We start from the raw sequence: 121,896 nt of genomic DNA, 5'->3' as shown, positions 1-121,896 counted from the left end.
ACCCTGAGGACTGAGCAGCAATCCTGTGGTCTCGTTCCCTCCCCCAGTTTCTGGCCTGGCTCAGCAGCCCTACCTCTTGCTGGCCCTACTGGCCCTGCTCCCATGGCTCTCCCAGCCTGCCAGTCCCCTAACATAGAGCTAGAGGTGGGGGGCACTGAAAGAGGTCCCTGGACCTGCCGTATTTATTTGGGGGACTCAAAGAGATGTGTGAGGGATCCGATGGCTCTGGGCCTGCTATCCAGCCAGCCCTCTTGAACTGTCCTGGGGGGCTTGTGAAGGTGGTGGAGAGAGAAGATCCTGGGCAGGTACAGAGTGAGGCTACTGGGTGATAAAGCACTGGGGTCAGTACCTGGGTACTGGCCTTTGTCAGCTAGTCACTCACTTAGAAAGTCTTTGAGGGGCCGGGCGCGGTGGCTCACGCCTGTAATCCCAGCACTTTGGGAGGCCGAGGCGGGCGGATCACAAGGTCAGGAGATCGAGACCACGGTGAAACCCCGTCTCTACTAAAAATACAAAAAATTAGCCGGGCGCGGTTGTGGGCGCCTGTAGTCCCAGCTACTCGGGAGGCTGAGGCAGGAGAATGGCGTGAACCCGGGAGGCGGAGCTTGCAGTGAGCCGAGATCGCGCCACTGCACTCCAGCCTGGGCGACAGAGCGAGACTCCGTCTCAAAAAAAAAAAAAAGAAAAGAAAAAGAAAGTCTTTGAGGGGTTGCAGCAAGTGGAATTGAGCTTAGACATGGAATAAGGTTCCCAGGCAGGTGGGACCTAAGAGAGGTTGAGCTGTTTTGCATAGAAGACTCCTAAGGTCAGAGTTGGCCTTTACTCTGTAAGTCACAGCTGGAGTATCCTCTTCTATGCACCCACTGCCCTAAGTGCTCCCATCACAACCCTGCTGGCATCACACTGGATGAACTCACCTGTTCACTTGCTGATCTTCTGAACTAGAAGGAGCACTCCGGGAGGGAGGGGCTTGTCTGCCTGGCAAATGCCAAATGCTCAATAATGTTGAATCAATGGATGAATTGGAGGAGGACATGGGTCAGCCTGTTGTATATGAGGGGCTGGGGAAAGAACTGTTAGGTCTGAGCTTGGGGAGCCCAGCTGCAGGGCCACAGGCTGGCAAATGCTAAGAGGGGGCCCCAAGAAGTTCCAAGAGAAAAGGGGGTCTGGATCCAGGCACCAAGTGGACGTTCACAGGCTATGTGACCTATAAAGTCTCCTTTCTGGGCCTCAGTTTACTCATCAGCAAGTAACATTGCTTTTCAGATATCCTATGAAGGTGGAATGAGAAATCCTGTGTGAGGTCCCTGTGAACTCTCTAGCCTTGTACCCCTTGGTAAGCAAGAGATTTGAATGCATGAGAAGAGCCAAGAAGGCTTCTTGGAGGAGGTGAGTGAAGCTGAGGCTCAAAGGACCATGCTGTCTACCTAGGAGGCTTGGAGACTGGTACTTCTGGGGCAGTGAGGAGACCACACTGGAGAGAGCCCAGGGGACGATGGGCCTATCTCGAGATCCAAGACAAATGGGTATATATTGTATTGGGGACAGTGGGAGCCAATGATGGTTCTGGAACCTTTGGCCTTTAGGCTTTGGAGGGGCTAACATGTATCTGGAGTGAAGCCTTTAGTCAATCTGGGTATGTGGGGCAACTTCCCAACCCCACTCTGGGGCCCTGAGACTGAGGTAGGAAGTAAGCCAGAGGCTGATCTCTCACATATCTCCTTCCAGAGGAACGAAAACATATCCCATGTTAAAAAGTGCAGGGCTGGGCCAGGCGCCGTGGCTCACGCGTATATCCCAGCACTCTGGGAGGCCAAGGTGGGCAGATCACCTGATGTCAGGAGTTCTTGACCAGCCTGGCCAACATGGTGAAACCCCATATCTACTGAAAATACAAAACTTAGCTAGGTGTGCTAGTGCACGCCTGTAATCCCAGCTACTCAGGAGGCTGAAGCAAGAGAATCTCTTGAACCCGAGAGGTGGAGGTTGCAGTGAGCCGAGATCATGCCACTGCACTCCAGCCTGGGTGACAGAGCAAGACTCTGTCTCAAAAAATAAAGTGAGGGGCTAGGCTTGATCACAAGTAATCTGTTAGTGTGAGGACCTTGAATACTCATTACAGGATGGGGAATCCAAGTCACAGAATGGCCAGGCCAGTCAGAGAGCTTCAGGACCCACACCTTTCCTGGAGGTGGGGATAAGGGGACATCTGACCTCATGCCTAGCCTAGAAGCAGCAGAGTCCCGGGCTGGGAGGCATGGGGATAGGATTTCCATCCAAGCCCTACCCATAACTGGATTCATGATCACATGACCAAAGGTATAGCCAGCCCTTCCTGAACCTAGCTTTCCCAATTAGTGCAATGGACCTTCCAGTATCAATCAGGCATGGTTCTAGACCTTTTCTGGGGGTTCAAGACTCAGGAGGGAGCTGCAATTTGGGGGTCCTTCACTCTATCCCCTCCCCCACCCCCATGCTGGGCCCCTTCCCTTCTCCTGCTCTTCCACCCATACTCCTCTCACCCCTGACCCTGCGGCCAGCAGCCTCTGCTGCTGTCATCCGTTGTCATGGGAACCTTGCAGCGCTGACCTGATGCAGGCGAGAGCTGGCCCAGAGCTCCTAGCAAGGGAAGCTGAGGTTAGCAGGGGGCAGATGGGGGCACCTGTCCCTGCCAGCTTAGCTGGGTGCTGACACACCCCCAAGGGAATGGGGCATTGGAAGGACGGCCTGGATGGGTGTGGGCAGGGGTGCAGGGGGTCAGGGCCTGACTGCCCCCAGTCATTGGGGTGCCTGCTCCTTTTCAGGCCCACCCCCACCCAACCCAGCTCCAGGCTGCTGGTGGGAGGGAGGGGTGGTGGGGACCTTCCCATTTCCCTCACTGTCGATGGGAGCTCAGAGCCCTGAGCTCAGCTCATTCTCAAGGCTAAAAATACCAGGGAGGCAGCAGCAGCAGCTCCCCCAGCACACTGTCCACTGCCGCCCCACTCCCAGTAATAGACACACACAACTCACACACACACACACCCCCCAAGCCCAGCCTGGACCACACATCAAGGTGCTGCTTAACCATACTGTGCTGTGGTCCATGGAGGTTCCCAAAGTCCTGGCCCTATGTGAGACCCAGATGTGGGGTCGACTTCCACCTCTGACCCCAATTTGCCATGTGATTGTGGGGTAGTCCTCTGGATTCTCTGGGCCTGGTTTCCCCTTTTGTGTACTAAGGGAGCTACATGGAAGACGGGAGGCTCAGGAATGGAGTAGAGGGTCAGGGCCTTAGCTGCCCCATCTCATTTAGTTACTGGAGCAGTCCTGACAACTCCTTGAAGGATGTATTGAGTCAGAATCTGCTTTTTCTAGATGAGTACACTGAGGCCAGAGACGGTGGCTCAAGGGATGCTACTCCAGGCCTTTGAGTTCCAGGTGGCCCTCTCCTGCCTTGCGGTGGCCAACTGAGCTACTGAGACCTCCAGGCATTTGTTGAAAAATAGATCTGTGCCCCACAGTGGGGCAGCAGGTTAGTGGCATCAAATCTCAGAGAAGTTCCCGGTTCTGTGAGCGTGACTGAGAATGGGGTGGGGAGGCCATACTGCCCTCTGCCCAGGGTCTGGGTGAAACTTGAGGTGCGGCCAGGCGCGGTGGCTCAAGCCTGTAATCCCAGCACTTTGGGAGGCCGAGACGGGCGGATCACGAGGTCAGGAGATCGAGACCATCCTGGCGAACACGGTGAAACCCCGTCTCTACTAAAACATACAAAAAAACTAACCGGGCGAGGTGGCAGGCACCTGTAGTCCCAGCTACTCGGGAGGCTGAGGCGGGAGAATGGCGTAAACCTGGGAGGCGGAGCTTGCAGTGAGCTGAGATCCGGCCACTGCACTCCAGCCTGGGCGACAGAGCCAGACTCCATCTCAAAAAAAAAAAAAAAAAAAAAAGAAACTTGAGGTGAGTGTTGACAATACCTGTCTGCTAAGTGCTTGGCCAAGGCCAGGGTGAAGGTCCACACTGCCCATCCAGGATGGGTGTGGTTGAGATACAGAGGAGTATCCACACTGTCCATTTGGCCAAGGCCTGGCTCTGTGTGAGACCCATATTGTTCATCTATCTGGGCTTGACCAAGACTGGGGTGAGTGTCCATGCTACCTGCCTGCTCAGCCTGGCTGGGGCCGGGTTGAGTGTTTACACTGCTCTGTTGGAGCTAAGGTCAAGATGATTAAACGCACTGTCCATTTGCCCTGGGCCTAAGTCTTCTTTCCACCAGTTCTGGGCTCAGGATTTCATTTTGGGTGTCATATTCTCTCTTCTTTCCTGGAAATTTAGAATCATCTTCTCTGCTTATTATTTCTGATTTAGAGGAGGCCTAGTTTCATCTAGGGGCCAATGGGAGAAAGATGGGAGCCCCTTGTCATTCCTGGGACCCTCCAGGAGGAACCAGGGAAAATCCATTATAGAAATCACAGCCACTGGGCACTGAGAAGCCTGGAAAGCTAGACCCTGGCCTCTGGGATGCCTGAGAGATCCACTGCTGTTTGATCTGAGTCACTGAGTTCCTATACTTCTCCCCACTAGCCCTGTCACCCAGTAACACTGACATCTTGAGAACAGCAAGGCATACTTCTCCCACAGACCCAAGGCCTCACAGTTTGAAGCCAGTATCTGCAGGACCAGAGTCTGGATTTTCTGAGGGGGCCAACCAATACTGGAGTGCAGACAGTGGACTTTGTGTCCCACACCCTAGTTTTGCAATGCCAGCTCTTCCCTTCAGCTGTCATGTGTGACCCTGGGCAAGACACTTCATTCTCCTGGTTCTCAGTGTTTCCATCTCTAAAACAGGTGTTTATACCTTACCTGTTTGTAAAGGTTGGGAAAAGGATTAAATGAGATAGTCCCATAAAGTGTCTGGCAGAGTAATAATTATTTCTGGAGGCTAGCAGGGAAGGGACATGCTCCAAAAGAATTCTGGGACATGTGGTTGGTTGGTTTTTTTTTTTTTTTCAGAGGCAGGGTCTTGCTCAGGCTAGCATGCTCACTGCAGCCTAGACCTCTCAGGCTCAAGCAATCTTCCCACCTCAGCTTCCTGAGTAGCTGGGACTACAGGCACGTGCCACCATGCCCAGCCAATTTTTAAATTTCTGTAGATATGGAGTCTTGCTATGATGCTCAAGTTGGTCTTGAATTCCTGGGCTCAAGTGATTCTTCTGCTTCTGCCTCCATAAGTGCTGGGATTATAAGCATGAGCCACCACGACTGGGCATTTGTTTATTAATTAGTTCAGTGCAGGGAGTTGTGTTGGTCGCTGGGTCTCAGGGCCTAAAACCCCAGCTGGGATCCTCCACTCTGAACTAGGAGCCTCCAAAACAGAAGCAATGCCCATTAGTTTTGTGAATGTGTTTTCAGTCCATGAATGGATGCTCTTAGGTAAAACATTAATAAACTGCATCACGTTGTTGAGGAAAATTAAATGTAAATTAGATAATTAAAAACGAAGCTGATGCCCGCTGCTTGGTGCTATTACCTCTTATTAAAAGTTATGAGAGGTGGCCCTGGGTGGAGGCTGGTTGCAGGGTTCCAGTGAGGGTGGGGGCAGCAAGGGGCTGGCTATTGGAGCCCAGTGTGATCTTTGAAAGAGGCAGACAGACCTAGAAGATACTCTGGTATGGGCTCTGGAGAGCTCTGGGTGTGCTGGGGTCACAGCCCTGTTGTCTCTTGTGGGTGCCTGGGTCAGTGCCTTCCCCTTGCCAAACCTCAGTATTTCCTTATCTGTACAGGAAGGATAGTAACAGAACCTACCTCATAGGACTGAGGCAGAGACTAGATGAGATGATATGTAGAAAGTACCCAGCCTAGTAGATCATCTGAGGTCAGGAGTTCAAGACCAGCCTGGCCAACATGGTGAAACCCATCTCTACAAAAATTAGCCAGGCATGGTAGCACGTGCCTGTAATCCCAGCTACTCAGGAGGCTGAGACAGGAGAATCGCTTGAACCTGGGAGGCAGAGGTTGCAGTGAGCTGAGATCGCATCATTGCACTCTAGCCTGGGTAACAGAGTGAGACTCAGTCTCAACAAAAAACAAGAAAGTACCCAACCTAGGGCCTGGTACATAGTAGGTGTTCATTAAATAGCCTTGATTACCAGGGATATCATCAACACCATCATCATGACTGAGTCCCTTCCAGCAGCCGGCCCTGAGCTGAGGGCTTTAGAGATATCTGTCCCCATTAGCACATGGAGTAGATACTGTCGTCCCATTCTGCAGAAAGCAAGACTCAGGCCAGGGGAATAAGGGTCCAGGGTCACACAGCCGTTGAGGTAGGTGGCCTTGCTGTATTTCAGTTTCCTAGAGGAAGAGCCCTAGGAACAGCATTCCCACAGGGTGCTCTGCTTCTCACGCTGAAGAGGTTTCATTGACTCCTTTTTTCTGCACCTGCCCCGTGCTCCTGGCCTGGTCCTGTAGCGGGACGGGGGCGATCATTCTGGAGAGAAGAAGACAGCCCCGGGGAACTAAGTCCCAAAGGAGTGTTCTAACCACTTGTCAAGGATAGACGGGCCTCCTTGGGGGAGGGGGCTGTGACTGTTGGACTGCGCCGAGGTGCGAGCTGGTTCAGTGTTCTAAGAAACAGAGAATGGAGGATGGGCAAGGCAGGTAGCAGGACCCGCAGGAGCAGAACAGGGAGGCTGGAAAGCCTGGGGCCAGGCCTGTGGTGGGCAGGGGAGGGTGCATGATGAGGGGGTGGGAACACGGAGCGGGTGAGTCACCGTTTCTGGGCCAGGCAGGCGGCGGCTGCAGAGCGGGGGGCGCATTCCTGGCTGGCAGGGCGGCCGGCACTAATGTCTTTCCCACATGGCCCCGAATTCCCCGCTCGGCACGATCACACGGGCAAGACGCTCCCGCGGCCACCCCCGCCCCAGCTGCCTCCTTCCCACAGAGCAGGGAAGGGGGAGGGAGTGTGGTGGAGGCTGGCGGAACCGGCCCCTCCTGGGGCGGGGTGGGGGTCTCTGGCATGCCCTCCCTGGGGCCTGCGCCCACGGTGTCGGCACGCGATGAGCGACTCACAGGGCAGCTGCAGTCACAGTGAGAGCAGGGCCGCTCTTGTGAAGCGGGGAAGGAAGGAGGCCGGGAACCGCCATGGGTCCTTGGCCACGTCTCTGCTTCCCTGGCCCCCATTCACCCACCCCCGCCCTGGGTCAGGCTTTCCCTCGCGCAGCGGCTGTCGGAGGGCCGCGGCCGGATAGGGACAAGCGGCAGAGCAGCAGCAACTCCAGCCGCCTCCGATCCTACGCCTTCTGGCCCTCTCCTCCTTCCCGACCTCTGGGCCTGGCTGGCGGGGGACGGGGAGGGGGGGACTGTGCCGCTGCCGCTGCATCCGGCGAGGGCCTAGTGGGGTGGTTCCTGGAAGAGGCCACACCCAGTCCCTCCCTCCGTGAGGTGGAGGCCAGCCCTTGGTAAGGCGAAGGGAACTAGGAGCGCCGCTCTCCCACGCAGCCCCTGTCCCCAGGCCAGGCCCCGGAGAGGGGGGAAACTGAGGCTGCTGAGAGGGCGGCCCACCCAGAGCTCCCTGTGCTGGGAGGGGTTGGCCGCTGTCCCTCCCAGCTGGGCTCAGAGGCGCTAATGAGAGTTAAATGTAGGACATGAGTCACCTCTGAGAGGGGGCTGGGACCACCCCCAGATGTGGGTCCAGATGCTCAGCCTTTTCCCTACTCCGCTGTGTGTCATCCCCTACCCTTGGCAGAGTGGGGCATGAGTTCTGACCTTGCTGACCAGGCTCTGTCACCCTGGACCAGCCTCACTTAAATGGCTGGCTGCCTCGGGAGCGGGTGCTGTGGGACCACAGGAGACTCTAAATCCCAGGATAGGCCCAGCGCACCCTGAAGACTTAGGGGATGGACCAACACCTGGGGTCTCTAGTGGCCGTGAGCCCTGGGGTGTGGTTATGGGTCTTGGGATGTGGGTGGGCAAAGGGCCCAGGCCACCATGAAGATTCCCCCCACCCTACTGCCTACCTGGCTTTGCTCAGGCCACCAGGCTCTGACCACACAGGGTGCCTGTTCCCCCACTCCCCAAAGTCCCACTCTCTCTGACCTCCGGCCAGCACAAGGACCTCAGTCTGAAGTCCTCATGGCAGGGCAGGCAGTGAGTGTATGTGTGTGTGTGAGTGTGTGTGTGTACACACATGTGCCTCTGCGGCTGGGTCTATTTGTGCCGCTGTGTGTATTTATGACTGAATGTACAATTGTGTATATTTATGTGTGACTGGCTGTCTCTGAGTGGGTCTCAGTGTTGCAGGGGGCTTGACAGGGAATGTGCGTTTCTGCGTCTATATCTGTTTATTCCTTCTATATCTACGTGTGGGTCTTTCTGTGTGACTGTGTTTGTGTCAGCCTGGCCCCTTCTATGGGGTCCCTGCCTCCTCCTCAAGCACCCCACCACTACCAGGAGCCACAGGCGTCTGGGAGGAGACTGGGGAGGTGAAGCGCCTGCTGTTCCCCAAATGGAATGGCTTAGCTGGGTGGGCAGCACCAGGGGGTGGGCGTGGGCAGTCACAGGAGACAGAAAAGTGGGGGCCGGGGAGGAGCCCTGTTCAGCAGTCCCCTCCCTGCTCCCTCTGCTCCCAGCTCTGCGCCTCCTGGCAAGAGCTTATTTGCATGGTATTTACATTTCATTTGCATCGTGTTCAATTAAAAACCTGACCAGCTCCCGCCTGCCTGGCGCTGCCCGCCCAGCCTGGTGAAAATGTTGGTTGGGCAAGACGGCCTTCCCACCCCCCCCCCCCATGCCCCCACGGACTGACCAATGTGGGAGGCGTCCTCCCCTCATTGAGATCGTGCAAGTCACCCACTCTGGGAGTGAGAGGGCTGGAAGTCCAAATGGAGAAACTGAGGTCCAGAAAGGGCTGCCTTGAGCTCCAGGCTAAGGGCCAGTCAAAGCTAGAAGAATACTAGTAGTAACAGTTGCCCTTTCATGGAAGAATCTCTTGTGCCAAGAGTGGTGCCAACACCTGGTGTGCAATATCTCTTTGGAACTTTGCCATTCCTTGAGGTCTGGCCTTCCTTGCATTATCCTCATTTTCCTGATGAGAAGACCAAGGCTAGAGGGGCAAGTCCAATATCACTCAGCTGACCTAGAATTCAAGTCTCTATCAGTATGACTTCCAAGTTCATGCTCCAAACACATGAGCATGGCTGCCAGAAGTCTGGTGTCTCCTGCTTCTGGCAAGTGAACCCAACTCATTATTTCCAGGGTCATTGGTTCCAGGATGGGCTGCTGCAGTGCTCACCCTAACCTGGAGGCTGGCCTGGCTGCTGACTGCTTCATAAGACTGAGAGCCATACCCATTCCTGGCTATAGGGTGCAAGGCTCTCCCTGTGGCAGTCCTTCCTGGCACCTGGCCGTAGTCTTTCCTATTCCAAGACTGCCCTTCCTGGGCTCTAGCCAGAGCGGGTAACTTTGTAAAAGGCAAGTAAAGACTCTTGATAATGAAACTCTAGGAGGAAGTTCACAGCTGAGCTAAGAAGTGAAGGATGGGTGGAGAGATGAGATGGGCTCATGGAGACTTCCAAGGCACCAGAGCAGGCCTGGCAGGAAAAACTCCCAAGACCTCTCCTGTCCTAGATCAGGAAGCTTCCTGGAGGCCCCTGTCACCTAGCCAGAGCTGGACTGCTGGTTGTCATCTACACAGGTGGAACTCTTAGCATTGGGGAGAAAGTGGGGGTCCTTAGGCTGCCCATAGAGGGGTCATCCAGGGCCCAGAATCCAGCCCTGGGACTAGGGCATCCTAGTGTTGACAGGCCCCCAGTGCCCACTCTCCTCTGGAAGGACTACCTTTCACCTCTACCACCAGCCTTAAGGCTCTAGAAGAACTCCACCTACCCATGGTGCTGAGGGACCAGGCCAAGCAGCTAACTCATCCTCCCTGGCCACAGTGATTGGTTCAGAGATAGACATGTGACTTGGGCCTGACCAATCAGGCTGAATCCCAAGACTTTGGTTAGAATTACTGGGAAGAGGCGGGGCTCGGTGGCTCACACCTGTAATCCCAGCACCTTGGGAGGCCGAGGCAGGTGGATCACGAGGTCAGGAGTTCAAGACCAGCCTGGCCAAGATGGTGAAACCCTGTCTCTCCAAAAAATACAAAAACTTAGCCAGGCGTGGTGGCACGTGCCTGTAATCCCAGCTACTCCAGAGGCTGAGGCAGAGAATTGCTTAGACCTGGAGGGGTGGAGGTTGCAGTGAGCCGAGATCACACCACTGCACTCCAGCCTGGGTGACAGAGCGAGACTCCACTCCGTCTCAAAAAAAAAAAAAAAATTACTGGGAAGAAGTAGGGGTTCTCTGATCTGGTATTGTGGGGATCTGGGGCCACCCGCCTTTTGAGGAGAGCTACCCATGAATGAAGCGAGCAAAGGGATACTGAACTTGAGGCCAAACACTCTTCTACTTGAGCCTTAGAATTAGCCAGGACGTTCCAATTTTACTTAAGCCAGTGTGTGTTGGCTTTTTGTCACTTGCAGCCTGAAGGTCTGACCAGGTAGTGCATGCCTTGCCCATTTCTGCCTTCAAGGCTTTGTCCATGCACTTCTCCTCTGCCTGGAATCGGAGAGCCTTCCTCTTGCCCTCTCCTGACCAGCCTTGCCTGTGTTTTGAGGCCCAGCCACTCTCCTCCAGGGGGCTGGCTTCCATGCGGTACCCTCCCCTTTTGGCCCCACCCTCCTGGAGAGTTACCTGGAATTCTGACCCCCAGCTTGGCGCTCAGTGTCTATGCCTACAACTGCTGTGTTAATTTCCCTTTTGGGGGGCTTGTATCGCACAGCCCCAAAGTAGACTGTAAATTCTTTTTTTTTTTTTTTTTTTTTTTTGAGACGGAGTCTCGCTCTGTCGCCCAAGCTGGAGTGCAGTGGCCGGATCTCAGCTCACTGCAAGCTCCGCCGCCCGAGTTTACGCCGTTCTCCTGCCTCAGCCTCCCGAGTAGCTGGGACTACAGGCGCCTGCCACCTCGCCCGGCTAGTTTTTTGTATTTTTTAGTAGAGACGGGGTTTCACCGTGTTAGCCAGGATGGTCTTGATCTCCTGACCTCGTGATCCGCCCGTCTCGGCCTCCCAAAGTGCTGGGATTACAGGCTTGAGCCACCGCGCCCGGCCGACTGTAAATTCTTGAGTGGCATGAGCTGAGTCCCCTCCTACAGAGAGGGGTGATAAAGTACAGTGGTTAGAAGCTTGGCTTTGGCGTCAGGTAGTCTCAGCTCAAATTCTAGCCCATCGGTGTGACCTTTGGACCAGTCTCTCCTTTTCTGAGTTTCCTGTAGGTCCACCCACCCAGTGCCGAGGGTGCCACTGTGAAGCACTCAAAAACATACTCTCTGCCCTCAGAGGAGTTAAGGATGGAAGTTGGGGCAGTGGCCCCAACCGGAAGCAGCCAATCAGGAGGCTGAGGTGGTCCTCCCCAGCCTGCCAGCACTGGGCTCTTGGGGAAAGAATCCCCTCCACCCTCACACACTTCCTTCCAAGGCGCTAGGGGACCTTGCTGGGGGGAGGTCTGGTCGTCCCCTCCCCCTTCCGCCCCTTCCTGTCGTCCCTTCGAGCTGGCGCTGCTCTGAGTTAATCTCCTTGCCCGTCAGGGGGTGACAGGAGGTGTCTGTCATTCGAAGCTGAGGCCGTCAGCCTTGCCGGCTAATTGGGGCGCGGGCACCAGGAGCACGGGAAATGGCCGGAGGGAAGGAGAGGGAATGTGAGGGGAAGCCACCCTCACCTCCTACCCACCAGCTTGGGGCTGATCCACATGGCTTCTTAGGGGAGGGGGAAAGGAGGAAGGGACTGTGGGATGGGAACTTTGTGACCTTCGGCATTGCTGTTCCTCTCTGGGCTTCATATTGTCATTAACAATGATAACAGCAGGCCTTTAATGAGCAATTACTGTGTAAATCAAGCACACCTGTTGAAAAACCTCTGATTTTTTTCTTTTTTCTTTTTTTTTTTTTATGGAGACGGAGTTTTGCTCTTGTTTCCCAGGCTGGAGTGCAATGGCGCGATCCCAGCTTCTCGCAACCTCTACCTCCTGGGTTCAAGTGATTCTCCTGCCTCAGCCTCCCGAGTAGCTGGGATTACAGGCATGTGCCACCACGCCCAGCTAATTTTGTATTTTTAGTAGAGACAGGGTTTCTTCAAGTTGGTCAGGCTCCTCTCGAACTCCTGACCTCAGGTGATCCACCCGCCTCAGCTTCCCAAAGTGCTGGGACTACAGGCGTAAGCCACTGCGCCTGACCCCTCTGATGGTTTTCTATAGCCCTTGGAATTCAAGCCAGACTTCTCCCAAGGTCCTTGGGGACCCCCAGTATCCATGCCTCTTTCCTCCCTGCTCCTCCTGCTCCAGCCACTCCAGCCTCACCACAGAGCAAGCTCTTCCTGCCTCAGGGCTTTTGCACTTGCTGTTTCTGCTCTGTGGAACACCCTTTCCCTACCTCTTAGCATGGCTGGCTCTGCATTCTTCAGGTCTCAGCTCAAATGACACCTCAGAGACAAGGTCCCTGACCACTTTATCCAAAATCACTCTTGGCTGGGTGCGGTGGCTCACACATGTAATCCCAGCACTTTCAGAGACCAAGGCAGGTGGATCACTTGAGGTCAGGAGTTCGAGACCAGCCTAGCCAACATGGGAAAACCCTGTCTCTAGTAAAATACAAAAATTAGCCAGTCCTTTTGTGGCGGGTGCCTGTAATCCCAGCTACGCAGGAGGCAGAGGCAGGAGAATCGCTTGAACCTGGGAGGCAGAGGTTGTAGTGAGCCAGGATCCCGCCATTATACTCCAGCCCGGACAACAGAGCAAGACTCTATCTCAAAAAAACAAAAGAAAACAAAATCACTCTTCCACCTCCAGTTACTCTGTTATGTCCCCCTGTTACCTTATCCTATTTATAATTTCACAGCATTTGCCATAATGTGAAACGACTTCATTTTTACATTCATTTTCCCCCTCTAGAATGGAAACCCTTAAGAACAGGGGCTGTGCAATTTACTGCTGAAGCCCCAGTGCCTGAAAGAATGCCAGGCACAGGCCAGGCACAGTGGCTCACGCTTGTAATCCCAGCACTTTGAGAGGCCGAGGCAGGTAGATCACAAGGTCAGGAGTTGCAGACCAGCCTGGCCAACATGATGAAACCCTGTTTCTACTAAAAATACAAAAACTAGCTGGGTATGGTAGCAGGCGCCTGTAATCCCAGCTACTTGGGAGGCTGAGGTGGGAGAATTGCTTGACACTGGAAAACGGAGGTTGCAGTGAACCGAGATCGCGCCACCGCACACTCCAGACTGGGCAACAAAAGCAAAAAAAAAAAAAAAAAAAAAATTGCCGGGCACGGTGGCTCAAGCCTGTAATCCCAGCACTTTGGGAGGCCGAGACGGGCGGATCACGAGGTCAGGAGATCGAGACCATCCTGGCTAACACGGTGAAACCCCGTCTCTACTAAAAAATACAAAAAATTAGCCGGGCATGGTGGCAGCGCCTGTATTCCCAGCTACTCGGGAGGCTGAGGCAGGAGAATGGCGTGAACCTGGGAGGTGGAGCTTGCAGTGAGCTGAGATCCGGCCACTGCACTCCAGCCTGGGCGACAGAGCGAGACTCCGTCTCAAAAAAAAAAAAAAAAAAAAAAAGGCCGGGCGCGGTGGCTCACACCTGTAATCTCAGCACTTTGGGAGGCCAAGGTGGGCGGGGACCACGAGGTCAGGAGATGGAGACCATCCTGGCCAACATGGTGAAACTCCATCTCTACTAAAAATACCAAAATTAGCTGGGCTTGGTGGCATGTGCCTGTAATCCCAGCTACTCAGGAGGCTGAGGCAGGAGAATCGCTTGAACCAGGGAATCAGAGGTTGCAGTGAGCCGAGATAACACCACTGTATTCCAGCCTGGCAACAGAGCGAGACTCCGTCTTAAAAAAAAAAAAAAGAAAGGAAAAAAGAAACGTGGTATTGCCGGGCGCGGTGGCTCAAGCCTGTAATCCCAGCACTTTGGGAGGCCGAGACGGGCGGATCACGAGGTCAGGAGATCGAGACCATCCTGGCTAACACGGTGAAACCCCGTCTCTACTAAAAAAAAAATACAAAAAAACTAGCCGGGCGAGGTGGTGGGCGTCTGTAGTCCCAGCTACTCGGGAGGCTGAGGCAGGAGAATGGCGTGAACCCGGGAGGCGGAGCTTGAGGTGAGCTGAGATCTCGCCACTGCACTCCAGCCTGGGTGACAGAGCAAGACTCCGTCTCAAAAAAAAAAAAAAAAAAAAAAAAAAAAAAAAAAGGCCGGGCGCGGTGGCTCAAGCCTGTAATCCCAGCACTTTGGGAGGCCGAGACAGGCGGATCATGAGGTCAGGAGATCGAGACCATCCTGGCTAACACGGTGAAACCCCGTCTCTACTAAAAATACAAGAAAATTAGCCGGGTGAGGTGGCGGGCGCCTGTAGTCCCAGCTACTCGGGAGGCTGAGGCAGGAGAATGGCGTGAACCTGGGGGAGCGGAGCTTGCAGTGAGCCGAGATCGCGCCACTGCCCTCCAGCCTGGGGCACAGAGCAAGACTCCGCGTCAAAAAAAAAAAAAAAAAAAAAAAAGAAACGTGGTATTATGTCCACTTTGAGGTGAGGAAACTGAGGTTTGAGGAGATTATGTGACTTTAAGTTATCGTAACTGGAATGAAGCCTGAGACTGTGTGACCATAGAGGTATAAGGGCTGTGGGAATGATTGTGAGGGTCTGCCAGCACGGCCGCTAAGCTGAGCCCAGGCTGGTGAGGGGGACGTGCACAAGGAGAAGACCCAGGGCCCAGGAGACTCCACTCCGGGGTAGAAGCTTCCTCTGGGAACTCAGCTGAGGGCAGCAAAGGAACTGCTCCGGGGCCTGGGGACAAGACCCAGTGTGCTGTGTGTAGGTGGTAGATGGAGCGGATGGTGCACTGGGGACCTCCATGCAGGCCTGGTATTTTGCCTGCCAGAGCACAGGTAAGGATGCAAGTGTAGGGGCAGGTAGGGGGAATCTCCACCTCCCTCTCCAGTCTGCATCTACCTTTCATGCCCCCTCCTGCCTGTCAAACTCCTGCCTCCTGGCCCTGGCACAACCCAGCCTTGCTGCCTTTTCTCTTCTCCTCTACTGCCGTGGTCCCTGACACCCTGGAGAAGTCCCTGCCCACTGTGCCTTCAGTCATGTGTTGTCACTTTGTGTGTATTTATTTATTTGTGAGACAGGGTCTCACTCTGTCACCCAGGCTGGAGTACAGTGGCATAATCAGGGTTTACTGCAACCTCGATCTCTCGTGCTCAATCCATCCTCTCACCTGGGCCTCCCAAGTAGCTGGGACTACAGGTACATGCCACCACACCCACCTAATTTTTTTTTTTTTTTGAGACAGTCTTGCTCTGTGGTTCAGGCTGGAGTGCAGTGGTGCGATTTCAGCTCACTGCAAGCTCCGCCTCCCGGGTTCACGCCATTCTCCTGCCTCAGCCTCCCAAGTGGCTGGGACTATAGGCGCCCGCCACCATGCCCAGTAATTTTTTGTATTTTTAGTAGAGACGGGGTTTCACCGTGTTAGCCAGGATGGTCTTTTATCTCCTGACCTCATGTTCCTCCCACCTCGGCCTCCCAAAGTTCTGGGATTACAGGCATGAGCCAGTGCACCTGGCCAATTTTTTTTTTTTTTTTTTTTTTTTTTTTTTTTTTTTTTTTTTTTTTTTTTTTTTTTTTGAGACAGAGTCTCGCTCTGTCGCCCAGGCTGGAGTGCAGTGGCCGGATCTCAGCTCACTGCAAGCTCCGCCTCCCGGGTTCGGGCCATTCTCCTGTCTCAGCCTCCCGAGTAGCTGGGACTACAGGCGCCCGCCACCTCGCCCGGCTAGTTTTTTGTATTTTTTTAGTAGAGACGGGGTTTCACCGTGTTAGCCAGGATGGTCTCGATCTCCCGACCTCGTGATCCGCCCGTCTCGGCCTCCCAAAGTGCTGGGATTACAGGCTTGAGCCACCGCGCCCGGCCACACCTGGCCAATTTTTGTATTTTTTGTAGAGATGGGGTTTTGCCTTGTTGCCCAGGCTGGTCTTGAACTCCTGGGCTCCAGTGATCCTCCTGTCTCGACTTCCCAAAGTGCTGGGATTACAGGTGTGAGCCGCTGCGCCTGACCTCTATGTGTTTTTAAAAAATTATTTGCAGAAACAAGGTCTGAGGCCTTGGGTCTCACTGTGTTGCCCAAGCTGGTCTTGAACTCCTGGCCTCTGGTGATTGTCCCACCTCAGTCTCCTAAAGCGCTGGGATTGCAAGTGTGAGCCACCGTGCTGGCCCTCTAACCCATCCATTGAAGCCCAGCCCCTGTGCTGCCTCCTCCAGGAAGGGCTCTCAGGTTAGTGTTTGTGCAGTGGTTGTCTTCAGATCTGAGGATCCCTGCCAGGCTGTCAGCACCCTCAGCACCCATCACATGGCTGGCCCAAAGCCACTCAGTAAATATCCTATCTATGGACCCCAGGTGAACCCAGCATTCTGAGTTCCTGAGTCTCTGGTTCTTACCCAGGTACCCACTGGGTGCCTCCAAGCCTGAAATCTCCACCTGACATAGCGACAGGGGATGTGTGGGCTGCAAGATGCTACTGCTAACCCCAGTCTTCAACTGCAGACACCTCATGGCCAATTAGACCCCAAGACACTCATGGGAACAATGATGGCTGGATCCAATCAAGACAGGTTATTGGCCTGTTAACTCACATGGGTCACACCTCATCAGCCAATCACAGGAGCTCCCTCCTCCTGTATTTTCATATCAGGGTCTCTTAGGGGGCCCTGACCTGGTTAAAGCTCCAGGCTGAGGCTGGGCTGTTTCCAGACTCTCCCCATTCTCTCCCCAGGATCGCCGAGCCACAGTTTCTTTTCTAGTCCTTGCTACCCTCCCATTACTGGCATCTCCATTTCTTCCTGTCCCTCCCCTCTCCTTCCCTCCAGACGAAGCAGCCCAATCAGAAGGGTGTGTAGGGGTGAGCTCCTAAGATGGCAGCCTAGCCCTGTGTGAAGAGAGGCTAGGGCATGAGGATCCTGCTGGGCGCAGTCAAGCCAGCCTTCAGCATCAGTAGCTGTAGCAGCAATGCCTCCTTTCCCTTCTCCTCAACCTCAGGCTCCCAGGCAGGCTACCAGACGCGGGGTAGTTCCTGCTGCCCTGCTCTGTGTGTGTGTGCTGCCTAGGTTTCCTGCCCTGACCCACCACACTTCCCCCAGGAAGGGATGGAGGGGAGGGAGGGGCAGAGATGAGGGCAGGAGCCTTCCCATCTCCCTCACCAGCACACTGGAAGTAGACAAGCTTAGGTGGAGCCTAAATGGGTCCCCCAAGAACCCTAACCCCTGCTCTGGGTCAGCAGGTGGGTGGGCTTAGGAGCCCAAGAGGGGGAATAGGGTGCCAGCGCCAAGGACTCCGTACATTTTGATGTTAGGTGAACAGCATTCAAAGCAGATGCAAATATTATGCAAAGTAGAACTTTCTTTTTCTAGTCCACAGCTCTGAGGTGCTCTGAAATGGGCTGAAAGGGAGACCCACAACTCAAGGGGAGGTGTGGAGGTGAGGGCAGGTATCATCACTGCTTTGTCAAGAGGTTGCCACACTGAAGTATAGCTACTGTGTACCTAGCACCTGGCTGGACTTGATTCAGCCTCCGTCCTTGAAACTTCAGGCACACAGGGAAATCAAGGGCAGAAGGGGTAGATCCATCTCTACAGGATATTGGTTGAAGGCCTTTAAGAAGCATTTGTCCATTAAATGACATATGAGACCAGATAGCAGAATGGCTCAATTCTCCTGTTCTGGCTTCAGCCAGGCCTGGGTTTGATTCCCAGCCCTACCACTTAATGGTAGATCTTGGGCAAGGCACATCACCTCTGGAAGTTTCTGTTTATTTACTCATACATTAAGAACAATGATTGTGCTGGGTGCAGTGGCTCATGCCTGTAATCCCAGCACTTTGGGAGGCTGAGGCGGGTGGATCCCCTGAGGTCAGGAGTTCAAGACCAGCCTGGCCAACATAGTGAAACCCCGTCTCTACTAAAAATACAAAAGTTGCCCGGGCATGGTGGTACATGCCTGTGGTCCCAGCTACTTGGGAGGCTGAGGCAGGAGAATCACTTGAACCTGGGAGGTGGAGGTTGCAGTGAGTCGAGATCGCGCCACTGCACTCCAGCCTGGGTGACAGAGTGAGACTGCAACTCAGAAAAACAAAAACAAAAAATTGTACCAGTCTCATGGTGTGGATGGGGTGGTTATAAGGACTCGATGACATGTATGTGTGACATTCATGGACCAGAGCAAAGTGCCTGGCCCTGGGTAAAGTTTCCATAAATGGGAGTTGTAATTTAGGCCTGCACCCCCACCCCTCTACTTGCTCTGCTCAGCTCTTTCAGCTCCTAGAGCCTAAAATGCCATAACTAACTGCAATTCAGGAAAGAGTACAGGCCTCTGCCTGAGGGCGGGGCCTGCGTTTGCTTTTGTCTGTCCCCACCACCACCCTGGGCCCTGGAGGGCCACTCAACTGATTGAATGAGTGATAACTGAATGGTCTCAACTCTTCAGGAAGGCAGTTGGGGAGGGCTCACGTTGAGACCTTTGAGCAACTCCTACGGTAACCAGAGGATGGAGAGTTAGGGTCCTGAGATGAGGAGGATCCCAGTAGACAGTTTAGTGAACAAGGACTGGGTGGGTCTCTTCCCAGTGACCTCCACCCCCTCAAACAGCCTTCCAAACAAAGGTGTGTGGTGGGGGGAGCAGTGGTTGATGGGAGGAGGAGCTTCTACCCTCAGCAAATGAAAACAAAGCCAGAGGTCGGGTGGAAAGGCCAGGCTGTGTGTTGAGGACTGTTCTGGTACTAAGAGGCAGGTGTGTGGGGGTGGGTGGAGCAGCAACAACCCCCACAATAACAGCCAACACTTATAGAGCACCTACTCCTCCCAGGCTCTATGCTAAACACTTCCACCTTACATCATACTTAAACCTCACAATGACAATCTGGGTTATGATCCCATCCTTTTCTTTCAAATGCTTGAGGAAACTGATCTACCCAAGGAAATTGATGTTTACCCAAGGTCACTCAGCTAGTGAATATCAGTACCAGCATTTCAACCCTGGCTTCTTGCTCCATAGCTTTACCCTTAACCTCTTAAGCTGGGCCTCCATGCTCCCAAAGACCGACCTAGGTTCAAATTCTGCCTGTTTCAGCAAACGTCTATTACCCTACCTCACCCACACATCCAATTCATCTGCCAAAATATCTCTAAGCCAGCAACCTCTCCACCACCATCTTTCCCTTGCTATCCCAACCCCCAGCCCCTCCTCCCAGGTCTCCTTACTTGATCCTTTGCCTTCCACTGGTCTACAGGGTGGCCAGGGGGATCTTTAAAAAGTTTAAGTCAGACCTCCCAGCTTAAAACCCACCGAAGGCTGCCATGGCACTTTGCATAAACCCTGACCCCTCAGGGGGCCTGCAAGGCCCAGCCCTATAGGCATACCCTTTGGGCTTACAAAGGCCTTCCCCTCACCTTCAAGAGGCACATTCTTTGCAGACTTGGAGCCTTTGCAGCTTTGGAGCCTCTGTGCCGGCTGTGCCCTCTGCCTGGCATGCTCTGCCCCCTCTCCTTTGCTTGGCTGGCTCTTCCTGGTCTTTCAGGCCCCAGCTCAGATATCTTCTCCTCAGATGCCTCCCCTGATGACAATAGCTCATATGGACCCCTCCCTGAAGTCAGTCTCACATGACCTATTTTAATGTCCTCATGGCTCCTCACGCTCTCTGAAGTGATCTTGGTCAACTATTTGTTTACTTGAACGTCACTAGAACGCAAGTTCTGAGAGGCTGGGGACAAGACTGTGCTCTCGTGTTCCCATGGTCTAAATAGTGCCTAGCACGTAGTAGGCACTCAGTAAACATCTGAACAATATGTATTTGATGTGACCTGGATCAAGAAGTCCCAGCCTCAGCTTCCTTTTTCTGTTAGGTTCTGCCTTCTCTCAGCCTCCCAGGGAGGCTCTGGATGAGATCAGAGATGGCAAAACGCTCTCTCCGGGAGAGGGAGGGCACGGCGCCCGCCTGGGGATGAGGTCAGTGCAGCAGGCACCTCTCCTCAGTGCAGGAGGCAAGCAGAACCGCAAAGATCATCTTGGCCAGACCCATGCCCCTGGAATCCCAGACGGGCAGGGCAGGGCAGGGCGTGTGACCCCTTCCCCTGGTGGGAAGCTCCTCCCGGCGGGGCCTCCTCTTCCCTTCCCCGGGGAGGCAGGTGGAGCTGCGTCCTCATCTTTGTTCCCATCTGGAGCGCGTTTGGCGCGGCGTGGCGGGGGCGGGGCTGAGCCCCCGCAGTGCCCGGAGAGACGGGCCCGCCCGCTTATCTGATCTGCGGCTAATTGAAACTCCCTGCTCGCGAAGGTCAGCTCGGTCCCCTGACAGCTGCCGAGCCGAGCCGGGCCGGATGGAAAACCCGGGCTGTGCAGGGCCCGGCGGGGCGCTGGGGGGAGGGGTTGTGGGGGGCTGCCTCTGCGGCAAAGTAGACAAAGGCGGCCCCTCCCTCCCTGTGCGCGCTGCTGGGGGTCGCCAGAGGTAGCGGCCTTCGCCCTCACCCTGCAGGGTGTTCCAGCCGGGGTCACATGGCCTAAGGCTACAGAGGAGGGGGGCGCCCTTAATCCCTACGTGCCCGCCCACCCCGCTCCCACGCCGGGGCCCTGTCTGGGGTCTCTGGGAGAGTCACCCCCAACTTCCTGCCCCTACCCCGCCTCCACGCCCCGGCTCTGAGACTTCCTGCCTCCCCGGCTCAGGGCAGCTCAGGCTGTGGGAAGCTGGCGGGGCGGGGGCGGTCCGATCCCCTCCCTCTGTGCACTCGACGGGGCGCTGGGGGTCCGGGAGGAAGTGTGCACGCTGGGGGGCACGGCTCGGCCCAGAAGCCGCCATCCGGTGGGTCAGGTGCGGCCTCAGCCTGGGAGGGCGGGCGGGCAGGCCTGTTGCTAATGGTGCTGGGACGGGCGGTGGGCGGGGGGGCGGGGGGATGGTAGCTGGGGAGCCTCTGGGAGCCCCGTTTCCAGGGTTCCGGGTGCGGACGTGGCGAGCTCTGGAGACTGCAACCCCGCCCGCCGCGCCCCAGGCGGTCCCAGTCCCTAAGCAGCCCGCACGGGCGCGCTAGCTGCCTGTGCGCCTAGGCTGAGGTGCTGGGGAGCTCCCGAAGCGGAACTCCTAGCCTCCGGGCTAAGCGTGCGCCCCTAATCGAAGTCTTTGGGGCCTTGGCTTTCACAGCCAAGAAGAAATAATTCCAACCACAGATTTTCAGAACCACGTGCCAAACACCATGATAAGCGTTGAACGTATTTTGTATCAATTAGGCCTCACAATTCCATTTTGCTGATGAGCAAGCTGAGGCGCAGAGAGGTGGTGACTTGGCCGAAGTCACACAGCTAGTAAGTTATCGAGGCGGGGCTCGGCTGTGACTCCAAAGCCAGCGTTGTTAGCCTCGGGTGGTCACGTCTTAGCAAGAGCTCTGCAGTTGTGCGCCAATATAGGTCGATTACCCAGGGCATCCACGAATGCAGACAGCCCCTTGGCGGCGTCTTGCCGCACGTGTTCTCGTCTTGGGGTTGGGCACGTGTTTCGTGGTGCAGTCCCGCGTGTCAGAGCCCGGGGACAGAGGTATAGCCTAGCGCACTGGTGCCCAGGTGCGCCATTCGCCGTTGGGACCTGGCAGTCATATGGCTGGGGCCTGAGCTGCGAGCAGGGCGGAGCGGGGGCGGAGAACTCGGAGCTGAGTCCACGCGGGCCGCGGCGCCTGGGAGGCCGCAATCCCGGCGCCTGCAGCCGGCGAGGCGCGGGGTGACGCGCGGGGGCCCAGCTACCGTGACCTCCTCCGCGGTTGCCATGGAGACCGTGCACTATAAATAAAAAAAAAAAAAAAAAAGGAGGAGGAATTTCAAACCCGTTTTCTACGGCGCTTGGCGGGAGGGGGGAGGAAAGCTCTCTTTGAATCGAGTTTCCCATTTCACCTTCCCAGGCGGCGGGAGCGCTTCCCCCGCAGCCCAGCCGGGAAATTGCCGCCCCTCACGCCGCGTGGCGCCCCCTGAGGAAGCTAATTAGCGCAGCCCAGGGAGCTGGAGACAGGGGGACCGAGCCCCGGGGGGCCAGGACCCGCCTCTTTTGTGGGGGGAAGCGCCTACAAATTGGCCCCCATCTCTCCAGGCGCGCGCGCAGCCCAGCGCGGGCCGGGGCACGGGGCGCAGGCGGGAGGTCGCATCTGCAGCTTTGGCGCAATGAATCAGGCGCGGCCGCCGCCGCCGCCGCCGCCGCCGAGCGCGTCTGGCATCCGGAGTCTCCCGGGATCGAAAATAATTTGGGCAAAGCGGTGGGAGGTGTGTGTGCGCGCGCTCCGAGGGGAGGGCGGGGGAGCAGGCCGGGCGGGGTGCGCGGGGCGGGGGGAGGTGCCATCCGACAGCCCCGCTGTGGTGAGAACAGAGTTGACACTTCTTTCCTTTCCACTTACTGCGGCAAGTACTGCGAGGAAGTTTAACCCTCTCGCTACTTGGAGGGTTAGAGGCTCTGGGAGCGCCCTCATGAGGGCGCGCCGGAGCGGGGGGTTCCAGGTGTGCAGACTCCTTTGGAGTGGGCTGTTGTGGCGGGCTGGAGTCAGCCTTTTTGCTCCTCAGACCAGCGCGCCTACCCGACATTCCTCAAGGCATCCTTCTGGGACTTTCTTAATCCTTCCGTTTGCCTTCTGTGCATCTGGCTAGTGTCAGTGCTATGGCCTCAGTTTCCCCACCTATACAAGAGGGTGGGGATTCTATAGCACCTTCCCTGTCGGTCTGGTGACCCTGGTTTCGTGACCCTCTCTCTGGCTTGATCCCTGGGCCTGGGCAGGGGTGAGCCCGTTAGGGCAGCCGGGTGCAGGAGTCAGAACCTGACCCTCCTTGTCTCCCGCCAGCGCTCTGGGTGCCGTTCGTCAAAATGGCCGGGTTCCTGTTTTTGCCTCTGAAGGCAGAAATGTCACTGCCGCTGCATTAAGCACGCTCGGCGGGAACTCGGTTTGGAGCGAGGAGCTGGCGCTCAGCCCTGCCAAGCTGCCTGCCGCAGGGGGGTGGGGATGGGCTGGCTGGCCAGCCGGCCTGGCTGGGGTCAGTCTTTGTCTATGAGGGGCTCCCACCTTCCTGTCTCTAGCCCGACATGGCCCACTCCCCTAAACCGTGCTGGTTGCTCCCACCCCACTCAAGTTTGGCGGGGGCGGGGCGGGGGAGATGGGGGGGGATTAAAGGGGAGGATCTGTGCCCCTCTGGCTCGGGGATAGCAGGGAGGTGATTGGGCAGAACTCATTTCCTTCTCCCCACCCCCATAATTGGCAACACCTCTGGAATTCATGGATCATCTCCCCCCTAATGTTGCCCATTTGACGAGGAAGGAATGGTAGCCAGGCCTCAGGGCATCCTCAGTCTTCCGACCTGAAGTTTCTCCAGGAGGGCTTGGGGGAGAGGGTGCATTTCACCTTTTCGTAGCTTCCTTCTGGCCAAGGGATCCCACCACCCAGGAATTCTCCAATCCTGGTGCACAGCAGACCACTTGTCCTTGTGAGCACACAGATGTGAGGAGGAGGGGGCAGGCCAGTGTGGAGAGTCTGATTTAGTGGGTCTGAAGTGGTCCTGTGATCTGCACACCTCACGAGACCTGAGGGAAGGCCCCCACCCTCACTGAGAGGCATGCTGGGAGTCCCACAGAAATCGGAGGTGATGGGGTTTAGCAAGTCACTGAACAATGGGAGATTGAGAGAGGGATCACTTAGTAAGGTAGGAACTTGGTGGTTGAGAGTGTGGGCTCTGGACTCAGGAGGACCAAGCTTAAATCCTGGCTCTACCACTAATTGACTGCATGCTGGAGGGCAGATGACCCAAACTGAGCCTTGGTTGTCTCAGTTTTAAAATGGTGGTAACACTGATGGTCCTTAACCCCACCAAAACAATGTGTGGCTTCTATGGGACAGTGCATGGAAAGTGCTGAATGTAGGTCCAGGTACTTAGTAACTGCATGGTACATGTGAGCTTCTGTCATTGTCATCACTATTAAAACTGTTGGAACTCAGATTTGTAGTTCAGACTTTAGTTTTGGGGTAGAGGACAGTCTGGCCCAAACGTCTCTGGTTCTCCTAGTCTCATCCTTTACGGGTCCACCAGGTCCTGGTCAGGGGAGAGTGAGCGTGGGGTAGGGGTCAGTCCCCTGGGTATGGTCTCATCTGTCGTTCTCCACTCCCTACCCCAAGCCCTAGTGCCTTAGGTCTCTTTCACCCTTGGGTGTCCCCTCACAGCTCCCATTTGGAGCTACAGATGCCCACTGGGCATTGGCTTGGCTAGTACTTGAGGGCTTGCCCCTCCTAGACCCATATCCAGCCTCCCTTCTCTATGAAGCATCAGATTCTGTGATGGTACAAGCGCCCGGGTAAATTAGGCCCCTGCACCCTAGGTGGTAGGGGAACTGGGAGTGTTAATGTTGAGCATGTAGGGTGCAGGAATAGGACACCCAAATTGGAGCAGCCTTTGGAAAGTGGAATCCCACTTCCCTCTTTGGAAAGATAGATTGAGGGGAGCTGAGTAAGGACATAGTACGAATGTGTGCCTGGAATCTAGGGCTGATATCTGTTTCATTCAGGATATTTGGGACTGCTGGTTTCAGAATACAGGAAGGACTAACTGAAAACCAAGGCTACACACTGGGGAGGATCCTGGGGCAGATGCCTTGGCATGGGAGCATTCTTTTTTCTTTTTCTTTTCTTTGTTTTTTGAGACGGAGTCTCACTCTGTCGCCCAGGCTGGAGTGCAATCTTGCGATCTCAGCTCACTGCAACCTCCGCCTCCCAGGTTCAAGAGATTGTCCTGTCTCAGCCTCCTGCGTAGCTGGGATTACAGGCACACACCATCACGCCTGGCTAATTTTTTTGTATTTTAGTAGAGACGGAGTTTCACCGAGTTTCCCAGACTGGTCTTGAACTCCTGAGCTCAGGCAATCCACCCACCTCGGCCTCCCAAAGTGCTAGGATTACAGGCGTGAGCCACGGCACCCGGCCTGGCATGGAAGCATTCTAACTTGACTTGGGGAAGGGGTGTCTGTCCACTTGAGGCTGCCAGGTGGCTGAGGCTGAGATGACCTCATAGAGCTCCTTCTTGGGCTGTAGGCAGCAAAGGGCACCAGCTTTGGACTCTACTCTTCTCACGTGTGCTTGCACATCTGCCCATGCTCGCCACACTGACCCAGATTCATACTGGCCCATATGTTCTCATGCCCCCACGTGTACATTCATGTACATGCTAACGTACATGTGCACACGTGGTATACCACCACATGTACAACACACATGTATGCTTATGCATGCACAAGTACACACAGGTACACACTTGGATAACTTGCACACGGGCACTCTGATGCACCCATGCATACATTAACACCATGTACACACACAGTAACAAATGCACACGCATGGGCAAACCTACAGCCATTTGTTCTTCCATCAGCCAATTCGTGTGTATGTAAACTGTATCTCCCATGAGAATAGTACTATCTTTGTTCATTGTCAAGTCCCCCAAGATAAGAGAGGTTTGTTCAACCTCAAGGCTCACATGCTTGGTACTTGGGAGGTAAACAATACAGTATTGTTTGGAATATATGAGTAATTGTATAAGTGTATATAGAAATGAGTAATCTATGGTGAATAATAACCATAATAGTAAATGCCACCCCCATTTATTGAGTAGGTGCTATGTGCCTAACCCTGTGCTACCAGTACCATCTCATCTCAGCCTCATAGCAACTTATGAGGCAAGTACTTGTTTTTGGAATTTTTTTCTTTCTTTTTTTCTTTTTGAGACGGAGTCAACGCCTAGGCTGGAGTGCAGTGGCGCGATCTCAGTTCACTGCAAGCTCCTCCTCCTGGGTTCACGCCATTCTCCTGCGTCAGCCTCCTGAGTAGCTGGGACTACAAGCGCTGCCACCATGCCTGGCCAATTTTTTGTATTTTTAGTAGAGACGGGGTTTCACCGTGTTAGTTGGGATGATCTCGATCTCCTGACCTCGTGATCCACCCGTCTCGGCCTCCCAAAGTGCTGGGATTATAGGGGTGAGACACCGCGCCCGGCCTTTTTTTTTTTTTTTTTGAGATAGAGTCTTACTCTGTCACCAGGCTGGAGTGCAGTGGGGCGATCTCAGCTCACTGCAGCCTTCGCCTCCCAGGTTTAAGAGATTCTCCTGCCTCAGCCTCCCAAGTAGCTGGGATTACAGGCACGCGCCACTGCGCCCAGCTAATTTTTTGTATTTTAGTAGAGACGGGGTTTCACCATGTTGGCCAAGATGGTCTCAATCTCCTGACCTTGTGATCCACCCACCTCCACCTCTCAAAGTGCTGGAATTACAGGCATGAGCCACCATGCCCAACCGAGGCAAGTACTCTTATAATTTCTGCTTAGGCGTTTGGGAGCTGAGGCTGCAAGAAACAGTCATTGCCTGTATCGGCTTGCTAGGGCTCGCATAACAAAATACCCCAGACTGGGTGGCTTACAGTTCTGGAAACCAGATGTCCAAATTCAAGGTCTTGGGAGGACCCTTCTGAGGGCTGTGAAGGAAGGATCTGTTCAGGCCTTTTTCCTTGGCTTGTAGATGGCCACCTTCTCCCTGCGTCTCTTCGTCTCTTCACCTTGTCTAACCTCTGTGCATATCTGTTTCCAAACTACCCCTGCTTATGAGGACACCAGTCATATTGATTAGGGCCCACCCCAAAGACCTCTTTTTTTTTTTTTTTTTTTTTTTTTGAGACAGAGTCTCTCTATGTTGCCGAGGCTAGAGTGCAATGGTACGATCTCGGCACACTGCAGCCTCCGTCTCCTGGGTTCCAGCAATTCTCCTGCCTCAGCCTCCTGAGTAGCTGGGATTACAGGCTCCTACCACCACGCCAGGGTAATTTTTGTATTTTTAGTAGAGATGGGCTTTTACCATGTTGGCCAGGCTGGTGTTGAACTCCTGACCTCAGGTGATCCACCTGCTTTGGCCTCCCAAAGTCCTGGGATTACAGGCGAGAGCCACTGCTCCCAGCTTTTTTTTTTTTTTTTGGAAACGCAGTTTCACTCTTGTTGCCCAGGATTTTTGGTAGATACAGGGTTTCACCATGTTAGTCAGGCTGGTCTCAAACTCCTGACCTCAGGTGATCCACCCGCCTCAGCCTCCCAAAGTGCTGGGATTACGGGCGTGAGCCACTGCGCCTGGCCAAAGACCTCATTTTAACTTGAATTTATCTGTAAAGACTCTATTCCCAAGTAAGGTCACATTCTGAGATACTGAAGGCTTATTAAATACTTTAACTTATGAATTTTTGGAGGTACCCAATTCAACCCATAATACTACCCAAGTTTGCACAACTGGGAAGTAGTGTAAACAGGATTTGATCCTGAGTCTGGAATGCCAGGGCCCATGGTATCACTCTACTAAGTGGTGCAGAGTTTGGTGTGTGTGTGTGTGTGTGTGTCCTGGTGGTTGCTATCTGATGCTATTATTTCCTGCTAGCAGATGGGCATCTAGAGCCTGCTTGCATGAAGGAGTTGGCCCCTATTCACCCTGGCTTGCTGGTGTGCTGGAAGCTTTTATACTTCTTCTGTCATGGCATGGGCACCCAGAGCCATCCCCCAGGGCTGTGGTGGCCAATGCTGACCAGCCAATACTGATAGGAGTGCCTAGAGGGGGACATGGGGGGCCAGGGAGCTGCTGACTCCCCCCTACCCCACCACTAGCCATCATCTCCAATGCTGCAGCCTCATTTCAAAGGCTTAGCCTATTCAGGTGGGAAGCTGGAGACATTTTGGAGGTGGATAGGGACAGTCATGAGGCCTCCCTGCATCAACTGGGACAGCTAAGACCAGGCAGGCCTGTGCTGACCTTTGTCCATAGCCTGAACCTCTCCTTGTGCCACACAGGAGGCAGGGAGGCTGGACCTCACCCCTCTTCTCCTCTGAGCTTAGCTGGAGGCCTAAAAAACAGCCCTGGCAAAGGAGGGAGGCAAAACACCTAGTCTGATGGGGAGACACAGCCTCTGTTCTAAGAGGAGCACAGGTTTGGGAGGGAAGGCCTCTGTCTTCTGGAATTTTTCAGTCTGAAAAGCCCCAGACTCTCTAAGCCTCACTTTGCTCATCTGGGAAGTGGGGATGACAGTGTAGTCATCTGTGAGGGTTCCAGGAGTTATGATGTGGAAGGACCAAGGACCAGGATCAACATGGATATCTTAAACCGTGCATAGCCACAGCATTCAGGGGTATGATGATGACGATGATGATTATTATTATTGGTAATATTTACTGGGCACTTACTAGACCTCAAGTCAAATGCTAAGTGCATGCTTTACCCAATTATCTCAGTTAATCTTTTTTTTTTTTTTTTTTTCTGAGATTGAGTCTCACTCTGTTGCCCAGGCTGGGGTGCAGTGGTGTGATCTCAACTCCCTGTGACCTCCCCCCTCAAGTGATTCTCAAGTGGTTCAAGTGATTCTTCCCCCTCAACCTCCAGAGTAGCTGGAACTACAGACATGCGCCACCACACCTGGCTAATTTTTATTTTTATTTATTTTTTGTCTCGGTTTGTCGCCCAGGCTGGAGTGCAGTGGTGCAATCTTGGCTCACTGCAAACCATTTGGCTCACCCCTGTAATTGCAACACTTTGGGAGGCTGAGGTGGGTGGATAACTTGAGCTCAGGAGTTCAAGACCAGTCTGAACAACATGGTTGATATGATTTGGCTGTGTCCCTACCCAAATCTCAACTTGAATTGTATCTCCCGTAATTCCCATGTGTTGTGGGAGGGACCCAGAGGGAGGTAATTGAATCATGGGGGCTGGTCTTTCCTGTGCTATTTTTGTGATAGTGAAGAAGTATCATGAGATCTGATGGATTTGTCAGGGATTTCTGTTTTTGCTTCTTCCTCATCTTTCTCTTGCTGTTACCATGTAAGAAGTGCCTTTCACCTCTCACCATGATTCTGAGGCCTCCTCAGCCATGTGGAACTGTAATTTCAATTAAATTTTTTTTTATTCCCAGTTTCAGGTATGTCCTTATCAACAGTATGAAAACGGACGAATACAGTAAATTGGTACCAGGAGTGGGGTGTTGCTGAAAAGATACCGAAAAAAGTGGAAGCAACTTTGGAACTGGGTAACAGGCAGAAGTTGGAACAGTTTGGAGGGCTCAGAAGAAGACAGGAAAATGAGGGAATGTTTGGAACTTCCTAGAGACTTGTCAAATGGCTTTGCCCAAAATGCTGATAACGATATGGACAATAAGGTCCAGGCTGAGGTGGTCTCAGATGGCCATGAGGAACTTGTTGGGAACTGGAGTAAAGGTGACTCTCATTATTTATTTATTTATTTAATTTATTATTTATTTTTTTTTTTTTGAAATGGAGTCTCGCTCTGTCGCCCAGGCTGGAGTGCAGTGGCTGGATCTCAGCTCACTGCAAGCTCTGCCTCCCGGGTTCCCGCCATTCTCCTGCCTCAGCCTCCCGAGTAGCTGGGACTACAGGCGCCCGCCATCTCGCCCGGCTAATTTTTGTATTTTTTAGTAGAGATGGGGTTTCACTGGGTTAGCCAGGATGGTTTCGATCTCCTGACCTCATGATCCGCCCATCTCGGCCTCCCAAAGTGCTGGGATTACAGGCATGAGCCACCACGCCCAGCCAATTAATTTTTTTTTTTGAGACAGAGTGTTGCTCTGTCACTCAGGCTGGAGTGCAATGGCATGATCTGGGCTTACTGCAAACTCTGCCTTCCAGGTTCAAGTGATTCTCCTGCCTCAGCCTCCCAAGTAGCTGGGATTACAGGTGCCCACCACCATGCCTGGCTAATTTTTGTATTTTTAGTAGAGACGGAGTTTTGCCATGTTGGCCGGGCTGGTCTTGAACTCCTGATCTCAGGTGATCTGCCCGCCTTGGCCTTCCAAAGTGCTGGGATTACAGGTGTGAGCCACCACACCTGGGTTTTTTTTTTTTTTTTTTTTTTTTTGAGATGGAGTCTCACTCTGTGGCCCAGGCTGGAGTAGTGGTGCAATCTCTGCTCACTGCAAGCTCTGCCTCCTGGGTTCCTGCCATTCTTCTGCCTCAGCCTCCTGAGTAGCTGGGCCTACAGGTGCCCACCACCACACTCGGTTAATTTTTCGTATTTTTAGTAGAGACAAGATTTCATTGTGTTAGCCAGGATGGTCTCAATCTCCTGACCTCGTGATCTTCCTGCCTCGGCCTCCCAAAGTGTTGGGATTACAGGCGTGAGCCACTGTATGTGGCCTTTTTTTTTTTTTTTTTTTTTTTTTTTTTAGATAGAGTCTCACTCTGTCACCAGGCTAGAGTGCAGTGGCGCAATCTCGGCTCACTGCAACCTCTCTCTGCCTCCTGGGTTCAAGTGATTCCCCTGCCTCAGCCTTCTGAGTAGCTAGGACTATAGGCGCACGCCACTATGCCTAGCTAATTTTTGTATTTTTAGTAGAGACGAGGTTTTACCATGTTGGCCAGGATGGTCTCAATCCCCTGACCTTGTGATCTGCCCACCTTGGCCTCCCAAAGTACTGGGATTACAGGCTTGAGCCACTGTGCCTGGCCTCTTGTTATGTGTTAGCAAAGAGACTGGTGGCATTTTGCCTCTGTCCTAGAGATTTATGGAACTTTGAACTTGAGAAAGATGATTTAGGGTATCTGGTAGAAGACTGTTCTAAGCAGTAAAGCATTCAGGAGGTGACTTGGGTGCTGTTAAAGGCATTCAGTCTTATAAGGGTAGCAGAGCAAAGTTTGGAAAATTTGCAGCCTGACTATGCGATAGAAAAGAAAAACCCTTTTTCTGGGGAGAAATTCAAGCTGGCTGCAGAAATTTGCATAAGTAGTAAGGAGCCTAATGTTAATCCCCAAGACCATGGGGAAAACGTCTCCAGGCCATGTCAGAGACCTTCATGGCGGCCTCTCCCATCACAGGCCCGGAGGCCCAGGAGAAAAAAGTTGTTTCATGGGCTGGACCCAGGGTCCCCATGCTGTGTGCAGCCTAGGGATTTGGTGCCCTGTGTTCCAGCTGCTCCAGCCGTGGTTGAAAGGGGCCAATATACATAATGGACTTTGGCTTCAGAGGGTGGAAACCCCAAGCCTTGGCAGCTTCCACGTTATGTTGAACTTGCAGATGCACAGAAGTCAAGAATTGAGGTTTTGGAACCTCCACCTAGATTTCAGAAGATGTATGGAAAGTCCTGGATGCCCAGGCAAAAATTGCTACAGGGACAGGGCTGTCATGGAGGACCTCTGCTAGGGCAGTGTGAAAGGGAAATGTGGGGTCAGAGCCCCCACACAGAGTCTCAGCTGGGGCACTGCCTAGTGGAGTTGTGAGAAGATGGCCACCACCTTCCAGACCCCAGGATGGTAGATCCACCAACAGCTTGCACCATGCGCCTGGAAAAGCTGCAGACACTCAACACCAGCCCGTGAAAGCAGTCAGGAGGGAGGCTGTACCCTGCAAAGCTACAGGGGCGGAGCTGCCCAAGACCATGGGAACCTACCTCTTGCATCAGTGTGACCTGGATGTGAGACCTGGAGTCAAAGGAGACCATTTTGAAGCTTTAAAATTTGACTGCCCCGCTGGATTTTGAACTTGCGTGGGGCCTATAACCCCTTTGTTTTGGCCAATTTTTCCCATTCGGAATGGCTATATTTACCCAATACCTGTACCCCCATTGTATGTAGGAAGTAACTAGCTTGCTTTAGTTTTTGTTTTTTTTTTTTGAGATGGAGTCTCACTCTGTCACCCAGACTGGAATGCAGTGGCATGATCTTGGCTCACTGCAACCTCTGCCTCCCAGGTTCAAGCGATTCTCCTGCCTCAACCTCCCGAGTAGCTGGGACTGCAGGCATGTGCCACCACACTTGGCTGATTTTTTATTTTTACTAGAGATGGAATTTCACCATATTGGCCAGGCTTGTCTGAAACTCCTGACCTCAGGTGATTAACCTGCCTTGGCCTCCCAAATGCTGGGATTACAAGCGTGAGCCACCACACCTGGCTTTTTTTTTTTTTTTTTTTTTTTTAAGACAGAGTCTCACTCTGTTGCCCAGGCTGGAGTGTAGTGGCACGATTTCAGCTCACTGCAGCCTCCACCTCCCAGGTTCAAGTGATTCTCCTGGCCAGGCGCGGTGGCTTAAGCCTGTAATCCCAGCACTTTGGGAGGCCGAGACGGGCGGATCACGAGGTCAGGAGATCGAGACCATCCTGGCTAACACAGTGAAACCCCGTCTCTACTAAAAATACAAAAAAAATTAGCCGGGCGAGGTGGCGGGCACCTGTAATCCCAGCTACTCGGGAGGCTGAGGCAGGAGAATGGCGTGAACCTGGGAGGCAGAGCTTGCAGTGAGCTGAGATCCGGCCACTGCACTCCAGCCTGGGCAACAGAGCGAGACTCCGTCTCAAAAAAAAAAAAAAAAAAAAAAAAAAAAAAATCAAGTGATTCTCCTGCCTCAGCCTCCTAAGTAGCTGGGACTACAGGCGCATGCCACCACGCCCAGCTAATTTTGTAGTTTTAGTAGAGGCAGAGTTTCACCATGTTGGCCAGGCTGGTCTCAAATTCCTGACTTCAAATGACCCGCCCACTCTGGCCTCCCAAAGTGCTGTGATTACAGGTGCGAGCCACTGCACCTGGCTGCTTGCTTTTGATTTTATAGGCTCATAGGTGGAAGGGACTTGCCTTGTCTCAGATGAGACTTTGGACTGTGGACTTTTGGGTTAATGGTAAAATGAGTAAGACTTTGGGGGGCCGGGCGCGGTGGCTCACACCTGTGGTCCCAGCACTTTGGGAGGCCGAGACGGGCGGATCACGAGGTCAGAAGATCGAGACCATCGTGGCTAACACTGTGAAACACTGTCTCTAAAAAAAAAAGAAAGAAAAAAAAAGACTTTGGGGGACTGTTGGGAAGGCATGATTGGTTTTGAAATGTGAGGACATGAGATTTGGGGGAGCCAGGGTCGGAATCATATGGTTTGGCTGTGTCCCCACCCAAATCTCAACTTGAATTGTGTCTCCCATAATTTCCACCTGTTGTGGGAGGGACCCAGTGGGAGGTAATTGAATCGTAGTGTCTGGTCTTTCTGTGCTATTCTTTTTTTTTTTTTTTTTGAGACGGAGTCTTGCTTTGTCGCCCAGGCTGGAATGCAGTGGCGCGATCTCTGCTCACTGCAAGCTCCGCCTCCCGGATTCACGCCATTCTCCTGCCTCAGCCTCCGAGTAGCTGGGACTACAGGCGCCCGCCACCTCGCCCGGCTAATTTTTTTTGTATTTTTAGTAGAGACGGGATTTCACCGTGTTAGCCAGGATGGTCTCGATCTCCCGACCTCGTGATCCACCCGCCTCGGCCTCCCAAAGTGCTGGGATTACAGGCGTGAGCCACCGCGCCTGGCCTTTCTGTGCTATTCTTGTGATAGTGAATAAGTCTCATAAGATCTGATGGGTTTATCAGGGGTCTCCACTTTTGCTTATTCTCATTTTTCTCTTGCCAGCCTCATGTAAGAAGTGCTTTTCACCTCCCGCCATGATTCTGAGGCCTCCCCAGCCATGTGGAACTGTAAGTCCAATTAAACCTGTTTTTGTTCCCAGTTTCAGGTATGTCTTTTTTTTTTTTTTTTTTTTTGAGACGGAGTCTCGCTCTGTCGCCCAGGCTGGCATGCAGTCGCGCAATCTCGGCTCACTGCAAGCTCCACCTCCCGGGTTCACGCCATTCTCCTGCTTCAGCCTCCTGAGTAGCTGGGACTACAGGTGCCCACCACCATGCCTGGCTAAGTTTTTTGTATTTTTAGTAGAGACGGGGTTTCACCATGTTAGCCAGGATGGTCTTGATCTTCTGACCTCGTGATCCACTTGCCTCGGCCTCCCAAAGTGCTTGGATTACAGGTGTGAGCTACCGTGCCCTGCCAGTTTTGCGTATATCTTTATCAGCCATGTGAAAACAGACTAATACAATGGTGAAACTTTGTTTCTACAAAAAATACCAAAATTAGCCAGGCGTGGTGGTACACGCCGGTAGTCCCAGCTACTAGGGAGGCCGAGGTGAAAGGATCGCTGGAGCTCAGGAGGTCGAGGCTTCAGTGAGCTGTGAGTGTGCCACCACTCCAGGCTGGGTGACGGCATAAGGCCCTGTCTCAAAAATAAATAAATAAATGAAGAAACAGATCCAGTGAGGTGGACTTGCCCAGTGTCACACAGCTGGAGAGCGAGAGTGGAGGTTTGACCCTGCTCTGAAGATTTTACTGGCTGGGCGCAGTGAGTGACTCACGCCTGTAATCTCAGCACTTTGGGAGGCCAAGGCAGAAGGGTAGTTTGAGCCTAGGAGTTCAAGACCAACCTGGGAGACCCTGTCTTTACAAAAATTACAAAAATTAGCTGGGCATGGTAGTCCCAGTTACTTGGGAGGCTGAAGTGGGAGGAGCTCTTGAGTCTGGGAGGTCTAGGCTGCAGTGAGCTGTGATTGTGCTACTGCCCTCCAGCCAGGGTGACAGTGAGACCTTGTCTCTAAAGAAAAAAAAGGTTTCACAGTAGGCCCTACAATTGTGTGAAGACAGGGGATCTCAGGGTGGGGGCCTAGGAGTAAGGACTCTACCATGGCTGGTAATGGCCCTAGTTCTGGGGTCCCCACCCTCTGAGCCTATACCCAGTCCTCAGAGGTGTAGGCTGAGGAGTGTTCTTTGTCAAGGTGAACCAGGCCCCTGTGTCTGGATGTATTTTTTTTTTTTTTTGAGATGGAGTCTTGCTCTGTTGCCCAGGCTGGAGTGCAGTGAGATCTCGGCTCACTGCAACCTCCCCCTCCCGGGTTCAAGCAATTATCTGCCTCAGCCTCCCGAGTAGCTGGGATTATAGGCGCTCGTCACCACTTCTGGCTAATTTTTTGTATTTTTAGTAGAGACAGGGTTTCACCATCTTGGCCAGGCTGGTCTTGAACTCCTGACCTCGTGATTCACCTGCCCCAGCCTCCCAAAGTGCTGGGATTACAGGCGTGAGCCACCGCGCCTGTACAATTGTTTTTTGTTTTTGTTTTTTTTTTGAGACGGAGTTTCACTCTTGTCACCTGGGCTGGACTGCGACGGCGCGGTCTCGGCTCACTGCAACATCTACCTCCCAGGTTCAAGTGATTCTCCTGCCTCAGCCTCCCGAGTAGCTGGGATTACAGGCGCCCGCCATCACGCCTGGCTAATTTTTGTATTTTTAGTGGAAATGGGGTTTCACCATGTTGGCCAGGCTGGTCTCGAACTCATGGCCTCAGGTGATCCACTTACCTCTTTCCAAAGTGCTGGGATTACAGGCGTGAGCCACTGCGCTCGACCTGCCTCTGGATTTTTGAAGTTGGTCCTTACAGCTCCCTGTAAGGTGAGAACTATTCCTGTTTTATAGGTGAAAATACTGAGACCCAGAGTCAGAATCAGTCCCCTAAGCAAGTCAGCAGGGCAGTGCCAGTCTCAAACTCAGGACTCCTGACTCCATGTTGATATTCTTTCTGTTGGAGGCAGGTGTCTTTAGGTAATTTGAGAACAGAAGTCCTTTTTGGTTCCCTTCCCCAACCCTGGGTTGCCACAAATGTGAGACTAAGGACAGGTTAGCGGAGGGTGCAGATCTTAAAAACCAACTCCCAATAGCAACACCAGTGTTAATTTAGCAGCGGACGTGTATTGATGGCTCACTTTGTGCCGGGCATGGTGCTTCTGTGTGCATGTGTGTGCAGCCTCAGAATCCTCCTCAACACAGTGCTTCAGACAGCAACTGTCAGCCAACGGGAAAAGACATAGGCCTGCAGTTCAGATCAGCCCATGTTAGTGAGCAGCAGGCATGAGGAGAGAACTGGCCAGTACTGGGGAGAACAAGGCCAGCATCTAGGAGGCAGATGTGAGACAATGGCGATAATGTAGGGGAACAGCTAGACTGTGGGGACACAGACATGGGGCCCCTGATGTCAAACTGAGGGGTTTGACAAGAAAGGTTTCTTGGAGGAAGTGATATTTCAGCTGAACTCCTCTGCACCCTTAGGTGTTCCCCAAACCAGACTATGCCCCATCCTACCTCATGCCATCCATCCTCCAAGATGATGAGAGTTAGGGGTTCAATAGGATTGAGCCAGGCAAAGAAGATAGGGTGGGAAGGAAGAGTTCCCAGTTCTAGGCTGGGAGAATAGCACCCCAGAGGCCTGAAATAGGAAGGAGCGCAGCCTATCTGTGGAACTTAAAGATGCTAAATGAGGGCCGGGCGTGGTGGCTCACGTCTATAATCCCAGCACTTTGGGAGGCCGAGGCAAGTGGATCACGAGGTCAGGAGATCGAGACCATCCTGGCTAACACAGTGAAACCCCGTCTCTACTAAAAATACAAAAAATTAGCCGGGCGTGGCAGTGGGCGCCTGTAGTCCTAGCTACTTGGGAGGCTGAGGCAGGAGAATGGCATGAACCCGGGAGGCAGAGCTTGCAGTGAGCTGAGATCACGCCACTGCACTCCAGCCTGGGCAACTGAGCAAGACTCCGTCTCAAAAAAAAAAAAAAGATGCTAAATGAGGCAGAAGGTGGAGTATAAGGGGGCAGAGGGGAGGGCATTCATTTAGGGCACTGCAGACCAGGAGAAGAGGTCTGGGTTTAATGTTGTGGCATGGGGGTCCACTGATCTAGCTTCCTATCCGCCCCTCACATGGTACTTTCCTATCTCCAAGACCTTCTCACATCAGCCAGATTCACCCAATACTTCTTGGGAGTAGATGGAGCAGGGGTCACCATGGCCATTTTACAGATGAAGAAACTGAATCTCAGACGTTACAGTGCTGGTCCACTTTGCCTGGCTGGTAAGAGGGGCGGCGGGCCTAGGTTCTGAGCCAAAGTCCTGGACTATTTGCAGGACCATCAGTGTGGATTCTGGAGGACGGATGGTATGGAGTAGGGTAGTGCACAGTCTGGTTTGGGGAACCCCTAAGGGTGCAGAGGGAGGGTGAGGATTCCTGCCAAAGCTCCAGGCTGGAGGGGACTGCGACCTCCCTCCTGCAGTCCATCCCCAGTGGCCGACTGGGGTGAGTCAGCCTGGATGAAGTCACCTACTTCCATGCAGACTGCACCCCCTGACGTGGGAGGCGCCTGTCAGGGGCACCAGCCGAGACTGAGGACAGGCTGGGCAGCACTCCAGGTCACTGTGTGGCAGCTGATTTAGGGGGACTGGAAATGTCCAGAGCCATCAGAAGCAGCTGGGTGTCTGGGGCCTTGACGCCCATAAGTCATACTGCTGCCTGCTGTTCCCTGCATTGCTACCCCAGGGGTCTGTGAAGACTCGCCAGGGACTGGGCTCATCAAAATCAGTTTATACCAAAGGAAATTAATTTTTGCCTCTCTGAGATGGGGTGTGGGGAAGGGAGGTTGGCTCCAGAGGTAGGCCTGTGACAGCACTGCAGGGAGGGGTTGGATCCCACAGTGTGACCACGATGGCACTGATCGAAGAGCCTCAGGGCTAGAGGGCCTGCGCATTCTACAGAGCGGGTGACTGAGGTTTCAAAGGAGCCTCCTAGTCTTTGGGACCAGAACCCATATTTTGTTCTTTATTAATCTGTCTTTATTCATTTATGTCCTCCCTCACGCCTGTTCCTTCTTTCCGTCTCTATCTCCATAAGTATTTACACTGGCACCTGCTATGTGCCAGGCACTGTCCTGTGTGGTAAGGACACAGAGATGCACAAGACAGACAAAGTCCTGCTCTCATGGAGCATGCAGTCTGGTTGAGTAAGACAGACTGGTCATAGCTAAATAAGAAAGTATCAGATGGGGAGGAGTGCTAGGTGAGCATTAAAGTAGAGTGATGTGAGGCGAGGCACAGTGGCTCACACCTGTAATCCCAGCACTTTGGGAGGCCGAGGCGGGTGGATCACCTGAGGTCAGAAGTTCGAGACCAGCCTGGTGAAACCTTGTCTCTACTAAAAATACAAAAATCAGATGGGCGTGGTGGTGGGTGCCTGTAGTCCCAGCTACTCAGGAGGCTGAGGCAGGAAAATCGCTTGAACCTGGGAGCTGGAAGTTGCAGTAAGCTGAGATCACACCACTGCACTCCAGCCTGGGTGACAGAACAAAACTCTGTCGCAAAAAATAAATAATAAAAATAAAAGCAAAAATTAGCTGGGTGTGGTGACGTACTTGTAGGCCCACGTATTTGGGAGGCTGAGATAGGAGGATCGCTTGAGCCCAGGAAGTTGAGGCTGCAGTGAGCCGTGATTGTGCCAGTGCACTCCAGCCTGGGTGATAGAGCAAGGCCCTGTCTTGAAAAAAAAAAGACAAAACAGGAGTTGTCAAAGAAACCTTCAATGAGGCAGCTGGCCCAGACCCAGGATCTGCTTCCACACTTCTTGAGCTCCAGGCTTCTTTGTGGTGAGGGTGAGCAGCTAGCTGGGTCAGCCCTTTCCCTGCCCAGCTTTACTTGTGTCCCTGTCTGTCAGGAGCCCTCAGCGGCTCCCCATTGCTCAGTAACAACAGTTCTCAGTTCTTGAGTGATTACCTTAGTCTGGGCATAGAGCCTTTTTGTGAATCCCTACAACAACCCTGCTAGGCAGATACCATTATTATTTCCATTTTACAAATGAGGAAACTGAGGCTTGGAGAGGAGAAGAGATTTTTTTCCAAGGTACCTCAACTGGTTGGTGACAAAGCCAGGATTCAGATTCGCTGAGCCATTAGTTGCCACTGCTGATGGAATGAAGTCCACTGCCCTCCCTGGAGTCACAGCCTTGCTCTTACCTGCTCAGGACCCACTTTCCCACCATCCTGTGCTCCACAGACTGAACAAATAGCCACTTCCATCTCCCTTAACGCTACACAGGTTCCCACCTGAGAACCTTTCTTTGCCTGTGCTGTTCCCTCCACCTAGAGTCCCCTCGCCTCCCCACATAAGCAAGGGGGTGCCCTTTATCTCTTATGCCCCCACAATTCTATTTGTGAGGCTCTCTGGGCCCTTATCACACACATTTTGTGTGCCCAGGGATTGGAGGTGTGACAGACTGGTATTTAGATCTAAGTCTTTTTTTTTTTTTTTTTGAGATGGAATTTTGCTCTTGTCGCCCAGGCTGGAGTGCAGTGGCATAATCTCGGCTCACTGCAACCTCCACCTCATGGGTTCAAACGATTCTCCTGCCTCAGCCTCCCGAGTAGCTGGGATTACAGGTGCACACTACTATGCCCAGGTAATTTTTGGTAGAGATGGGGTTTCATCATGTTGGTCAGGCTGGTCTCAAACTCCTGACCTCGTGATCCATCTGCCTGGGCCTCCCAAAGTGCTGGGATTAAAGGCATGAGCCACCGCGCCCAGCCTTTTCTTTTTTTCCTAGATAGAGTTTCCCTCTTATTGCCCAGAATGGAGTGCAGTGGTGTCATCTCAGCTCACTGCAACCTCTGCCTCCCGGGTTCAAGCAATTCTCCTGTCTCAGCCTCCTGAGTAGCTGGAATTACAGGTGTGCACCACCACACCTGGATAACTTTTTTTGTATTTTTAGTATAGACAGGGTTTCACCATGTTGGCCAGGCTGGTCTCGAACTCCTGACTTCAGGTGATCCACTCACTTCAGCCTCCTAATGTGCTGGGATTATAGTGTGAGCCACTGCCCTTTTTTTTTTTTTTTTTTTTTTAAGAGACAAGGTCTCACTCTCTTGCCCAGGGTGGAGTGCAGTAGCAGGATCTCGTCTCACTGCAGCCTCAATCTCCCACGCTCAAGTGATCCTCCCACCTCAGCCTTCCGAGTAGCGGGGATTACCAGTGTGTGCCACCATGCTCAGCTAATTTTTTTTTTTTTTTTTTGAGACGGAGTCTCGCTCTGTAGCCCAAGCTGGAGTGCAGTGGCGCAATCTCGGCTCACTGCAAGCTCCGCTTCCCGGGTTCACGCCATTCTCCTGCCTCAGCCTCCCGAATAGCTGGGACTACAGGCGCCCACAGCCACGCCTGGCTAATTTTTTGTATTTTTAGTAGAGACGGGGTTTCACCGTGTTAGCCAGGATGGTCTTGAACTCCTGACCTCGTGACTCGCCTGCCTCGGCCTCCCAAAGTGCTGGGATTACAGGTGTGAGTCACTGCGCCCAGCCTAATTTTTTTTTTTTTTTTTTTCGTGATAGAGTCTTGCTCTGTCGCCCAGGCTGGAGTGCACAGGTGATCACAGCTCACTGCAAGCTCCGCGTCACGGGTTCACGCCATTCTCCTGCCTCAGCCTCCGAGTAGCTGGGACTACAGGTGCCCCCAGCATGCTGGCTAATTTTTTGTATTTTTATTAGAGAAGGGTTTCACTGTGTTGGCCAGGATAGTCTCGATCTCGTGACCTCGTGATCCACCTGCCTTGGTCTCCCAAAGTGTTCAGATTATAGGCATGGTCCACCACACCCGGCTAATTTTTATATTTTTGTAGAGACAGAACCTCCGTATATTGCCCAGGCTGGTCTCGAACTCCCAGGATCAAGTGATCCTTCCGCCTTCGCCTCCCAAAATCCTGGGATTACAGGCATGAGCCACCATGCCTGGCCTGGGGCCTGGGTTTAAATCTTATTTGTATTACATATCGGCTCTGTGATCTTGAGAGGGCAACAAACTTTATAAGCCTCAGAGTTTTTGTTTGTTTGTTTGTTTTTTATTAATAAAATGGGACTGTAGTGGGGAGCAAATAGATGATAAATGCTCAGCATAACTCAGGAGGCTGAGATGGCAGGATGGCTTGAGCCTAGGACTTCAAAGCTGCAGTGCACTGCCCTCCAGCCTGGGTGACAAAGCCAGTCTTTTAGACTGGGTGTGGTGGTTCACGCCTGTAATCCCAACAATTTGGGAGCCCAGGAGTTCGAGACCAGCCTGGGCAGCATAGCAAGACCCTGACTCTAAAAAAATTAAAAAATTAGCCAGGCATAGTGGCATGTGTCTGTATTCCCAGCTACTCTGGAGGCTGAGGTGGGAGGATAACTTGAGCCAGGGAGGTCAAGGCTGCAGTGAGCCATGATTGTGCCACTGCACTACACTACAGGTGACAAAGTAAGGCCCCATCTTTTTATTTTTCTTTTGAGACACAGTCTCTTTCTGTTGCCCAGGCTGGAGTGCAATGGTGTGATCTCAGCTCTCTACAACCTCTGCCCCCCGTGTTCAAGCGATTCTCCTACCTCAGCCTCCTGAGTAGCTGGGATTACAGGCATGCACCACCACGTCCAGCTAGTTTTTGTATTTTTAGTAGAGATGGGGTTTCACCATGTTGGTCAGGCTGGTCTTGAACTCCTGACCTCAGGTGATCCACTCACCTCGGCCCCCCAAAGTGCTGGGATTACAGGTGTGAGCCACCACGCCCAGCCGCAAGACCCCATTTTTTTTTTTTAGACGGAATCTCACTCCGTTGCCCAGGCTGGAGTGCAGTGGCACGATCTCGGCTCAATGCAACCTCCACCTCCCGGGTTCAAGTGATTCTCCTGCCTCAGCCTCCCAAGTAGCTGGGATTACAGGCACCTGCTACTGTGCCCCACTAATTTTTGTATTTTTAGTAGAGACGGTTTCACCATGTTAGTCAGGCTGGTCTTGAACTCCTGACCTCAGGTTATCCACCTGCCTCAGCCTCCCAAAGTGCTAGGATTACAGGCATGAGCCACCACGCCCGGCCGACCCAATCTTTAAAGAAAAAAAAATGAGCAAGAAGTATAGCAGTTCACTGCTCCTTTGTAGGGTGGTCCTAAAGGATAGTGAAAGGTGTCCAACATAGTTAGTGGGTATTCAGCCTGAGAGGGCAGATCTAGGGGTTCATCACATCTCTCTTCCCCACAGGGCCAGTCCAGGGCTTTGTGGCTTGGAGCATATTTTTTTAGTTGAAGTTGAGGTTGATTTACATTTCCAAGGATGTGGCCTCATTCAGTCCAGGCAGCCCTCACCACCCAGGTGGGGGAAAAGGAAATTACTTGAAGGTCCTTGGTGTTCATGAAATCTATTATCATCATAATAACAATAATTAATTTTTTGTTTTGAAATGGGGTCTCACTGTGTTGCCCAGGCTGACCTTCAACTGCTAAGTTCAAGAGATCTCCCCACCTCAACCTCCCAAGTAGCTGGGACTACAGTCCATGCCACTGCACCCAGCTCAATAATTAATTGTTTTATATGGGCAACTGACATTTTCTTCATTTTATATGAAGCACTTTTAGAAAACATTGCTGTTTTTATTGATCTACTATAACTTATTATTTAAGTACAAACAGCGGTTATACATATAGCTTCAAGCAAGGCCCCCAGCTCCCTTTCAAACAGACTGCTACCTGAAGTCCTTGCTGAATAGGAGTTTGGGAGCTGCCTCTGTCCAGCTACACACACATGCGCATGCACACACATGCGCATGCACACACACGTGCACGCGCGCACACACACACACACACACACACACACACACACACACCCCCTCCATGAGGGTTGGGAAGACCCCAGCTCCTTTCATGGAGGTGTTATCTTCAGTCACCTTCACAGATGACACCAGGTTTGAATAGCATTAACAGATGAGCTAACCCTTTGGTAGGCCAGGAAATACACCCTTGAGGTGGGAGAGGGGACAGGGACTCCTCCCTAAAGATCTGCAACCTGGTCAGACACTGTGGCTCATGTCTGTAATCCTAACACTTTGGGAGGCTGAGGTAGGTGGATCCCTTGAGCCCAGGAATTCAAGAACAACATGGTGAAACCCTGTCTCTACAAAATTAAAAAAAAAAAAATCAGTCGCCTGTAATCCCAGCACTTTGGGAGGCCAAGAGGGGCAGATCACGAAGTCAGACTGAGACCCATCCTGGCTAATATGGTGAAACCTCATCTCTACTAAAAATACAAAAAATTAGCCAGGCAAGGCGGTGTGTGCCTGTAATCCCAGCTACTCGGGAGACTGATGCAGGAGAATCGCTTGAACCTTGGAGGCGGGTTTTAATGAGCCGAGATCACGCCACTGCACTCCAGCCTGGGCAACAGAGAGAGACTCCATCTCCAAAAAAATTAAAAAAAATAAAATAAAAAAGGTTTAAAAAAATTAGCTGGGCATGGTGATGCAGGCCTGTGGTCCCAGCTACTCCAGAGACTGAGACAGATCACTTGAGCCTGGGAAGTTGAGGCTGCAGTGAACCATGCACTCCAGCCTAGGTGACAAAGTGACAAAATAAATGCAAAATATTTGCAACCTTTTTCTGCCCATTTTGTAGGGTACTCACTGAGCCCAATTTCAGGGCTGGGAAGACTGGACTGAAGTGCCAGTGGGGCCTATCCTGGGGCTATTTTTCCGGGTGTGGATATTGATCGCTTTAAAAGTGCAGAGACAGTCAATGAGAGGCTGGAACTTGGTTGTGTTTCCTGTTGGGGCCACAGACAATGGAAATAGAGCTTCTAGAGGAAGGGGCTCTGTCCAGAGGACAACACTGAAGTGTGAGGGCCCAGCAGTCTGGCTGGTCTACCGGGTGCAGCTGCCCCTCTCCATCCTTATCTCTCTACTGGCTGGGGTCTGAGCAGCAGTTTGGAAACCTTAGATGGAAGCTAGAAAAACTAACCAGTTGGCTGGAAATTTGGGTCTAAAAAGAGAACAATGGGGCTGCAGACCCGAAAATGACCCTCTCTTTTTGGTTCATGGTGCCTGAGAATTTCAAGAGACCCTTTGCCTGAAGGGACATGGAGACCTGGGAGCAGCTAGGCCTTCAGGTGTCCCTGTGGGCCTAGTAGTCCCTCCTTTTCTCCCTCCCCAGTTTCCCACAGCCCCAGGTACCCAGGGACAGCAGAGGCCTTGCAGCAAGTGGCAGAGCAGATGATGTGGGGAGGGGAGAGAGCTCCTTAGGCCTTTCTGGGCACCCCCTACCCCCTCCCGCCTTGAGTAGTGGGAGTCCAGCCATCCTTCTTATGCTTTTGGTTATTTGGTCAATAACCCATGAGCCAGGTGTTGTGCTAGAGGCTGTACTCCTGGGATCCAGAAAAAATGTATTCCTATGGGAACCCTCAAGCGTGTCACCATCAGGAGAAGGGAGCCAAACCAGTGACACCTGATGGATTTAGGACTGGGGATGCTCACAACAAAGGCTCCTGATCTGGTTTGAGAGGCTGGGGAAGGCTGCCTGAAAGAAATGACTTTCTGGGTTCCGATGATAGCCCTGTGACCTTGGAAGAGTTATTTAACCTCACTGTGCTTGACTTTCCTCATCTTTAAAATGGGCATAATAAGGCCAGATACAGTGGCTCATACCTCTAATCTCAGCATTTTGGCAAGGCGAGACAGGAGGATTGCTTGAGGCCGGGAGTTTGAGACTAGTCTGGGCAACACAGGGAGACCTCCCTCTCTAAAATAAAATAAAATTTTTAATGATTTATTTACTATTTATTTATTTATTACAGGCATGAGCCACCACATTCGGCTAAAAAAATTTTTTTTAATGAGCATCATAATAGTACTATTTCAAAGGTTGTTGTGAGGATTCAGTGAGTTAATATGTACATGTAAATCCACTAGAACAGTGCCTGGCACACAGTACATGCTCTGTAAGTGTTAAATAAAATATAAAAACAGCTACCAGCCAGGCACAGTGGCTCACACTTGTAATCCCAGCACTTTGGGAGGCCGAGGCAGGTGGATCACTTGAGGTCAGGAGTTCGAGACCAGCCTGGCCAACATGGTGAAACCCCGTCTCTACTAAAAATACAAAAATTAGCTGGCCATGGGGGTGCATGCATGTAATCTCAGCTACTCAGAAGATTGAGGCAGGAGAATCACTTGAACCTGGGAGATGGAGGTTGTAGTGAGCTGAGATCACGCAACTGCACTCCAGCCTGGGTGACAGAGCGAGACTCTGTCTCAATAAATAAATAAATAAATAAATAAATAAAAACAGCTACGACTTGGATGAGTCGGACTTGGCAATGGGTGAGAAAGCAGGTCCTAGGCAAGGAGGACGAAGACCTGCATGTTCGACAGCAGGCTTCTTCGGAGGATTCCCCTGTGTCCTTCCGTGTCCCTGGATGGGGTGGCTAGTGACTCTCCCGGTCTAAGACCTGGCTTCATAACTGCCCCCTTCCCTCTGCTGCCTCAGTGTGGTCTTGGGGTTGCTCAGTCCTCAACCTGAGATGTGACTGAGTCCATGGCCCAGCTTTGCCCACCTACCCCTTCCTCTGATGGTGCTGCAGCTCCCTGTGAGCCCACCCCAGGCTGGGCAGGGCGGTGTGGTGCTGGGGACCCCCCCGTGAGCATCTGGAGCTCCCTGTTTGGTGGGGCAGCACAGACGAGTAACTGGCTCAGCCCAGGGATCAGGAGGGCTTCTTGGGGGAGGTGCTCTCTGAACAACGTCCTAAAGGAAAATGAAAACTTCTCCAGAGAAGAGGAGGGGAGGGAATTCCCAGGCAGAGGGAACAAGCTGCACAAATGTTGGGAGGGAGAGAGATCCTGACTCAGGAGAAATAAGACCCCAGTATAGTTCAAGCTCTGGACTTGGGAGCCTTCTTCTGGCACGTTTTATCCTGAGGCCTGAGTTTCTTCCTGCTTGCCCTCTGGCCCAAGCACTAGTAGTGGCCTAAGAGGTTAAAGTCCAGTCTTGCTCCGGGGCCAGCCCAGGAGCTGGGGGTAGGGGCGCCAGTTGCCCAGGTCCCTCCCTCCCACTTCAGAGCTGGGAGTGTTTGGCAAAGCAACAACGCCGCCTTTGTGTCCTTCTGTGGGTCCAGGCACGTCTAGCCCAGCCTAGGCGGCTGCTGGTTTCAGTGCCCTGTGATCCCAGCCAGGCGGTGCAGGGCAGTGCAGGCAGGGTGCGCTTCCTCAGGGCCCTGTGGCTGTCTCATGTCCCTTGCACCCCCACGGGGTTCCCCAGGTGGGAACCTGTGCCACGGAGTCCATGGGCATGTGTGGGGCTGGTAGTGTGGGCCCACAGCGGGTAGTGGTGAGTGGGGGTTTGCACAGAAGCTGGAGAGGGACATCCAAAGGCTCCTGTGTGCCACAGCATGCACCCGAGGGGCATCCCGGGGTGAGTCCATGAGTGTGCATTTGGGTGAGGACGTGATTCTGGGTGTGAGGGGTCTTGCTTGAGCACACGAGCAGCCCCCAGCCTGCTCAGAACAGAGCACTGCTGTCTCTGCTGCGCCAACAACGAGGCCTCTCTGTCTCAGCGCATAATGTCCCCTCTGTATTGTCTGCTGCACCGCTGTGGTGACGATAATTTTAAGGCCCAAATCCTTTTCGTGGGTGAGGGTGAGGGTTGGGTTGGGGATAGGGCAGGGTGGAAGCCTTCTGGGGAGGGTGGGAGCTCTGGGGCTGTGTTTCAGCTCTACGTATGTGGTGGTCTGTTGTATGTTTGGGGCCTTCCCCTACATACTCACAACCCCTACAGGGGCCGCAGAGAGAAGTCAGGGACTCCCAGAAGCCTCTGCCAGAACCCCTTGCCCTGAAGTCATGTGGTCCCCGCCCTGCTCCAAGCCCTCCTCCCCCACCCTGCCCGCCCAGACTTCAAAGGCACTCTCTCTCTCTGGGAGCCCCTTTTGGTCCCTGCCTGCCTCTGCTGATCCAGGCTTTCTGCAGGCCTATTCCTGTCTTTCCTATCCTGAAACCACTAGGCCAGCGGCTGTCAACCTTTTTGTTCCCAGGACTCCTTTACATGCTTAATAATTACTAAGGACCCCCAAAGAACTTTTGTTTACATGAGTTGTATCTATCAAGACTTGCCATATTAGAAATTCAGACTGGGAAAATTTAAAAACAGGTATTTATTCATTTTATTTATTTATTTATTTATTTATTTATTTATTTATTTTGAGATGGAGTTTTGCTCTGTCGCCCAGGCTGGAGTGCAGTGGCATAACCTTGGCTCACTGCAACCTCCTCTTCCCGGGTTCAAGTGATTCTCCTGCCTCAGCCTCCCGAGTAGCTAGGACTACAGGTTCACACCACCATGCCCTGCTAATTTTTTTTTTTTTTAAGACAGAGTCTCACTCTGTCATCCAGGCTGAGTGCCGTGGTGTGATCTTGGCTCACTGCAACCTCCGTCTCCTGGGTTCAAGCGATTCTCATGCCTTGGTCTCCTGGGATTACAGGCATGCACCACCATGCCTGGCTAATTTTTGTATTAGTAGAGACGAGGTTTCACCATGTTGGCCAGGGTGGTCTCAAACTCATGACCTCAAGTGATCCTCCTGCCTTGGCCTCCCAAAGTGCTGAGATTACAGATGTGAGCCACTACGCCTGGTCAATAATAATTCATTTTAAAATAACAGTAATAATACCATTACCAGTTATCATAGATAATATATTTTTATGAAAAATAGCAACCTTGACTGGCTCAGTGGCTCATGCCTGTAATCCTAGCACTTTGGGAGGCTGAGGCGGGCAGATCACTTGAGGTCAGGAGTTCGAGACCAGCCTGGCCAACATGGTGAAACCCCGTCTACACTAAAAATACAAAAATTAGCCGGGTGTGGTGGCACACACCTGTAGTCCCAGCTACTCAGGAGACTGAGGCACAAGAATCTCTTGAACCTTGGAGGCAGAGGTTGCAGTGAGCCGAGATCGCACCACTGCATTCCAGCCTGGGTGACAGAGCGAGACTCCTTCTCAACTAAGAAAAAAAAGAAAGCACTTTGGGAGGCCGAGACGGGCGGATCACGAGGTCAGGAGTTCGAGACCATCCTGGCTAACACGGTGAAACCCCGTCTCTACTAAAAAATACAAAAAACTAGCTGGGCGAGGTGGTGGGCGCCTGTAGTCCCGGCTACTCGGGAGGCTGAGGCAGGAGAATGGCGTAAGAACCCGGGAGGCAGAGCTTGCAGTGAGCTGAGATCCGGCCACTGCACTCCAGCCTGGGCGACACAGCGAGACTCCGTCTCAAAAAAAAAAAAAAAAAAAAAAAAAAAAAAAAGAAAGAAAGAAAGAAAAATAACCTTGTTTTCTAGAACAAAACAAAATGAGCAAGAAGAGTGGCACTGTTTTTACATTTTTGCAAATCTCGTTAATATTTGGTTTGATAGGCCGGGCGTGGTGGCTCAAGCCTGTAATCCCAGCACTTTGGGAGGCCGAGACGGGCAGATCACGAGGTCAGGAGATCAAGACCATCCTGGCTAACACGGTGAAACCCCGTCTCCACTAAAAAATACAAAAAACTACCCGGGCGAGGTGGCGGGCGCCAATAGTCCCAGCTACACAGTCCAGCCCGGGCGACAGAGCGAGACTCCGTCTCAAAAAAAAAAAAAAAAAAAAAAAAAAAAAAAAATTTGGTTTAATAGAGCAAACAGGCCTCATGGGACTGGGCTGGATTCTCATATCTGCTTTTACTTTGAATTGGTGGTGATTATAGATAGGCACATAGTTTTGTTTTTGTTATGGTTAAAGTATATGAGGAAAACCTGGCCTCACACAGATTTATAGTTGAAAGAGTGGGGCCGGGCGCGGTGGCTCAAGCCTGTAATCCCAGCACTTTGGGAGGCCAAGACAGGCGGATCACAAGGTCAGGAGATTGAGACCATCCTGGCTAACACAGTGAAACCCCGTCTCTACTAAAAAATACAAAAAAACCTAGCCGGGCGAGGTGGCGGGCGTCTGTAGTCCCAGCTACTAGGGAGGCTGAGGCAGGAGAATGGCGTGAACCCGGGAGGCGGAGCTTGCAGTGAGCTGAGATCCGGCCACTGCACTCCAGTCTGGGTGACAAAGCGAGACTCTGTCTCAACAAAAAAAAAAAAAAAAAAAAAAAAAAAAAAAGAAAGAAAGAGTGAGTAGTGCTTTATTAACCTTTTCAGATAATTTGATACTACACCAAAACTCGACAAGTGGCAGTTTCCTAAAGGTTAATATCATTTGGGGCCTGAAACCATATCAGTGAGCTTTTCATATTCTATCACTATTAAAGTCCACTTGTCTAACTCACATTTTGAGTGGATCTTTTATCCACACATGATTTTATAACAGCATGCATATCATTTAGAAAATTTTTCTGGGCTGGGTGCGGTGGCTCACGCCTGTAATCCCAGCACTTTGGGAGGCCAAGGCGGGCGGATCACCTAAGGTCAGGAGTTCAAGACTAGTCTGACGAACATGGAGAAACCCCATCTCCACTAAAAATACAAAAAAATTAGCCGGGCATGGTGGCACATGCCTGTAATCTCAGCTACTCAGGAGGCTGAGGCAGGTGAATCGCTTGAACCCGGGAGGTAGAGGTTGAAGTGAGCCAAGATCATGCCATTTCACTCCAGCCTGGGCAACAAGAGTGAAACTTGGTCAAAAAAAAAAAAAGCAAAGAAAATTTTTCTGAAGGCTGGGCGCGGTGGCTCACGCCTGTAATCCCAACACTTTGGGTGGCCGAGGCGGGCAGATCATGAGGTCAGGAGTTCAAGACCAGCCTGGCCAACATAGTGAAACCCTACCTCTACTAAAAATACACACACACACACACACCCCCAAACTAGCTGGGATTGGTGGCAGGTGCCTGTAATCCCAGGTACTCGGGAGGCTGAGACAGGAGAATCGCTTGAATCTGGGAGGTGGCGGTTGCAGTGAGCCCAGATCTCACCACTGCACTCCAGCCCAGGCGACAGTGTGAAACTCCGTCTCAGGGGAAAAAAAAGAAAATGCCGGAGTCCCAGCTACTTGGAAGGCTGAGGCAGGAGGATTGCTTGAGTCTAGGAGTTCGAAGCTAGTCTGGACAACATAGCAAGACTCTGTCTCTAAAACATGAACAACAAACAAAATAATTTTTTAAATAAAAAATATTAGTTCACTGAGTTATGAAGATCTCTCAAGTATTAACACATTTCATTATGCCATATTAAAAAATCACATCCGTGGATGTGATTGACAAAATTTCTTCAGAAAGGTACCAGGAAACTGTGAAGCTTATGGTGTTATAGTGTTGTATACCTGTCTTTCAAAATTTAAATTTTGCTTAAAAACTACAATTTTATACATAAGCAGAATATGCAAAATAAAAATAGAATTTTAGCTGGGCATAGCGGTGTGTACCTGTAGACCCAGCTATTCAGGAAGCTGAGGCGAGAAGATCCTTTGAGCCCAGGAGTTTGCATCCAGCCTGGGTAACATAATGAGACCTGTCCCCAAAAAGAACAACAACAAAACAAAAAAAAGACTGTTATCATTGGCAACAAATAGTGTGTGTTGTTTTCCTTGAAGTGACTGACTGACTTCATTATTTGTGAGAGAATAACTGCCAAATATCTAAGACTGCCTGTCAGTCTTTCTGTCAAATAAAAATGACGTGCCATAAAAAAATCAGCTAGTTCAGCTCGCAACTCAAACAATAGCGTAAGTGCTTTTCTTGAGGCAACCAACATACTTTGGTGTGTGTGTGTGTGTGTGTATATATATATATATATATATATATATTTTTTTTTTTTTTTTTTTTTTTTGAGACGGAGTCCTGCTCTGTTGCCCAGTCTGGAATGCAGCAGCGGGATCTCGGCTCACCACAACCTCTGCCTCCTGGGTTCAAGTGATTCTCCTGCCTCAGCCTCCCAAGTAGCTGGGACTACAGGTGCATGCCACCACACCCAGCTAATTTTTGTATTTTTATTAGAGACAGGGTTTCACTATGTTGGCCAGGCTGGTCTCGAACTCCTGACTTATGATCTGCCCACTTCGGCCTCCCAAAGTGCTGGGATTACAGGCATGAGTCACCACGTTCGATGAACTCTGGTATGGTATAGAAGTGTTTTATGTGAATTCTGTGTACATGTGCCGAATATGACTCCTAGTACAGTTTGATTTGTGCTAAGCCACCAACAGTTTTACCCAGTGTGGCTTAGACATAATAAAGAAGTCAAATAATGTCTTAGTACTATTAGTAAAATAATTTTGACCTCACCTACCCCTGAAAAGGTCTGGGAGACTCCCAGGGGTCTGTGAACCCTACTTTGGGAATCACTGTACTTGTTGTTCTGTCTCTTCGGCTCTCAGGGGTGATGGGCCGTGTCTTTCATATTTTGCTGATTAGGACACTGGGGTCCAGCAGAGCCCCACATGGGTCCTCATCTCTCATTCCAGCACTGAAGTGAGAATTTTTTTCCTGGCAGTGACTGGGGAGGTTCCTTGGGGGAATGGCATTGATTTTGATGGATGGAGAGGCCACCAAAAGTGGGGGCTGGGAATGCACCCTTGGTGGAAGAAACAGCATTGGTGAAGGCCTGGAGAAAAGAGCTCTAGATGGGGTCAGATAACTAGGACCCTCAAATGCCAGTGCCAAGGCAGTGGGCACCACAGAGCAGTGCCCAGAGATGGGAAGCAATGGATGAGATGTGCCAGGGACAGGGAAAGTCAGAGAGGAGGGCCTTTGTCCTTCATGAGGAGGCCTTCCCATGCTGGCTGGCCTCAGGGCTGTGTTCTCAGGGCTGGGTTGATGTGTGGCCACTGAGATGAACTTACCCTTCCTGACTGATCATGATTGGCAGAGGGTGGTCTGATGCCCAGAATTCCCTGCTGACAAGTGTCTCCACACCTGCACTGACACTCAACCTCTCCTTGCCTTTGTATTGGCTTTTATGGTGACAGTGAGTAGCCTCATCCAGTTTCTTATGCCATGCATGAGTGTGAGGGTGACCTGGGCAGAGGTGGCTGCTGAGAGGAGACATTGGTAGTGACACGTCAATGTGATTAGGGGTGAGAGTTCTGACTTTTTTACCACAAAAAAACCTGCTTGTTGCAGGCACTGATGCCTCAGCCTGAGTCCTGTAAAAGTGGGGGTTGCAGAGCTGACCCCGACACACCCCCCACCCTGGGCCCGGCCTGCCCTCTTCCTCTTCCTCTTCCTCTTCCAATGGCCCTGTGTCCGTACCCCAACCTGTCCCTGAGCTGCTGGTCTGGTATGGGGAGACAGACCTCTGCTTCGGTGCAAGACTGGCCTCACACCTCCTGCTGCGCACATCTGTGCTCCTGAGCTATGTACCTGGGCTGGGTTGTGCCACACATGTGTTCGCAGCCATGCTGTGTGACGGTGTGGATACACCCTGCACTGGCTGCACATGGCTGCTCTGTGTCACAGACATTGAGAGCTTGTGTACCTTGCCATGCACAGAGTCGCTGTTTGTTTCTGTGCCTTTAGTTAGTTGGGTGGTGTATGTCTGTGTGTATATGCTTTGTATATCTTTACAGGGTGTGAGTGTCACTGTGGTGGGTGGTGTTTTTGTGTGCTGGTTTGTCAGTGTGTATCTTGGCCCAGCCCCAGCAGGCCAGCTGAGGTGTGGCAGGGGGTTGGGGGTTGGACTGTGCTGGGATAGGGAGCCCACAGCCAGGAAGCCTGACTGGGAATAGACATGTCCTCACCTGCCCAGAAAGCGTCCCAAGCCCTCAAAGAGCCCTTGTCCAGCTTCACCGCCCCTGGCCAGTCAGGGTGGGTGGCTGGAGAAGGGGGCATGAGGGAACCAAAACAACCTCAGCCCAACTCCCACACTTGGCTGGCACCCAGGCCTATTATGGGCCCCCCCCCCCCCCCCCCCGCGCCCATGGCCCGCCCCCTAAAGCTCCAAGCACTTTGCATTGTGGGGCTTGGGGAGGGGCCTAGAGACAAGGCTCTGTTTGGCTCTTGTGACCAACTTCAGCTCCTAGTGGGCCACTGAGGCAGAGCTGGCCCCAGGCCTTGTTGAGGGTGGGGCTGCAGGGAGGACCAGCTCCACAGAGCCAGGGCTGATGCTCATCTCATTACCTGTGTCATTCATTTAACAGATACGCATTGAGCACACACTGTGTTCCAGGCCCTGCTTTAGGTGCTGGGAATATAGCAGTCACTCATTGAATTAGGGGTAAAGATAGGCGATACTGCTGCTGTGCATTTACAGATGAAGAAACAGGTCCTGGGAGGTGAAGTGATTTGCCCAAAGTCATAACAAAGCTGGGATTTGAAACCAGGCCTGTCTCATGCAAGCGGCCTCCTCCTGCATTTGTCCATCCTGCCTTCGGTAGTCACAATTACAGCCGAATGCCCACTGAGCTAGGACCAGCTAGCTGGCTAGCCCCGTGCCCTGGGCTACAAGTTGATGCAGGAGAGTGGGCACAATGGAATAGTTCCTAGGAAGACAAGTTGCCTGGAATAGGCATAGGGGTGGTAAGGTAGAGGATTGAGGGGTGGGGAAGGAGCAGAAGGAGCCTGTGTCTGTCTCCAGGGTGCACTGGGACCCAAGGGAATGCCTCCTCTCCTGCTGTGTGATCTGGAATGGTCCCTGCTTCACTCTGAGCCTTAACTTCCTCATCTGTAAAGTGGGCACAGTTACTGCCCTCTCCCAGTGGTACCATGCTCATGGCATGATGCCTGGCACACAGTAGGGCAGCTAGGAGGATGGGGCAGAGCTGCAAGTGGGCAGGGCCTCCCCAGGGCTCTCTGCTCAGCCTCAGGAAATGGGTAGGGGGTAGGGAGGAGGAGGCGCAGATGTGCGCTTGTCTCACACGAGCAGCCGCATTTAGCCACCGAGTCGGGACTGAAATATTCCTGAGGGAGAAGAACCCTGAGGCTTCAGGGCGGCAACGGCTCGTCAGTGGGGAGCGGGGAAGGGATGTTGTCACCATCTGCCTCGTGTCTGTCTGCGACTAAAATAATACTGGGGTGAGACTCGCCGCAGGCACGGGCCCAGCCGCAAGGTTCCCCAGAAGAGGGAGGGGCTGGGGGTGCTGGAAACCTTGTGGGAAGCAGTGGCAGAGAGAGGTCTGCTGGGGGCAACTCTTGGCCAAGGCTGGGCCCTGGTCCTGCTCCCCTACTGAGGAGCCAAAAGAACCCATGGGGGGGATGTGCATAGGCATGAATACTTCCTGGGGGGATCAGCCCTGGGAGTGCAGGACCAGGAGACCCCCCCCCAGACCCAGCTGGGGTCTGCTTCAGAGGGGAGACCAAGCGTGTGCTGAGATCCCTGCAAAGCAGGGGCAACAGCAGAAACAAAGCAAGAGACAGACAAATTGCCTGATTCAGCTTCCATGAGCTTATCCAGAATATTGAAACCAGAAAACGTAGCAAGAAGCTATTTTAATTTCAGCCGACGTGTAAGTTTTGGGTCTATGGTTTACTGTGGTATTTATTTTGAATCAAATATGGAGGATGTTCCATAATTTTCTCGGGGCTCTGGGCTCTGGGGACTGAGTGTCTCTGCCTTTCTCTACTGGGCACAGTAGTCACATGCCAGCTGCCTCTAGGAGTTGGCACCCCTGGGTCTGGGCAGGTGCCCCTTCAGGTCAGGGACATGGCTTGGAGCCTGATGCTTTGCTTCTGGGTGAAGCCACCACATTCTGATCTTTTGCTATGGTTCTCATCAGACATGACTAGTGGGGTATTTTTGTTTTTGCAGAGAACAGACCCATGACCTCAGTGGTTTAACTGTGGATGCACCTAAAATGCTGGTTGCTTTGTGCTGACATGGGCTGTCAGTTTAGCAGGCAACGTGCGAGCACCTGCTATGTGCAGACCCTGAGCTGGGACAGACTGGGCTCACCCTCAGCATACAAGGTAGAGAAGCCAGCAAGACCCATAGGAGATCAGCCACCTGGGTGCCAAGGAAGGCAGTGGGGAGCAGCAAGGGGTGTTGGATATGGCAGGAGTTCATGGCTGTCATCCTGGAGAAAGTGGCAGAAGCACTCATCCTTGAAAAGGAGACAACAGCAAAGGACAGTAAAGAGTATACCCCAGGCAGAGAGTACGTGTATGTGCAGACCACCATTTTGTGGCTGTCTCTCTTTGTGGCAAGGATATCCGTATCACAATTTAGGTGCAATGTGGAGCCCTTCTTTCAGACCAGACCCAGGTTAACTGGCTTAGGTGTGTTTTCCCGGTTAGTCCTCACCAACATCCCATGAGGCCAATACACTTAGTGCCCATCTTATAGATGAGGAAACTGAGGCTCAGAGAGGTTTAGCAACTTGGGTAAGAGGCGGAGTATGGCCCCGGGCTACTCTGTGCTGCCTCTGCCCAATGCCCTCATTTGGCAGGCAGCAACTGAGCGCCTACTATGTGCAGGCCCTGAGCCAGGTGCTTCGTGGATTCAGGCCACAGCATCACATTCCAGAGTGTCCTCAGATGGCTGGCATGTCTCATTGTAATCTGGGCACGATGACCAGAGGAAGCTCTCTCTAGGGTATATGTGGGTATGGGGGAGAGGAGTGTGGGTGGGAGTCTGGAGGCCCCTGCTTTATAGCTGTGAGTTCTCCCTCATGAAAGCCTCAGTTTCTTCACCTGGAAAACGGGGCCATGATGCCTGCTGTGCAGGCCCATGTGAGGATGTTCATTGAAAGCATGTGGAAAAAGTGCTCTGTGTGTTTGGTGAGCTCTCAAACTGGGCTGACTCTCCTCAAACCACTGGGAGCGAGCTTCCCGGAACAATCTAGCCACCAGCCTTTCCTTGCAGCTGACAGGCTGCGGTCACCACTGCCACCACCACTCTGAATTATTCAAGACCCTCCAGGCCTCAGTGGCAGCCCTTCCCCTCTCCCTGCACAACCGGGCTGTCAACACCAGCCTCTGAGCCTCTGCCAGTGATCTATGGACCTCAGGGCCCCTGAGCTTCGGCCTGCTCAGGTAGGGCCATGAGTGTGATAGGGTGAGGTGTGGCTGAGCATGTGACAGTGAGCGTGTGAGAGCAGGAGGGTGTGACAGTGTGAGTGTGTGTGTGAGGGTGGCTGTGAGGGTGCGTGAGGATGTATGCAGGTGAGCATCTGTGTGAGGGCAGGTGTGAGTGTGCCACATTGTGTGTGAATGAGTGTGTGAGTGTATCTGGAGCCTGGGCTTTCCTTAGCTGCAGAAGAGCCGGGCTCAGGGAGGAGCTCCCTGTGGCTCAAGAGAACACAGTGATCTGAGAGCAAAATTCCAGCCTGGAGTGGGAGGGTGTCAGTTCATCTTTGTTTCCAGGGTCCCTTAAGGGCTGGTTGGAGTGGGGAAAAGGCAGAGAAGCAGCAGTTTAGAAAGAAGGGTATGTAGTGGTTGGATCATGAACAGGACTTGGAGTCTGTGGTCCTGTGGGGGCTCAGAACACTGTCAGATTATTTGGGTATGTGCCATTTCCCAGCAAGCTGAGACCCTCAGAAGAGAGGCAGTTGCCTCCCCCAGTCCCTGTCCTCCTCCTGGGCCTAGGAGAGCTGTGAGCCCCTGTGGGCAAGAGGTGAGGACTGTTCTCTTGGATCTGTGGCCAGGTGGAAGTTCTCCAAAGTCTTGGGGGATGGGGAGGGTACGGGGGCTCACCAGCACCTTAGTGGAGGGCCCTCACCCATAGGCAGGAAGGACAGAGTAGACCTCTCTCTGGTCCCCCCTCCTACCAATGTACTGGCCCTGGAGGGTTACTGCTTCATGTGGGGTAAGATGGAGTACCTGGGAGGTTGGGAGCTGGTGAGATTTAGGAACTGGGAGCCTACAGTGTGTGGAGGTTGTGGGGGTGGAATGTGTGTTTGGTGTGAGTGTTGGGGTCTGTGTGTTGGTGTGAGGAGGTGAGAGGCTGTCTGAGTTTGCCTTTGTATCTGTAAGATTGTATGTTTTCAAGCCCTGTAAGTGTGACTGTTTATCTGTCTTTTTGTGAGTGAGGACCTGTGTGATCACATGAGTGTGTACGATCTGTATTTGAGAGTGTATGTGTGTGGAAGCATGCTAATTGTGTGGGAGAGGTGAAAGATGATTGACAGGGAGGGGGTGGCGGGTGGGAGCCCACACTGAGTGCACAGTTTCATCCTTCCTCAGGCTCTGCTTGTCATGGCTGAAATCCCCTGGACTGCATTGGGACCATACTGCTGAGAGTCTGGTCGCTGGGCTTCAGCTGACAGAACATCAGAGCCCCAGGACCGGAGAGCCACAGGTTGGGAAGGTGAGGCAGGGTGAGGGACTTGATGATGGGGAGCAGGCAGATAGAACTGGCTACAGAGCTAGGGCTGCTGGAGCCTGATGTCTGGTCCAAGTCCCAGCTCCTCCACTCATGGGGTGAGCTGGGGCAAGTCATTTCGCTCTCTGAGCCTCAGTTTCCTCATCAGAACAATGGGCCTGTACACTAAGCATTACCCGCCCAAGATCCTAGAAGCCTGCCTTCTCCTCCTGGCTCTGGGAAGTTGACCACTGGGGAGGCCTGGGACACTGGCCTGTCTGGAGGCTGGGGAAGGATGAGATGACCCCTTCTTCCTTTCCCTGGGTCCAGAGGGCCTGACTTGTCCTATTGTACCCCTCCCATCACAGTGATCTGTGTGGGCTCATGAGAACATAAGCTAGACAGTGATCCTGTTCACCTTCCTGCATTCCGGGAAGCTTGGCCTCCAACCCCCACACCAGGGAGTGTCTTCACTCCTCCACTCCTTCCCAGGTTCAGAAGCCGGAGTGGGGGAAGCCCTGCCTGTCCCCTCTCTGACTTTACTTTCCCTTTCTAGAGCAGGGGTATTCTGGTATGGGAGGACTGAGTGTCCCTGCTGCCTGGTCCTCAGAGTTGGCTAGCTCCCCCCATACCCCTCATTCCCCTGCCTGCTTGCCTATGGAGCTGTGGCCCGGGCAGCTGTCCGGCTGAGTGGGTTAGCAACACAAGACAGATGGCGAGGGATTATCTCAGCTTCTCAGAGCACGATGGCGGCAGCGGCGGGGGTGGGGGGAAGGCTCTCACACCCTCCCCATGTGTGTGTACACACACACACACACAAATGCACACATGCAGCTCCCCGTTCCTGCCCCAGACCCATCCCAGCCTCATGCTATTTATGAGGCAGGCAGGAAAACAAGAGGAGAGATGAGATTATGAGAATTGGTGAGAACCGTGGGACTTGGCAATCTTGTCCCTGCCCCACTTGGCTCCCAGACCACAGGCTGAACCAGCTTCTCAGGCCCTTCTTGGACCCTGCCCCTGCTATTATGATTTCTCTGCAGCTGCCACCACTGGGAATGGTACATTCAGGAGGGCATGGTTTTACAGAGAAGTTTGAGGCCCAGAGATGTGCGAGCCGCACTCCAAGTCACACAGCAAGTTTGGTTCATTAGCAGGGTAAGTTCTGGGGATTGGCAGGTGGTGGAGTCTCTTAGATGTCCTGCACTGGCTGTGGGGTCCTTGGGTCTTCTGCAAACAATGTGTGTTTGCCCTAGCACTTGATACTGCAACCCAGGGTCCCACAGGGGCATGTCACAAGGCCAGCTGCTGGCACGCAAGGACTCACAGGTGCAGCCTCTCCTTCATATACACTGTCAGGCTCTGGGTGAAGGCTATGTAGAGTTGAGTGACAGAGCTGAATCTCCAGACTGTGTCACTGTGAAAGAATTGGGGCAGGGTTAGAACCCCACTAGAGTGAATTCTCCTACCTGCCCCTCAATTTGCTACAGGCAGATGGGTGGAGGGACTTTCCAGCCTCAGCCACACACTCAGGCCCCCCTACCACCACATTTGCCCCTTAACAGCCCCACTCCAAATCCTGAGTCATCTATGCTGAGTCCCCTGGGGAGAAGTGTGGGCCAGGAAGCCAGGCAGGATTTTCGAATGGCAACCCCAGGGGGCCCTTTTCCCAGCATGGGTGGGCGGGGCCGACTCAGTGGGGAAGGCAGGGTGGAGGCCTTCTGAGAGAACTTCTCTGCTCCTAGCTGCCAATGTCTTGGCTTCGCCCCCATCCCCAAGAGTGACTCAGTGTCTGCTGGACCCGGGAGTGCGGATGCGGGGCAGTGCGAAGCTGCTTCAGGTTGCCCAGTGCCACTCCCTGCAGAGCAAACCCACTCCTCGAGGCCCCGAGGCTCCGTCCTGTCGCTGGGCTCTCCTGTGTTCACGTGTGCCTGCGTAGGCTGTCAAGTGAGACATGACCTCAGGGTCAGCCTGGCCTGCCTCTGGGGCTGCATTATTTGCGGGGTTTCCAACATTGTGATACCACCCACACTGCCCGGTCACAAACAAGACCATTATGGCGATACCACCCACACTGTCCGGTCACATACAAGACTGGCACCGCCAGGTTTCCCTGCTCCTGCTCCCTCAAACCATTGAATCAGCCCCTCTCTCGCTATTGGATGAGGGGGGCTGCCAGGACCACGCCCCTCCTCCCCACGGCCAAGGTGACCACACATCTAGGTGTTAGGGGTGGTGGGCCCACTGCAGAGCGCTAGGCCGAACTCATCTCCTGGATCCAGGCCAAGCTCCACCTCTCTGTCCCTCCAGACTCAAGTTGGTCATTTGTATCGTGAGAGCTGGACAAAACTATATCTAAGCTCCCCATCTTCCCTCAAAGCTTGGCCTGGGGAGCCCTACATGAAACCCTGGAGGTTCTGAGCCTTCCGCCACCCCCAGCGGGGCACTTTTCGTTCTGTGAAGGTCTCAAAGTAACATTCTAAAGAGGCAACGTGAGAGCCAATCAGAGAGCCTATGTAAATAACGGCCCTCTGATTGGCTGTCTCCTTCACGCCCTGAACGAAACTTCAACTTCATCAACTCAGCGAAGATTTTTTCCTCTGGCCTTGCGCGCCCTGCAGGAGGCGGGGCTGGGGGTCACCCGAGCCTTCTCCCAGCCGCAGGGTACCTGGGCCTGCCGAATGGGACCGCGCTGGGACAGGCGGGGGCGAGTTCGCCGCCCTGACCCTGGTCCCGCGGGCGTTATTCTGGTGCAGAATCCCCCGCGGGGAGGCCCGATAAGTAAGCCACCCTTTCTTTGTAGGACCGCCAGGGAACGGGCTGCAGGCCGCGAGTATAGAGCTTGGCTGGGCCGGATCGATATCTGCCCGCTGGACTGATGCGCGAGGGAGGCTGCGAGACAGGCTGGCTTTGCTGCCGTGTGATGGCCGCGCAGCACCCACCGACCCCCACAGCTCCCCCACCCCGCCATTTCCTTCATCTAGCGCTCCCGGGGAAACCGAGGCGGGCAAGTGGCGTAGCGATGGAGGGCGCACCCAGGGGCAGCGACGCTCCCTCGCTCTGGCTCCCAGCTCTGGTGGCGGGGGTGCGGGGGTGAGGGTAGCCCAGGGTCGCACCCTGCTCCCAACCTCGGCTCGTCCCCACCCTCCACGGTCGTCCGCAGCTCTGCATTTCTGCCAGTATCGTGTCCCCTCGCCTGGTCCTTCGCCCTCCTCCCACTTTCATTGTGTGTCTTCTCTCTGGCTCTGAGGTTGCTCCTCCCTCCCTTCTCTCTCTGGGTGTCTCCGTGTCTATCTCCACATCTCCATCTCCATTTCTTTCTCTGCTTGTCTCTGCCTCTAGCTGTCTCTGTCCCTCAGTCTCTGCTCAGGTCTCCGCTCGCCTCTTGCTCATTTTCGTTCCTCCCTTTGTCTGACTGACTCTTTCTTCTCTCCCCCTCTTCAGTCACCCCCCAACCCCCCGCACACACACACACCTCACAGCCCTGTTTACGACATCCCCTGGGCTGGCAGGTGGGCGGGGCTGCAGCAGAGCGGGGGTGAGAGAGGGAGACGCAGCCTCCCCCCCAGCTGTTAACCTTCACGCTTCAGGCCTCTGCGGATGGCAGAGGAGGGGGAAAGCCCAGCTGCCAGCTTGGCGGAGGTGACCGGGCGGGGGCTGGGGGCTGTCCCTCCCTCTGGGCTCGTCTCTGGGGAGATCTGGGGCCGGAAGGAATGTGGTGGAGGCTGCCTTCGGCTGAGGAAGGCTGTTGCCGGATGGGTGGCCTCCTGAAGGCTTGTGCTGGCGAGGCGGGTGCCCAAAGGGGGCTCTGAGCGGTGTCGGCCCTGCCCGCAGCCCGGCCGGACGTGGGGGCCGGCGTGAGAATCCCGCCCATCTGTGAGCCGGCCTCACGCCGTCAGACCCAATTTATCTCGCCGCCAAAGTTTCACAGCCATCTGCTCGAGTGGAACGGCTTCCAGCGCTGGCCCCACCGGGCCCCCCAGCCAGCGCGGGGATGTTTTCCAATACGACAGCATTGCCCCCCCCAAAGCAAGGAGGGGGTGTAGGGGGAGGCGGCAGAGCGCGGTGCGCGGGGCTGGCAGGCAGCCCTCTCCCGCGAGCGAGCCGACCCTGAATTTTAAGCGATTGATCAGGAAGCGCAGGCCGTTCCCATCACTTTGAGCAGCCAAATGCGACGGCGCAGGGATTTCAAGGGGCCTTTGCGGAGGCGGTAATGAGGTCACCGTCACTGCGCCAGCCCGCGGGCGGGAGGGGGCGAAGGTCTGCGGACACGTGTGAACACAGCCTGTGAACGGAGCCACATCTGTATTCACGTGACCCCCGGGGCCCCAGCACTGACCCAGGAGAACTCCGCATTTGGATCTGAGCTGATTCACACTCCGCCGCCCCCAGCCCACCTCCCCAACCAGACAGGGTCGGAGAGACTGAGCTAGAACCCACCCTTGCCACATCCATGATTCCATGATCACCTCAGACAGCTTCAGCGCAGGAGCTTCAACTCTCTTCTCCTCCCCGCTATGTGCCTAAAATACACATATTTGGGCACCTGCCCATTGCACTTCTGAACAAGCCTGCAGAGACAGATGTACCCTAGACCCCCGGTAATCACACAGGTGCACACATTCCAATTACACACCTGACCGCAATGCTCATGCATTGGTACACTCCCAACCACCACCACTACTAGCCCCAAACATGCACACAGGTACTCCATCATTCTCAAGCCAGCACCCAGCAACGCACGAGACCCCAAACTCCCCTCCCCCGGGCGCACGCATGTGCACACTCATTCCCAAGACCCCGAGCTTGCTGCCATGTCCGCGCGGGTGGGCGCCTCCACTGCCCGCCAGGCAGCGCGGGTGCAGACCTCGAAGAGAACAAAGGCCGGGCAGGTGGGAGGGAGGGGGGCTGAGCCCCCGGCCCGTCCTCCTAGGCAATGCTCGTCTGTCTCGGCTCCGCGGCCACCGCATCGAGCGGCTCTGATTACCAAGTAAATCACCGCGATGATCTGAATAATTATCGTCTCCTGAAAAGGGAAAAAACAGGGAATAAATAAAGGGAGAAGGGAGCAGCCACCTGATTTCTAGAAGCCCTGGTGTATGTCAGGGGTGTGAATACATAGGGGTGGGTGTCAGTGGCCCCCTGCAGATCCTCAGGACTTCTGCTGGGATGCAGTGCAGGTGGGGTAGGATGGGCCTCAGGGCAGACAGTCATTCCTTAGAGGTGGCAGTTAGCATCCAGTCTCCCCGCTTCCTCTCCCCAGGGTAAGTCAGGCCCCCTGGAGCACCCAACGAACTCCAGCTGGCCTCTCTGCTCCTCACACACTCAGGCCCACCCGACTTGTAGGACACCCTCCTGTTCCAGGGCTTTGCTCAGCAGGTTCCCCTCTAGCATGCCCTCTTCCCAATTCTCTGGCTGGCCTCACTCTCCCATCTCTGAAGTCCAGCCCCACCTTACTTCCTCTGAGAACTTCCTGACTGCCCAGCCCTCCAGGATCCTCCTTTCCCAGAGTTCCAGTGTCTGATTGCATTTTCCCTGACTGATTTGGGTGTGTTCTCCTGATCTTCTCAGCCGGATGGCAGCTTTGGTGGAAGCAGCTATGTTTTAAGCAAAGCAGTAATGGTGGCAACAGCAGCAGCCACTACCCCATTCTGAGCATTTAGGATGTGTTGGCCCTGTGCCAAAACATGCTTTCACCATGGATCCTCCCCAGAATCCTGTGTGGAAAGTAATGTCTCCATTTTAGTAATGGGGAAACTGAGGCTTACCAAGAATGAAGCTTGGATTCCTTTCCTCTGGGATGAAGATGCTGGTCAGATATCTACGGCATCCTTTCTGCACTTGTCACCTGATCCCACATATTGGAGGAGCTGCTCCTCTTCCAGTGCTGAGCATTAAGAACACAATTACCTCAACTGGCTGGGCACAGTGGCTCATGCCTGTAATCCCAACACTTTGGGAGGCCAAGGTGGGCAGATTGCTTAAGCCTAGGAGTTTGAGACCAGCTTGGGCAACATGACAGAACACGATCTCTACAAAACAAACAGACGAAAAACACCAAAAATTAGCTGGGTGTGGTGGTGTGAGCCTATAGTTCCAGCAATTTGGGAGGCTGAAGAGGAAGGATGATTTGAGCCCAGGAGGTTGAGGTTGCAGTGAGCTGTGATTATGCCACTATACTCCAGCCCAGGCAACAGAGTGAGACTGTCTTAAAAAAACAAACAAACAAACAAAAAACCAGGCCGGACATGGTGGCTCACGCCTGTAATCCCAGCACTTTGGGAGGCCGAGGAGGGTGGATATGAGGTCAGGAGATCGAGACCATCCTGGCTAACATGGTGAAACCCCGTCTCTACTAAAAATACAAAAAAATTAGCCAGGTGTGGTGGTGGGCGGCTGTAGTCGCAGCTACTCGGGAGGCTGAGGCAGGAGAATGGCATGAACCTGGGAGGTGGAGCTTGCAGTGAGCTGAGATGGCACCACTGCACTCCAGCCTGGGTGACAGAGCAAGACTCCGTCTCAAAAAAAAAAAAAACAAAAAAAAAAAAAAAACCCAAAATATGAATACCTCAACTCCAACCTGCCCAGCCTCCACCAGCACTGCCCATTCCTGTTGCTCCCTCTCCTCGCTTTTCCTAGCCTCAAGAGGGGTGCCATCCATGCATTGTGACCCCCAACCTCCCAAAGGGCATGACCCTTCCCCATAGCCACATCTTCAAAGGAGGGGCAGCTCAGCCCTATGCTTCTTCCTGAAATGGTTCCAGATGTGGGGCCTGCAGAAAAGGCAGGGTGAAGGTTCAGCACAAAGCTAGGTTTCCTCCTGGAGGTTGCCCTAGGGAAGGCCCATGCCCCTCCCACCCCTGGCACCTGGTCAGTAAATGAGAGCAGAACGAGGCCACTGACGGGATGGTGGTTCAGGGAAAGAGTCTCCCAAGAGCCTGGGGAAGAGGAACCTTTGTGGGGCCTGGGTGTCTGGGGCAAGAGGGAGACCAAAGCCCATTCTGGGTTTGCGTTCCTCACCCTATCCAACCTTGCTGGATCTGAGACCTGGGGCGATTTCTGGGGTGGGTTTCTCCAGGGAGCAAGGAGGCCCAGGACTGAGTGATTTAGAGCCCTCCTAGTCCTCCTCAAAAAATGCCATTATAGATGGGGGAAACTAAGTCCAGGGCTCCAAATTGGCTCCTGGCTAATGGTGCCTATGCAGGCCTCTCCCGTGGGGATCCTGATTCAGGGCCCCAAGTGTTCCTGGGGGCATGACAGGGTCTGGATGTCACTGTGGCTTGGGTAGAGGAGGGATAGGTGAGACATGATGCTGGTCTAGAGATACATCCAGGTGGTTCAGCTCTGGGTATGAATGAAGATGAGGCAGAGCCCAGCTTAGCTCTGGGAAAATCTCAGCTCCTATTCCACAGTTTTCTGGGACTCAGGACAGCACCTCCTACCTGGGAGGGGGACGGAGGTGGCCAGTATCCTTGGGATGGTTCACAGACTCCTCTCCCCACCCCAAGCTCCCTTCTGGCAGCTACTCTTGGTTCCCTACTTAGATATTTCTTTGGCATCTACTGTGTGCTGGCCCTAGGGGCACAGCAGCCTGGGGTTCAAAGAGTTCCCAGGCAGATGGGGAGGCATACCCACCCACCTACACATACTCACACGGACTCTCCTCCCACCCCCTTCAAGTGTGACCCACTGGGAAACTTGGGGAAACAGTAAAGAATGTGGCAAGACCTTTGCAATTAGACAAACCCAGGTTCAGACCCTGGCTCTACTTTACTTGTTGAGAGCAAGTCAATGAGCCTCAGTTTTGGTATCTACGAAGTGGACATTATAATAGTGCATGGTTCACAGTGTGCCTGTGAGCGTTCTGTGAGATAATCGAGATGTCGATGCTTATCACTGCCCATCATCAGGGAAGGAGAGATGACCTCTAAGGTTGCTCCTTGGCCACGCTAGGACAGTGTTTCCATGGCATGGCTAGGGTCCAGCTTTTTTTTTTTTTTTTGAGACAGGGTCTCGTTCTGTCACCCAGGCTGGAGTGCTGTGGCGTGATCTCTGCTCACTGCAGCCTTAGCCTCCTAGGCTCAGCAATCCTCCCACATCAGCCTCCCAAGTAGCTGGGACTACAGGCACATGTCACCATGCCTGGCTAATGTTTACATTTTTTTTGTAGAGACTGGGTCTCCCTATGTTGCCCAGGCAGGTCTGGAACTCCTGACCTCGGGTAATCTTCTCACCTTAGCCTCCAAAATTGCTGAGATTACATGTGTGAGCCACCGCACCCAGCCAGTCCAGCCTCTTGACTCAGTGGTGGAGGTGGTTGGCCTTGGCAGGTCTTCCACACTGCCAAGCCCCTCATGCTCCTCAAAGCTTAGTTCCCTTACCGGTCACGTCTCTCTCTACTAAGTTCCTCTGGCTCTCACTCTCTCTCTGCCTGCCCATAATTCCATCGATCCATGTCTCTTTTTCTGTTTCTGCCTCTCCCTAAATACACGTAACTCTCCCCTACCATAAGAACACCCTTCCATTCCCACCCACACATCCAGCCCAGCTCAACTCATCACCAGCATGCACTCTCACCTGGGTGCACACAGGCAAGGAGGCATACAGAGGCAAAGTGATGGAGAGACACAATCACACACACACTCACACTTGAGTGCACATGGGCACGAGGACAGCCACCCATCCAACACACACACAAGTGCACACACAGCACAAATAGGCATGAACAGGTGCATACAGATGCACCTGGTGACAAACACAAGGACGTTGGGGCATATTGTATATGCAAGAGTCCACAGGCATATATACTCTCCCCCCACCACAGGCACACATGGGTCAGGCACAGACAGGTACACACAGGCACAGAAACACAAGGGCACACAAGCACATCTGCACAGTAAGACACAGGCACACACATACACACACGTAGGCACACACAAGCTCTCGCCCCCACCCCCCTCAGAGAGCTGGCTGCCCGCCAAGAGCGGAGCTTTCTGCTGGGTGTGCACAACCTTTCACAGGCTCTAATTGAGTCGAGGGTGATTTATAACATGGCAGCTCCCCTGCCCGCGTGGGCTGCCCCCTCCTGCTGCAGCCCTGGCTAGTCTTCGACCACCCCCTCTGCCCCCCTACCCCCCATAAAGCATCACATGCACAGGCCCCTTTGAGGGAGAAGGGGGCATTTTCTTCCTTGCCACCAGCTCCTGTCTTCATTCTTGCCTTTCTCCTGGGCTAGACACCGGACTCCAAGAAGTTATGCCTCAACCCACCCACCTCACCATCGCCATCAAACTCAGTGTTACTCAGCCCAGCCATTGGGAGACCAATCTAACTAACCTGCCTGATTAGAGACAGCCAGGACCCTGACTGCAGATCCCACGTGCTTCCTGAGCTGCAGCAGGAGAAGCTGGATTTGGACACGAGAAGCGACTTGCCCAGTAAGCTGGGGCTGCAGGATGGGCGCTGATTAGCAGGGCATAGGAAAGCCTCCATTCAGGGCCATGCGGGAGGAGAAGGCCACCAATAACCTTGTTTCCTGCCCCTCCATCATTTTGGGTAACTGAGCTGTGACCCTCCATCCCAGCTGTCCCCATGGCTAGTGTGGCTGGGCCTGTGATTAACTGCATTAATTAGGCTCTGAGGTTTGGCTCATAAAGTCCCCTTATCCACCTAAGAAGGAGTGACAGTGAGGACTTTTGTCCTAGTGGGAGGGGTGTGTGCATCCTGACCCCTCACTTCTGACCGTAACATGGACCATCAACTCTAGCCATGGCCCATGAACTCAGCCTAAGAGCTATTTCATCCTCCCAGAAGCATCTTGTGTTGGATGCTGATGCTGTTAACCCATTTGATGGTGAAGACAACCAAGGCCCAGAGAGGCCAAGCCCTAGAGACTGATCCCACAGGAGTCCCATCTGCCCTCAGGACCCCTGCTGCACATGGGGCTGCTTTTTGGAGCAGGAAAGGCTAGATGTCCCTGTTCCCAGAGTTGGTTTTTTTGTTTGTTTTGTTTGGTTTTGTTTGGTTTGGTTTGGTTTTTGAGATGGAGTTTCACTCTTGTTGCCCAGGCTGGAGTGCAATGGTACAATCTCGGCTCACTGCAACCTCTGCCTCCCAGGTTCAAGCGATTCTCCTGCCTCAGCCTCCCAAATAGCTGGGATGACAGGCATGCGCTACTACACCGTGCTAATTTTGTATTTTTAATAGAGATGGGGTTTCACCATGTTGGCCATGGTGATCCACCTGTCTTGGCCTCCCAAAGTGCTGGGGTTACAGGCGTGAGCCACTGCACCTGACCCAGAGTTGGGTTTAGATTACAGAATGAGGAACTCAGATTAGATTTAAGAGGGGTTGGGCATGATGGCTCATGCCTATAATCCCAGTACTTTGGGAGGCCAGCCTGGGCAACATGGGGAAATCCCATCTCTACAAAAACATTTAAAAAATAAGCTGGGTGGGGTGTTGCATATCTGTAGTCCTGGCTACTTGGGAGGCTTAGGTTGTAGGATCACTTGAGCCCAGGAGTTCAAGACCAGCCTGGGCAACATGGTGAAACCCCATCTCTAAAATTAAAAAATTAGCAGAGTGTGGTGGCTCACACCTGTAATCTCAGCACTTTGGGAGGTTGGACAGATCGCTTGAGCTCAGAAGTTTGAGACCAGCCTGCGCAACATGGTGAGACCTTATCTCTACTAAAAATACAAAAAAATAACCGGGGCGTGGTGGTGCATGTCTGTGGTCCTAGCTACTTGGGAGGCTGAGGTGGGAGGATTGCTTGATCCCAGGAGGTGGAGGCTGCAGTGAGCTGAGATCATACCACTGCACTCCAGCGTGGGTGATAGAGTGAGACCCTGCTTCAAATAAAAAAAAAATAATAAAATAAGTTAAAAAAAATTAGCCAGTATGGTGGCACCCACCTGTAATCCCAACTACTTGGGAGGCTGAGGTTGGGGGATCACTTGAACCTGGAAAGTTGAAGCTGCAGTGAGCTGTGATTGCATCACTGCACTCCAGCTTGGGTGACCCCGTCTCAAAAAAACAAAAAAAAGAGGGACCTCCTTAGCAGCAGAGTTTGATTGGGAGCCAAGGGGTGTGTGTGTGTGTGTGTGTGTGTGTGCAGTGGAGAGGGTCTGGGCTGCCCCCAAGGGAATCCACATGATAATGGCAGCTAACATTTAGTGCTTGCTTATTGAGTCGCAGACAGTCCCGTAGGGGAGGAGCTGAACCCCATTCTATAGACGAATAAAACTGAAATTCTGACAATTTAAGCCATCTGCCCCAGCCTCATGGATTTGAGGCAGCACCACTCACGCCCCTTCCCACTGTCATGTCCTGGGTAGGTAGATGGATCCTCTGGGGTCTGTATTCCAGCCACACCACCCCATCTCTGCTGTGGGTCAACCCAGTCGTGGGCTCTAGCTCAAATACACTTGAACATGTGTGAGTGTGGGTGTGAAATGGGTGGCTGAGAGGGTATATAGGGTGTGTCCCAGAGATGCTAGTGGGGAGGGGATTTGTGCTTGGATGTGTGTGTGTCCCAGCATGCCTGGGTGTTTGTGTGCATGGGTATCTTTGGGACGTCATAGGTTTGTGCTGGTCTCTATATTGTTGCATGTTTGTGTTTGTAGCTCTGCCTGCATCATTCTGTGTCCCTCTCTGCACAGCTTGTGTGATGTGTGTATGTTCCTGGGAGCTTCCTCTCTATTTGTCTCTCTCTGTGTGTGTCTTTGACATGTCTGTGTCTGTCCTGCTTCTGGGTGTGTTTCTGTGTGAGCATCTCCGCGGCCCTGTTGGGTATGTGTGCGTGTGCATGAGGCTCCGTGCCTGTTTCCGAAAGACACTCTAGGTGCCACAGTGTGTGATGCTGTGACTGTGTCTCTGTATCCGTGTGTGACTGTGAGACTGTAACTGTTCTGTGTGTATGCGACACACCGTGTGCATGACTAAATGGTGCTGTCTGTGTGACTGTTTCAGGATCTGGACTAGTGTCGGCACAGAACTTAAGCGGACTCCAACAAATCTCAGTAATTAGGAAATAAAATATTTTCGTATACTTAAAAAATACACAACGCAAAAAAATGATGAAGATAGACTATTAAAGACAGGTTCAGTGTATGCGCCTGTCAGTGTGGCTGTGTCTGTGCCTCCGCGAGTGTCCCCGTGGCTGCCGCCCGCCCTCCCGCGCTCCGCCAGGTGAGCGCAGCCCCCAACCCCCGGTCACGCTGCTCTGGGCTGAGCCTCCGTAATTTCCGAGTCGGCGGCGGCTTTGTGTGCACCGGTCGCGGTCTGGGGGCGGGGAGGGAAGGGAGGGTTATTTCTCCCCCCTCTTCCTTTTTATTGGGTCATTAACAACGGCCCGGACTGCCGCTGCGCCCCCACTTTCATGTCTGCCGCTCCTCCCGCCATTATCTGCCTCCGCCGCGCGGCGTAATTCGATGCCAATCAGGTTCGGGGCGCAGAGGCAGCCGGATCAAAGCCCGGGCCGCGGCTCTGGAGGGAGTGGGGTTGGGGAGCGGGCTGCGCTCCCCTGGGGTTGGGGCACCCACCAGGGATCCCGCTCAAGCATTTAGGGTCAGACTGGGGAGTCCTTGCCCAACCCGTGCGGGGTTCAGAGGGTTGCCTGGGGTGATCAGGTGGTCAGTGGCTGGGCTGCGCGGTTCAGCCGGGCACAGGGTCCCTTGGGGGTAGTTTCGTGGAGGGAGCGGCGTTTAGGTGGAGATTCTAGGTGGAGGGACCAGCTTGGGTACAGGCCGGGAGGCAGGACTCAGCAAAGCGCCCTAGGAATAGGGAAGAACCCAGCTGGTGGGATTCTTCTGGCTGGGAGACTGTGTTGTCTTCCAAGGGTTAGGAGCAATGGAGGGACTTGAGAGGGGGCGGGCAGAATCATGGCTGGCCTTCGGGATCCTTTATCTGGTGATGTCCTCTGTCCGCTAGAGGCTATGCCCTGACTCAGTTTCCTCCGCTGGGAAATGGGGAAGCTATTAGCTTCCCCCACTCTTCCACAAGGGATAGTGAGGTGATGAAGGTGATAAAACCACCCAAAACAAGCACAACTCAAATTTCTTGAGCACTTCCTAATTGCAGGTCAGGCCCCAGTCTCCATTCATGTTTTTACAGACGAAGAAACAGAGGCACAGAGAGGGAAAGTGACCTGCTCAAGGTCCAGGGTAGTGAGGGGCATGGCTGGGATTGGAATCAGGCCCATAGATTGTATGAAGCGGGTTATCTCCTGGGAGGCCCCCTAGCCAAGCCATCTGCCCTTCTCCCACCCCTCCTGGGCTCTAGGATGGGGGTAAAGGGTTTAGAGCTGCCTCTGTGAGAAGCTAGTGGAGCCACAGAGTGGGCTGGGTGGGCAGTGGGTCTAGAATCATCCTCCTCACACTCACAGCCATCTCCACTGCTTACAGCAATTGGGCAAATCACCTGCCACCACCACCCCAACCCTGGTCTTCGCCTGCATCTGTAAAAGGGGGTTCACAAGCTTCTTCAGCTTGTCCCTTAAGAGTCAGTGAGAACGCAGCAAAGCGTGTTTTGAGCATCAGATGTAGTGTGGATGGGTGTTTTTATCACCATCAACCAAAGACTCAAGGGGGGTAGTGTCTGCCAGGCAGTCCCTGAAGGGAATGGAAAGCCCCCTTCTTCCCCCAAATAAAATGCCGGTGTTAGTCCCAATGATTTTGGAAAGAGTTGTTCCCCCGTCCCCACCCTTAAGAGGGAGAGAAAGAGATTTTCTCTTCCAAACAGTGCTGGGTCTTCACAACTCTAAATATCTCCAACCCTAGAATGTTCTGAGCAAACCAACGTATACATAATATATGCTTCTGTTCTTAACTAAAAGGAGGCCTCCAGACCTTGAGGACAGCAGCCAGCAAGGACTCTCACCTCTGTCCTCTCCCCAGCATACCCTAGTTCTGGGGCCTGACAAGTCGACAAGTCGGGGTTGTGGGCTGAGGAGAGTGGAGGAGTGCAGGTCCCTCACCAGCCCCTGGTGTCTTACAAATGCTTTCTTGAGGCTGAGCATGGTGACTCATGTCCGTTGTCTTAGCACTTTAGGAGGCCAAGGTGGGAGGATAGATTAAGCCTAGGAGATAGAGGCTGCAGTGAGCTAGGATTGTGCCACTGCACTCCAGCCAGGGCAACTGAGTGAGACTCTGTTTCAAAAACAAAACAAAACGAAACACAACACCCAAATGGTTTCTTGAGTACCAACTTGGGTTGGGTTAGTCTGCCCTGCACTGGGGAGACAGGTGTAGTAGGCCACAGATAGATGTAGGAGTGCCTTGTCTGCTGGGAGAGGCCAGTGTAGTGTGCTTTCTGCACGGGGTGGTGATCTGTGCTCACAAGGGCGAAGCTTCTAGTGGGCCCGGGAGCACCCTTTCTTTCTGAAGAGACAAGTGAGCTGGATAGAGCAAGATAAATGGAAGTTTGCCAGTTGAGAGCTGGGGACGGGAAGTACATTTCAGGAATGTTTGAAGCCCAGAGACCTGAAAGAATAGTGCACAGTGAGGTGTTTCTGGAGGTGGGGAGAAGGGCAGGGGGTTGGGCTGTAAAGTGCTGCGGACCATGCAGGCAGCAAGGGCAGGGCCTCGAAAGATCTTGAAAGTAATCCTGAGGGTGCTGGAGAGCCAGGGCAGCTTCAGGGCAGGAAGTTACCTTCCTTCAGCCTCCTCACTTGTGTGGTGTGGGCACAAACCATCCTCCCTGCAGGGTTGGCTGGAAGGTAAATTAGAGACTGGAAAAGGAGGCACTTATGCCTTTTACTACCCTGCTCCCAGCATCCAGGAACTAGAGGTTGGGGAGTGAGGCCAGAGTGAGGAGGCAGGGTTTGGGGACTTTGTATCCACTGTTCTCCACGCGCAGGGAGACAGGCCAGGGATTCCATGCTTCCTCCCAGACCTGGCCTGGGCTGCCAGACAGAGGTGGCCATGATTAGCAGCTCCAGTTGACCTGGGCATGTGGCTTGGGCAGTGTCTCCCACTGGGGGAATGGGATCTTGGTTCTGGCTCCAAGGTCAGGAAAGCTGCCTTTGCCCAGGGCCCCCTTCTTGCCGCTGGCGGGAGGTTCTGCCGGGCCCAGCCTCAGTCCTCACCACGTTCTTCTTGCTGGATTGGCAGGGGCCTTCGTAAGTGGATTCTCCTCCAGCTCGCATTCCATGCTCCAGGTAGCACTGAAGGGGAGACCTAGGGGTGGTGCAGGTCACAGAGCTGGGGGCTGAAATCTCTGCCCTGGTCTGATTCTACATTTCCTATCTTCCTGAAGGAGGCCCATGGCCTCCCCCGTTCTCCGTCTCTCCTGGGGAGTCCCTGCCTGTCTGGAGCTGGGTGCCTGTGTGTGTTGGAAAGGGAGGATTGGCTGCACCGCACACCGCAGATCCCAGCTGCCTCTGGACGCTGAAAAATCCAATTTTCTTCCTAATTGCCACCGCCCGCGCGCTCTCTCTCCACTCACAGCCTACTTCTGCTTGGCGGCGCCTCGTTTCCCCCACATTCTCCCTGCTCCTGCCTCCTGCTGCCCACCACAGGGGCGGATGCTGCCCCCCCTCGTGGTCACCCGTGTGGGGACGCACCATATATCATGTCTGCAGCCAGGAGGGGCCCAGGAGCTGGCTGGCCCCTGCCCTGGGCTCCCTGACGAAATCGTCCTTTTCTGCGGCGGATGACAGGTTGTGGGAACAACAGCTTGAATTACGGAAAGAAGTTTCCCCACTGAGTTAATCTGCAGTGGCTGGAGGTGACCTTCTGGAGACGGCGATTAATCACGGGCCGTGGCGGGCGCCGCGCCACGCCGGGCCCTTTGGGGGAATACTAATTCCACTACAAGATAAATCATAATTTGACAATAATCATCTGCCCTAATCACTCCAATTCTTCCGTTTAATTATTTGTATACACCGTGCTTCTTCAGTGAAGACCCTGTGTGCCCATGGGTGGGGAGAGGACGGCCGCCTGGGCACAGGCCCCTCTCTGGCCCCTCAAGCCTGTCAGCCCTGCTGGCATGCCTGGGGAGGCCTGACTTGGAACTGATAGGGAGAGTGTTGGAGCTCAGAGTTTTCATAGGGTAACTGGGGAAACTGAGGCTCAGAAAAAGGCCAGGGCTTGCCCAAGGTCACATGATAAGCTTGGGGTGAGCCAGGCTGAGGACAAAGGCCTTCGATGTTTAGGCCCAGGTTGTAGCCCACTGCCCAGAATGCCTCATTTCTCTTGCCCTACTCCCTGACCTTCGGTCCTCAATCTCCTGTGATGCCTGGTCCCACCCTCCATCTGCCAGTATGGACAGGGTTGCTGACTGCTTCTATTCCCCCTACCCCAGCCCTGGGCCTGGCCATGCACTCAGGACATGAGGATCAGGCATTGTAGGCATCTGAGCAGGCATTGCCTGAACCTTCTTACCAGGTGCTGTGTGACCTCTGGTAGCTGATGGAACCTCTCCGAGTCTGTAGCCTTTACCTGCAATTGGGTTGATCTCTCTGTCTCCCAGGGTGGTGGAGACTTTGCCTGGTGCCAGATCCACAGGTGTGTTCCCGGGGTGACCCACAGGTGTGCTCACAGATGCCTGCCATTGCCCCTTCTTGTTCTGTCAGGGTCCAGCCACTGGAGTCCTGCATTTCCTACCTCCACTTCCTCTCCCAAATCTGGCTCCTGGTGCCACCATGCTCAGCCCCTGGGTTGTGCTGCCAGGAGAGTCCCAGGATTCTAGCTCTGCCCCTGATCCTCCCTTGGATGGGCTGGCTGGCTCTGCTGCTGATTCTGGCTCCCTGAGCAGGAATCAGAATGACTCAGTGGCTTTCTTCTTCCAGGCAGGCTCCTGGCACCCTATGGAGGAGGGTAGTGGCAAATGGGGTATAATGAGAGCTGCTAGATCCAGGGTGCACCCTGCATAGGGCTTGTGGTCTGCCTTTGTGGCAATATGAGGAGCAATGGCTCTCCCAAACAACCCACAAGCCTGTTGGGTGTGTGCTGATGGTGCTACAGCCAATAGAGAATGATATACTGATGACAATGAAAATAACGAAAACAGCAATGAATGCTCATTCCCAACAGCAGCCTGCCCTGGGGATCTCCTGCTCCCGAGGTCAATGTTAGGCTGATGGAGGAAATGTAGCCCTTCCCTGGTGGTCTAGTGGTTAGGATAATAAAAATAAATACGCAAATAAATAAAAGGGAAATACAGCCCTTATCCTCAAGATGCCCTCGTCTCAGGGAAGATCTGTGAGAGAAGAAAGACTCGGGGCAAATACAAACCACAGCATTGCCCGTCAACATCTTGGAGTCCCTGCTGCGTGCCAGGCCTGGTGCTCAGTTTTTTGCCTGATCCACATCATTGAGTCCTCACGACCACTTGTGAGTAAGATGTGATGTCAGCCCATTTTACAGATGGGAAAATCAAGTCACAGAGAGGCGAAGTCACTTGCTCAATGTCACTATGCTTGTGAGCACAAGGTTGGGATTTGAACTCAGCCTTCTCCTCTATTCTTTCCCGTCTCCCAGAAATCGTTTAATCAGTGTTGTAGAATTTCTGGCCAGAGGATCTGGACAAAGCTGAATCAGTCTGTTCACCTGTCAGGGTTTCCATGCTTCTGGCTGTAAAAGGGGCTTTGCACAGTTGTGAAGCGGGGATGTGAAAGAGCAGCCGGTCCCTGCCTCAGCCTTATATGCCTGTAAGTCCCTCACGGGGTCTTCTTTCTGTCCTTTCTGCTGTAGTTCCCCTTCACTCCTCCATGGACACCTGATTCCCTTATTCCCTGTACTTGGCTAGATCAGCACCCTCTAACCTCTGCTCTTGCATGACCATTGCTTGGAGGAAGAGATGTGTGTGCGACAGGCAGTGTTCTGTAGCCTAGTGGCCTCCATCTGGTGCTGTTTCCTGACAGTGCTCAGGGAGATCATCCATGGCTTAGGACCAGTGGCGACACTGTTGACTTTGTGAGATATGTTTTGGTCAGGAACCCCTGGCTGTCTGCAGCCCTCACCCTGCCTGCCTTTTAAGGTGAGTTTCCAATACCAGGCAGAGCTCTGGAAGGCAGCTGTCCAGGAGTACCTCATCCCAACCATGAGGACCTGAGGAGGGTCATTTAGCCTTTCTGAGCCTCTGTTTCCATATCTGCAAATGAAGGATAATAATAATGCTTGACACATAGTAAGCATTCAATAATTTTTCTTTCTTTTTTTTTTTTTTTTTTTTTTTTTTTTGAGATGGAGTCTCGCTCTGTCACCAGGCTGGAGTGCACTGGCATAATCTCGGCTCACCATAACCTCCGCCTCCTGGGTTCAAGTGAGTCTCCTGCCTCACCCTCCCGAGTAGCTAGGACTATAGGTGTGCACCACCATGCCCAGCTAATTTTTGGATTTTTAGTAGAGGCAGGGTTTCACCATGTTTGGTCGGGCTGGTCTTGAACTCCTGACCTCAGGTGATCCACCTGCCTTGGCCTCCCAAGGTGCTGGGATTACAGGCATGAGCCACCACGCCCAGTCCTTCATTTGTTTTTTCTTAAGACAAGGTCTTGCTCTGTTGCCCAGGCTGGAGTGCAGTGGCACAATCATAGCTCACTGTAGCCTCAAACTTGGACTCAAACAATCCTCCCACCTCAGCCTCTTGACTAGCTAGGACTACAGGTGTGCACCACCATGCCTAAGTAAAGAAATGTTATGCATAGACTCTGGTATCCCCTATGTTGCCCCTGCTGAGCACTCAATAATTGTTGCCTATTATTAGTTGAAGTACCAGACTGCTTGTTGAGGTCACAGAGGGGTCAACCAATTGTCATCCTCCTCTAGCTTGGCCCTAGATTGCCTTTTTTAGGGTGTCCAAGAGGAGAGGGGCATCTCCCCTGCAGATAGCACTCCACTCGGAAAGGCTACTGGTCAGACCCCTCCCAGCAGAGCCAGCCCCCTTTCCTGCCAGGGGGATGGCAGGACAGGAGGCCCGGCTGGGGAGGTGGGCAGCAGAGAGGAGAGGCAAAGGTTGGCCGAGTGGGGAGAGATGGCCTGGGGGGAGAGCAGCGGAGTCGCTGGGGAGAGAGGGAGGCTGTTGCGCTATAAATACCTTCCAGGTAACAGGACCCATAAATGAAGGGAGGGAATTAGTCACATTCTGCAGCGCCTCAGAGAGAGGACAGAGAGCAATGACCTGAATCCACGGAAGGGAAAAAATTAGGCTAACCTTGTTGGGTGCGGGGGGAGGTTAGGGGCTGGATGCTGTGCCTCCTCAGTGGGGTACCTGAACAGGCTCTGCTGGGCGGGGCCAGGGAGGAATAACCCTGGGGAGGGTCTGGAAGAAACATCTTGTCTGTTCCCGTGTCCAGATGTGTGAGGTGTGTGGGGCTCTTTCTTTTCTTCTCAAGGATCTCCTGGCCTGCCTCAGAACCTCACACTCGTTCCTCCTGGGAAGTCCTTCCAGGAGTCTAGCTCAGTTGTTCCTCACGTCACTCTGAAGCATGTTTCCATTCACTGTGCTCACTGTCTTTAAGCCCTGGCTCCCCCTGGGGTGCCCACCTTGTCAGGCATCTAGCTCTGGGGTCATTCCCTGGATTCCCAATCAGGCAGAAGATCTTTGCCAGGGAAGACAAGAAGGCCGTGTCCTGCTTCCACTTTGGACTGAAGCCGAGTGGGCCCACTTGTCGCTTGCTGGGATGATGACCATGACCTGTGCTCTAGTCTCCCAGCTCCAGCTTCACTCGTCCTGGACCAGCCCTCACCCTCAGGGTTGCCAGAGCAACAGTCAGGCATGCCCTCCCTTGCTCACACCTTCCCTACTCCTCTCGGAATGGAGGCCAGTCCCCTCGACCTGGCACAGCGAGCCTCCAGGATTGGCCTCCAAGCAGCTTCCTAACCACATTTTCTGCCCTTGCTGTCACACCCAGCTTGCCAGTCTACATTCTCCAGGTCTTTGCACCAGCTGTTCTTTCAGCCTAGTGTTCCTGCCTCTTGCTATGCCTGGCCGACTTGCGTTTTCTCCCAAGACCCAAGCTTGAGTCTAAAATTCTCTCTGCTGCCTCCCCAGTTGAGTCGGGTCCTCCCTCATCTGTGCTTGGGAAATTCTCCGGCAGGGGTAATGTGGGGAAGTCACCAAGATCCAAGTGGGAAGTCCAGCTCTGCCTCACCCTAACTACATGGCCTCTGGTGAATAGATGAGCTCTCCTGTGCCTCAGTTTCCCCATCTGTGGAAAGGAGTTCTCACAGTGCTTCCCAAGGGTTTTACAGTTTAGGCAAGACCCTGCATGAGGAGGGCTGAGCACACAGTCAGCGGGTGGCTGTTGTTGGGGTCACAGTATTGATCACACTGTTTCTGTGTCTGCCTCCCCTGCGGGCTGTGAGATGGGGGGGAAGGGGGGCAATGCGGCGTCCCCGTGTGACTTGTCGCTGCCACAACCGCAGTGGCCAGCTCGCGCCTGGCACTGAGACCGTCGGCAAATGTTTGCTGAATTAATGAGTGGGGGCTGCAGGCAGGGCTTGGGCTGCAGTTCCGCCTGGGCTGCTGCAGCTGGGGCGCGTATGTACATCGTGTGCCCCTGGGAGTGTGAGTGAGGGGCGCCTGTGGGTGGGGGAGCCATATCCATGTCCCAGGGGTCTGGCGGCGCCGTGGGCAGCCTGGCGCGCCCGCTCCCTGGGGTCCCCGCCGAGCGCCTGCCTGGCTGCGGGACCCCGTTGCCAGGAGCAGTCAGGATGCGGCAGCGTCTCCATGGCAACGCGGCATCTCGAGCCTCGCGCCGCCCTCCCCCGGCGCCCCGCAGTGGGCAGGAGGCCGAGCCTGGCAGCCCCTCCCGGCCCAGCAGCCAGCAAGCTGGGCCAGGAGGCCGAAGCCTGATGGGAGGAGCTGAGCAGGGGGCTCCTTATTTTTCTAGGGATAAGGGGCTGACCTGCCTTTACTTCCCCCCTCTTCTCGGGGAGGTAGATAATAGAGGTTGTTCTCTGTCTATGAGCAGCACCCTCCACACCGGCCAGGAAAGCAGGAATAGGTTCTGGTCAGGGCAGGAGACCCTCACTGGCGAAGGGACATTTCTGATCTAAGTCCTGGCTGTGAAAATGGCGCTGTTGTGAGAGGCACTGAGGCACAGCCAGGGAAGTGCCATACTGTTCCAGGGTTTCAGTGTGACCCCAGTGACTTCCATGACCCACCCGATGTCCACCCATGTCCCCACTTCTCATAGATAATGCCCAGTACCTTCCACGAACCCTTCCAATGCCCCCTCACCCTCTCAGTTGTGCCATATCCCCAGACCCACTCAGTACTTCCCACTGCGCGTTCCGTGACCCTCCCACCCCTGGTTCCCACTCAGTGCTCCTTGCACTCGCTATCTTCCCACTGCCTTCCAGTACTTCCCAGCACACAATGTCTCCAGTTGTTATGCAGTACCCCCAGTGCCTATGCAGTGGTACTTCTGATGTGCACTCAGGGCCCCCATTACCACCAGGAAACCACCCAGCGCCTTCTTTCCAGTTTAGGCTTACCACTTAAATAGCCCCCAGGGACCACCACTGTCCCCAGTACCTGCCCACTGGCCCCTCCGTGCCCTCCTATTAATCGGCCCAGTACCCTGCACATCCACTGTAGTTCCCAGTACCTCTTCATACTTCTGTTCACCTAGTGCTAACCACTACAACCTCGTTCTGCCCAGTATATTCCCACCACGCAGCCCCTTGCCACATTATTTCCAGGTAAATCCTCGTTCGCCCCCTTGCCCACCTTCCACCCTCCAAGTCCAAGCTCCGCCGGGCCGCAGTGCTCACAGCGGCCAGGAGGGGGAGAGCGCGAGTAGTCAGCAGGAGGCCGAAGCGCGGGGCGCGGCTGGGGAGAGGGTCGAGGGTGGCATCCAAGGCCCTCTTCTTACAGGGACTGAATCCGAGCCCAGGGTGTGGCTGCGTTCCGGGGGCGTTCCTCCCGGAGTGACTGCACCCCTGCCCCGCATCTTCTGCAAACCCCTCCGGGTCCGCCACCGCCGCCGTCGTGGCTTTGGCTCTGAGAAGGGGCGCGCGCCCTCTGGTGGCTGCTGAGCAGTGCAGCTTCCTAGGCTGATGGGGAGAGGACGCCGCTCTGGCCCGGGGTGGTGCGTTCGTTCCCTCTCTCTTCCCCTGTCCTCCTTTATTGGGCCTGTCCTCAAGCTGGCGGCGATGGGGTGACGGCAAGCCAGGCCCCTCTGTGGGGTCTGGATAGAGAGCCTGGGGTCTGGACGAAGGGAGAACCTTGGGTAGGGAGGTGTGGAACCAGGGCCTGGGGAGAGGGACCGTGGAGCACAATGGTGGTGGGGTGGATCACTGAGTCCACAGATGAAGGACTCACAGATGGATCTGAACTCAGGAAGTCTACAATCTGAGCTGTGATTTGTTGTGCTGTTTGTAGAAGGGGGCGATACAGGGTTGGGGGCAGTAGGGTGAGGCCTCCCTTCCAGGCCTGGCAGTTCTATCTGGCCCTAAGCCCTTCATGGGATTCTTGTTGATGGACCTACCCTTGGATGACTGTTTCTGCCTCTGCCCGTCTACCAGTGCCTAGCCTTCTTTGCACCTGCCTGGGCCTGTTTCTCAGTCTTCAGCAGTCCTGGAAGGGTGGGAGGCACCCTTTCCCCCTCCCACAATACGGGGCTTCCTCTCTTCTGTGTATGGGGGAAATGGATAGAGCTAGAGCAGAAGGGACTCAGGTTAGACTCTTGCAGTCTGTCCTGAGTTTAGATGACCTTGGCCTGTAGGACCCTCCAGGGTTAGATCTGTGATTTTGTGCCCATTCAGCAAGCCCCACCTCGATGGATTAGTGAGTAAGTTCCCTCAGACTTAAAGGTCCTTAGAAATGCCTCCTCCATCGTCCCCATTGCCTGGCTGGGGAAACTGAGACACCCAGCAGGTTAAGAATTGTTCTAGGGCAAATAGAAGGGAAGGTGTCAGGATAGTAAGGTGATAAAGAGCACTGGCTGGCCTGGGTTTGAGTTTGAGCAAGTCCCTTCCATCTTTCTTTCTTTCTTCCTTTTTTTTAAAGACAGAGTCCCACTCTATTGCCCAGGCTGGAGTGCAGTGTCACGATCTCAGATCACTGCAACCTCTGCCTCCCGGATTCAAGGGATTCTTATGCCTCAGTCTCCCAAGTAGCTGGGATTACAGGCATGCACCATCATGCCCAGCTACTTTTTGTATTTTTAGTAGAGACGTGGTTTCCCCATGTTGGCCAGGCTGGTCTCGAACTCCTGACCTCAAGTGATCTGCCCGCCCTGGCCTCCCAAAGTGCTGGGATTACAGATGTGAGACACTGCGCCTGGCCCCTCTGTCTTTGTAAGCCTCAGTTTTCTCATTTATAAAATGAAGATAAAAACTCTACCTACTTCCCAGGAGAGTTGTGAAGATGGAGTCACATGAGGATGATATTGGAAAGAATAATAACAATGATTGGAGCTGTTAATAATGTTAACTGAGCAGTCACTTTGTGCCAGGTACTGTGCAAAGTGATTCAGCACATGCAATCCAAGAGGATATATACCAGTTTGATAGGGGTAAGGCTCCTGCTCAGAGGCTGTCAGTGATGACCATCTCAGAGACAGGGTGACAAAGCCCCTACCAAGTCTAGTGCCTGACCCCAGGGCACCAGGATGAGTTCCAGAGTCCTCTGTCTGAGCTAGGGCTGGAGGCAGAGAGAGGGACAAGAAGACCGTGAGCTGTCCCCTGTGCAGTGCTCCCCTGTCCCCTGGGCCTGGCTCAGATATCCGGCCCCCCCGGGGAGGGCAAAGGGGGCTGGTTGATGGAGGAAGCATGTGTCCCGGCCTGGGCAGCTGAACCTGGGAGCCTTGCCCCGGAACCTGGAACCTTTCCTGCAAAGGGAATATCCTAGAGCAGGAAGGAAGGAAGTGGGGAGGGGGAGGAAGAGGAGGGAGAAAGGATAGGACAGGTCCCAGCTGTGAGAGAGTTCTCTCCTGGACCGGCCAATAAAAGAGGACCTCTGGACTCCAGGCCGAGAGGCCAGTGGGCTGGTCACCCTGGCTGCGGTTTAGATGTGTGTGGTGGGGGAGAGGAGGGCAAAAAAAGAGAGTGTGACCCACTCGCTGCTCTCTGTTTCCTCATCTGTGTAACAGGTATAAGAACACCTCCCTTGGCCATGCGTGGTGGCTCATGCTTGTAATCCCAGCACTTTGGGAGGCCGAGATTGGTGGATCACCTGAGGTCAGGAGTTCGAGATCAGCCTGACCAACATGGAGAAAACCCCTCTCTACTAAAAATACAAAATTAGCCAGGTGTGGTGGAACATGCCTGTAATCCCAGCTACTTGGGAGGCTGAGGCAGGAGAATTGCTTGAACCTGGGAGGCGGAGGTTGGGGTGAGCCGAGATCAAGCCATTGCACTCCAGCCTGGGCAACAAGAGCAAAACTCCATCTAAAACAAACAAACAAACAAACAAAAAACACCTCCCTCCTGGGCTGGATGGGAGTAAAAAAGTGAGATCAGGGATGCAAAGAGCCAGTCAGGCCTGCAACATGGTGGGTGCATCATGCCACTCAGTCCCTCTACCATGGACTAACTGCCTGATCTGTAAGACAAGACAGTAGCTCATGTAAAGTCCAGGCTCCCACAGCCTGTGAACTCAAGCGTTCAGTCAACATTATTGAGCACCTACTATGTGTTGGGGTCCGGGGCTATTACCTTGAACAGGAGCCAGTCCCTGCCCTCATGGAATTCTGTCATCGGTGGGGGCAGGGGAAGATGAGTCACCAGGCAGTGGTGTTGGAGAAGCACAGGGCCTGTGACCCAGCCTGGCGGGTTGGGGAAGGCTTCCTGAAGGAGGTGATACTCACGCCAGGACCCGGAGGGAGTGTGCATAGTCCGAAGAAGCAGCATGGTGGGAAGAGGGATACAGGCAGAGGGAAGAACAGGCCCAAGAGCCTATGACCCAGGGCGAGCAGGGCTATGGCTGCAGCAGAGCAGGTGGCGGCAGGGGTAGGGGGAGAGGAGGCCAGGCCTCGGGCCTCAGGAATAAGGCTGTGGGTTTTTTCCTGAGAGCAATGGGGTGGCAGAGAAGCTTCTAGACAGGGGTGGTATGGTCAGAGTGTGATAAGTCCCAGTGGAAGGCACTCAGGGCCTCCATGTGACCCGCTACCTCTATGCCCTCATCTCTCCCAGCTCCTCTGTGGGGGGCAGCCAGGCTGTAGCACTTATGGCTCCTCAGGCTTCCCATCTCCCTTCGTTATAAAGGCTTCTCCCCTGCCTGAACTGCCCTCCTGCACTGACCCTCACCCATGGGCAGGGGACTGTGGTGGCTTGAGTCCTCATCTGTCCAGCACTTCCCCAGCCCTTCAGGACATGCCTTTGTTCCCTAAGGGTGAAGTGAGTCACAGATGCCCCACCTCCACCTCCTACCTGGCCATGGGTGGCTTTGTGACCCAGGCTGGGTCAGTCACTGCACTTCGGACTCAAGACACTGATGGGGGTTGGGGGAGGCAGTGCCCTGAGTTGAGCCAGCCACAGTCCTCCTTGGAAGTTTCCATCTGGCTTGCGGTGAGGATGGAGGCAGAGCAGCTTCATGGATGTGGGGTCACACACGGCCCCATGCTCACCAGGGCCTGCTTAGCTTAATGCTCTGCTGTAGCTGTCTTGAAACGTCTCATAATTTCATCTTTGAACTTGTGTTTTGTAGGTGGGGTCCAGTGGGACAGGGGAGCATGCGGTGCACAGAGGAGAGGGTAAAACCTGGGTGTCATGAGGGCCGGCTGGGGCTCTCGTGTGCACGCAGTGCTTGTGATGCCTGTGAGCACAGGATTCTGATGACCCCACCACATGTAGGGGCTCAGCAAGACTCAAAGTGAGTGTAAGGTAAGCATGCTATGTCTACAGCTGAGTAAGGGGAAACTCTGACAGCCCTTAGGGACCTCGCCGTCCATTTCAACCAGAGCTTGCCAGATGCAAGAAGAAGGCAATGGTGTGCTAAGAAACATGAGCAGGGCCTGGCATGGTGCCTCACACCTGTAATCCCAGCACTTTGGGGAGCCGAGGCAGGCGGATCGCCTGAGGTCAGGAGTTCGAGACCAGCTGGCCAACATGGTGAAACCCCATCTCTACTAAAATACAAAAATTAGCTGGGCATGGTGGCAGGCAGCCTATAATCCCAGCTGCTCAGGAGGCTGAGGCAGGAGAATTGCTTGAACTGGGGAGTTGGAGGTTACAGTGAGCTGAGTTTGCGCCACTACAGTCTAAAAAAAAAAAAAAAAAGAAAAGAAACAAGAACGGCGCAGGAAACCTGCCATAGCCTTCTTCCTCGTGTTATTTCGCTGGATAAGCCAACCGCTGACACTGATCATGATGAGCTAGGACAGGGACAGATCAGGCAACCTATAGTTCTTTCCTTTCAGCCCCTCCTCACACATCGTAAGCTAAAAGCAGAGCATGTTGAGAGAATGTGCATAAGTCAAGAAAATAAAAGAAATGAAAACAGTTGAGTAAGTTTTGTGCCCTTTCCCACCATTTGAGGTAAGAATGAAATACACATGTGTGCACAAGGTACAGAATACAAATTATACAATTTCGATGATTCTGCATATGAGTTAAACATCCTTATATTTGCATTTAAAACTGACATTGCACAATATAAAGATGAATAGTAAAATTCATGCTAGTCATTTAGATTTTTCATTTTTTTTACTTAAGATGATATTTAACAAATACAAACTCATGACAAATCAAGAGGCAGACCAACAGAAAAGAAGCAAAGCTTTATATATCTGTAGGTGTAGATATATAGACACAGTTTTATATTTTAGCGCCTTTATTGTTAGGCATCTTCCTTCTGCTTTTTGGACAAGAAGCTCCACATTTTCATTTTGTGCTGGGTCCCATGTTGTGACTGGCCCGGGTGGCAGAGTCTCTATTTTAGGGTGAGGAATTGCGAGCTTGGGGACCTGGGGCTGCCCCACCCCTGGGCACTCCCGCTAGGGTGGAGCCACTGTGGCGGGTGAGGCCCTGAATGGCCTGAGCGAAGGAGTGCAGGCAGGAAGCAGGCCTGCTTTCCTTTTTTTTGAGACGGAGTCTTGCTCTGTCGCCCAGGCTGGAGTGCAGTGGTGCGATCTCGGCTCACTGCAAGCTCCGCCTCCCGGGTTCACGCCATTCTCCTGCCTCAGCCTCCCGAGTAGCCAGGACTACAGGCGCCCACCACCACGCCCGGCTAATTTTTTGTATTTTTAGTAGAGACGGGGTTTCATCGTGTTAGCCAGGATGGTCTCGATCTCCTGACTTCGTGATCCGCCTGCCTCGGCCTCCCAAAGTGCTGGGATTACAGGCGTGAGCCACCACGCCTCTATAACATTCCTCCCAGATGGTGGAAGGTCTGGCTGTCCCTGGAGTCTGGCTTTCTCCCTGGTGTACCACAGGCTATTTAGGGTCCGGAGCAGTGTAAAACATCTGAGGAAATCAGTTCTCTCAGACTTCAAGATGCTGTTGCCCCTGGCCTTGGTGGGCATCTTCACTGATCACTAGGCTGCCATCCAAGGACCGTGGTCCATCCCCTTCCAAGGGCAGGGCATGCAGAGGGGCCTCAGAAACGGTGTTGCGGAACTGGAGATGGGCTTCTGTCTCCTCGCTCCCAGTACCCATCTCCAGCCAGGTGAGGGAGAGGTGGTGGGTTCTCTCCTTGGCTTGCTCTTAGGGGACGGTGAGAGGAGGAACAGAAAGCCCTTGGCAGGGATCAGTTAGCAGCCAGGCCTCCTGTGCGAGGCCCTCTCCCTTGAGGCAGAGGGAGTGGGAGTGGGAGTGGAAGGGCAGCTGGGTGGGAGGAAACAGCGTCCCCAGAGTGGGTCCTTGAAGGTAGCACAGGGGGCATTAGATCCCTCCTCCCACTCTATGACTTTGACTGTAGTCTCAGACCCAGCAGCTCAGCCGAGCTCTCTGAGCCTGTTTCCTTCTTTTTATTGTGGCTAATGACTGCACCTGCCCCAAGGACTGTTGAGAGCATTCTCTGAGCTGATCTTTAAAAAGCATTTAGTGCAGAGCTGGGTGCTAGAGGTCTCGGTTCATGGAGCCCTCCTCCCCTGCTGTGAGGAGGAGGTTGGTGATTCAGTGAGGCCTCCCTCCTCTGTGAGCAGGACACCTTCCATCCCCTCTCCCTCTCCGAGGCCTCCTTATTTCATCTCTCCTCCGTGTCCCCTTCTTTTCTCTCTGCTGTTCCTCTAGCATGCCACACTCATGCCTGGCATAGGGCCTTTGCACTGGCTGTTTCTTTGGTGTGCAGCTCGGGTCTCCTGGATGCTTGATGGCTGACTCTTGATCGTTCCTTGGGTCTTTGTACAAATGTCACCTCCTCTGAGATGGTATGCCTGACTGCTCCAGTTGAAACCCCTCCTCATGCAGCCACTCTGTTACATTTCACTTTTTAATTTTCTGCACAGCAGGTAACAGGTGATAATATTCTTGTTTATTTGTTTGTTCAGTATCTTTCTCCCCTCCCCCCAGGCTGTGAGCTCCAGGTGAGTGGGCATCTTGTCTGTCTTGGTCCCCAAGTCTTCAGTGACTAGCAGCACATAGTAGGTGCACCAGGCAGATACAGGTCCTGTTCTTATGGAGGTCATAGTTTAATGAATGAAGCAGGATTGAAAAAGCAAAGAAATGTTTCGATACATGCTTTTTATTTACGGTAAAGTATATATAACGAAATTTATCATCTTAACCATTTTTAAGTGTACAGTTCAGTGACATTAAATACATTCACACTATTGTGCAACCATCACCACCATCCATCTTTGGAAGTCATTCATCTTGCAAAACTGAAACTCTGAACTCATTAAAACAGTAACTCCCCCCACCTCCTTTCCCAGCACCCTCCATCCCTGCAACCACCTACCTTCCTTTCTTCCTACCTTCCTTCCTTACTTTCTTTTTTCAGATTGGGTCTCGCTTTTGTCACCCAGGCTGGAGTGCAGTGGCACAATCATAGCTCACGCAGCCTTGAATTCCTGGGCTCAAGGGATCCTCCTGCCTCAGCCTCTTGGTAGCTGGGACTACAGGCACACACCACCACACCCTGCTTTTTTTCATTTCTTTTTCTAGAGACAGAGTCTTACTGTGTTGCCCAGGCTGGTCTTGAACTCCTGACCTCAAGCAATTATCCTGTCTTGGCCTCCCATTTTACTTTCTGTCTCTATGAATTTGACTACCCTAGGTACATCATACAAGTGGAATCATACCATATTTGTCCTTCTGTGACTGGCTTATTTCATCAGCATAGTGCCTTTGAGGCTCACTCATATTGTGTATGTCATAATTCTTTCCTTTTTAAGACTGAATAGTACTCCACTGTGTGGATAGGCCACGATGGATCTGCTGATGGGTTCTTGGGTCGCTGCCACTGCTTGGCTGTTGTGAATGATGCTGTTATGAATGTAGGGATATAAGAATGTCTTTGAGTTCCTGTTTCAATTCTTTTGGGAATATATCCAGATGGGGAATTGGTGGATCATATAATTCTATATTTAATTGTTTGAGGAACCACCATACTATTTTCTAGACTGGCTGAACCCTTTTATATTCCTACCAACAATGCACAAGGGACAAGGGTTTCAATGTCTTTTTTTTTTTTGTTTTTTTTGTTTTTTTTTGAGACGGAGTCTCGCTCTGTCGCCCAGGCTGGAGTGCAGTGGCGCGATCTCGGCTCACTGCAAGCTCTGCCTCCCGGGTTCACGCCATTCTCCTGCCTCAGCCTCCCGAGTAGCTGGGACTACAGGCGCCCACAACCGCGCCCGGCTAATTTTTTGTATTTTTAGTAGAGATGGGGTTTCACCGTGGTCTCGATCTCCTGACCTTGTGATCCGCCCGCCTCGGCCTCCCAAAGTGCTGGGATTACAGGCGTGAGCCACCGCGCCCGGCTCAATGTCTTTATATCACCGCTCACTGTAGCCTCGAACTTCTGGACTCAGGTGATCCTCCCGCTTCAACCTCCTAAAGTGAGGGATTGGGCGGGAGCCACAGCACTCGGTCTCATTTTTTGTTTTGGATGTGCATTGTCCTAATGATTAGATTACACATTAGGCAGGAAACATGTTTTTCAGGAATGGAGGGTGGGGAGCCTCTTAGCTTCAGTGGTCTCAAAGGACTCTTTGGGGAGGTGGTATTTGAACTGAGGCCTAAAAGAAGGGAAGGAAGCAGCCAGTGGTGGATCTGGGGTAAGGAGTGGAGATTCAGGGAGAGGGAACAGTAAGTGCAAGGGACCTGAAGTGTGGAGTGAGCACTGTGTATTTTTGCTGGAAAATAGTAAATAATGGGCAGGGGGAATGGGGGAAGAGGTGGTTTAAGAGGTGGGCAGGGCTGGTGGATGCAGGGCTGTGGGCCTTGGAAAGGCTTTTCTTTTCTTGAGATGGAGTCTTACTTTGTCGCCCAGGCTGGAGTGCAGTGGCACGATCTCGGCTCACTGCAGCCTCCGCCTCGCCTCCCGGGTTCAAGCGATTCTCCCGCTTCAGCCTCCTGAGTAGCTGGGATTACAGGCGCCAACCACCGCACCCGGCTAATTTTTGTATTTTTAATAGAGACAGGGGTTTCACCATGTTGGTCAGGCTGGTCTGGAACTCCTGATCTCATGATCCGCCCACCTCGGCCTCCCAAAGTGCCAGGATTACAGGCGTGAGCCACCGCGCCCGGCCCCTGGAAAGGCTTTCTATTTGCAATTTAGAGTAAGCATCGCTTTCCTCGGGGTCCGCAGGGCACAGGGGAGGGACAGGGCCTGATTAGGTAGTGATGTTGCTGTGTCCACCATGGGAGTGCGGTGCTTGTGGATGTGTGCACTTGGGGGCGTGGAGTGTGCGCCTGGACATCGCCAGCAGCCCAGATCATGATTTGACCTCTGTGGAGACCGTGCTGTGCCGCCCCCTCCTGCCTGCAGTGCCATTGGCCGCCCCGGCCAAGGTTGCTTCCGGCGCCCACCACCAGCCTGGGATCAGCAAGATGGATCTGGAACCCATACCCAGGAGTTGAGGCTAGATTCCGAGAAGGACAGCCAAGACTTCGAAGGTTTGGAGACAAGGGCTTGCCGGATTGAGGTCAGGAGATTACTCCACACCCGATCTTTGCAAGGCAGCGGGGGACGCAGGAGTGTGGGGGGCACTGTCTCCGGGAGTGGCGGGGGCTGCTGCAGTACCTGGGAGGGCCGCGCGGGGGCGGGCGAGGACGTCGAGCCATGAGAGGAGGGAGGGCGCGGCAGACCGAGTGCGGAGCTTGGAGCAGCGAGAAGGTCGGGGGCGCCCATCTGCGGCGCTCTGCGGTTTGGCTCAGTTTCTGCCTACAAATGTCTGTGCGTGTGAGGAGAAAATACAGTCATGAGCTCATCACCATCCCAGTGGCGTCTCATTTAATCGTCATACCAACATCCTCACAGGCCCAGAGATGTAGAGCCACTTACCCAAGATCACTTAGCACGGGAATTCAGACCAGGCCGGCCTTACCCCCGGCCTGTGCGCTGCCCACTGCCCCACCCTAAATGAACTCATCTGTAGGGGAGGGAGTTTCTTCTCCTGTCTTCTTCTCTTCTTCTCCTTTCTAATTCCTTTTTTTTTTTTTTTTTTTTTTTTTTAGAGGGAGCCTCACTCTTGTCGCCCAGGCTGGAGTGCAATGGCACGATCTCAGCTCACTGCAACCTTCGCCTCCCAGGTTCAAGCGATTCTCCTGCCTCAGCCTCCTGAGTCGCTGGAATTATAGGCATGCGCCACCATGCCCTGCTAATTTTTGTATTTTTAGTAGAGACGGGGTTTCACTATGTTGGTCAGGCTGGTCTCAAACTCCAGACTTCAGGTGATTCACCTGCCTCGGTCTCCCAAAATGTTGGGATTACAGGCATAAGCCACTGCGTCCAGCCTCTTCACCTGTCTTGTGGCCTCACTTTGCCCCACCACACTCTGCCTCATCAGAGAATACCCCCCTCCAAGACCCCTCCCCAAAGTCCCTGAGGAGGGGTTCAGGGGCCCTGGGGAGAGCTCAGATATATACCCCATCACCATGGTAACGACACTGACAGGATAACATCTAGTCTCCTTCCTGACCTCCTGCCGCTGAGGGCTGGGGAGGGGTATCCAGGGAGCCTGGCTGAGCCCCTGGCCTGCTTCCGGGACCCCTGCCACCTCTGCTGAATCTCCTCTGGGCATTGGGCCCAAGTCCCAAGGGCTGTAAACTGGAATACAACCGGGGTCCCCCTAAAAAACCCAGCAGCCTCCCTCCCCCAAGTGCATGACTGGCAGTTTGGCCTGCCCGGGAGGAAAAAGCATGGGTAATTTCAGCTGAGAACATTGAGCAGAAGGGCATCCTGATGCCCAGAGAGGAGCAGGGCATTATCTAGGATCCTGCAGCAAGGCAGGGGCTGAGGCTTTGTTTGTTTTGTCCAGAAACAGCTGGATGACCCCAGAAAAAGGGGTCAATAAGATACGTACCCAGAGGTTGGAGATTGAGGGGCCATGAGGTCAGTTCTCTGAACTCCTCCAGGAAGTCCTCCCTGACCATCCCCTCTATTCACCAATGTTAGACATGGTCGCAGCACTCCCTTGACACTTTGCTCAGGGAGGCGAAAAACTCACTCTGAGCTTTTTTTTTTTTTTAAGATAGGGTCTTGTTCTGTCACCCAGACTGGAGTGCAGTGGCATGATCAAGGCTCACTGCAGCCTCAAATTCCTGGGCTCAAGTGATCCTCTTTCCTCAGCCTCCTGAGTAGCTGGTGAGCTTCTTTAAGGCACCTCAAAGAACCACAGTCCATTCTCCTGGCCAGCCTATAAATCCCCTCTCTAACCCTCCTGACAATGGGCTGCCCATCTTGTTGCACACCTCATGTGATGGGGAGATCACTGCCTTAAAAGGCATGCAGTTTCCACTGTAGGACAGTTTCTTCTAGTGAGACCAAGCTGGCCTTCTTGTGCTGTCCAGCTGTTGGAACTAGCTCACTCTGTGGAGCACAGAACAAGTGACTCCATCTGCTGCGCACAGGCCCCAGATGGCTGCAGAGAGGTCTGTGTCCTCCCACCCCATTCCAGCCTTCTCTCGAGCTTAAGTGGTGCCAGTTCCCTATAAACCTTTTCAGCGCTTCATCTCCTGGGCAACCCTCCACTGGGCATACCCTAATTGGCAATGGCCCCTTCTGTAGTGACTTTTTCTCAAAACACAAGAAAATATGTTTGTTATACGGAAAGTAGAAAATATTCACAAGGGAAAAATACCCCCAATCCCACCACCCAGAGATAACCTCTTTTAGCTCCTTGGGGTCTTTTGTTGCAAACAGATACCAATGCGTGCATTAAAGTGAGAGGCAAAAGCAAGATTATTTCAAAGCTGGTGGGAGGGAGCCCTTGTAGGGGAGAAAGGCAACTTCTGCCTAACTTAGTAGCTTGAAGGGCCATTTGGTTGTAAGACAGGTTTGCTCGGGAAGACTAAGGATTGGGACAAAAATAATAAGATAATTTTGAGGCCGGGCACGGTGGCTCAAGCCTGTAATCCCAGCACTTTGGGAGGCCGAGACGGGAGGCTCACGAGGTCAGGAGATCGAGACCATCCTGGCTAACACGGTGAAACCCCGTCTCTACTAAAAAATACAAAAAACTAGCTGGGCAAGGTGGCGAGCGCCTGTAGTCCCAGCTACTCTGGAGGCTGAGGCAGGAGAATGGCGTAAACCCGGGAGGCGGAGCTTGCAGTGAGCTGAGATCCGGCCACTGCACTCCAGCCTGGGTGACAGAGCGAGACTCCGTCTCAAAAAAAAAAATTAAAAAAAATAAAATAAAATAATTTTGATGATAAAGAAAAATTTAGTTCCCAAAGGCCATGCTAGAAATGTGGGGAGCAGCCTGGGCACTGTGGCTCATACCCCTAATCCCAGCACTTTGGGAGGCTGATGTGGGTGGAGTGCTTGAGCTCAGGAGTTCGAGATGAGTCTGGGCAACATGGCCAGACCTCATCTCTACAAAAATACAAAAATTAACTGTGTGTGGTGGTATGCACCTGTGTTCCCAGCTACCCGGGAGGCTGAGGAAGGAGGATCGCTTGAGCTCAGGAGGTTGAGGCTGCAGTGAACCATGATAGCCCCACTGTACTCCAGCCTGGGTGACAGAGGGAAATCCTGTTTCAAAAACAAACAAATAAAAAAAAGAAATGTGGGAGCATTTGCTGAAGCACTGCCCTCCCGACAGGCTCCTAAGAACCATTCCCTCTCAGTCTCTACCACCTTCCTCCTCTTAGAGCCTGGGAGCAAGGCAAACCCAGGCCCCCATGGGCGGGGCCTCTTTCAGAATGAAGAAGCGAGGACTTCAGTGCTGACCCCCTAGGAAAGTCCCACATAAGGTCCAGTTATGCCTTCACCACAAATGTCAGTCAAAGTTGTATGCCCAATTAGTGGCACTCGAGGTGTGAAGGAATAAGTGGCACTCGAGGTGTGAAGGAATAACAAGGGACAGTGCAGGGGGAAATGGGACAGTGCACAAGAGGTACAAGGCATATGGGAAGTGGAGAATGTCATGAAAATAGGAAAACAGCTAGTCACAATAAAGATACATTAAGGCCCCCCAAGAACTCTAAGTCTTGGGACAGGGGGTGGTACATTCAGTAGCCTATGTCATGGGATGGGGTCTCTAGTCAAGAGAACGGTGTCTCCAGAGGCTCTGCTTCCTTCTTAACTGTATAGATAGAGAATGTCTTTCCATTTCAGCAAATATTTGTGATGCATCATTTTAATGACATAATACTCCAGTGCATAAAGACACCACAGTTTCTTTAACCAATACCCTGTTTTAGGACATTTAAGTTGTTTACAACTTTTTGCCATTATAATCAATATTGTAATGAACATCCTTGTAGCTATATCTTTGCCCACATCCATCTTCATTTTCTTCGGATAAATCCCTAGCAATGAGGGCCAGGTGTGGTGACTTATGCCTGTAATACTAGCACTTTGGGAGGCCAAGGATCACTTGAGCCCAGGAGTTTGAGATCTTGAGCCTGGCAACTTGACAAAAACCCATCTCTACTAAAAAATGCAAATAATTAGCTGGGTGTGGTGGCATGTGTCTGTAGTCCCAGCTACTTGGGAGGCTGAGGTGGGTGGATCGCTTGAACCCAGGAGGTTGAGGCTGCAGTGAGCCATGATAGCGCCCTTGCACTCCAGCCTGGATGACCAAGCGAGCTGATGTCAGAAAGAAAGAAAGAAAGAAAGAGAGAGAGAGAGAGAGAGAGAGAGAGAGAGAGAGAGAGAGAGAGGGAGGGAGGGAGGGAGGGTTGGGTTACAGAACAGAAACTTTTATTTATTTATTTATTTATTTTTGAGACGGAGTCTAGCTGTGTCCCCCAGGCTGGAGTGCAGTGGCGTGATCTTGGCTCATTGCAAGCTCCGCCTCCCAGGTCCACACCATTCTCCTGCCTCAGCCTCCTGAGTAGCTGGGACTACAGGTGCCCATCACCATGCCTGGCTAATTTTTTGTATTTTTAGTAGAGACAGGGTTTCACCATGGTCTCGATCTCCTGACCTTGTGATCCGCCCGCCTCGGCCTCCGAAAGTGCTGGGATTACAGGCGTGAGCCGACCAGAAACATTTTTAAGGCTTTTGGTGCATATTGACAAATTGCTTCCGAAAAGGTGGCACTGCATTTGCCTCCTAACTGCTGACAGCTGTGGGCCTGTGCTGATTTCCCCAGGCCTTAGCCATCAGTTGTCTTTTAATTTATTTATTAATTTTTTTTTATTTCCATAGGTTATTGGGGAACAGGTGGTGTTTAGTTACATGAGTAAGTTCTTTGGTGGTGATTGTGAGATTTTGGTGGACCCATCACCCAAGCAGTGTACACTGCACCCAATTTGTAGTCTTTTGGCTGTCTTTTTCTCCACGTTTCATTGTTAAAATTTCAAACATATAAAAAAGTTGAACAAATTTTATAGTGAACATCTACGTAGCCACCCACTCCCGGGTTTTCTAATTTATGTTAATGCCATCTTTGTCTTGTCATTATCTATGCATCCCTCCTCCATCCATCAAGTCATCTTTTTTGAATGTATATTAGAGCAAGTTACAGCTATCAGTACACTTTGACCCCCAAACACTTCAACATGTTTATCATGAACTAGAGTTCAATGCTTATGTATGGTTCTTTGTTCTATGAAGGCAAAATTTTTATACAATGAAATGCACAAATTTTAAGTATACCATTTATTGAGTTTTAACAAATGCATATCATATATTTGTATAAGCCCATCTCTGTCAAGATATGGAATATTTCCATCACCCAGAAAGTTTCCTAGTTTCCGGTTGCCCCCATTTTTCTGATTTCTTTCCAGCATCGCTTAGTTTTGCTCATCCTAGAACGTCATAATCATGGAATCATGCAGTATCTACTCTTTTTACCTGGCTGGTTTCATTCAGCATAATGTTCTGGAGCTTCATGCTGTTGTTGCATATATCAGTAGTTTGTTCCTTTTTATCGTTGAGTAGGATTCCATTGTATGGATGTGTAATAGTTTGTTAATCCATTTACTTCTTGACAGACACCTGGGCTGTTTCTAGTTTTGGAACCATGGTAAATAAAGCTGTTATGAAATTGTTGTACAATCTTTGTGTAAGTATATGTTTTCATTTTTTCTTGGGGACTTGAGTGGAAATGCTGGGTCATAGAGTGGACATATGTTTAGTTGTCTAAGAAACTGCTTGACCTATTAACAAAGCAGTTCTACCATTTTACACTCCCACTCCCACCAACATTTTACACTCTACCACTGAGTTCTCAGCTCAGAACACAAAGGGGTTGTCACCTTCTCGGTGTCAGATGCTGCACCTTGGCGGATACCAGTGAAGGTCACAATGACAGGGTTGGCTGCAGTTGACCTGGCAATCAACTGTACACCTCAGGCTGTTTCTCATGGACAGATGAATGGATGGATGCTCAGCCAGCTCTCCTTGCCCCTGAACTTGTATAATTGCTTTGTTAGAACCTGAATGTTGTCTTTTTCATTTGTCCTCATTAAATTTCTTTTTTCTTTTTTTGTTTTTTTTTTGAGACATGGTCTTGCTCTATTGCCCAGGCTGGGGTGCAGTGGCATGATCTTGGCTCACTGCAACCTCTGCCTCCTGGGTTCAAGCGATTCTCCTGCCTCAGCCTCCCAAGTAGCTGGGATTACAGGTGCGCACCACCATGCCCGACTAATTTTTGTATCTTTAGTAAAGACAGGGTTTCACCATGTTGGCTAGACTGATATTGAACTCCTGGTCTCAAATGATCCACCAGCCTTGGCCTCCCAAAGTGCTGGGATTACAGGTGTGAGCCACCATGCCTGGCTGTCCTCATTAAATTCCATCTTGTTGGTTTTGAATTCGGCCTCCAGCCAGTCCTGTTAATGATGAGAGTAGCAAACTTTCATATATGCGCCATGTCCAGACCCTTGGTTAACTCATTCAGACTTTGGGAGAATCCTGTGAGGGAGCTACTATTATCCCCATTTTAGAGATGAGGAAATTGAGGCACAAAGAAGAGGTTGACTCTGTCATAAATGGTGAGATTAGAACCCAGGTAGTTCAGATTCAGACATTGTGGTCTTAACCATTCACTCTGTTGCCTCTTTTCAGCTTCTGATGCCATCCCCTTTCATCTTCCAGTCCTTGAAAAACACATTAAGCATGCCTCTAATTCTTTGTTCAAATTATTGGTTAAAAAAACAAAACAAAACAAAAACCCCATGGACCAGAGAAGTCCAGGGCCAAGGATGGAGCCTCTAGAGATCTCCTTTTGCACGTGCCTTATTCTATTTGTCCAGAATTCTTGACAGTGATTACTTGACCAGCTGCAAGGTTATAAGACTGGGATCCAGCCATGGCTCTTCACCATAGTCTCAGGACAGCATTCATCACAGCTCTCTCTCTCTCTTTTTTTTTTTTTGAGATGCAGTCTCACTCTGTCACCCAGGCTGGAGTGCAGTGGCACGATCTCAGCTCACTGCAAGCTCTGCTTCCCAGGTTCACGCCATTCTCCTGCCTCAGCCTCCCAAGTAGCTGGGACTACAGGCGCCCGCCACCACGCCTGGCTAATTTTTTTTATTTTTAGCAGAGACAGGGTTTCACCATGTTGGTCAGGCTGGTCTTGAACTCCTGACCTCGTGATCTGCCTGTCTTGGCCTCCCAAAATGCTGGAATTACAGGCGTGAGCCACTGTGCTCGGCCTTATCACATATCTCTCTGAAATCGCACACACACAGCATTTCATATCATAATAATTGCCTGCCTGGATTTACCTGCCCAGGGGCCCAAGAAAACAAGGGGGCCAGAAGGTGGGGCTGGGGCAGTACTGAGCCCACGTAGGCTCCCAGTGGCCCTTCACAGGACCTTTCATAGGCCTTAGGTTTCAGTTCAGTATCTAGCATGTATTAGGTGCTCAATAAATGCCTGTTATCTAGTTTTTTCATTTGTTTGTTTATTTGTTTGTCTTTGAGACGGAGTTTCACTCTTGTTGCCCAGGCTGGAGTACACTGGTGCAGTCTCGGCTTACTGTAACCTCCGCCTCCTGGGTTCAAGTGATTTTCCTGCCTCAGCCTCCCTAATAGCTGGAATTACAGGTGCCCACCACCACACCCAGCTAATTTTTATATTTTTAGTAGAGATGATGTTTTGCCATGTTGGCCAGGCTGGTCTCAAACTCCTGACCTCAGGTGATCTGCCCATTTTGGCCTCCCAAAATGCTGGGATTACAGGTGTGAGCCACTGCGCTGGGCCTGACTAGTTTTTTGTTTGTTTGTTTGTTTGTTTGTTTGAGACAGAGTCTTACTCTGTAGCCCAGGCTGGAGTACAGTGGCGTGATCTCGGCTCACTGTAACCTCCGCCTCCCGGGTTCAAGCAATTCTGCCTCAGCCTCCCAAGTAGCTAGGACTACAGGCGCATGCCCCCACACCCGGCTAATTTTTTGTATTTTAGTATAGACAGGGTTTCACCATGTTGCCCAGGCTGGTCTCGAACTCCTGAGCTCAGGCAATCCTCCCACCTCAGCCTCCCCAAATGCTGGGATTACATGCATGAGCCACTGCTCCCAGCCCCGACTAGTTTTTGAAGGTCACTTGGTTTTATTTATTTTTTTATTGTGGTAGAATATCATAAGATTTACCATTTTAAGCCGGGCGCGGTGGCTCACGCCTGCAATCCCAGCACTTTGGGAGGTCGAGGTGGGTGGATCATGAGGTCAGGAGATCGAGACCATCCTGGCTAACGTGGTAAAACCTCGTCTCTACTAAAAATACACACACACACACACACACACACACACACACACACACAAAAGATTTACCATTTTAACTTTTTTTTTTTTTTTTTTTTTTTTTTTTTTGAGACGTAGTCTTGTTCTGTCGCCCAGGCTGGAGTGCAGCTGGCGCGATCTTGGCTCACCACAACCTCCACCTCCCGGGTTCACGCCATTCTCCTGCCTCAGCCTCCCAAGTAGCTGGGACTATAGGTGCCCGCCACCACATCCAGCTACTTTTTTGTATTTTTAGTAGAGACGGGGTTTCACCGTGTTAGACAGGATCATCTCGATCTCCTGACCTCATGATCCGCCTGCCTCAGCCTCCCAAAGTGCTGGGATTACAGGTGTGAGCCACCGTGCCCGGCCCATTTCAATCATTTTTAAGTGTATAATTCAGTGACATTAGGTACGCTCAAAATGTCATATAATCATCAGTAGTATGTAGTATATTTACAGAACTTTTTTCATCATCACAAACAAAAACTCCATTCGTTAGATGAGAACTCACCACTGCCTCTGGTCATGTCTCTCATACTTTCTGTCTCTATGATTTGCCTTGTCTAGATATTTCATATAAATGAAATCACACAGTATTTATTCTTTCATGTCTGAGTTATTTCACTTAGCCTAACATTTTCAAGATTAATCTGGCTGGGCACAGTCACACCTGTAATCCCAGCACTTTGGGAGGTGGAGGTGGGAGGATCACTTGAGCCCAGGAGTTCAAGATCAGCTTGGTCAACATAGTAAGACGCTTGTCTCTACAAAAATAAAAAAACAAAAAACAAAAAACAAAACAAAACAAAAAAACAAAAAACAAAACTAGCTGGGCAGGGTGGTGCGTACTTGCAGTCTCAGCCACTTATAAGGCTGAGGCAGAAGGATTGCTTGAGCCCAGGAGCTGAAGGCCACAATGAGCTGTGATTGCACCACTGGACTCCAGCCCGGACGACAGAACAAGACCCTGTCTCAAAACAGATTCGTCCATGTTGTAGCAGGTGTCAGGGTTTCCTTTCTTTTTAAGGCCAATGTTCCATTGTACGGATGTAGCGCATATTGTTAACCCATTCATCTGTCGATGGACGCTGGGTTGTTTCCGCCTCTTGGCTGTCATGAGTAGTGCTGCTCTGAAGTTTGTGAATTGTAGACAGGGTCTTGCTGTGTTGCCCAGGCTACTTGTTAACTGTTATTTCATAACCCTGCTGTTGAGTTCTCCTCAGTCTTTTCCACAAAAATGGCTCTTGTCAAGGTCCCCAGTGACCTCCATGCTGCTAAAGTCAAGGGAGATTTTCAGCTCTCATTTCACTTGATTTCATCGGCAGCATCTGACTTGCTCAGTCTCATTTCTCCTTGATATTGTCTCTTTGTTTGGCTTACAGGATTTCTTGCTTTTCCTCTGCCTCTCTGCATGGATGCTTTTTCTCAGTCCCTCTTCTTGTTTCTCCCCTTTCCCCTTTCGCTAGCTCTTTTTTTTTTTTTTTGAGACGGAGTCTTGCTTAGTCGCCCAGGCGCCCGCCACTACTGCCGGCTAATTTTTTTGTATTTTTAGTAGAGACGGGGTTTCACTGAGTTAGCCAGGATGGTCTCGATCTCCTGACCTCGTGATCCGCCCATCTCGGCCTCCCAAAGTGCTGGGATTACAGGCGTGAGCCACCGCGCCTGGCCTTTTTTTTTTTTTTTTTTACAGGGTCTTGTTCTGTCGCCCACGCTGGAGTGCAGTAGCATGATCTCAGCTCACTGCAGCCCCGACCTCCTGGGTTCAAGTGATCCTACCACCCTAGCCTCCCAAGTAGCTGGAACTATAGGCATGCACCACCACACTGGCTAATTTTTGTATTTTTTGCAGAGACGGGTTTTTGCCATGTTGCCCAGGCTGGTCTTGAACTCCTGACCTCAAGCGATCCACCCGCCTCTGCCTCCCAAAGTGGTGGGATTACAGGTGTAAGCCATTGCGCTGGCCTCCCCCAGCCGTTAATGTGGGAGGGCCTCAGGGGTCCATTCTTGGTCCTGTGACACGCCCCTCCCCGACTCCTGTGGTGACCTCACCCACTCATCCCCAGTGTGTATCTCCACTTAGAATTTTCTGTCTGCCACTCTGACATCTCTGCTTAGATTGCTAATTGACATCTCGATGGCCTCCTAACTGGGTTTGGCCCTGATCTCTCCAGTTTATCCCCAACACAGCAGCCAGAGGGACACTTTAAAAATATAAGTCAGATCAAATCAGTTCTCTGGCCCAAACCTTCGGTGGCTCCTGATGTCACTTAGAGTCAAAGCCAAAGTCCTCATCATGGCCTACAAGGCCCTCCATCATCTGGCCCCTGCTCCCTCCCTGCTCTCACCTCCCACATCCTTCCCTGTTCCCTTTGCTCCTTGCTGGTCCATGAACATGCCCCACAAATTCCCACCCCAAGGCCTTTGCACTGGCTTTTCTTCCTTCCTGGAAATCTCCCCTGCCATATGTCTACATGACAAATTCCCCCACCCCCTTTTTTATGAGATGGAGTCTTGCTCTGTCGCCCAGGCTGGAGTGCAATGGCGTGATCTGGCTCACTGCAACCTCCACCTCCTGGGTTCAAATGATTTTCCTGCTTCAGCCTCCTGAGTAGCTGGGATTACAGGCGTGTACCACCACGCCTGGCTAATTATTTTTATATTTTTAGTAGAGACGGGCTTTACCATGTTGGCCAGGCTGATCTCAAACTCCTGAGCTCAGGTGATCTTCCCGCTTCAGCCTCCCAAAGTGCTGGGATCACAGGCGTGAGCCACCTAGCTCAGCCTACCTCTTTCTTGTCTTTGTTCGACTTCATCCTTTCAAAGTGCCTATTGATAACACTCTAAAGTGGGAACACCTCTCACCCTGTCTACCTTCCTCATCCCCTTCCCTTCCCTTCCCTTCCCTTCCCTTCCCTTCCCTTCCCTTCCCTTCCCTTCCCTTCCCTTCCCTTCCCTTCCCTTCCCTTCTCTTCCCTTCCCTTCCTTCCTTTTTTTCTTTCTTTCTTTTTCCTTTTCTTTTCTTTTTTCTTTCTTTCTTTCTTTCTTTTTTTTTTTTTTTTTTGAGACAGGGTCTGCTCTGTTGCCCAGGCTGGAGTGCAGTGGTGCTATCTCGGCTCACTGCAACCTCTGCCTGCTAGGTTTAAGCAATCTTCCCACCTCAGCCTCCCTAGTAGCTGGGACTATAGGCACGCACCACCATGCCTGGCTAATTTTTGTATTTTTAATAGAGACGGGGTGTCACCATGTTGGCCAGGCTGCTCTTGAACTCCTGACCTCAGGCGATCCGCCTGCCTTGGCGTCCCAAAGTGCTGGGATTACAGGTATGGGCCACCGTGCCCGGCCCTCATTGCCTTCCTCATGGCCTATTTTCCCTGTGGTGCTTGTCACTGTCTATAATATTATATACTTCACTTATTTATTATGTTTGTTTCTTCTCTCCTCCCACCCCCATTGGAAGCATGATTCAGAAGAGCAAGGATTTTTGTGTTTTTTTGTTTACTGATATAGCTCACCTAGAATAGTGCTTGGTACATGTAGGGACTCGATATATATTTGTTGAATGAATGAAGGAAGGAAGTATGATAATGTGGGAACGGGTCTCCAATCTAAAAATGGGTTAGATGCTGGGTGCAGTGGCTCATGCCTATAATCTCAGCACTCTGGAAGGCTGAGGTATGAAGATTGCTTGAGGTCAGAAGTTTGAGACCAGCCTGGGCAACACAGGGAGACCCTGTCTCTACACGAAATTTAAAAATTAGCCAGGAGTGGTGGCATACACCCATGGTCCCAGCTACTTGAGAGGCTGAGGCAGGAGGATCCCTTGAACCCAAGAGTTTGAGGTTACAGTGAGCTGTGATCACACCACTGCACTGTAGCCTGGGTGATAGAGTGAGACCCTGTCTCAAATAAATAGCCTGGGCGCTGTGGCTCACACCTGTCGTCCCAGCACTTCTGGAGGCTGAGACAGGAGGTTCTCTTGAGCCCAGGAGTTTGAGGTCAGCTTCAGCAACATGGCGAAAACCCATCTCTACAAAAAATACAAAAATTAGCCAGGTGTCGTGGCGGGCACCTGTAGTCCCAGCTACACGGGAGGCGGAGGGGAGGGAGGCTCACCTGAGCCCAGGAGGTTGAGACTGCAGCGAACAAAGATCACTGCTACTGCACTCCAGCCTGGGGACAGAGCAAGACCCCACTTCGCTTTATTAAAAATAAATAAATGTTTTAAATGGGTTAGGGTCAAGAAAAGGTGGCTTTCTGGTATGCCCAAGTGTCATGGACATTAGAGTTGTTGGCTGTGCAGCAGCTGTCCCCGTTCTCCTGAAACGTTCCCCCGTTTTCCTTTGGGACAAATCCCCACCCACCATCAGTCAGTCCATGTGGTGGATCACCTGAGGCCGACTCCAGGCTTTACTTCAAAGGGGCAGTGACTCTCGGTGACTCAGTCATTGGTTCAGGGCTGGGAGCATTTCACATTTCGCCGTGTTGCCCAGACTGGGCCGATGAGACTGAGTCCTGAGACTTCTGCTCGTACTGCACTGTTGGGATGGGGATGGCTTCTTCCCTCAAAGCTGGAGATAAGCTCAGACCTGCCTTAGCCATCTTAACTTGTTTTTGGAAGAGCCTGCCTGGAAATGAAGGCAATGCAGAGGAACACTGGGCTACAGATGTATAGAAAGGCCACATTTGAGAGCCTCTTCTGTACTGCCTGACCTACTCCTGAACTTGACTTTCCACTGAGAGAGGCCCCATTTCACTGGTCAGTTTGAGTTGGGATTCTGTCACTCGCACAACCACTTACAGTACACCTCCCCGAGCTCCCGAACCGGGAGTGAGGAGCGGCTGGCTGGGGCCTGCAGGGTGTGTGGGGGGTGTGGCCCTAGTGGTCATCCCAAGTGAGAGAGGCTGAGGGCACTCACTTAGCAGTGCTGGATGGAGGTGGCATGAAAACAGATTGCCTTGGCCTTGTCCTAGAAGTGCTCTCAAGCTGTCAGCGGAGAAGGACATGGGCATGAATGGGGCAAACAAGCCCGAGGACTCCTACCATGCCTGAGTTGCAGGCTAAGCTGAGATGGATTCTGCCCAAGCTTGGGGTGAGAGTAGGAACGAGGAGACCTCCTTCCTAGAGCTCATTCCTGAGTTCCTCCCCCCACTCCACCCCCACGCCCCAGTGCAACAGAAAGCCCAGTTCCAGCACATACCAGGAAGAGGGGCCTGGGCTCTGCCACTTACTAGGGGTGCTCTGAACTTTCTGAGCTAGTGTGCTCATAGGTAAAACGGCAATCATGTCCACTTCATAGGAGTGCTGTAAGGGTGAAATGAGGTCATGTGTGCCAAGAGCTCAGCACCAGCCTGGCTCACAGAACACTCTCAGCAGCAGTCAGCGGCCATGACCAGGGTTTATTGGTGTTCTCTCCCAGCCAGGCAGTCCGCCTGGTGGCGCGGGTGCAGTTTCCAGAAACACCAGCAGGTGGCGCCCCGACCCCAAAAGAGCCTCCGTCGCTGCCTTCCTAGGGCCGGGAGGGGCTGGGCGGGGCGGCCTCTTGGATCTCGGCCAGTTAGACCCCGACCTTTCCCGCCGTCCGGGGACCCGTACGTGAACTCCCCTCAATTCTCTGTGGTCTCTGGCACCAGGAAGCGGGGGTCTGGATCACCATGGGATAGTTGGGGAGCCTGTTTTCCATCCGTGTTGTGTAACGCCACGGACTTCGGAGACAGCCTGGGCAAAGTTGAGGAAATACCCGGGTTGGAGCGGATAGGAGACTTCCAGCACTGGCGGGATCCCGACGCGGAGGATGATTTTTGAGTGCCTGCGGCTGGACTCGGGGTGTCGCCGGGCCTGGTGCTGCGGCAGGAGGATGACTCATATGACCTGTATTCGCTTCCTTTCGGAGTGCGGGTGAGCGGGGCTGCGCTTCGCCGAGGACTCCGGGCAGTGCTGGGCACTGACACAGGGGCTCTGGAAATTCTGCGTCTGGCCAGCAGAGGGAGGCGGAGAGCACCCTCACGCCCCCTCGACAACCCGCCCCCAGGCCTGGCCCGCCTCCCCCAGCCCGAGCTCGCCCTGCGGGAACCTTCCCGGCTTGGCCGCTCCTCCCTGGGCAGGACTCGACATGTCCCGTGTCCCTTCATTTTGGAAAAAGGTTTGCCCTCCTCTCTCCCGCCCAGCTTCTTGGAGGAACGCGTGGGTTAAGGGGAGGGTCAGTTTCAAGCCGAAGTCAACCCTAAAGGCGCCGCGTGCCCTGCTCCCTGGGCCTCAGTGCGGGTGATGGGACGGGCTGGCCCCTCTAATTCTAGCAGTGCGAATTCCTGGGACAGGTTGGGGTGACCTCCACTAGGGTAGAGACTGGGGGGGCACAAGGGGCTTCTCCCCCTCATCCCCATCAACCCAGGCCCGGACGGCCAGCTGGACCTCCGGAAGCGCGGGCTGCCCACCCCATACCACCCCAGCCAGTTCCCGGGACTCTCCTGGACAGGCTCCCGGAGGCCCACAAAAGCCCTTAGATGCTGTTCTGGGCCAGGCTCTGCCTGTGCCTTGGGCCGACGGCCGGCTGGCTCTCGGCACTGCAAGTCCCTGGCACTCCTGTGGGGCTTTGTCCACCAGCCCTGGCCCCATACTGGCCAGGGCTCGTCTGCTGGGGGAGGGATTGCACAGGCAGCTCGCAGAGCTTGGGCAATCTCTCTTTCTCCAGCCCGTGGCCTTGCTCTTCTCCAGGTGACTGGCCCCTTACCTCAACTTTGCTGGCCCCCACTGCCAGGGCTGTCCAGTGAGCAAGGAGTGTGAGTCCTCCCCACGCTCTCTCCTGGCTAACATGGGAGTGGTGGGTCATGTTGTCCTCATTTGCAGACCAGACCTGGGGCTCCAGGAATCCTCCCCAGGCCTCTGTGGCTCCCTGCCCCAGCTCCCGACTGCACGGTTTCCCTACTGTGGGCCCGTCAGGGTCGCCACCCAGGCGTTCGTTTGTCCCTGGCCACTCACTCACTCATTCATTCTTTGATTCATCACTTTGGATACCAACTTCATGCAGGCCGTGGGCTCAGGGAGGAGCTGGGGATTGAGAGGGAGTGTGCAGGGTCCTTGCCCTCATGGAGTGTCCAGTCCAGACAGTCACGACACAGTGTGACATGTGCTGTGATGGAGGCCGACTTGCCCGGCCTGGGGGCACCTCCTCAGAGAGGCCTTCCCTGACTGAACACCTGGCTGAAGTAGCCCTACCCACCAGCCAGCTGCAGTCACACACCAGGTTTTGTTTGTTTGTGTGTTTCAAAGCCCTTCTAGTATTTACAGCTGACTTCTTCCTTTATTAAGGAAGGATTGCTAGAGCCTGGGAGGTCAAGGCTGTAATGAGCCAAGATCATGTACCCTGCACTCCAGCCTGGGTATTCATGTCTCTAAAAGCAAAACAAAAAACAAAACAAGACAAAAACAAAAAGAAACCCACTCAACAAACTAGGAATAGTGGGCACTCATTATATGAGTGCTTCACTAAATGCCCACTGGGTGCCTGGTGCTGTTCCAGCCCCCCCGGGAATCTACAAGGGAGAGAGGAAAATTCTTACCTTCATGGAACCTAGGGCCTAGTGATGGCAGCAGCGGTGGGGACACAGACCATTCCCAGAAAGGACAAGCATGTGGTATATAAATATGTGTTATGGAGGAAAAGAAGGTGGGGAAATGGGAGATGTGGATGAAGGAGGGGGTAGTATTTTAGTAGAGTGGTCAGAAAAGCTGACATTGGAACAGAGAGCTGAAGGAAGTGAGGGGTGGGCGGTGCGGATACCAGGGGGAGGAGTGTTTTAGGCAGAGAGCAGCACGGGCACTGAGGTGGGAGTGTGCCCGGTGCTTTGGAGGAACAGGGAGGGGGCCGGTGTGTCTGCAGGAGAATGAGGTCAGAGGAGTGGTGGGGGCCAGATCTTATGGGATTTTGTGGCCTGTATAAAGACTTGGTTTGAGTCTGGGTGCAGTGGCTCATGCCTGTAATCCCAGCACTTTGGGAGGCCATGGCAGGAGGATTACTTGAGCCCAGGAATTTGAGACCAGCCTAGCCTTGTGGTCGTGATGTTTACTGCAAAGAGGAAGAGGAGGTCAGTTTGGGTTGGGTTAAGACGGAACTGCTTTTTGGATATCCTGGTGGCAACTTAAGATCAGCACTTGGGTATTAGAGTCTGATCTCAGGTGGAAAGGTCCAGGTTGGAGAATCACACACCGAGAAGTTTCAGGGTTTAGCTGGGCTTTGAAGCTGGGCTGGGGTCATCATGGGCAAGAGTGAGATGGAGAAGACTGAGGACTGAACCCCGGGAGCTCTGGCGTTGGAGGTCAGAGAGGGACAGAGAAACCAGCAAAGGAAGATGAAAAGGTGCAGCCAGAGAGGCAGGAGGAAAAACATGGCAGTGGGGAGTCCTGGAAGTCAAGGGAGGAAAGCATGTCAAGGAGGAAGGGGGGATGTACGGTATCAGATGCTGTCAGGAAGCTAAGACCAGGCCTGTGAATGGACTTTTGGATTTAGCATTGTGGCAGTTACTGAGGACCAGGCCACAGTCTAGCACCGTGTACAAACTTTAGAAAATGGTGGCCATGGCTGGGTGCTGTGGTTCATGCCTGTAATCCCAGCACTTTGGGAGGCTGAGATGGGTGTCCTGAGGTCAGGTGTTCAAGACCAGCCTGGCCAACATGATGAAACCCTGTCTCTACTAAAAATACAAAAATTAGCAGGGTTTAGCTGGGTGTGGGTGGTTGGGTTGGGGTGGGGGTGCCTATAATCCCAGCTACTCGGGAGACTGAAGCAGGAAAATCACTTGAACCCAGGAGGTGGGGGTTGCAGTGAACCAAAATTGCGCCATTGCATTCCAGCCTGGGCAACAAAAGTGAAACTCCATCTCAAAAAAAAAAAAAAAAAAGAAAAAAAAGGGAGAAAGAAAAAGGCATCTCTTCCCCTGACAGATACAGCCTCGCATCAGGACACACAGCATGGTGAAAGGAGAGCAGGTTGGGTTTTAGATACCTCTCCATCCTTTGTGTACCCCAGCACCCTTGTGCAGTGCCCAGCCTACACATCTGTACTCAGCAACTGTGTTGGTGACTTTGATGAGTGGTGTCAGTGGACTGTATAGGGAGATAAGAGCCAGACTGGAGTTCCTTCGAGAGAGAGGAATGGGAGACAGCCAGCATGGACAACTTTTTCAAGGAGCTTTGCCATAATAGGTAAAGAGAAATGGGATGGTAGCTGGGGAGTGGAAAGTAATTAGCCAAATGAGGGTGCGTGAAGGGGAAGGCATCCCAGGCAGAGAGCCTGCCTAAGCAAAGGGAGGTCACTAGAAATGGTTGAGGGGGTATGAGTGTGGGAGGGGTCCTAGGACATCAAATTTGAGGTAGGAAGTGTCAGGAGAGGGGACATAGAATCGGTGAATTGGGGTCTTCATCTTGGGGTTGTGGGGGTGCTGGGGACGGGGGCAGGTTACAACAGAGCTGTGAACACAGTAGGTGCTCATTGAACTCTCTGGGATTGGCCTGGGGAATCCCTACCCAGTCGCCCCTCCTGCGCCTCAGTCTTCCAGCTGCAAGATGGGAGAATTGGGTGTTTTAGGGGCCTCTGAGTGAAGCCTCTTGTGGGTTGGACCCAAATGAGTCCCTTCAATTGGTGGATCCCTCTGTCCCTGCCCAAGGTGCTGACCATGCCCAGTGCAGCCGGGCACCCCCATAACTTTCATCCTCACTGGGGACCATTCAAGGACCAGGCGGTAAACTGTGGGAAAAGGCCCCTCCGTGTGCAAGGGTCTTTGGTCCAGCCTTGGCACCTGCTTCTTATGAGACCCCCTCAGGTGAGGAGGCAGAGTGGGGGAGGAAAGGCAGGTCACTTGGAGGAACAGGGAGAAGCTGCCCATTCTTCTTTCCCTTGAGGAATGGGGGAAACACAGTCTATTTTGGCTCCTGGGTAGGGGGATGCTGACCCTGCTGTCTTCCTTTTTCTTTTCTTTCCTTTTCTCTTCTTTCCTTTTTTCTTCCTTTCCTCCCTTTCCTTCCCTCCCTCCCTTTCCTTCCCTCCCTCCCTTTCCTTCCCTCCCTCCCTCCCTCCCTCCCTTCCTTCTTTCCTTCCTGCCTTCCTTCCTTCCTGCCTGCCTTCCTTCCTTCCTTCCTGCCTTCCTTCCTCTCTCTCTCTCTCTCTCTCTCTCTCTCTTTCTTTCTTTCCTCTTCTTTTGATTGAGTCTTGCTCTGTCACCCAGGCTGGAATGTAGTGGCACGATCTTGGTTCACTGCAACCTCTGCCTCCTGGGTTCAAGCAATTCTCTTGCCTCAGCCTCCAGGGTAGCTGGGATTACAGGTATGCATCACCACGCCCGGCTAATTTTTGTATTTTTAGTAGAGATGGGGGGTTTCACTATGTTGGTCAGGCTGGTCTCGAACTCTTGACCTCAAGTGATCCAGCCCGCTTTGGCCTCCCAAAGTGCTGGGATTACCAGCGTGAGCCACCATTCCCAGCCTGACCCTGCTGTCTTTCAGAAGGCAAAGGTAGCCACAAGGAACAGTAACAATACTCCCCTCTCCAGTGTTCATGGCACCCGGAACACTCACACAGAGCCCACCTGTGGCCTCCTGGCAGCCCTCTGAGCTCTTGGGAGCTAGTCCCACTTGACGGAGGGGAAAGGAGGGTTCAGTAAAGGGTACAGCTGCCCATAGCCACACAGCTAGGAAGTGTGGGGTGGGGGGACTGGACGAGAACCCGGGTCTCCTTGCCCCTGCCACAGGCTCCCAGAGCTACAAAGGGCAGGGGACAGATCCAGGGGGCTGAAACTAGGTTCTGTGTGCCAGCCCAGTGCAGGTTAGCTGGAGAGACAGCTGTGTCTACCTTTCCTGTTTCCCTGTTCTTTCCTTCCATGTAATTTATTAAGCCATGCTGAGAGTTAGATGCCGAGGATACACTGTGAACCCTTTCAAGGGGCTCAGAGTCCATCCGGTGGACAACAATTAAATAATGCATTCCATGAGTAAGTCATCATTACAGCTGAAACAGCCATGGCCCATTGAGTGCATCTGTGTGCCAGGTCTTGAGTACATCACCTCTTTCAGTCCCATACTAGCCTCACAAGAGGGGGCCTGTTACCATCCTCATTGGGCAGATGAGGAAGTAGGAGCCCAGAAAGGTGATCCAGCTGTGACTTGAAGGCATGGGTGCGAAGAGTGAGAAGTGTGGTATCTAAGCCCTGCCACGTGCACTTCCCTCCACAGCCCCTGCTGGTCGCCACCCTTCTCTACCTACAGGTAGCAGAGGGCAGGGGGGCAGAATGCAGGACAGCAGGGAAGCCAGGCTCCCTCTGTGCCCTTTAAGATCCTGGGCACCTGCACAGACAGTGGCTTGCTTGTTTCTGGGCTCTGTGGTAATGTCCTAGGGTTTGATGGGCAGTGAAGGATGTGGTCTGTGTGCCCTCTTAATTGACCAGCTGTGCTCAGAGATTTAGACCTTCTGGGACTGTGAGCAAGTGACTTATGCTCTTCAAGTCTCAGTTTTCTCATCTGTAAAATGGGTTTTGAGATGTTTTGAGAATTAAATATGACACATGAACAGCACTTGGTAGATGCTTGGCTGTCAGAGGTGTCACCATGGTTGATGAAGTCCCAGCTCCTACTGTTGACTACACACAGCTCAGACCCCATACCTCCAATTACTGCCACCCTAAGAGGTCAGCAAATCCTCTTCCTGCTCTCTAAGAAGAGTCCATGTCTGTGTGTTCACGGGTGGAAAGAAGGTCAGAGAAGCCTTCATGGAGGAAGGGGCATTTAAGGAGGAATTTGAGGGTTCAATAGGAGTTCACCGAGCGCAGCAGGATCAAGGCCCCACTGGGCAGAGTGTGGATCATCTGCTGAGGTCTGGAGATGGAAGCAACTGGGTGTGGTGATCCCCCAGGGGCTGGAGTAGGGGAGAGGAGTAGAAAGTGGCTTCCAGTGGCCAGGCCTGACTCTATCCTGATTTCCCTTCTCCCAGCACTGGGCCTGCTACCCCCTCCTTAGATCCCTGTGGGTGGGGGCCCTTTAACACCTCTCTGAGGGGCGGACTCTTACTCTGCAGGTGCCTCACAGCCAGGAAGTTCTTAATGGCTAGCCCAGGTACAGCCAGTCAACCCTCTTCTTCAGTTAGAGTCCTGGGCTGAGAGGGGGGCTTCAGGGCCTTGACTTGCCCTTGGGGAGACACCATGGGACAGGTGGCTTGGGAGATGGTTTCCTCTACCCAGGGCACCCTCTGTCTCTCTCTGTCTCCTTATATCTGCCCAGGGAGGCTTCCCCTTGACCTGGCACTGGGATGTGGATTCTTGGTTGGACCCACCCCTCACCTCCTGCCTCCCTCAGGGTCTTTCTCCTTTGTCTCTTTCTCCTCTGTCCGGCCTCCTCCCCTCCCACTCTGTCCCGAGGCTCCTTCTCACCCCACAGCCCAGGTCTCCCTGCCGTCTGTCTCTAGGTGTCAGGGGCTCCGTCTCCCTCTCTGAGATCCTTCACCTTGGTCCCCCGCACTCCCTGCTCCTCTCTTGGTGGGGTCTCCCGGGGGCTGGAGTGTGTGTCAGGGAGTTGGGGGGCAGGGGTCACTCCCTGAACAAGGACCCGCCCCCTCCACCTCCAGGGCCTGGCGGGTCCCGAGGGCTCAGGTTCTAGGCCAGAGGGTCCTGCCTAGGGGGTGGAGGTGGTTGTATCTGGCAGGGGGTTCGAGGACAGCAGGGGCCCGGCGGGGCTAGGAGGGGGCGGAACCTCGGGCGCTCCCCTCCCCCCCTTTCTTAAAGGGCCTGCGCGGGGCAGGGCGGGACAGGGTGGGCCGCGCCCTCCGCGGCACCCTCGGGGTCCCGGGGCGAGCACCGCACGGCGGGCGGACAGGGCTGGGGGGCCGTGCTCCAATCCCGGCTCCGCGCCCGCTGCTCGCGCGCCCGCAGTGCCCCCGCCCTTCCCCGCCCTTCCCGCTCCTCCCGCTCCTCCCTCCTCCTCCTCCTCCAGCTCACGGCTCCGCTCCCTCCCTCCTGCCGTCCGTCCCCCTCGCTCAGCCTCTCCACACCGCGGCTCCGGCACCTGAAGGGACGCGGGCCGGCGCGGGCAGCTCCGACCGGCGGCGGCGGGGCGGGACGGGCAGCCCGGCGGCCTCCGATGGCCCCGCCGTGAGAGGCCGGACCCGCGGCGGGGACCAGCAGCGGTGAGTGGGGCCGCGGGGCTCCGGGACCCAATCCTACCCACTGGCGGCCAGGCTGGGGCGGGAGCGGCCAGGGCGGGGGCCGCGTGCGGGATGGGGGGCGCCGCCCTCGCCCTCGGTGCCCGCCTAGGTCTGCTAACAAAGCTACATTTCCAGATCAATTCCGCGGCGTCTGGAGCATCAGAAGGATACGGTTGTCATGGAGATGGGGCCGAGAGAGGAAGCCCGGGCTGGCAGGGTCTGGGCCGGGGAGAGGGGGCGCCGCGGGAAAGCCCGAACCCAGCCTGAGGGAGGGTGGGGGCTGTCGGCCCGATTGTCTCAGCTCCGCGGCCCACTACCCTCTCCCCGCTTTTGTATAATCTCGGGGTACGCGTGTGCGTGGGGGGTGCCAGTGGCAGCTTGGTGGCCGGGGATGGGGCGTTGGGTACCGGGGCCTGCCAGCAGCCACCTTCACGAGGCTGCAGCTTTGAGAATTTATTTCTGTTTCCAGTTTCCCAACTTTGACAGCCCGGCTTGGCGGCCAGGCCTCCTCGGTTCTGCAGCTAGAGCGGGGGCTTGCACGGGGGCGTGGCAGGCAGGGCTGAGGAGGCACATAATGGCCGAGGCGGCAGCAGGAGGGAGGAGTCCCAGGAGCGGCTGCTGGGGCTAGGTGCAGAGGGAGTCCAGATTGGGGACCACCCTGCCCAGCGGGCCCCCTCCTCGGAGAAGGTATTCAGATATTCCTAGAGGATGCAGGGACTCCCTGGAATGATCATTGGGGGCATTGTTTTTGCATAGCCCACCCCTTTGTCTTGGGGCCATCTTGGGGGGGCCAGGAAGAGAACAGGGACCAGAAGCAGCAGCCACAATGGAAGAGGGCCTGAGACTCCTGGCAGCCCGGGGATAGGCCGGGCTGAGCTTGATGGGGATCAGGGAGAGGGCTCAGGGTTTGGCCAGGGCAGGTGGGCAGCCTGGGTTTGGACTTTCCTGGGTTCCCCAGTTCCTTTTTCTAGATCCTACAAACAAGAGCCGCTTCATGGTGGTTGGGGGTGGGGGGGGCACTGGGCTGGGACTGCCTCCAAACCCAACCTGTGGCCCAGGGCAGATGCAGTCATTCTGTCATTCTTCCACCCTCTCCCCAGGAGGTTAGGAACCTGTCTTCCAGGGAAGCTACAAGTTCTGGGGCCTGCGATCTCCGAATCAGTAAAGTGTACCTGCTGTCCTCCCAGCAACCCCTTTTCCCAACATATGCTGGGAAGCAGTGGCTTTTGATTGGGGCTACTGCAAAGTTTGGTCCTGGTGGAAACATAGCAGGTCCCTAGAGTTTGGCCAGAGCCCCCAAAATATTCCCACCCAGTGGAGTGAGTAGGTGGGTGTGGCTCAGCTAAAGGAGGATGACTGGGTTGTCCTTGAAAGGCCTCCCTCACTGGTGCCTCTTGCGAGGTTGAAGTCTCAATGCTTGGGTGAATTGCACCCTGCAGCCCAGGGATGCCCTGAGAGGCCTCCCTCCTGCAGCTTGTCCTGGCCTGACAACTATGGGGTGCATGTTCCACAAGCAGACCTGACCAATAGTGCCTCCCAGGGTCTTCCCTAAAGGGAGAGAGCAAAGATAGCTGGAAAGAATGACTTCCTGCTGTAGACAGGACTGAGAGAGAGAGAGTAGCTGGGGGGCATTACCTCACCCAACTTCCATATATGGAGCATATGTGCTAAGTACCCTCATAACAGTCTTTAGAGGGAGGCACTACCCTTATTCCCATTTTGTGGTAGAACTGCTTGTTCCAAGTCACCTGGTTAGTAAGTGGCAGAGTAAGGATTTGCACTTTGCCAGAACTGTCTGATACTCAGACCTGTGTCCCCATCCTCTCCTCTTCTTCCCTGGAGATACAACTTAGAAGGGAGGTGGGAGGTGGGATAGAGTGCCTGTCCATCTGGGCAAGGGGATGATCTTGGGAAAAACAAGCACTAAGCTGGAGTTTCCTAGGGAGGTGGGATCAAGGCATTCCCATTCCGGACATTGGCTTGCAGGAGATCAACACTGCCTCTCGTGACAGACGATGCTCTAGACCTCCTTTGCCAGATGGTCTTTTCCAGGAAAATCTGTTTTGAGCGGCATCTTATGTCTGAGGCTCCGTATTTAGACTGGCTCTCTGAACAGGAGGATACACTTAGGCTGTCGCCCCTCGAGGGGTGTTTGGGGGAGTTGGGTGGGCTTGGGGCCAGACCTGGCTCCTTGCCACAGCTCAATGGAGGGGGAGGGGCCCGTGTTCCTGCCCTAGTCTCCCTGGGGCCGGCTTGTTTTCCTTGTCCCTCTAAGCCAGTTTACCCACAGGTGAGTCTGCTTCCTCACAGTCTGGCCCCCTTTTCAGCTGGTAAGCCACTACAGCGCTGTGCCTGCCTGGCCTGGGGTAACTCAAGCGTCCAGCCCAGGGCTGGCCCACAGCTCTTCTTGCTCAGGTTTGTGGGCTGCCCTGGGGAAGGAACGTCCTCTCCTCTGACTCCTGCCCCAAAATCCCAACCCCTGAGCTCCTCTCTTTGGAATGTCTCCCTCCACTCCCTTCCTTCTCCCACCTTACTTTTTATCTTGTCAAAGCTGATAGTAGGGTGAATACCCACCTACATACCCTTCACCTAGAGACCTAGATTTGCCAATTGTTAACATTTTGCCACATTTGTTTCTCTCTCTCTCTCTCTCAACCTTTTGAAAGTAAGTTGTCAACATTATAACACTTCACTTCTAAATACTTCAGCATGAATTTCCTGAGACAGGGATATTTTTCTACAAAGAGAATATATTGTTATCATACTCAAGAAGTTTAGTAATCATCCAATTTAACCTAACATGTCATCCATATTTAAATTTCTCTAGTTGTCTCAGTAAAGTCCTTTATAGCTTTTTTTTTTTTTTTTTTTAAATTTGATCATGGAACATACATAGCATTTAGTTGTTATGGCTCTTTAGTGTTCCAATCTGGATGAATTCCTGGCTTTTTTGAAAAATTTTTTATGACATTGTCAATTTTGAAGGCTTGTGGTATATCTCACATTCTGGATTTGTCTTCTTGCTTGCTCGTGATTAGAGTCAAGTTAACCATTTTTGGGCAAGAATATCCCATAGATGATGTCATGTCCTTATCAGTGCATGATATCGGGAGGCACCTGTTATTAGCTTGTCCTGTAGTAGGTGGCAGTAAGTTAGGTCACTTGGCTCAGGGGTCCCTGTATTTCAATTCTGTTCCTCCCCCTTCCCTACCTCCAGAAGCTTCATCTACCTGGTAATCTACATACCAGGTCAGCAAATCTGACTGAACCCCTACATCAGACCAGATGCTGGAGAACAGAGAAGCAGACACAAACTTTCAGGGAGCTCGAAACCTCAGGGTTGGGGGTGGGGGAACCACAACTCAGACAGGTACTGTTGGTACGGGAGAGGGGAGGCCCAGAGAAAGTAGTGAGAGGCACAGCAAGGGGAGAGGGCATGGGGGGGCCAGACAGGAAGGCAGGCCCAGGCTACAGCTAGCCTGGAATGTGGGCTGAGGGGTTGGCCTTTTCCCCAAGGGCACTTCAAAACCAGTGAAGGGTTTTGAAGAGGGGATGATGAGGCAGTTTGGAGTGCTGGAAAGGCACTCTGAGGAGGATGGAGTGGGGTTGACTGGGCCAGCACATGGGAAAGAGACCAGCCAGGAGGCTGTGGCAGTGCCCAGCACAAGACACGGGGGACTGAATTGGGGCTGCTGCGTGTGGCATATAGAGGGAGTGGAGTTGTGTGGTTTGGTGGCCCTGCTGGGAGGGTGTTGCTGGTGGGGGATGTGAGAAGGGGATGGAGCTGGGAGAGATTTAGGAATCAGAATGGATAGGCCCTTGTGTCTGACTGGAGGTGGGGAGACTGGGAAGGATGAGCTCATGTAGTGGCTTGGGAAGGGAGATGGAGGTTTTGAGTATATGAGGTCTGAGGTACTTTCCAGGCCAGAGGAGTGGTGTGTGGGAAGCTCATTTGGTGGGCCCAACTGTGGCCCCCTTGCAGAAGCTCATTTTGAGATGTGGGCAGAAAGAAGAGCCACACATAGCCCACAGCAGGGAATGGATGGTGGGCTTCAGGCACCAGCAGGGGAGGGGCCTGAGCAGGGCTAGGCCAGCTCAGATGGCAGTTGCTCCTGTGGAAGCCAGGATAATCCTGTCACTAACTTGCAGACCCCAATTCCCTTACTTCATTTTGCCTCTTCACACTTGCTTGGGAAAACCCCAACCCTGGTTAAATCCAGTGCCTGGCTTACCCCAGTCCTGCACATGCAGCTGAATGGGGCTGAGGAAAACCACTGTCCTGACTGTTCTTTCAGTGCAAGCCCATGAACTCTGAACTTCAGGTGGGTCCTTAGTGCAGTCCACCAGGCACAGGACAGGTTCTGAGGTTGTTGCCTCTCCCCCATGCTAGATGACTCTTTCACACTTGCTCTGTGTGTGTGTGTGTGTGTGTGTGTGTGTGTGTGTGTAGAGATGGGGTCTCACTATGTTGCCAGAGCTGGTCTTGAACTCCTGATCTCAAGTGATCCACCCTCCTCGGCTGCCCTCCTTGGCTTCCCAAAGTGCTGGGATTATGGGCATAAACCACTGCACCCGGTCATCACTTGCTCTTCTACCCTCACCCGCCCGCCTCTCCCATCCTTCCTTTCAGTGGATAATCTTTGAGAAAATATAAGCAGTCAGAGCGTCCTGAGGCTCCCAGCGCCATACTCACTGTCTGCCAGTGTCTGCACTCACTGCTCTGCTTTCTTCTGGTTCTGTGGGTGAAGCGTTCCTGCTCCTGGTTAAGGCCACCCCTCCACTTGTGCAGAGATCCTGGCCCCTTGTGTCTGCTTGAGAACATGACTCCAGCAGGCCCCCCGCCGGCATCATTGGGTCCTCCTCTTTGCTAGAGCATCCCATCAGCAGATATCTTGCTGTTATTTCTTTTATCTTAAAAATGGTTCTGGCTGGGCATGGTGGCTCACACCTGTAATCCCATCACTTTGGGAGGCTGAGGTAGGTGGATCACCTGAAGTCAGGAGTTCAAGACCAGCCTGGCCACATGATGAAATTCTGTCTCTACTAAAAATACAAAAATTAGCCGGGCATGGTTGTGGGCACCTGTAATCCCAGCTACTTAGGAGACTGAGGCAGGAGAATTGCTTGAACCCAGGGGGCAGAGGTTGCAGTGAGCTGAGATTGTGCCACTGCACTCCAGCCTGGACGACAGAGAGAGACTCCATCTCAGAAAAAAAAAAAGGTCTCTTGTGTTCTCCAGCCAGGTACTGCTGCATCTCTCTCCTCCCCTTTGCAGAGAAACTTCCAGAAGGGTTGTCTAGACTCATTGTCTCCACATCCTCTCCTCCCCTCTCTCTTGACTCCACTCTTATTGGACTCCACTCCGCTGAACTCTCCTCTCAAGATTATCAGTAACGTTCCTGTCGCTGCACCCAGTGGTCAATTCTCAGTCTTATTGGCAGCATTTGATACGTCCAGTCTTCCTCTTCCTTGAAATACCTTCCTTGGATTCCAGGACACCCATTCTTCTGTTTTCCTCCTACCTTGTGGATTGTTCCTTCTCAGCCTCCTTTGCTGGTTCCTCTTCTCCCCCTCCCACCTCTTGATATCAGGGTGCCCGAGCACTTGCCCTGTGCAGGCTCTTTCCCCTATCTCCACTCCTCCGTACAGATCCCATCCAGTCTTGTGGCTTTAAGTACCACCTATGTGCTGCCAGCCTCCAAATTTAAATCCCAAGTCTCAACCTCTCCCCCTAGCTCCAGTAGCCTATACAGCATCTCAACTTTCTTGCCTGCCAGGTGCCCCCCCTCAACTTGCCCTTATCTTCCTCCCCAAACCTGCTCCACCCAGTTTCCCTTCTTGAGTGGTAACTCCATCCTTCTAGTTGTTCAGGGCACAAATATTGGCGTCACTCTTGGGTCCCCTGTCTCTCTACTGCCCCATGTACAGCCCATGGATGGGTGAAACTTTAGAATGCCTGACTTCCCTTCAGTGGGCCATGGGCAAGAGAGAGGAGGTGACAGTGAAATGGCCCAGCACAGCCCCTTTCACACCCGCTTACTTCATACCATTTGCTGTTGTATTTTCATCAAGGAGGCCACAACCTGCAGACCCTGAGCTGAGGTCCTAAAGAGGAGACAAGACTGGACAGGAAGAGGAGGGAGAGGAAGGGAGGACTCGGCTAGGGAGAGATGAAGAGAAGCTATATAACACAGAGATTGGGGAGGGGGTGGGGAGGAAGGTCACAGTGGGGGAGGCAGAGAAGGAGAGGAGTTGGGGGGCATGGACAGAGAATGTGAGGACCTAGAGGGTGTAGGATATGTGAAAACCGGGCAGAGAGAAAGGAGGAGGAAGCTTCTTGGTTTCTGTCTCTTGGCTGTTGAAGCAGACTGTGGGGAGCTGCTCAGAGGTGGAGCTCTCTCAGGTCTGCCTTTGCCCAGGTGTTGTATCCGAGGCCGGGCTGGTTGAGAGGATTTGCACTTGGTCAGTCCATTGTAGCTCTCAGGATTCAACTCTCAACCCACAGGCTTATGTTAGCCTGTGGGCTCTATGAGCCTGTGGATTGAAGCAGTGTGAGTCCAGTGCCCTCTGAAGTTGGAGGAAGGTGGCCCAGTGGTCATTCTGGCTGTGGACTCTCTTACCAAGACAGCTTAGTCCTTTGTGGTTCCTGATAACTGAGGGTTCACCCGTAGGGAAGTCAGTTAGGCATAGAGTCACCAGCTGTAAACATGATTTGAAATTTGACAGCAGACATCGTGGATTTCATTAGTGTTAAGGGCTCTTCAACCAGCATGCAGATGTATGCAAATGCTAAGCAAATGAAGGTACCAGTTGGCTGGGGGGTTGGGGAGAGAAGCAAGCTGGGAGATGTCCAGGAATGACCTTTGTGGAGCGAGCCCCAAGGGCCCCTGAGAATCCCAGCAGAGCACACGCAGGTTAAGATGCCATTGTGCATGCAGCCCGGGGACTTCTGCTTGCCTGGCCATGAGAACATGAACCCAAGGCAAGGGCTGGTTCCCTGGTGGTCACACTGAGAGAAGGAAAGCAGGTGGGGGTTGGGGGCATCACTCCAAACTGGCATTACCTGAAAGGTGATGGGCATCTTTAAGGGGGGCATAGGTTTCTGGCCCTTGCCCTACATTTGTGTGTCCTGAGATGGAAAGATAGGAGTGAGCCTGGCCGTGGGTGAGGGTGTTAGGAGGGTAGGACAGTAGGGACCTCAGCTGCCTTGAGAAAGGGAGAGGGTGCCCTCTGTGGTCCCCCTCCTGGCCCCACGGGAGTCTTTCATTTGCCTCTACCCTCAGGCTGGGCTTCTGAAGCCCTTGCCTCAGAACTTGCTCTGACAGCTGCCAAGGACGAATATCCACTGGGTCCCGGCTGAATGGCCTGTGCTGTGTGCTGCTGTCCCGGGCATGGCCCCTCTGGGGGTAGTCAGCTTGATTCCTTGCAGGCCCTAGAAGGTTTTGGGAGGCAGCAGCCCTCCCTTGAGCACTGAACACATGCCATCTCCTTTAGTCCTCACAGGTGCCTTGAGAGGACAAATGCTGTCGGCATCTCCCATTTATGGAGGAGGACACCGAGCTCAGAGAGGGGGGCAGTTTTCCTGAAGTCACACAGCTCGTGGGTAGCGGAGCTTGGATTTGGAGCCAGGTCTTTCTGAGCACACAGGTAGGGGCACTGACCCGCTCTCTCCTGGACTGTCCCAGTCTGAGGCCCTTGCAGCACAAGGCGGTCCAAGCTGGGAAGACCAAGTGGGTTAAGAGGGTTTGGGGTCATTTTGGGATGTGGGATCTGGGAAGTTCCTGAGGCTCCTGGGTGAGCATCCGTTCCAAATTATCCTGGGCATCTCCCTGGGCAGTTGGGATGTGGAGGAGGCCGGCCTGGGCTTAGGGTGGGGGCCTGGAGCTCTTGGAGGTGGGAAGATCCTTAACTCCAGGCCTCTTGGTTGGCAGAGGCTACAAGAGAGCATGGTGAGGGGGGCCCAGCTGAGGGCTCTTCCTGGCAGCACCCTACTGCCCATGTTGCCAGTGGCCTAGCAGGTCCTGTGGAGCCCTGTAGCAGTCTAGGCCTGGCCATCCTAGGACCCACGGCGGAGTAGGGGCATAGCTGTTCAGGGTCTGTTATGAACACTCCCTACATGCCACCTGTTTGCACTGATCATCTCTTGTAAGTGTCTGTGCGTGTCATGTATGTTCATGTGTGTTCACATGTGTTTGTGTGTCTGAAGATGCTAGCTCATGTGCTAAAATCTGGGTGGTCTAGGGAATTTTGGGTAGGGATTTTGGGGAAGAGTAGTGAGCAATGGGGGTGTTCAGGGTGGGTTTCCAGGGGGCAGAGAATAGGTCCAAGAAAGATTTCTTTGCCAAATAGCCCTCATGGAACTCTCTCCAAGTATCCAATGTCAGATGGCAGGTCCTTGGAGATCGTCCAGTTTAGGGTATGGAATTAAGGATGGGTAGGGGGCTTTGAGCCTTTCCAGATATAGTCTAAATGTTGCACACATTTGTGAGATTTCTGGGGCAGGATCCTCCATCAAGTGTACAAAGAGGTCCAGGACTTGGAACTGGTTGGGGATCGATGGTGCACGTGGGGACATGAGGCCAGAGAGGGTTTTTTTTGTGCCCAACTTCTCCTAGCCCACTGGAAGCAAAATGAGGGTCCTGGTGCTCCTAGATTTGCTTCCCTGGGTCAGCTGTGGTCTCAGCCTTGCCACCACACTGACATTCCAGAACAATTTTCTCTGATCCCAGTCCCTTCTGCATACTCAGGATGGTTTTGACCCTGGATGCCCGATGATGTAGATCTTACTGCCCTTAACCTTGCCCCTAGGCCTGCCAGTGCCTTGTCCACCTTTCCAGGCAAATCAGGGGGATTGCCTCATTAGCGGCTGCCCAGTTCCCTCTGTGTGTGTGTGCGTGTGTCTGTGTGTGTGCATGTGTGCGCACACGTGTGTGTGCATGTGTGTCTGCGTGTGTGCATGTGTGTGTGCGCGCACGTGAGTGTGTGCATGTATGTGCGTATGTGTGCATGTGTGTGCACGCACGTGTGTGCACGCACGTGTGTGCATGTGTGTGCACGTGCGTGTGTGTCTGGGCATGTGTGCATGTGCCAACCCCATGCCTGCATTGTATGTCTGCTTTCAGGTCCTGCACCCATGCACTTGCCACTGTGTCTTACAGAGCATGCTGGCCCCTGGAGCCCTCCCTGGTGGGCCCCCACCTCCAGCCCTGTCCTTGGGTTTCCCACAGTCCCTGGCTTGGATCCCACCATAAAAAGGGTCTGTAAGATTATTTCTTTGACAGTCTAGCATTCCATCAGAATCTCAGCCTTGCTGCTTTCCAGCTTTGTGACTCTGAGCAGTTCCTCAACCTCTCTTAGCCTCTGCCACAAATAGGCATGATGATAATCCTTGTTATTCATCTAACAAATATTTTTAAAGTGCCTACTCTGTGCCAAGCATTGCATTGGACTCTGAGGAGACAGCCGTGAACATGACATAGTCCCCACCCTCACTGAACTTACATCCTAGTACAGAGATGGGCAGGGAATCAGTAAGCACATAGAAAAGGGAGCTTCAGTTCTACTGAGTGCTATGGTGCTCCACGGAGGAGTGTGATGGAGTGCCAGGGGTCAGAGAGGGCCTCTCTCAGGAGGCAGTGTTGGAGTTGAGCCCTGAGTGGCAGAAGAGGCTCTTGTAAAGATCTAGGGAAAGAGCATTCTAGCCAAGGGTATAGCTGGTGCAAAGGCCCTGAGGTGGGAATGAACTCAGGGAGCGGAAAGAAGGCCATTGTGGCTGATGTGGGAGAGCATGGGGGCATGGGATAGAGGGCAGCAGAACCAGCTCCTGCAGGACCTTTTCAGGCCATGCTGGGGAGACTGGATTCTAATCTAAGAGGGATGGTTAGAGGACTATGAGGAGGGAGGGAGGGAGGTGTGTGTTTTTGCAACTCCCTTCAGCTGCCACAGGGAGAGTGGGGAGGGGGACAGAGTTGTTCAGGAGAGCTGAGACCCAGGAAGTGCACTCAGCCCTGGCAGTTGGCTGAGCCAGGGTTCCACTATCATTACAGGACCCACCTCAGCTGGTGCTAAAAAGAGGCTGCTGAGCCCAAGGTCATTCCAAGGGCTGAGGCTAGTGGGAGCCCCTGCCTGGAGAGGGACTTGGATCAGGCCAAGAGAGGCTGCAGGGGATCTTGGCCAATGTCAGCCTGTCATTTGCAGGCGTCTCCTTGGGATGTTTGCCCAGTGGCCCAGCTGTGCCCGCTCCCCTGCTCTCGCCAGCAGGACTGGAGGTGGGAAGGGCCACTGCTTTGGGCCAACTCTCTTGGTTGAGGGTTTGGGCCCTTGATCTCCTGGGAGGGTTTGGCGGGGGTCCTGGGAAACTGGGGGCTCATTCTGCGTCTTCAGCCCATTTAGCTGCAGAGGGAGGCTACTCCTGGGTTCTAGAGACAGCTACGCTGTGGGACCTCAGGCAAAGCCTTTCTGGGTTCTGTGCCTCAGCCTTCCTCGTTTGTCAAATATGGTGGTAGAAAGAGTGGAGCACAGCTGCCTTTCATCCTTAACCTTGTAGTGAGTTTGCCCTTCCTTGGACCTTAGCTCTCTCAGCGTTCATGACATTAAGTTTCCCACTGGCCCTGGGGGAGAACAGAGGTGATACTCCCACTCTGTAGATTGGCTCACAAAGGCAAGAGGGAGCAATGATGAATCCCAGGACACACGGCGGTTCAAAGTGAGCACATGGGGCATAGTCTTACACCTCTGCTCTAAAACCTCCCCTCTATGCTGCCCTCCCTTGGACTCAGCAAGAGAGGGGGTTCTGGCTCAGCTACTTCTGGGCTCAGCTGGTCTGCAGTCCAGGCAGGGACTCTGGGCCCCCCGCCCAGAGTAGAACTCAATGCTGCCCCTTGTCTGCCCACCTCCAGAAACAAAGGACATGGCCCAGTGCCTGGTGTTGGCAGGACCTCCATCCTGCTCCCTGCTAAAGGAGGACATAGCAGGGCAGGTAGGGCTGGAGCTAGCCTGAGGCAGCTGCTGGAAGTTGGGGGTGGGGTGGAGGGGGTCTCCCAAGAGGTCCTCAATCTGTCCACAATTCTAGCTTTGGTGCTGGTATAGGCTAAGCATCAAGTGAAGCTGCTGATACTCTTAAACCTCAGGTTTCATGGAGGCTTAGGCAGAGCCCTGACTCAAGGTGGTGGGCTCAGCCTCTAGGTATGTGTGGGGGAGCTTGAGTCATCCTGGTGAAATCGGGTTGAAACCCTGTGCCCCATAGCCAATGCTCATCCAGGCCCCTGGGCTAGAAAGCAGGTCAGAGGACTGGAACTCAGGCAGCAGGCCAAAAGCCCCCACTTCTTTTTCCTTTCTAAATGTCCCGCCTCCCCCCACCCTCAGTTGAGTCTCAGTTGAGAAGGTGACTTCTTGTTTTTCCTCCTCTGAGTATACAACCGGAGGGAACAGATTGAAATAGCAACTACAGCAGCAGGGATTTAGGGCAGACCAGAAAGAATTCCTTACTCAGTGCTCAACCTCTAGAGGTCCCCGATGTCCTAGGATCAGGGCCCAGATATTTTAGAGCCTGGCTCTTCAGATGTTTAAAAGTCTGTGGGTTTTTGTTTTTGTTTTTTCTTTTTTTTTAAAGTAAAAATCTCCCTTATGCAGTCATCAAAATTCTAGGAGGTGAGGGTCAGTGTAAATGGGCGGGGGTCCCAGGTCTGTCTGTTCTGCCCTCCTCTTTTCCACTCTATATTTGAAAACCCAGGTTAAATAATCTTAACTGGACTGTGGTGGCTGAGCTTCCCACAAGGGCCCAGAATTCCTGAGAAGTGGACCCATCTCCCTCCCCAGGCTCTTGTTCTTTAAGTGGGACTTTTCTTTTGGAGCCTACCTCAGTGTTCCCACACTTGCCTCGTTATAAGAATCACAGAGGACCATACCCCTCCCCTGTAGCTTCTGGTTCTGGAGGTCTGGGGTAGGGCCTGGTAATCTGCATTGTACCAAGTCCCTCAGGTGGTGTTTATGACCAGGCAAGTATAGGAAGTTTGAGCTCACTTATATCCCTGTTGTTGCCCCTGCAGCTCATTCTGCTGCAGCCCAGAAGGCCGGCCAGTCCCTCTCCTGCAGCCTCTCCTGAACTCCCAGCATCCCTCTCCAGAGCAGAGTGGTAGCCAAGGCCCAACAAGGGGAAGAAGGAAGTGGCCCAACCAGAACTGGGAGAAATGGCCCAGATTCCTGCTTCTCTCCAGGGCATTTGGAGGGGCTGATCTGTGTCCCCACTGGCAGAGGACACTTGGGGAGGGGTTTAGCCTAGCCTAAGTGGGCCCAGGGGCAGAGAGAGGAAGAGGAGAGAGCCAGAACACAGCCTGTTACACATTACATCTGCCCTCTCCATCTGGGATTAGGTTGGGCAGGAAGCCTCTGGGAAATGTGGGCTGGTCCCAACCCGTTTGAAACAGTGGAGGTGAAGATGACGGGTAAATGGGTCTCCTCATTTTACAGACGAGAAACAGACCCAGAGGGGAGTGGGGCTGGCCTGCACAGGCCAGTGAGGAGGCCTGACCTGGACTCACACGAGTGCATGCAGGGAGTTGGGCAGAGCAGGGCCTGACTCTCCTTCTAGTGCTCTCCCCAGAGTGCCCCTTGGAGGCCTCCTCATGAGTCCCTCCTCGCAGGTGGGTGAGCTCTGATGGGGGCCCGGGAGTGGAGGGGAACCCCAGGCCTCCTCCTTCCTCCCAGACAACTGGGGCTCTGGGCTATGTGTGTGGTGGAGGCAGCCTGGGCTC

At 53.1% G+C, this 121,896-nt stretch overlaps 2 protein-coding genes and 1 long non-coding RNA gene across 5 annotated transcripts in view; all 3 read left to right on the top strand.

Moving 5' to 3' along the window:
* Positions 1 to 698: 698 nt before the first annotated feature.
* Positions 699 to 63,019, top strand: LOC126957351 (uncharacterized). 2 transcript variants are annotated; one of them, XR_007726716.1, is made up of 5 exons: positions 699 to 3,514; positions 55,352 to 55,521; positions 56,671 to 56,794; positions 57,832 to 57,946; positions 59,592 to 63,019. It is a non-coding gene; the product is annotated as an uncharacterized LOC126957351 (long non-coding RNA). The 2 variants fall into 2 exon arrangements; XR_007726715.1 differs by lacking the exon at positions 699 to 3,514 and adding an exon at positions 32,314 to 33,597.
* A 53,673-nt stretch (positions 63,020 to 116,692) lies between these two features.
* PSD2 (pleckstrin and Sec7 domain containing 2) overlaps positions 116,693 to 121,896 on the top strand; it is a 40,554-nt gene continuing 35,350 nt past the window's right edge. For both annotated transcript variants that reach the window (XM_050795029.1, XM_050795028.1), the window contains exon 1: positions 116,693 to 116,791. The gene's annotated coding sequence lies outside the window, so the exon portion shown is untranslated. The remainder of the gene's footprint in view (positions 116,792 to 121,896) is intronic.
* Positions 116,700 to 121,896, top strand: part of CYSTM1 (cysteine rich transmembrane module containing 1) — a 440,735-nt gene continuing 435,538 nt past the window's right edge. The window contains exon 1 of the mRNA XM_050795096.1: positions 116,700 to 116,718. The gene's annotated coding sequence lies outside the window, so the exon portion shown is untranslated. The remainder of the gene's footprint in view (positions 116,719 to 121,896) is intronic.

This window comes from Macaca thibetana, chromosome 6, assembly GCF_024542745.1.
Source record: "Macaca thibetana thibetana isolate TM-01 chromosome 6, ASM2454274v1, whole genome shotgun sequence".
Taxonomy (NCBI): domain Eukaryota; kingdom Metazoa; phylum Chordata; class Mammalia; order Primates; family Cercopithecidae; genus Macaca; species Macaca thibetana.
This window is presented reverse-complemented; position numbering and strand designations above follow the sequence as displayed.